At 43.4% G+C, this 140,355-nt stretch overlaps 6 protein-coding genes and 1 long non-coding RNA gene across 30 annotated transcripts; 3 read left to right on the plus strand and 4 right to left on the minus strand.

Annotated features, from left to right (window-relative positions):
* Positions 1 to 15,435: 15,435 nt before the first annotated feature.
* Positions 15,436 to 22,495, minus strand: UTP18 (UTP18 small subunit processome component). Its single transcript, XM_015880244.2, has 14 exons — positions 22,177 to 22,495; positions 21,946 to 22,073; positions 21,764 to 21,859; positions 21,171 to 21,250; positions 20,872 to 20,957; positions 20,174 to 20,299; positions 19,611 to 19,785; positions 19,199 to 19,299; positions 18,228 to 18,318; positions 17,904 to 18,027; positions 16,892 to 17,066; positions 16,530 to 16,672; positions 16,127 to 16,183; positions 15,436 to 15,567 (listed from the first exon to the last, which is right to left on the minus strand). The coding sequence occupies exons 1-13, from the start codon at positions 22,441 to 22,443 to the stop codon at positions 16,159 to 16,161; spliced, it is 1,617 nt and encodes a 538-aa protein (XP_015735730.1). The 5' UTR covers positions 22,444 to 22,495; the 3' UTR covers positions 15,436 to 15,567; positions 16,127 to 16,158.
* Positions 22,496 to 22,712: 217 nt separating this feature from the next.
* MBTD1 (mbt domain containing 1) lies at positions 22,713 to 49,607 on the plus strand. 8 transcript variants are annotated; one of them, XR_001558892.2, is made up of 19 exons: positions 22,991 to 23,104; positions 23,810 to 23,960; positions 24,451 to 24,642; positions 29,779 to 29,980; positions 30,493 to 30,632; positions 31,586 to 31,700; positions 31,792 to 31,874; positions 36,229 to 36,346; positions 36,770 to 36,904; positions 37,362 to 37,450; positions 38,336 to 38,570; positions 39,321 to 39,376; positions 39,635 to 39,739; positions 40,525 to 40,672; positions 42,416 to 42,498; positions 42,833 to 43,067; positions 43,643 to 43,720; positions 45,716 to 46,396; positions 46,525 to 49,607. XR_001558892.2 is itself a non-coding variant. In XM_015880239.2 (19 exons), exons 5-19 carry the CDS (start codon positions 29,827 to 29,829, stop codon positions 45,832 to 45,834), a joined length of 1,893 nt encoding a protein of 630 aa, XP_015735725.1. In that variant the 5' UTR covers positions 22,991 to 23,104; positions 23,810 to 23,960; positions 24,451 to 24,642; positions 27,342 to 27,455; positions 29,779 to 29,826; the 3' UTR covers positions 45,835 to 49,607. The 8 variants fall into 8 exon arrangements, 7 of the variants coding, with proteins under 7 accessions (XP_015735723.1, XP_015735725.1, XP_015735724.1 ...); XM_015880239.2 differs by adding an exon at positions 27,342 to 27,455 and having other exon boundaries at positions 45,716 to 49,607; XM_015880238.2 differs by adding an exon at positions 29,243 to 29,302 and having other exon boundaries at positions 45,716 to 49,607.
* A 252-nt stretch (positions 49,608 to 49,859) lies between these two features.
* LOC107322323 (nucleoside diphosphate kinase) lies at positions 49,860 to 51,898 on the minus strand. 5 transcript variants are annotated; one of them, XM_032448261.1, is made up of 6 exons: positions 51,540 to 51,898; positions 51,240 to 51,372; positions 50,884 to 50,985; positions 50,507 to 50,619; positions 50,316 to 50,394; positions 49,860 to 50,191 (listed from the first exon to the last, which is right to left on the minus strand). In XM_032448261.1, the coding sequence occupies exons 2-6, from the start codon at positions 51,366 to 51,368 to the stop codon at positions 49,988 to 49,990; spliced, it is 627 nt and encodes a 208-aa protein (XP_032304152.1). In that variant the 5' UTR covers positions 51,369 to 51,372; positions 51,540 to 51,898; the 3' UTR covers positions 49,860 to 49,987. The 5 variants fall into 5 exon arrangements, with proteins under 5 accessions (XP_032304152.1, XP_032304151.1, XP_032304150.1 ...); XM_032448260.1 differs by having other exon boundaries at positions 49,860 to 50,105; positions 51,603 to 51,709; XM_032448259.1 differs by having other exon boundaries at positions 51,603 to 51,709.
* Positions 51,899 to 51,960: 62 nt separating this feature from the next.
* On the minus strand, positions 51,961 to 54,307 carry LOC107322322 (nucleoside diphosphate kinase A-like). Its single transcript, XM_015880245.2, has 4 exons — positions 53,555 to 54,307; positions 52,973 to 53,074; positions 52,504 to 52,616; positions 51,961 to 52,313 (listed from the first exon to the last, which is right to left on the minus strand). The coding sequence occupies exons 1-4, from the start codon at positions 53,846 to 53,848 to the stop codon at positions 52,196 to 52,198; spliced, it is 627 nt and encodes a 208-aa protein (XP_015735731.1). The 5' UTR covers positions 53,849 to 54,307; the 3' UTR covers positions 51,961 to 52,195.
* A 251-nt stretch (positions 54,308 to 54,558) lies between these two features.
* Positions 54,559 to 109,121, plus strand: SPAG9 (sperm associated antigen 9). 12 transcript variants are annotated; one of them, XM_015880224.2, is made up of 32 exons: positions 54,559 to 54,955; positions 59,454 to 59,574; positions 68,518 to 68,588; positions 74,841 to 74,935; positions 79,451 to 79,604; positions 82,074 to 82,284; positions 82,749 to 82,848; positions 83,500 to 83,621; positions 85,022 to 85,033; positions 86,103 to 86,117; positions 86,573 to 86,630; positions 86,958 to 87,110; positions 87,198 to 87,249; positions 87,653 to 87,783; positions 88,648 to 88,704; positions 89,523 to 89,696; positions 90,331 to 90,460; positions 90,701 to 90,793; positions 91,082 to 91,249; positions 91,754 to 91,925; positions 93,122 to 93,349; positions 93,915 to 94,104; positions 94,852 to 94,974; positions 95,486 to 95,566; positions 96,027 to 96,094; positions 98,162 to 98,310; positions 99,433 to 99,604; positions 100,548 to 100,661; positions 102,369 to 102,407; positions 103,279 to 103,455; positions 104,217 to 104,354; positions 105,520 to 109,121. In XM_015880224.2, exons 1-32 carry the CDS (start codon positions 54,650 to 54,652, stop codon positions 105,633 to 105,635), a joined length of 3,990 nt encoding a protein of 1,329 aa, XP_015735710.1. In that variant the 5' UTR covers positions 54,559 to 54,649; the 3' UTR covers positions 105,636 to 109,121. The 12 variants fall into 12 exon arrangements, with proteins under 12 accessions (XP_015735710.1, XP_015735713.1, XP_015735712.1 ...); XM_015880227.2 differs by lacking the exon at positions 86,103 to 86,117; XM_015880226.2 differs by lacking the exon at positions 85,022 to 85,033.
* A 3,806-nt stretch (positions 109,122 to 112,927) lies between these two features.
* LOC116654207 lies at positions 112,928 to 116,230 on the minus strand. Of its 2 annotated transcripts, none has more exons than XR_004309220.1 (2): positions 115,738 to 116,230; positions 112,928 to 114,667 (listed from the first exon to the last, which is right to left on the minus strand). It is a non-coding gene; the product is annotated as an uncharacterized LOC116654207 (long non-coding RNA). The 2 variants fall into 2 exon arrangements; XR_004309221.1 differs by having other exon boundaries at positions 112,928 to 114,987.
* A 19,997-nt stretch (positions 116,231 to 136,227) lies between these two features.
* On the plus strand, positions 136,228 to 140,345 carry TOB1 (transducer of ERBB2, 1). The gene is made up of 2 exons (XM_015880333.1): positions 136,228 to 136,364; positions 138,405 to 140,345. The coding sequence occupies exon 2, from the start codon at positions 138,539 to 138,541 to the stop codon at positions 139,514 to 139,516; it is 978 nt and encodes a 325-aa protein (XP_015735819.1). The 5' UTR covers positions 136,228 to 136,364; positions 138,405 to 138,538; the 3' UTR covers positions 139,517 to 140,345.
* Positions 140,346 to 140,355: the final 10 nt, after the last annotated feature.

The following is a 140,355-nucleotide window of genomic DNA, read 5'->3' on the forward strand; positions in this document are numbered from 1 at the left end:
CATCAGGATTCATTTTGAAACACAGTACTGCAGAAGTGACTAATTAAAATAGTTCAGGTTAGACATTACGCATATGGATTAGAAAAATGCAATCAGAGCACAATGCAAAATAGGTTTCTACATGTAAGTTTCTGTACTATCCTAATCACAATAGTTTGTAAAAATCCATGTGCAATAACAGCAATAAAGCTGGGCAGGGCCAGCGTAGCTGGGCAATTATACCAGTGTCTAGGATTTAAAGTCAATCCTGTCATCAACATCCTATCGAAAAGCAAGTAGTTGTCAAATATTCCTGGAATGAAAATCAGTTTCCATCACATTAAAGTTAAAAACAATACAGCAGAAAAATAATGACTGTTTGTGTCAATTTACGTAATAATTATGATGATTGACAAGAGCCTGAAAAACAAGAAGAAAGCTATGAAAGTTTATAATGCTCTGACATTTACAGGCAAGGATGACTGCCACAATTGTCAGAACTTTAATAAATATGTTAACTTTCCAGCTCATGCAATAATGAGATCGTTCCTACTTTCTGCTGTTTTGTTATCAAAACTCCATTATCTGTCCTTCCCAGCCCAACATACAATAAAGCATTCAAAATGAGTCACCTTTTTAAATGTGATCAAAAAAAAATCTGACATTTAAAGTCCAATTCTAAGGTAGGCTGAAGACCAGAAATACTTACCGAAGTAAAGGGAAACTTTAAAAGCTTCAGAGCTTCAGTCCTGCCCTATTTCACACAGGCACACATCCTGTGACAGATCAGCAGGAATTACTGATGTAACAAAGCAGAGCTTTCTTCTGCAAATCTAAATCTGAATTCTCCCTGAAGCTGAATAGAGTTAGGACCCGGATTATGTTTTGGTCATTCCTCATTTACAATAAAAATCCAACCAGAATTTTATAGAATCCCTGTAGCTGTTACACCTCCCTAGTGAGTTCTCTTCTTAATTCTTCATCCTGCACCAAAAACTCACCTGAACTGTGCAGTCAATATCTGAAGACAAGCTGCCAAGCAGCAAAAACAAAAATTTGGAGAAAAGCTTAGATTCCATCTACTCACCTTCCAGATGGTTCTTGTTTACGAAAATCAGATCACTAAAGACATCACAAGACATTCAGTAAGCAGAAGGATATTCCCCATGGCAAGTTCCTATTCCTACCATTGCTTTGTCTAATAACCTGTCACAGAAGGTCCTGGCTGAACAGGCACACTTCAGTCAAAGCTTCCTGCCAACAAACCCTTTCCCTTTTTTTCTGCTATAAGTCTTGGCCCAGAGCAATAAGATCTCACTTCCACACATGTTTCTTAGAAGGTAGGAAAAAAAAGTTCCACACTTAGGCAGCTGAAAATTAGAGCTCACAAGAGAGGAATGGCTCCCAACAAGAACAACATTACTGCTGATTACAGGCTACAGGAACTGGAGCTCACACTGGAGCAAGGTGAAAGCACACACTTGGAACACAGCATAGGACAACTCAAGTACAGAAAAATCTAATTCAGAGACTTAATAAGGCAGAGATGATCCTCATCATGGCAGTTCTCCCTGTTTCCTGAGAATTTTCTTCTACCTCAGTAACTACACCATCCCACCTTGTCTGGGACTGACACACCGCTGTCTGGGACTCATTAGCTGACAGCACCCAGATGCTTGTCAGCATTTTATACCCAGCACTCAAGGCACATTTGAAAGCAAAACAGAAAGGGGTGAAATTTAACAGCAATTCAGGCCCTGGAAATAAATAACATCCTTTTATGTGGTTAAAGGTTTCTCTTAGCTGAATTATTTCCAAAGATATTTTTAGCATGCACAGCCACAAAGTCAGGTGAAAAATATCAATACAGTCTCTAAAGCCAAACCTCCACATTTGGCACACAACAGAAGAAACTGCCCTATATCAGGGTACATTTGTTTTTTGTTTTGTTTTTGCATAAAGCAAATGGAGTGTGCAGCAAAACAGTACTCAGATTCCTTTAGAATAATAGAGTAATGGGCAGCTTATGCAGCATAGTAAGCCAGAGACACACATACATGACATACACACACCCCTTAGATCAGACATGAGGAATAATCTGTTTACACTGAGGGTGGTGAGACACAGGCTGCTTGGAGAGGTGGTGGAAGCCCAATCCTCAGAGACACCCAAGCTCAGGCTGGATGGGCTCTGAGCTCCTGATCAAGCTGTGGGTGCCCCTGCTCACTGCAGGGGAATTGGACCAGATGACCTTTAAACTTCCTTTCCAACTCAAATGATTCTATGATCTTAGAAGAACATTTTTAAGAGCCTCATCCACAGTCCCCATGAGGTCCAGCCATGGGAGGCTGCTGTTGCTAGGCAATGCCCCCAGCCCCTCAGCCCCTCACAGCCTCTCCTTGAGCTTTGCAAGCTGCCAAGCTGCAGCCACGTGGCTATTTTCAACCTTAATATTAAGAACTGACCAAAAATCAAACTTATTTCAGTATTTAAGCACAGCTATGTATGCACAAACAACCTACCTTTCAGTTGCAGATGGAGTCGTACCAGGAAGCAAAGGAATGCATGATCCCTCCCTGCGTCCTTACAGAAAGTTCCAGAAAACCACCTTCTCCAGAGTGATTTTTGTGGTTTAAAACCAGCCATGCTGTCCTGATAGAGTTCCTCTATCCATCATAATGTTTGGTTGGAGAACTGAGAGTGGATTTCACTCTGCTGTGAGGTGACAAATCCTTCCCCACACAGCTCTGAGGTTGCTGCATTTTACGTCAGGAAAAGGTTCAGTCCCATACCTGCACTTGTGGCAATCAGATGGAGGTAAACTGCATGAGAAGCATCAAAATGAGAATTTTCCTGCCCTAAAACAACCTGAGAAAAAAAACTCTAGCTGTTGTTTTGTTCTAAAGCTGCACGAACAAAGCCAGGCCCTGCTCAGTCAGTCTGAGTGCAGCCGCACACCCTCCATGTTGGGCGCCATTTTGTTGGTGCCCCTCTGCAATGGGACGGCATGGAAACCCAGAGCAATGCTCCTGCACTGCCAGCACTTCTAAGTGCTGCTCAGTGCTGATGTTAAGCTGAACTTGTTGCACTTCAGTTTGTGGATGAGGAGGCAGCTCTTTCTGTGACAGAGAAACATTACATTCCTGCGTTGAATTAGTGTAATTCCTCCAATTTTCCTGCACAACGAAAGAAAATGGCTCCACTCCAGGAATTATCTTGTGCAGCCCGCACAAGTCTCTGCTAGGCGTGAGCCCAGCAGCATCCAAGCATTTTGATACATTTCACATTCAAACACCATGCAATGTGCTGTGCTCTTCAGCCACTTCCTACCACAAAAGGTAGAAGAAAGACAAACTGGGCAGATGTGAAGATGGGGAACCTTTTCCATAAACCCTTTTTAATAAGAGAGGTGATGAAAAAGCAGCACAGTGCAGATGCTGATCTGTGAAAACAACTGCATAAGAATGCAAAGTGCTTTTCCCTCTGGAGTTCTGTCACACTGAAGCATGAGACCTTCCCACAGAGGAGCAGCTGTGGTCTGAACATCTATGGGAAGCTCTACTGGACCTGCTGCTGCTAATGAGAAAGGAGAAAGAGAGCAGAAGGTCTCAGCCTTGTAGTATCACATCATCTATTGCTCATAAATTCTTTACACTTATAGGAGCCAGGAATCACTAAGGCAATGGGGTTAGAAACGTACATTTTACCATTATTTGCTAAGAAAGAACAACCGCTGACGCATGCAATAATGGATCTTGTTGAGGAAAATTCAAACTACTGTCCTCTAACATCTGTTAAATTGCCTATTATTATTTCAAATATTTGTCATACTTTCGTGGCTGAGACCCAACTTCACCTGCCTCACAACCCAGCCATGTTATGTGATCTACTCATTAAACTCACACCTGAGGTTTAGTCAAACTAGATATTCTGCTGCTGTGACCCTGAGTCTGCCTTCCTCTCTGCCATGCTGCACACAGCTGAGCTGATGGTTGATCAGAACTTGGGCAGGAAGCATTTGGTGGATGTGTTCTATTTCCATACAAAGTCTGAAACCTGTGAGAGTGAGGATGGAAAAACATGCTGAATTGTTACACAAGGTAAAATTCTGTGCAGAATGAGTTCATCCAAGTGCATGCTTGTGTTTGGTGGCCCTACTTCAGTCTTCTCTAGGGGAACATCTATTAACCTTCTGTCTCTGGAAAAGTTCGACTCCACCTAAATTGCACTAATTATAGAAATACAGCTTCAGAAACACACAAAGTATTCATGTATCTTTCCAGTCATTATATTTGTCACCCAAAAGCAAAGCAAACACATAAGGGCAGCTCAGTATAGTCCCCGAAGGAAAAAGATAACAGTCTCAGGGCTAGCAGCATGAGCATGGGGATGCTAAAATCCTCTCTGTTCTCATCCTCCTCTAACAAATCTTTCTGCAGCCTAAGAAAACAAGGATAAATTGCACAGTGATTTTGTTCAACATCTGCTGATAGTACAAAGTACTCTGCACTTAAAAGAAAAAAAATATCCCATGTACAAAAAGAAGTCCATTTAAACATCATTAATCTTGTGGCTGTTCTAACCCACTCTGCCAAGACTCAATAATAAGCAAGGAAATGTGATGATGAGAAAGGGAAATACTTGTTTACCTAAAATTCCTTCCCCATTCACAATTTGAAATGATATTGGAAAATACTGGCTTATCGCCACTGCCCCCAGGATAAGACGGAGAGTTTTAATGGATTCGTGCAAGAGATTCACAGAATTCTATCTGCAGTAAACAGCTCGTCTTCCTATTCTATCAAAGGCTATTTCAACATCAAGCACCACAACCACCTCCCCTGGTGAATCCAATTTTGTATCTGCAATCACTGCTCCCAGATGGTGGATATTATCAGTCTGGAATCTGTTTTTAATAACAACTCGTTTGATCTGTCCAGCCTATTGCAAAGAGCAGATCCCTCTGGCACTAAGTATTTTTCACTAACATTTTGCAGTTACCATAAAGGAGAGCCATACAACCCCATCTTGGAAGGATTCTTCATAAATTTGATTTAAAAGAGAAGAAAACAAAACCAGATGCCAGATTAGGACCAGAAGAACTGGATGTCTTCCAAATCTTTTTTAGCAACAGTCATATCTAAGGGGGAAAATAACAAATCCATGGAAACCAATAAATGCACGAGACCCAGGACATCTAGATTTTTGCCCTCTAGTTTTCCCAGTGCAGGTAAGAACTGTTAGTCCATTTTAGAGCTTCAAACATTTGATGTTCCATCAACTCATGGAATATTAGCAGCCATGAGGAGGGCCTCATTACTCAAAACCAGCTGTAGCTACTGAAGATAATCTGTTTTTTTCACACACTGCAAAATTCTGAAGAAAATCAAATACCAGCCCTTGTTTTCCAGATTCATTACTTCTTTATCAAGTCCACTGTCCTACTGTAGGCAGTATATGAACACATCTTCGCAAAGCAATCTGCATTTTAATGCAGGGGTTTTGTATTTATAGGTACAGTTTTTAATATATGTATACATTATCTATTGTTGTATGTATATACATATAAGTAAAATCAAATATATAAAGAAAATCAAAGCCAGGTCCCAATTTCATGTTTGAAATCTAACAGTCTGGGATCAGCATGCTTTGAATTTTAATAAATCCCTTCAGGGCAGTGGCAGGTTATGAATACAGAAGACAAGTCCTGTGCACACATTTCCAGAGCTATATTCCGCTATAAGCATTATTTCCTGCCCCTCGGATTCATAGATAAAGACTCCTTTTGGCTTAATTTTAGCCTCAAGTCTTGATCAAAGCTGATGACCATTAAAACAAAGCATTTACCATTCTATGAATCAACTCTCTATACTGAAGTGTATCACATGCCAATACTCAGCAATGCCTCGTGTAAACAGGCAATATGGTAAGAACTGAAAGAACTTAGGTGGCAAAAATAGCAGAAGCAGCACTGTTCACAAAATAATGAGTACTTTGATACTACTATAAAATGACAAGATGAATCCAAAGTATTTTCATAATACCAGGAAATGGTAGCTAAAACCTCACAGGCAGGTTTGAGTCTTGTTTTTATTTGTTGGGTTTATTTTGGTGTTGTTTTTGTTGTTTTGGTTTTTGCTTCATCTGCAATCCCAAGAGTGCAAAGAGCTCCATGGAGTAGGATAGTGTAGGTGAAGGAGGAAATGTCTATTTATAATGTGGTGTACTTTCTCGACAGGGAAGTGTATCAGTGTTTTAATTTGTGAGTTCTCAGTGTAGACTTCAGAACTCTGCCATGACAGACAGGTTAAAACAATACCAATGGCCACTTCTGTCTATGAGACTGAGCATCAACACTGGCAGAAGTATCAATGAAGCTGCAGACCTCTTCGTTCATAAGCTGCTGTAGTTATTTTTGCAACTCAAGCTCGAATGTGGGCTTTGGATTAGGGGACAGAAATGGGATCAAGACCTGGAGAGCAGCTTTCACAGCTCAGTGAACTGAGTAACTCAGTAACAACTGGTTATATTTCTTAACCACTTCAGGTCTCAGTCGTGCAACAGGGAAGACTGCATTTAATAACCCTTAATACAACTATACTAAAAGCATAACTGAGGTTCTTTGAGGTCCCCAAAGAGACACTCACAGGAAATGCAAACTATGTGATTACTTGGCTAATGGCATCACAGTCCTCAGCATTTATTGTCATTACTATGTCTGCCGTGACCCAGCAGGTTTAGGCTTTTAGAGCTCTAAATCTACCAAGACACAGGAAATGGCACTTCTGCTCTCAGTAACAGAGCAATAAATGTTCTATGCACCAGAAATTAGACTCAAATTCTTGGTTGAGATGAGATCCCCCAGCTAAAGTTGTGCCACAGGAGTCTGGTACTGGCAGAGTTCTGTTGCTTAGCTGGACACAACACAGTTGTGCAGGAAGGAACGGAATTATCCATCCACTGTCACAGATCAGCTTTTTTGAAAGCAAATTTGATTGACTTTCCAAGTCACCAGTAACAGAACACTCTCACTGCATGCACATCTATATACTGTTAGCTCTGGCGACTACCCTGCTTATGAGATTTGGGAAGCTGCTTAGCCTCGTGCGAACCCAGATTGTACAGTGGATAACAAAAGACAGTGTCTAAAGTCATGCAGAAAAGCAGGTGCAATTTCTGAAGCCAAGTCCAATAATTTGGGCCAATTTTCCTATTTGAAAGGATCCTCAAGGGAGCTGCTATGGTTATTGCAAATGTAAGTCCTTATGGTGAAGCAATGAGAACCAGTGGACCTCTCAGACAAAGTTTAATGTATATTTTAATTGGACAAGTGGAATAACAGAAGTTCTTAACTGCATTTAAAAGCAGCACTGGCAGAAGACTGAGGAAACATAACATTTTCAGGGAGGGGGAAGGAGAAGGACTGCTGATTTAAAGTCTCTTTTATAGCCATGCTCATTGTCATTCTTACTGTATTGTCAAAGCTTGCTATTCTGCATGAGCCTCAGGCTTCTCTTCTCATCAGCTTCAAACTGGGAACTTATAAAGTACGGCTTTGGCCCAAAAGAGTATACACACAACACTGCTCACCATGCACAGACAATTACAGAACGCTCACAGTAAAACACTTGGAAAAGATAAACCAACAGAACTAACAAGCCACCATCTTAGTTAGTTACAGCATCCAGCAGCACATTTTCTCTTTACAAAGCTGCAGATTAGTTTTTAGTCACTGTGTCATAATACAGAAAAAAATCTGATAGCCCTGCAGAGGTTTGGTGTTTCTCTAACGTCAGAAGGTCCCTACCCTTTCTGTGCATCTGGTAGAACCCTTATTAATGGGAAATGGAACGGATTTCAAGTCTGCTGGATCAAAAAGAAAAACAGGAATAAATGATGTAGCATGTCTAGGGAACAGGCTTCCTTTCAAGCCAGTGACAGACGAAGCAGGCTGGCTTTAGTACCATAAAGGGTCAGGGAGAAAATGAGCCCATAGCAGCTGGAGAGGAGTCCCAGTGCAGATGATGTTTTTAACCTCTGCTGTAAGCTTCCAACAGAATAAAGCAGGAGATGATAAAAACGAGTATGTAACGAGCTGCTGTGCCTTGATGGCTCAAGCTAGACTTGACACTGCCAGGACAGCCATGTCAACCTGAAATTGTGCCAACTCTATTAGGGAGCATGAGCCATATTCCACTCAATGTCAAAAATGAAGCAAAATAGAGATGTGCTCTGAGTAGCAGCTACAGTGAAAGATACAGATCAAGTGTGTTCAGAATTCAGATCTTATCTGCACTTCTCACTCTACAACTTGTTTACAACTTGGATCCCACCGAGAAGAGAGGATTTAATGCAATAACTTACTTCTGTAATTCCATTCAATCAAAACAAGGAAGCAAAGTTCCTTTCTCACACCAGATGATGCCTGGCCTTGCAGACTAAGAGGAGCAGATGCAAAAAGGACTTGCATGGTGCAAGTCCTCTACTGAAGTCCTCACAGAAGGGGCTAATGCTAACTCTTGTTTCTGTAACAGTTCCATCAGAGTCACACACAGCACCTCAGCCAACCTGGGTAATACTTCTATTTCCATTCTCACAGCAATAACAGTGGGGAAAAAGGATAGGAACTACTTCACAGAATGTGAGAATGGAGCCTATAGCAGTGACATACTGCAGAATGTTATTTTCTCTGTAGGAATATTTCACGTCATGCCTCTGACCCATGAAAATAGTTTAACAGGAAACGTTCCAAACCGATTTTTTACAGTGATTTTTTTTCCCCCTTGGGACTGAAGTATGAAAGTAACCAAACGATCTGTGCAGCTTCTGCTGAAAAGGCTGAAATAAAAAGGCCACTATTAAACAGCTTTAAAGCAGCTACAGCACAGTGAAATCATCATGCACATATATATTCCATTCGCCCCAGTCCTAAAGTGATGAAGAGAAAGCAGGAAGAGTTATCCCTGGTGATTGCCTGAATCAGTAAAAGACATTTACAAAAGGCACTCTGTATTTTAGGGGCTTTGAGAAGAAATACCATTAAAATAAACACACGCACAACTTACACATCCATTGCACAGCACCTTCCTCACCTGCTATGCTATTTTTACTTTATAGGAATCTGCAGTTCAAGGAGCGCAGTGCTCCTTTCCATTAGAAGCTGCAGAGAAACATCACAAGTTTGCTCTGTGATTGCCATCTTGTGGCCACGTAAACCTGTCCTCCTCAGCATTCACTGCTCAAAAACAAATCCATCTTAGAAAACATAATGCTTTTGCATTCCTTGAGCCAACAGGGATCATTCAGGGCTGTGGCTGTTAAAGAGCCAGGTTGCAGTATCCTGAAGGACTGCCCCTGGAGTAGGGCACTGCACAGGAGAGAGCACAGAAGCAAAGAGTCTTCAGCAGTAACAAACACACAACAATTCAGCCTATTTTTCTATGCAGATGAAAAACCAGTGCAATTAAAATTAATTGCAAGCAACAAAAAGCATTAGTTGAAAGCATTAGAAGTTTGATCTGTTGTTTTTATGACCAGTTTTCTCATTATCAAAAGGGAAATTATGACACTCTGGTTACAGCTTCCAATTCGGCTGTTGACATCATTAGTATTTAGAGATTACTTAACATCTCCCCCAGCCCTGCTCATCCCACCCTGCTGGCCAACAGATACCACTGCAAGCTGCTGTTTGATCTACATTGGCTTAATATTACACTAATATGCAAAGTTTCCAATTTCCAGCCATTCTAACAGCACAATTTCAACAAGCAGAAAGGATCATCTTGCCACAAGAGCAGGCACCCTGCACATAACCATCACCTAACTCATGTAGGCATGGGCTGGCAGCATTTAAGACAGCACAGTAGGGGCACAGAGATGTCCCATAGGGGAGAGGTGCACCATGCTGCCGCCCAGCAGTCCTGCACAGGGCCCTTCCAGCAGGAGCTTGGCTGCTTCAGTCATAAGCACAGAATGCTGATACCCACCAATGGAAGCCTCTGTCAAAGCTGTCAGAGTCTATTAGTAATAAATTAGAAGTTAAATACCTGCCGAGCCTGGGAATTTGACCGAGGGACATGAAGACTATGTTTCTTATTGAATGAATGAAAATTCATAAGTTCTGCACATTTGGTATCATGCTCTTACAGTTTTATCTGTAAGAAATAGAACTAAAGATGATTGCAACAGGCTAAAGTAGGTTTACTTGCCTGGTGCTGTTCAGAATGGATATCTTGCATGATTGAGCAGAGCTTTGTTCAATTCTCAAAGCAATTTACTAGAATTGAGAACAGAACGTGTGGTAGAGCAAGTTGGTCAGTCCTGGATGATTACTTCTTATTCCAAAACAATTACAATAAAGGAAAAATGGGTTACGCTGCTGTAAAAATATGACTCCTTCCATATAGCAGAAAAAAAAACACGTGGCTGCAAAAAAACAGCCAGAAAAGACACTACAGAAAACAGCAAGCCCATGTTATGTCACAAGTGCCTAAATAGAACAGATTAAGTAAGATTTTTAATATATATTCAAGTGCTCTGAAAAGTAAGATGCACACCCTGTGGCACTGCCCCTCCACTTCCCACTGCCAGCTCCTGATGCACACAGCCACACTGCAAAGGGCACTGCCTGCACCCACACTGCCTTCCTGCGCCTGACACAAGCAGAAGCTGTTGCTTTTCTCTGTCCTCATCCCACTGAGGGATGAATGATTCCTCCCTAGCTCTACAAACAGGGCTTCAGAAGTGCATGGGTTGCATTCTTCATATCACTGCACTCACTCACTCTCTGGGACTTCAAACAGGAGAGCAAACACAGCCTCCTCAGGGGTTTCTGCACCTACAAAAAAGACCTCTTTGGAAAAGTGAGACCTCACCAGCTTCTGTCTGAGGAAGGAGAAAGCAGGGTGAATTCATTCCAGTTTGTGATAAGGTTATGACAATGGAGGAATACAAACATCCGGGTGGGTGCATTGGCTCCAGCAGAGCTTGCAGAGTCCACCCCACAGCAGATGTTTAGCACAGTTTGGGCCCAGTGGTACCAGCAGATCACAAGACTTAGTAAAAACATCAGTATTTGCAAAGCACTTTTTACCAGCACAAGAAGTCTGATGCCTTGAATGCAGAGCAACAGTCACATGAACTGGTACCTATTGCCATCTCCATTGTCTCTCCTAGAAACACCATGCCCAGCCCCACATCTTTCAGCACACGTACATAAATGACAAAGTGAAAGAGACAGAAAATGAATGAATGGAGGACGAACGGATGTCTTCACAGCTGCTGCCTTCTCACATCTTGTCTCTCTGGGCAAAAGCTTCCAGTGCAGCATCTGATCAGTGCTTTTTTGTGTGAGCGTACCTGTCTGTTAAGCACAGCATGAGACTGAGAGCTCCATTGGCAGCCAGCAAACAGAGATTATTTTCCATCTACCAACCAGAAATCCCCCTAGAGAACCGACCTCCTGGGCTGCTCTGGGGCCAATGACCCTTCCCTGCCCACCTGCCCCAGCGACATGACGATACTTTAGGGGCTGCAGAGCAGTACTTAGAGACACCTCTGCTTTACAGTACTTCCCTCTCTAATGGCTGTATCTATCTATAAGCTAATTAGGTGCTGTTGAAATGCTGCTGCTTGAATACTAAAACAGAATGTCTGTGTTCAGTGCCCATTTGTAGTGAGGGGCACGTTGCGGTGCTGGGCTGCAGCAGCACCAGGTTACCGTGGTTTATATGCCAGCCATGTACAAAAACAATTACTTCCAAATGAAGCTGACATCATTTGCCCTTCTGTACTGGAGCTGTTCATCAGATGTCTTACCTCTGCCACGGAGCACTTGATTCCCTCTGAATTAATCTGCTGGGTCACAAAACCTGCTCATTTTAAATTTTTGGAAGATTGTTACATTTTTTTAACCCCCTTCCATACTCTTCAAATGACTTTGGAGACTCACAGTGGGCTGAGCAGCAAGAGATCAACTTAGGCCTGCAGAACAAGAAATAAAAGCAGCAGGACCAGATTGACTTCTGCAAAAATTGAGTCCTGCAGGACTTCTGGGGCAGATGTCACTTTGCACTGGAGGTCCCATCTTTAAGTACAATACAAATATACACAGGTAGTGAATCTGGGGCAAAGCCAAGGGGACTTCCCACAAGGAAGAACAGGAATGTGTGGCACAGGAGACTTGGATTTGTGGGGAGGGAGAAGGCAGAGCAAGAGTGAAAGGAAGCAGGCAGCCCTCCCCTTGAACCCTTATCTTCCTTCCCAGACTTGGATATAGCTTGTCCCAAGGTGAATTCAGCCATGCAGGAGCCTCTGTTTTGTGAAAAGTCAGGTTTGTTGCATTCACCTGAGCTGCCCTGGGCTGGCCCTGCCTTCCACCAGCTGCTCCATCACTGCTTCAGGCCAGGACTCAACATTCCCACTACACCCCATGAGCCCCCATCCACACAGCAACATCCAGCTGGCATTTCACCAGGCAAACGCTGCAGAATAAGGCCTTCATACACATGCCAACACAACACACAGGTCCTCGAATTCCTTCAAAAGCTCCCAGAAATTCAGGAAATTGTTTCCCAGGAAATAACTACATGGGGTTGCTCAGTGTGACCTCACAGACACGGCCGTGTGCTCTGCTGTTAATGGTGCTCATAAATGCTGCACTGGCACTGCGTGCAGGGACTGCTATTTGATATTTATGGAGTCTGTAGCAATTTTGCCTAATAAAGTTAATGAAGGATAAGTTACTGTCTGGAGTATATCAATCTCTTCGTTTTCACCGCCGCTATACATAAGCATACAAAATCATTGCCATAAAAAAAAGTTAATAAACGTTTTTCTGCAAGTTTTCTTCCCCACCCCTTCCCACAGGCCTTTGGGTGGAAGCAGTGCAGGCACTCAGGTGAGGAACTGCAGCCTTGGGTGCACTGCACACACCAGAAACGGGAGCTCCAGCCACGTCCATAAGAGCAAGTGATCTTTTACTAACGAAATGCAGGAAAACAAGGAGGGGAGCAACCTAATGAAGCAATGACACGCTCATCAGGAGCATCATCTAGCTGCAAAGGAGCTCCATTAAAAACATGGGTAACTTTCCATGGACTTAAAACTGTTATGAGCACTAACAGCAATTATGCGCCTCATATTTTTAGATTAAGAGCGCTGGCTGAGCTGCAGATTTACTTCAGTTCCAAGGGGTTCCTCTGGGGGGACCAGAAAGACATGGAAGAGCTGCTCAGAGGACAGAGCAGGAACAGGCAAAGCTTAGAAGAGATGGAGCAACTCATGGTGAGGAACCAGGAGGGGGTTGGGCCCCTGCAGCACTCCAAGTCCTTACCAGACACTGGTTTGCTGAGGCACTCTGAGTGTGCAACTGTATTAATCAAATAGTTTAGCAATAAGTATCATTCTGAGTGTATTACCAAACACTTCTTGGTTTTGTCACTTGTATTTCCTGCAGAGCACCCACATGGGCTATAGAAATCATGGCATGCAGCTTCTTTGGGACTGTTGCTGAGGGCTGGGCTGCTTACTACATCACTACCCTGATGGCTGGGACAAGTTATACCTCCAGTGTCACTGGAATTTGCTTTATTGACAAGAAAGCAGACAGCTGATGTCCTTCCCCTTGTGTCACAATGCCTCAGAGATGTAGGGGGAAGTTTGCTGCTTAGCTCTTAAAGGCTTTATTTAACGTCTCACATAGAGAAAAGACAGATGGTCACAAAATGTTTCGGACCTCAGACAAAAACTGTTCTGTTCAAAAGCAGTTTGAGCATTATTAGACATAGAGACAGCAGGATATTTATGTACATTTATAATTAAGGTGATTATTTTCAGATGGCTCCAGCCAGCTTCATTTCATCCTTCCCCCCATTCTCCTGGATTGCCTCCTCACTGACTCCCAGAGAACCACAGGAACCGATGGAGTTCTGCACAAGTCTGACTCTCCTGCACCAACCTGAGCCTCGTTGTGCACCTCTGCCAAACCTCCCAGAGCTGCACATCTTGGAGATTTCCTTTCTAAGCACAAGACTAATTGCCTTTAGCTTGCAAAATTGGACAAGATCACAGCCCGAAGGGGAAAGGCTGCGGTGATAAATATTTAATGGGTCACATCAATAAAAGTTATTTTGCCAAGGAGAACAGCAATAGAGGAAAAGCAGAGGAATAATTCATTAAAAGAACTTCAACTGAGCAACGTCAGAAAAAAAAAAAGCCATGCTAGGAAGAAAGGAATTAAATACCAGTGCTTTAAACAGGTCAGAAGCACAACTTCTGCTAACACATAGCAAATGGGCAAGGCTGCATTTTTCAAAGTGAGATGAAAACTGTGGCATGAACAGCTCAGGTATGGTAATTGGGTCCCATTGCAACACATCAGCACTTCTTGCAATAGCACCACCTGTTAGGAATCTGGTCAGTATGAGGAAGTGCCACTTAAGAGAGACTGATAAAAAACAACATAATTTTTTATTTTTAAAGTCTACCCTCTTAAAAGTCATTAGAATTCCAAGAAAAAATGATTTAATGGTCTCATGGACTGTATCACACTACTTACACCTAACAGGGAAGTACAGAACGGATTAAAAAAGACCAAGTCACATTGAGAACACTACAACCAAAACCACACTTGTGAGGCTGTCCCAGGTAAGATTATTACATTCATGGTATTATACAGACATACAAAGCCTTCAAGTGAAGGAGTGCTGCCCTCTGGAGATGGCACAAACCAGATCCAGCTCCCAAATATCAGAAATTTGACAAAACTTCCGCCTCAACTTGATTTTATTCAGATTTGTCTGTGCTCGTGGCTTAATTTCCCTGCTCTGCACTGGGGTATTTAGTTTCAGTGTATCACTACAATAAGTTCATATATGCTAGTCAATTCAATACTTCCATATCATACTATTTCTGTGAAATCAGGTTCTCATCTGGGTGGCCCTAATGAGATCAAGATTTCACAACTGATTAAAAAAAAACAACCTTGAGCAATACTCTACTTTGCTTACAGAACGAATGGGGTCCTCCCTGAGGAATTAAAACCACGGCACAAACAGCCAGCTTTAATACATGAAACATTAAGCACAAATGATGGTGGTGTTGCTCCGTCATCAGTTTCAGCTATCTTGAAGTTAGAGCTGGCCCACAAGCTGAACTATAAAACCTGCACTGACAAGGTTTAAGGGTATCTTTCTTGCTCCTCTCATCAGCAAAACAGTTCTTCCAGCCAGAATGGTCCCTGGCTGATGGTAAAGCTAAAGCCAAACACACAGAGGAGAGCTTACAGTTTAAACAAAACTGATGTTTTAGTGTCAACACTGGAACACATCATGTTCTCATAATAACTAAAGAGTATTTAAGCATTTCTTGAAGACATTAGTTTGATTACCAACCATCAAAATCCTGCTTAGTCGCTTGCTTACACAAAGTATGGGGAAAAAAAGCTGAAGGAACTCGTCAGAGAATTCATCAGATACATTTATTAAGTAAAAACATTCACAAAACACAGATGTTACATTTATATTGTTCAACTTCCATTTCAAGTAGTTTGCTTGATTTTGTCAGCATACACATTGCAGGTTACAACACCTGGGGAAAGATCAGCACAGAGAACATTGTTAGCATGCTCAGAACATTTACCTGTCATGACTGTTTACATAAGCTTAATGTACAGAAGATGAATCAGCTTTCGATGTGAATGGGCTGAGCTTCCAACCTTTAACAGATCTGAGGTCAGACAGCACTACTGTGTTACTGACAAGGCTACGGGACATTCCAGTTTCCCACAAAAAGGAAATAATTCTCACAAGCTACACTTAAAATTTCAGTTATTGATGTAACCTAAATTTTCAATCACAGACCTGTGAAGTCATGCAAGTGCCTTTAATGCTTACAAGTCTTTAAAACAGCTGTCAACGGGACTGGGCACATTTGGCTGAATTACCAACCGCCCTTCAGAGCATTATTAGAAAAGCTGAGCTAAACAGGACAACCCTGAACCTCTCGTATTTTCTAATGACCCAGACGAGACCATTTCAAGACTACACACTGAGAACTTCTTGCTGCCACCTTTGATGAGATGGACGTAGCAGAATGAAAGGAAGGAACGTCAAGACAATCTTATCAACAGCCTGAGTGCTGCTTTTACCTGAGATATTAGTCCATTTCCTCCTGTATCTTTTAGAAATCTGAATAATGTTTCAACCTGGAGAAAAAACACAGTTGAGACAGGTGTAAAGCTTCTCAGTAACCTGTTGTACACATAATATAAAACGCAATAATTATTTAGTAGTATCATTGAGTATTCTTCCAGTAATTTACTACTATTACTAATTTGAAACACAGATGTAGTAAAAGCTTAAAAAGAAAACAAAATCGTAAAAACCACCCAATATCTGCTGTATCCTTCCTACTTTTATTTATAACATTTCAATCTGAGTGAAAATCAGATCAAGTAGTCAAATTTCACCTTTTAGAGTAATCTGCATCACCATACCAAACATAAATATAAATATGTTACCATGGATTAAGCATCCAAACTCAGTACGCACCTGAACAACAAAGCTTTGCCTTTGTTGTTTGCTATAGAGAAAAATCCACTTCTAGGAGAAAAGTCCATAGACTGAGTCAGATAAATTTGCTTTCTTCTGAACACTGGGAAGTTTGAGAATACAGTATACGATGGGATGTGCACCTATTAAGAAAGACACAGATAGTCATATCAAGTAGGAAAATGCAACCAAAATTCAAATCCACCAGAATTACCCAGAATTTTGTCAAGGCTGGCAAAATTTCTCAGTGAGGAAAAACCCCTCCCACCTGGAATCAGTTTGACCACATTGGCAGGATTGCACTCTATTTTTTAGAAAGAAGATACAAGCAGTATTACACCAAGAAAAGAAGCTGAACATACCAATTTGACAGCCTCATCAGCTTCATTGGAAGCCACAGCCAAGATTTCTGTGGTAGGATTGAAGGTCACTGATGTAGCAGAAGTGACAAGGTTCATTATGGCTTTAACTGGTTTAGGATGGCTTTCTTTGACACAGACATCAGTAGTATACAAGTTCACAACCCCAGAAACAGAACTAAAATGAGAAAATAACAAAATCCATATTGAGAAACAGCATTTATGGTTAACTTGTTACCTGTAGCCAATAATCAACTGAAAGATCATTAACAAGTAACTATTCAGTGCTGTTTGTAACATTATTTTGTTCTATGATTGTGTTTTGCATTAGAGTTTGTTTTAGTATAGGGGTGTGATGGGTGGGTAGAGAGAGAGACTCTTAGCTGGTGATCCTTGGTACATCAACCTCTTATGTACAACAAATTGAGACCAGAGACAGTTCAGTATCAGAGTTTGAAGTCATTAAAGTTTTTCCTAAGGAAATGCATGCTGTACTTAAACATTTAAACAACAGTTAGTTGTTAAAACTGATACGTTAGCTGCTAGCAACCATTAATTCAGAAATACTTTCAAGCAGTATTCAGGCTCAGTTGCTGCAACTGTCAGAGTCAAAACATCTTTACAAATGCTAACATGCTCTCTCACAGCAATCAAATTAGGATTACAGAAGAGAGCAAACTAGAAAGGTGGAAGAAATGAGGCCCCAAATCGACATTTGTACTACAGAAGTTCCCTTTGTGTGATTTTAGCTACATAATTTCAAAATTAACTGCTAAACCCACTGCATGCCAATAGGAACATATTAAGAGCAATGCCAGTATTGAGCATGTATGGTAACTTACATGTACATGGAACAAAATAAACAGTTATCATAGATAAGACAACATTCATCTACTCACTTCTACTATAACTTTATTAACACCAAACTCACTCTATCTTCCTACGCTCTTACCAGACACAAATTCTGAAAAGCTTCAAAATGAGACAGGATGAAACACCCAAGTTATTCACTTACCCACACGCCACATACTGGTTATTTTTTGAAACAGCAATACACTTCCCTTCCAAAGAGCCTTCATCTTCAAATTTGTGTAGGCACTTCCTGCTTCTCACATCCCAAATGAAAACTTCGCCTTCCTCTATTTGCAGAATAAAAGAGGTTACAGAATCCATGCATATAAGAGATACATTCATCTGTCAAAACTGTTAAAATAGATTTCAGAAAGACAGCTGTTGGCTTATATACAGCTATCAAATAAAGAGGATGTAAGGACTGATTTACAAAAACCTAAGCAATTTCAATGGAAGTACAATTAGTACTATTAAACAGAGCACTTACTTGAATAGCTGTATATTTTACTGCTGTCTGAAGTGAAAGCACACGCAGTGGTTCTTCCATTTACCTTCATAGTGCTGATCAGTTCTTTTGTCTATAGGAAGAAATTAACAATGGTGACCTAATCTGCCATTTCAACCCTTTCTAGCTTGAGGTATTCCTGAGTCTGTTTAAAGGACATCTCTAAAGCCTGAAATATCTGTCCCACACAAACCTTACGTTAGCTACAGCAGCTTGGCATTAAAAGAACACATCAGCGCTTTCAGCACCCACAGTCCAGCACACAAGCTCATGCTCAACCAATTTGTTGTTACACAGTTGGTGCCAGTTCAATAAATGCTCATTTCCTCCCTCACAGAGCGATCTCGATACAAAAGGGAACTCAACTTGTTTTAAAAATATTTTTCCTAGTTATTTCCAAGTTTGAAACAAGTGCAGCTGCCATCAAGTGGCATTTTAAAGTATAGATTAAAAAAAATCTAGGTTCCTTATGAATCACAGCAGATGGAGTGATTCATGACCACGGTACACCAACACACACTAGCACTACTCCCAAAAAACAAGTCCCACATTTCTTCCTCCCTCAGATTCTCGTTCCCATGCTGAGAGTATTGGTTTTGTCAGCACATTTATGCCATCAGCTGAAAGAAATCATTGACAAATGGCTTTTTCCAGTAACCCACCCTCCACCTCCCCCCTCCCAAAAAAAAAACCACCCCCAGGAAACTCCAGACTTCACTCCATCACCAGGCCCACAAATAATGTGATCAAAGAAGGTTCTCTGACATCCCCAAACCATCTTTCATAGCTACAGTTAGCTCATAGAGCAGCTCACTTTCAAAGGCTGTCACAGTACGTCACTCCTCTTTTAACTGAAAAAATGCATTGCTTCTCAGATTAAAAGGCAAGCAATCAGATTCAAAAGGGAAAAAGTACCAAGAAACTGAAACTACATGAATTATGGAACAAGCTACCTTCATTGACAGCAAGTGAAGATATCCTGACATTCCAGTGAGAAGCATAAATGATCCATCTGGAGAGACTTCAAAGTTTTTGACAAATTTTTCCTCCATACCTTCAAAAACAGTGATACAGAACTTAATACTGGATTTACTCACTTGCTTCAACTTCAAGCCTACAATGAATTTAAGCAAGACCCTGCTCCACCTTTTCACTTCTGTAATATACTACCAGGACAATGTTATGGGTTAGACATTACACAAACTTGGGGTTACATCAAAGAAACTAGAACTAAACATACCATAGTAGAGCAATAGACATCGCTACCTCCAGCAACTCACTACACTTCCTTTTAAAGCAAATCCACATGCTCTCACTACCTCGGACAGCTTTAAATGCACTCAGACACTTAGATCACTAACTTACCTCTTACTTGAGGTACAGGAATAATACTTCCACCCATCATGTCATACACGTAAAACATTTTATGGTGAGTACCGGTGGCTATAACCTGTTCTCCATCAGCACTGAAACGAGCTTTGTAGATTGGAAAACTCTCTAAATAAATGCTCTGTATTTTTGGATTCCTTATGCCGTCAACCTTAAAATAAAAATTAAAAAAGGCAATCAGATTATCACATTAATTATCAAATATATTTACAGAAAAAAATCTTACTGACTCAGCAGTACCAGAGAAACAATAAGAAATGCACCCAGCTGGAAGCGTTTCTCCCTTCCCTACATACAGTCCACCTCTCCTCACCCTGTAAATGAGGCTCTCCCAGCCTTTCTGGACATACTTCAAATCCCTTCTTGTTACTGTCTCACAAACACTTTAATCAAATAGACTATAATTTCTAATATGCTTTTCCTGCATCCTCGTGGATGTCACACTCAGCTCGTGCCTTTGACCACTTCACTGACACTAGGCCACACCAAACTGCTAATAGAACTGCTAAGAACCCATTTGCACTGTTGAAATTCTTCACCTGAAAGAGCGACACTGATCGATCGCGTCCAGCAGTCAGAACAACCTGAGCAGATGGGTGGAACTGCACGGTTGACAGTTTTCCATCAGCAAGACGTTCCTGGTTAGCAGGCAAACAGTTCTTCATCTAGAACACAGACCAAGCAATAAACAAAAGAACACAGCTTACACATTCAGTTACACTGATGCCTACAATGACTTTTCAACAGTTTGACACCAGAATAAACAAAATAAGTTTGCTAAGTTGCTTCAGTACAGCAGGGTAGGCATAAAACTGGTCAGCCTGTTGATGAAGAAGTCAGAAGGAAGGCTAGCTGACATGGCATGCACTCCTGCTCATCTGCAGTAGCTGTAAGGGTAGTGTAAGAAAAACTTATCTGAGGGCTCCCATCTCATGAACCATCTCAGTACCCCCAAAGTGATGGGAAAACTCCATTCTCCCTCCACACAGACTGAAATCCCACTCCAAAGTGCTATTTAAGAGTACATTAAATAATTCCTACATCAACACATCTCAATTTGTTTCATGCCTTCATAACATCACCTACCCACTTTCTCTGAAGCACTAATATTTAAACATTATGATTACAGGAACAAAAGACAATCATGTAAGAGCTAATTTTACTGTCCGAACAGCAATAATGAAATCAAAGCATGTTCACAGACCAAACTAAGGTGCAATGACAGGTTTGCCTTTACCTCCAAAATACCTCTTGGCAGGGATTCTGAGCCTGATATGAAATTGCCAGTTCTGCAGAGCAGATCATCATCTTCATCACTCTCACCTAATTAAAAATAGAGCACACTGGAAAGCTCAGTTAACTCCCTACAGGAACAATAACAAGAAACAAAGAAACACACTGAAAGAAAGAATAAAGCTGAGCATCCAGCTGTATTCACACAAAGACTTATCAAACACCAAAACCAAGTCTTTTTTCCCCACAAGCTGAATAGAGAAACACAGAAAGTCATATTAGAGCAGTAAAAGGTTTCTTTACTATCACTTGCGGCTTTCTTGGATTTCTTCCTGTTTTCTCTATCAGCCCATGCAGGAACTCCTCCCATAGCTTGCTGAAATCTAGCAAGAAAAGGGAGAGGGGAGAGAATGAACACCTTGTTTAGCAAAGCCATTTCTTTCTACCTGGTAAGCACTTACAGGAGATAACTACAACTCTGTAAGGTGACTCATGCTTCTTTGAGCGATGCATGTTCATACCCAGGCAAACCGAGCAGGCCTAAATTTCTACTACAGTATCCAACTCTATCCATGCTTTATTCTTATACAGCACATTAACATCTTCCATCACCCCAGCTGACAAACAGCATGTCACCTCAGTTGTTTTATGGAATAACTTCTTAGAAGTAAACAAGCATTAAGTTGATAAAGAAAAGTCAAATAACGGTGTTACTCTGGATTTAAAGATCCCATAGTCACTATAAGAAGCACTAACTGAGAAGCACCTTCCAGGGCAAGAACAGCTCCAGGGCTGAAGCAGTTTACAGCAGGAAAAAGACAAACAGGGGCTGAGAACGCCAAGTCTATCTGTACATCTCTTAGCACAGCTCACTACAAAAACCTCAATGAACTCACTGTTCTTCAAGCCTCGCTTTCAGCTTTTTCTTCGTCAGTATCTTGTCAGCGTCGCTTTTCATCAGCTCCCTCCTGTACCGGTGGGTCATGTCGATCCTAGAGCAAAAAAACACAACAAATGCACAGCTCAGCTCAGCTCAATGGAAGCCGATGGTCACTGTACACCCGCCGTGTGATCGCACCTTTCCTCGGCTTCATCCTCCTCATCCACCCACACGGGCCGTTTAACGTGGGATCCCGCTGTTCCTTCATCCTCCGATTCCGACTCCCTGGATCGCTCCGGCCGGGTCCCGCTTTGAGCGACGTTCAGCTGCAACAAACCGGGCCGGCTGCTGTCAGCGGGGCGGGCCAACAACCTGCCCCGTCCCGCCGTGTATCGGATGCCGCCCCCATGCCCGGTACCCGCCCGGTACCTCGTTGCGGCCCAGCCTGTGCAGCAGCTCGTCCTCGTCCGCCCCGATGCTGTCACCGAACACCAGCTCCTCCAGCTCCCGTTCAGCGGCCGTAGTGCTGGAGATGGCCCGTAAGTGCCGGGCTCGGTGTGACGCTTCGTCCTGCACCGCCGTGTCCTTGTGTTGCAGCCGGACCCGCTTCACCACCTTCATCTTCATCTTCATCTTCTTGCTCCGTCCCGTCCGTTCCGGTCTCTCCGCACACACAACACGCGGCACCGCCCGCATCGCCCCACGGGGACACCGGAACCGGAAGTGCCGTTGAGCACCCACGCGGTCGCACTCACACCCTCCCCTCTCCGGATTGGCCGGGCCCACACCACGTGATCAGGGAGCTTCCCCAGGCCGCGAGGGCCGTCACGTGACCTCCTTTCTTCGCCTTATTTCCTTCCTCCCACCCCGCGTGTCACGTGACCTGGCGCTCTCCATTCCTCGCGGGGGGGGGCAGTGACTCACGTGACCTCTCGTTCCCTCAGCGCTGCCCGGTGCCGGCCCGGCCCGTCGCTCCGTCCGTTAATAACAACGAACCGGCTCTTGGCGGAGCTGCCGTCCCCGTCCGGCCCGTCCCGCCCCTCCGAGCCCCGCGGTCCGTCCATGGCTTCCCCCCGAGGTGGGTACGGCGAGCGAGGAGCCCCGAGCGGCGCGGAGCCCAATGAGGGCGCGCGGGGGGCCGGGCTCCGCGGCTGCGCAGAGCGATGTTGGTGTTGTTGATGTCCCGGCGCACGGAGCGGGGCTCGGTTCGATCCGGGACCGGCTGAACTTGGCGGCCGCCTCCGGACCCGGCCCCGAACGGGGGGAGGCGGAGGGGGCCGAGCCGAGGGGAGGGGGCGGAGGAGGCGGCGGGGAGTGAGCTGCACCACGGGGCCTGATGGAGAACACAAAGGACACGGTGAGTGAGTGAGTAGCGACGGGATGCGGGAACGGAGGAGGACGAGGAGGAGGGGGGGGCCGCTGCTCCGCCAGCTGCTCGGTCCGGCCGGGTTCGGGTTCGGCTCCGCTGCCCCTGGGCCGGGCCGGGATGGGGCGGCCCTGACAGCCCGCACGTGGGGCGGCCCCGACCCCTTTGTGCTGCGCTGTGCCGTGCTGTGCTGTCGGTCCTTCCCGGAGCGATCCACGGCGCTGTGCTGGTTGGAAGCGCTGTTCCCATTGACTTCCTGCCCAGTTAAAGCCCCGACCGTCCCCTTCCAGCCCGAGCTCGGCGCTCCGGGGCCGTTCCGTTGTGCCTCGGTTCCCTGCGCGAGCTCCCCGGCTCTGTGTTGCTGCGCTGTGTCCCGGAGCAGCAGCTCTATGGAGCGCCCCGCTGTGAAGCTCTGCCTCGTGGGACAGCTTTTTTCCCCCTGGCTCTAAAGCTGAGGGGCGATTTTCTGTTTATTTGAACGCAGTTTTTGCGTGTCCGACAAGTTGCCGTTCAGTTTTTAGTCGGTTGCGATTGTTTGTAACGGTCCGGTTTAAAACTTGCACGGAACGGAATCAAAGAGTTAAGGGAGATCCTAATCGGGGACTTTAAATGGGGACCGAAACAATGCAGTCATTAAAAAGATCCGTGGGACTTAACAGATGGAGGCAGTAATCTGTGCTTGTTACTTCTGCCCAGGGATCGCGTTGAGGAAGTGTGTAACGTGAGCCGCAGGGAAGCCCGGCAGAGCTGTGTGCTTTCCTGGGTGGAAGCTGCTGTTGATGCACGGTTTGGCTCTTGTTCCCGAGAGTGTGGAGACCTGTGAGCACACAAGGATTGTAGGCTGAAAGTAAGGATTATCTTCATTGTTGTTCCCTAAAGAGCTAATTAGCTGTGGTGGTAATTACTCGGGGGGAAAGAAATCCCACCTTGGCCTTCCTTCTCTTGCTTCTAAAAGCTGATTTAATTTCACAACATTCACGATACCTTCTGCAAACTACTGCAGCACACCTTCGTTTCTCAGGTAAGTTGGTGCACGTTGGGCATGTGATATTTTGCTGAATCTGCCCTTAAGTACGCAAAAGGAATTGAGGTGTAGCAGATCTTGGTTTGGGGTCGGTGTTATTCTACTGTTGTTTTGTTGTTAACAGAATTGTTTGAACCAACTATTTACCTTCTAGACTTTGCCTCTTCCATGGGCTCCTATGTGTAAAGGGCTTTGTAAAAATATAATGAAGTTTGTAATGTGTATTCAGTTTATTCAAATTCAGACATTTCATATATTTACATCCCCCCCTCCCCTCCAAGTTGCCTGCTAATTTGATATATTTCTTTGTAAGAGTCTCCACTCTTCTCGTGTGAAACCCCGCGGGGAAGAGGCTATGGACAAAACCATTGGCAAACAGCAGCAACTGGCTTCAGACAAAATGCTGTCATACGTAGCAAATGAAGAGGCAGGAAAACACGTTTCTGTAATTTTCCAGCTGAGATTTTACATGTAATAAGAGTGGAAGGCACATTTCCAGATAGAGGTGAGTTGCTTATATATAACGAACTAAGTTTGGCTGGTTCTGATTTCCAGGATCCCGAGATGTTTAGTTTTGGGGTTTTTTGTTTGTTTGATTTTCATGAAAGCTGAAAGTATATTTTCTTTCAGTTCGTCCCATGTTTGGGTTTTTCTTTCTTGCCATGCTATGAGGTTCATGCAGAGCTGCAGTGATGTGCTGTTACTGCACGGGGTGGTTTTGGCCAGCTGAGGTTCAGAAGAGTTGTCATAAATGAGTTTTTTGTTCTTGGTGCATTAATGCTGACATCCAGAGCCAAAACCTCACTCGTGGCATCAAATGTGAATGAACTTTCAAATACAGAAACTATTTAATCAAATTTAACAGTGACTTTGAAGCGCGCTGTGGGAAAAGCTTGCTTTGTGAAGGTTATGTGATTAAAGTGAATGTTTTATCGGATCCCAAGGGCTGGAAGTTGGTGGTGACCTTCTTACTTCTGTCATGTTTCTGTGAGTGAGATCCAAGCATTGAAACTGATGTCTCTGTGTGAGGTACTGTGTGCTTTGGTTAAGCTGCAGTTCTTGCATTTCTAAATCGCTGTCTTAGTGAATTCAAGCACCAAGCTGATAGGATGGCAGTGAGTGCCCATCTGAGCAGGAGGAAACGCTTCTGTGGTTGTTTTGTACCAACTGCCTTTGGTCAGGATGTGCTGACTTGGAGGCACGGTTTGGCTGCTTGATAATACGGGGTATTTGCTATAGCAAGTTTTCACCTTTGAAACGCTTTCTTTTAAATGTTGCCAACACCCGAGCATAGTTTTCATTGATGTACTAGAACAATTTCCCAAGCGTTTCATGTCCAGTTAAGGTTAAATTGTTTTATCTTGCAAATTGTCTACACAAATTGGGTGTCCTTTGTTATGCTGGAAGAGCAGTTATTGTCAGGGAACTGTGGTGTGATGACTAAATTCAGCTGTGTAGCTTAACGAGTGAGGAAGTGGCTGTTAATCGAAGTTGTTTGGAGTTGCCTTACGGCTTTTAGGAAAACCGGTTTGTTTAACGCTATTCTTTTATCATACCATTTGCCTTGTGTAATGGTTAATTAAGAGCATTTCTTAAAAATACATGGCTGCCAAAAGCTCACAGGGCGAGAGGAAGAACAGGAAAATGAGAAGTTGGGCAGAATTGGAAAGCAGTTCTTAAAAGTTCCTCTCTCCACCCATCTCTTCAATAAAAAGAGCCTTGCAAGAAACTTTCTAAGTAAGTGGTTATTCAGGCTTTTATTTGCCAGTCCTACTTAACTTAGACTTTGTATCACTCTAAAAATCCTTCCTATTGAGGAGCTGGTAATCTGACTAGGAAAATGAGCCTTACCCAGAAGTTTGGCCTGTTGTTCTGTGTGCATATGCCTTGCTTCTGCTTAATGAGCTGGTGGTTATCACAGAGTGGAACAGCTGCTGTTCTGCTGCTGGCCACTTAAACAGCTGTAAGCTGTGTGGTGAGCCAGGGTCCTTCTCTAAGTTTTACAGGGAGGCAAAGAACGCTCATCTGTTTCGGTTTAAATAAAAGGTAACCTTGATGTGGTTTTTCATGCTAAATCAAGCTCCTGGCAGTAGGGAATTTCTTTCATTATGCATATATTGTGAAATGCATGGATTGATCTTAGGGTTGCAATTGTTGAATTGAGTAATTCAATCTATTACTGCCATCTCTGATAGCCAAAAACAAATTCTAGGAGAATTACAACCCAGTGTTGGTCTTAGAAGTGTGTGAATGTGAAAACTATATATAATCCATCCCTGCTGCACCCATGGTAGCCCACAGTTCTGTGGTCACAACAGGATGCTTTGGTGCAAGTAACTATTGTGATGGGTACGGGGATGTAGGGCTGCATTTTTATGGATGGTGCTTTATACTGCAGGTACCACAGTTAAGCACTGTCAGCTGATAGCATTGCTGCTGCTCATCATTTGCCAGAGCTGAATGAGCAGGACCTGCAGGCTGTGACTGTCACTGAAGCAGCAGCTTGTGCTCAGTTGTGGTTCTGTTTGAGGCAGATGTTGCCCTTTGTGTAAGGTTGTAATTTTCGACCTGTGAGCCCAGAGTTGTACCCCAATTGTTTTCTGTTTCAGGCATTAAACAGGACTTGCTAAAGAATAGGGCTGTTGAGATCTGCAGGGAGGGCTATCAGAGGTTCCATGCATCTCTCGCTTGTTTCTACAAATGCTGTCTCAACATGGGCTGAAAAGAATCTTATTGATGTTTATTATCAAAATAGAAATGTTTTGATCTGCTCTAGCGAAATTCCAGCAAAGGTATTCGTGTGTTTTCTGCCCTGTCTTTCATCTGCCTCTGTGAACAAAGCAGTTTGTATTTTTGTGTTGAAAATCGGTTTTTACCAAGTCACACAAAAAGTAGTTTGAGCAAATTTCCCAAGAATTAAAACCCAGATAATAGTTATAAATTAACAGTAGGAACATCCTAAATAAATTATCTGGCAAATGTGCTCATCTTCTGGCAAACGCTCAAATAAAAATGTTTTATGAAAACTAGAGCATTATTTTAACGATTGTGAGTTGCTTATTACTTGAGCTGGGACAGTATGGCTAAAAGTGAAGGCAAGGTGATGGGGGAGACTTCCTCATTATAAATAAACTAAACAAACTCTTGGTGAGTTTGAGACTTTGGAGCCCCTGTAATGCTGAAGGATGATTTTTCTCTTTTGAGGTTGTAATTTCCTCCAGAAAGCAGAAATATTCTCTCTCTCATCTATGGATGTTTTGGCAAGAGGCCTTGGCAGTGCTACCAAGATTCTAAATCTGTGATAGAGGAAGAAAAAAAGTAAGAGCCACCAGTATTGTTACAGTATCTGCAGTTGTGATCTTGAGCCATGCTTCAGTTTGCCTCCTTTGTGTGTCAGTGGAGCTTCAGCCTGCCTTGAGCTTTCTGTTTCTTCTTCCTGTGCAGAGGGAGCAGTGCTGGGAGGGGAATGTCTGCTGGGCCCTTGGGAGATGGGAGGACTGGAACTGGGCTGTTTCTCTTCATTATTCTGAGCTGTGGCAGCACTTCAGGCCTCTACCAATAGAATTTTGGTCAAAGCTGAGCTGCTGTGTAGGTCTATGGTCTCTGGTCTGGAAGGAAAGGAGTGTGCTGGGATTGCTTGGTGCTGCAGCCACCAAAAAGGAGTTCCAATCCTCCTTTATGTAGGACAAGGCCCTGGTTCCTTAGGGAAATCCACTCAGCTTGTGTGCAGGTGGTGATGGGCAGCACGCTGTTGTGGAGTAGGTTAGTATGGCACTGCATCTTATTTCCTAGCACAGGCTGTGGTCACTGAAGGTGAAATACTCTGATGCACTCCGGAGTTCGTGACGAGCTCTTCATGTTCTGATCTGTGAATTGCTGACACTTTGCAGAACTCTGTATCCATGGCAATGTGTTCAGCTTCTGTCTTAATCTGCACACACGTGCACACAGAGCTGAGCGAGCATCTTGCTGGTACCAGCAGTGCTGTGCAGGTACATCTCGTTCCCAGTGCAGGTCAGGGCTGGGTTTTGTTCTGCCTTCCCCCCATGTTCCTTTAATGATTGCAATTGCTATCCTGCCTACTCCAGGATAAGATGTCAAGCCATGCCCTGCCCTAAGTTTTGATTTGTTTTAGTGTAATTTTGCATGTTTGGCTATTGGATGTGTGCACATAACATCATGCTGACTTCTTAATGTTTCAGAGCTGTTTTTAGTGTTTCACAGGTGTTTGCTTTATCACATAACCTTTTACTGTTTGTGAGTTTCTTTGTAGGTTGGATGCTAGGATTAGGTGCATGTAGGAATTAGTTTTCCCTCTTAACTGTGAGGAAATCCTGAAATAAGATTTAAATTGAAAAGGAGAATAGAGAATATTACAATAAAGAGATAATATGGCACAAAAAGGCTTGGATGAGATGCAACAATAAAGATGTTTAGATGATACTCTAGGAAAGGGATTTTTAGGAATTATTATGATGAAATCTTAAAGCTGTGAATCCAAATGCCCTTTGAGGCCAAGTCCAATTGTGTGTTCTGTCTACAATGCTTTTGGAATAAAACTTACTCCTGGGTCTGAGGGGAGATGGAAGTAGAGGCACTATTCGTCTTTGGTTCTTCTTATTTAGTTCTTGCTGTACTTCATCCTCCTAATTTGTGCTTGCATTGCAGTGTCTTTTCTTGCTTTATTAATGTCTCTCAACCTTAGTGGGTATGGTTAAGAATAATAGAAATACTTTGAAATTTTGTTTGTTAGCTTAATGAGAGCAGCTCACATACGTAGCAGAACCTTGTTTCTGTAGGCTTGTGTAAGGTGGTAATAAAGAGAAAAATGTTCCTGTATTAAAAACATTTATCAGATATCAATTAAAAACAGTTAATCTGTTGTTTATTGTCTTCTTTATTGTCTTTGCAAAGTGCTCAGCTGTTGGGCATCTTTCAGTGTTTGCACTTGACCTCAGATTTTACTTTCCACAGTCATATGCAGAAACCTGTTACATAATAGAGTTTTCCTGCAAATTAGTCACCTTTCTATCTTTTAGCATTTATACAGACCCTATTGCCATAGTAACTGAGCTCTTCGTAATTGTTAATGTATTAATCCTCAGAACACCCCTGTGAGGTGGAGAAGTATTTCTGCTTCACACGTGAGCAGCTGAATCCTGAAGGTGAGAGCCACTAATGGCCCCGAGCACCTTGGCTCCATTCCTGGAGAGCAGTGCCCTCTTTGTTGAACTGTTTTCTCTGCTCAGCTTTCTCAAATGAATGAATTCTAGTGAAACTGGCTGCAGCCATCTGGAATGTGTTCATTTGCATATTATAAGATGTGTGGCTGTCATTAATCAGAACATCAGGATTAATGATTTCTGGAGAAACCAAGGAAGGAATGTATGGACTTTTACTGCATGTTCTCAGTGGACTGAGCTTATTTTGTTTATAACATTACCAAAATGTAATCTGGTTTTGACTCTGCTAATTTAACTTGTGATATGTGCTCATATTTACGTGCTGATAGAGCAGTTTGTAGTGTATCTCCATTTGGAGGCCGGCCTTTAATTTTTAAGTTTGCTGTTGAAATATCTGTATCCACAATGCTCTGTTATTCTTTTTGTTTGCTTTCATTGTTTGCATTTTTAATTTTTAGACAGAACATCTTTCACAAACAGAAAGGAAGAGACGTGATTCATTCGGGATGTTTGACGGTTATGACAGTTGTAGTGAGGACACCAGCAGCAGCTCCAGTTCAGATGAGAGTGAAGAAGAGGTTTCTCCTTTGCCATCCAGTCTCCCAATCATAAAGAACAATGGACAGGTCTATACTTACCCAGATGGCAAATCTGGCATGGGTGAGTATGTGGTGTGTGAGTACAAAGACTCTAATGCTTCTTTTTCTGCCCTTATTGTGTTTTGTGGGATTGCAGTCCCAACTGCTGATCCTCCTTAAAAATGGATCAGTACAGTGGATTTCTTGTTTGTTGGTTTTATTTGTTTGCAAATATTAAATATTGAGAGAAAAAATGGGAATTGGCTGGTTCAGCTTCAAAGTAGGCATTTCTCCAAGAGCCATGAAGACTCAGAAATTGACTTTGGGTTGGTGATTCACTTCAGTGGTAAAACCAGTAGGGAGCGAAATGGAGAGAGCCTTTTTGCCTGTGAACTTGAGGTTTTTACTGTATCACCAATGGTGGTGTTGGTTGTCTTAAAGTTGGCTTTGGGTGCAATTCTTCTCAGGGTATAAAGCCTTGAGAAATTGATTTGCTGGTGCCACCTACAGGACCTTTGTCAAGCTGTCTTTGTTCAGAATTTTTATACAGGTTTTTCTCAGACTCTTAATGTGTTCTTTCTCTCCTCTGATCAGCTACGTGCGAGATGTGTGGAATGGTTGGTGTCCGTGACGCCTTTTACTCTAAAACAAAACGGTTCTGCAGTGTATCATGCTCTAGAAGCTATTCATCCAACTCCAAGAAGGCCAGCATTCTGGCCAGGCTTCAGGTAGCGGTACAGACACCATTTTCTTTATATACTTATTGCTGTCCACGCCTGTAAAATGTGTGTTTGTAAAAACTAATGTGTTGCTTTAAAATAACTAAGTCAGTTTTCTTAATGCAATAAAAAATTCACATAAATGATTTTGTAAGACAAAACTCAACACTGTATCACTGATCACATGTTAACCTTGCTCAGCAGAGCAAATTTAATCGAATATTTACTCCTTATTTCATTTCTGCTGCAGTGGCCCACTTTCACCTGCAAGGAAAAGATCAGGAAAAAACCTTCAACCTACATAAGTAGTGATTTGAAAATCCATGCATCTCATCCCCGAGATACTTTCTGGCTTTAGAGAGCATAAAGGTTTATTTGGCACTGCTGGTTTGCTTTTGAGGGTTTTCTTAACTACGCAGATATATGAATTGAGGTTTGATCTGTTCACTTAAAATACAAGTCAAATAATCATGAGAATGTTTTTGTAACTTTTAATAAAGGGAATATGATTGTATCCTATCTCATGTTCCATTGCATATGCAATGTACTGGGAAATTGCATAGGTATGAATCAGATTAAATTAAAAAAAAAAATCTTCCTTCTAACCTGCTTTCAAAAGATTTTTGTGTTTTTCAGGTAGAGCAGTGAGTCTAGAGGCTCTTTGCATTGGAGTACTAATAGAGAAGTAAATTTTTGGAAACTGTTTTGATTCTGATTTTTAAGCATCTTTCCATATTATGTATAGTTCCATGATTCTTGATCGACTCCATTCTGTGTTGTGCCAATTTTAGTTGAATCTTTTGGAGACAAATACTTGATAGGTTATTTTTCAGTTACTTTAGTGGCAGCTGTTTGTTTCTCAGTGATTTTTGTTGTTGTTTTTAAATAGTCCTGTCAGGCCTGAGGACCTTCTGCTGGGAGTTTGGGAAGCTTTTATTTACTTATGGTTTTTTGTTTGTTTGTTTTAGGGCAAACCTCCAACAAAGAAGGCTAAAGTTCTACAGAAACAACCTCTGGTGGCTAAACTAGCAGCATATGCTCAGTACCAAGCAACTTTACAAAACCAGGCAAAGACTAAAGCAGGTCTGGTCAAATAAAAGAGATGAAACATTTCTAAAAATACTAAACTGGTTTCATTGGCAGTTTCCTAAATGCAATAACTTTCTCTCGGCAGCTGTCCCCGTGGAAGGCTTCAGCTGGGGTAGCTACATCAATAGCAATAGCTTTACAGCAGCTCCCGTCACTTGTTTTAAACACGTAAGTATTTTTTGAATGTGTTGCCCTTTTGTGCATGTAAGTGTGCATGCATTAGAGAGAGAATCAGCCTTAATTTGTAAATTCATTTTCACAATATATATTTTCAACATTTTAAGGTCTCAGACTGTGAAACTTTTATTGTAAACTCTACAAGTATTACTGCCACTTAGATACATATGTATGTTTCTATTTGTTCTTTAAACCATTCTGAGTGCTGTGAGCTACTCTCATCATGCATGCTTTAATAAATTAAAAATTAAAGGAGTTTTAAACACTTGTAATAGTTTTTTTTTTTCCTCACTTCAGGGCACAAAGTCATGGAAGTACAGCATAGGGAATCAAACTGACTAGGCCACACAATGCTATATAGTTACAAATTGCTGTTTAGATTGAGCCAGACTTGCTCTAGTGTATAGAACTGATCTTTTTCATTATTTTGGTTTGAGGTTATTTCTATTAGTTTTCAGTCGATTCTCCCTGTCAGCTCTGCTGCCAGCTGGTGTAGAAATAAAGGGAAATGGGGCCTCTTCATAAATCTTCATAAGAAGTGTGCTTTTCTTTGTATTACAATTGTGAAATGACAAACAAAAAGTCCTCAGCTATTAAAGTTATGACAGAGTGTAGTTTAGGGATTAGGAAAGGATTTACCAGCATCTATCTTCAGTGTGTTTGTTAAAATCTACTTACTGTATATTGTTTAACATATTGTCAGTAAATTCTGTTGTAAAATCATCTCAAGTAAAAACATTCTGAAAAAGTCTCACTCCTCAACATACTGTTTATTTCATTATTTAGGAAGATGTTTTGGCTTCCTATGAGAGTTCTGGTTTTGCTCAAAGTTTTCTGTTAAAAATTGGTACCAAGTTAAAAGTTTTGCTTCCTAGAAGTTTTTCATAAGGGAGAAGAGAGACAAATTTTCTCTCCAGCCCTGGAGTTCAAGCTGAGCCCTGTTGGTTTCTGTATCAATTGAAGCAAAGGGCTCTTGGCAGTTGACAGAACCCTTTGTGCTCCTTAACAGCACCTTGAACAGTCTTATGTTAGGATAGGCTTTTAATTTGTATTCAGTTTCATGTGCTTGGGCATGTTTGCGCTTTGCTTTCATAATTATGTATGTGTTGTAACAAGTAATTTCATAAGTGCTTATCATAAGGCAGTGTTTGATAATGAAACCTGTGCTATAGTAACAAATGCTTCACGGTATCCTTAACTAGGGTAGATCTACAGCAGTTAAACCACTGGTAAATGGAGCCAAAACATTCCGTAGTAAGAGGAGTCTTATTTTTCTTACTGCTTCATTCATCAATCTGAGCAGTACACCAGTAATGTGAACAGACACACCACTAATGTTTGTAACCTACCTTGAACTCTTTCACAGTCTGTATGGCAATAGCTACTAAACGTGAGCATTGTTTATTTTACATCTTTGCAAAACATGTTGAAAGCAGATAGAATCTGAAAGCGCATCAGTCCTCTCTTACCGCATGTTTCTCTCCCTCTCGCCTCAAGTATTTTTATTCTCTGAATTTCTTTTGTTTGCTCGCTCTTGGGAAGCATTTCCAGGGTTCTTCACTAGGTGGCAGTGCTTTGCCTTAACTCTTTTTTTTTTTTTAATCGCTTTCACATTATCTTCTCTGGCTTTACCGTTGGTGTTAATGCACTCTAGTGGCAGACTATCCCAGTGCTTCAGGGAGTGGTAGAATTTATTTGCCATTTAAAACCTGTGTCCACCTTCAAGTCTGAAGTCGTGGTAATTTTGGTGTCATCCAAAGCCATTAGGAGCCAATTATTCAGCTGAACAAATATTTCCTGGGTTAAACATGTGGGAATAGGTAGTGTTTAGGCATTCTTTCCAAACCCTGTCCAACTGAACCTTCCTGATTGCAACTTACCTTGCAGAGGAGGCAGCTGCTGTTCACAGATAAACCCTCCCAAGTCCTCTACCTGGAGCAGGAAGCAATGAAGCAGATTTTCCTTGTTGGGAATAAGATGAAATGGATCTCTTCATCATAAGTCAGAAAGGTAAATTTGTTCTTACCTGTAAATTATGGTTCTGCTAGTTCATGCTATGCCAATCCAGACTTCAGACTTACCTTGCCAGCCAGCAGGTGAATAAGGCTTTACGCTTATGTAGTACTTTTTTTTTTTATTTATTTTGTTTTTAGCTCATTTTTTTTTCCTCCAAAGCATTGTGCAGACATTAATTGCTTAATTGCACAAATAGAGAGAAGATGTTAAGGAAGATGGCTGTTATAGCCCTGGTTTATCCAGTCTTCCTCCTTTAAGGATAGTTCCATGTACGGTATACCAGGTATACCATCACTTCAGGACAGTAATGTTACCTGGCTTTTCAGTAGTGATGCTACACAGGATGGCTTCCTTCTTCTGAGGGGTGAGCCATAAGGATTGGTGTAGGAGAACTAGCAGAACCAATATTTTCACAGACAAGGACAAATTTAACTTTCTGCTATTTCCCTCTATACCAATCCACGTTCTAGAAATAAAAATATTTGTGACATTTTTGTAATTGGTTGAAGGGGGGAGAACTGCTTTGATCTCTTCCTCTGAATCAATTGAGTAGATGAGCAGGCAGTAACATTTATTTTAGTGAAGCGCAGCTGGATTAGAAAATCATTCAGCTCTGCCATTTTTGATTGTTTAGCTTTATCTGTCTCTCTATACAAGGCAACCAGATTTACTAAAATACGCTGTTTGGAAAAATTATTTCCCCATTTCATTTTAAAAAGCCACAAGTGCCAATTTAGAGATGATAGTGGATCTGTAATAGGACTTGATTAAGAAGTTGCATCTGCATACTTTGTGCGTGAAAATAAATGATCATCTTGAAAATTGTTTTCTTCCTGTCTACCAGATGGCAGAAAAGAGCTCTGCAGTCTAGGCTGGTGTAGGTGGGACATAGCAGAACATGAAGAGACCAGGCTTCAAGAATAAGAGAATAGCATACTTGCTATGACTGATTTCTTCCCTTAATAGTTAAAACTTGGTATAAGTTTTGCATGCCTAACCTCAAATATTTGTAGGAGTGCTATCCCCTTCGAAGATAACTTTGGACTTTGGAGCTGCTAGTTGGACATTGCTGATTGCCAGCAAAGTTCCCCTATTGTAACTTGCAATCATTCAGGGTGTGTTAATCCAGCTTTCTTCACCTGTGGGTCACAGGCAAAAATTTGTGAAGCTGGAGGCTATTCTCAGTGAACTGTTAAGTTCTCTGTGTTTCCAAATAGCCTTTTAAATGAAACACTGCCTTAATACTGTCCACCCACTACAGAAAAAGAACCAGGAAATTCCTTCAGCTGTCCCTTCATGTGGATATTCTAATAATTGATTAGGATTGTTCTCAGTATGTGAGATCTTTCATATGACTTTTGTTCAAAAATAACCAAAATCCAAGCATTGCAATTCTTGGAGTCTAATTTGGACTGGCTTGTTCTATATTTTGTTACTGTTAACTTCAGCTGAGTAGCTTTTAAGGTCTTAGGTTCTTGTATGCTGTGTCTCTGATATCTCTACTATGGAATCTTTGACCATTCTTTATGATGCTCTATTCATAAAAATATTGTTCCTGAAAGCAAACTGAATGTTGGGTTTTTTTTAATCTCCAGTTTCCAAAAACACTTTAGACTTAATTGAATTTGTATTTCCTTTTGTTACCAAGTTGTTAGTCTGAGCTTTTGTGACAGTGTGTGAGGAATTTAGCTGGGCATTTCCCTTTGATGTTCATTAAAGTGGTAGAACTCTATCTCCTTCTCTTTTTTGCTGCTTAATAGTATGATCACGTGCAGATGAGATGGAATCCTGTTTCTCTGAGAGCATGCGAACCAATGGATGATTAAAAACCCACCAGAATAAAACTTCAGAATAGATTTGAGAAGTAACTTCTAACCATTTTTCAGGCATATTACAGACTTTTTTTGATGAACGTTTTGATGTCTGTGGAATGGATCTTAAGTGCCATAATTTTCTGCTAATAGAATTGCAGAGGAATTATACCATTCCCACCTAAAATTAGTAGCTGTCGTGTAGTTAGAACATAGTGGAAGGAAGAGGACCTATGAAAATATGCAGTGCATGCTTTATGGATGTTTAAACTTGAAAGCCTATGGTGGTTGTAGGAAATAGACTGTAATAGTAGTAAACTAGCACTGTGCAGAACCTTCAGATCAAAACCAAACTAGATTTCCATAGGATATTTTCTTGCCATATGTTTGTGTTACCATAAATATTGATAGTCATCCTTTTAAAGTCACTTACAAAACAATAATTAACAATAACAACAGAATTTCTTGTGCTGTAAGCAGTGATGAACTGTTTGCTTTCCTCCTACCTTACACACTAGGCACCTATGGGAACATGCTGGGGTGATATCTCAGAAGGAGTGCGAGTGGAGGTTCCAAACACAGACTGCAGCCTACCTACCAAAGTCTTCTGGATAGCTGGAATTGTTAAATTAGCAGGTGAATATATTTGTATTGAAATTACTAAAGTGGTAAAAATAATTATGCAAAGGTAGCTTATAATGTATCCAGCAGTCACTTGGTTAATAGAATGCTGACACTGTTAGTCTTCTTCTCTGGAGATACTCAAGATTCATCTGGATGCCCAACTATGTAACCTGTAGACTTTAGCAAAGGAGTTGGACTCAGGGTTCTCTAGGGGTCCATTCTGAGTCCTATGTGATTTTCCCCATCTATAACTTGTAAAGGTATGTGGTGTGAGAGTTTTACTTAAAATGCTCTGATAGCATGCAGCATGTGCCTTAAGAATAACATTCTTTAGAAAGTTCTAGTCTAGAAAATCTTATGTAATATTCATTATGATTAGTAAATTTTAATTGATCTTCATATAATCTTACATTTTTCATGTGGTTTTATTTCCAGGCTACAACGCTCTGCTAAGATACGAAGGCTTTGAAAATGATTCAAACCTTGACTTCTGGTGCAACGTTTGTGGGTCTGATATCCACCCAGTTGGTTGGTGTGCAACCAGTGGGAAGCCTTTAGTCCCTCCTCGAAGTATGTAAATATTAGTCTTACTGATTGCTACAATTAAAAGTCCTCTTTAGTTTAATTTGCTGATGGTTCTGATACCAACATTCTTTACCATTAAATGGATCATTTAATGATCTACTAGATCATTAAATCATTGATCTAATGGAAAAATAGGGAGTTGACTCGCACTGAAAGTGTTTCCTGTGCTACCTCCTCCAGAATGACTTTGTTTTTAAGATCAAGGTGGATTTGCTTAGCTAATCAGTGTTGTGAATATACACAGGTGTGATTTATATTCTGTGATTAAGCTCTTTGTCCTAACATATCCATACGTTTAATCTTCTGACTTCTCACTGAACTATTTGGGCTTTATAAGTCATGTAGGGTTTATTCTTTACGTATTCCAGACTATAACATTGTCTCTAATGGACACAATTAAAAAAAAAACAGTGGCTTATTTTGTCCCCTTCATTTGCAACAGCCATCCAACACAAATACACAAACTGGAAAGCTTTTCTAGTGAAACGACTTACTGGTGCCAAAACACTTCCTCCTGACTTTTCTCAGAAGGTAAGGCTGATGGGGAATCAATGATGTGCTATAAACAAAGTGGCAGTGCAGAGAGAAGAACTGTGTTTGTCAATGGCACGTTAACTCCTTCTGCAGAGGTGATGGTAATTTCTTAATGCAGTTTTCACAGAAATCTCTATTTTCCATTTATCTCCAAGTTTCTCACTGTGTGGTTCTATTTGGAAAGCTGTTTCCTCTAGCAGAAGCAATTTTCTTAAAAAGCTAGTTAGTCTGTTTTAATTTTAAAATACTCAAAAATGCTTTTAAACTACCATTCAATATGTAAGAAAAAATCTGGTTTCTCTAATTCAGAAATGATTTCCCAGTTGTAAACTGTTTCAAGGAACTGAACCATTTGTTACTATGCACGTCTTCATATCAAGCAGATATTTTCAAATGTTGATAGTTTTCATCTGCTCCAAGCTAGATTTACTTGCTGTCTTTGTTGTATATGGTAGCTGCCTGTCTGATGTGTTCGAAGTTTGTTTATTGATATTGTGAGATGGTATGTTGCTTTTTGAATGGGAATGGATGATAAAGAAATGAATAAACAAATCTGTTGAAATTGTTGCTTAAGGTAATTTAATTTATTGTTATTAACTGAACAAGCTTTTACTGAGCCAAAGGAAAAGTCCTTTAACCTCCTTGAGAGCTGTGTTAGGCTGTACTTAAATAAAATAGTACCGTTGTAGGATTTATTCAGGTTATTCTTGTTAAAATATTGCATCTTGCTGCAGTTGCAAGGAAGTACCAGGTAAATCATTTGTGCGAGTGGCTTAGCAAGTACTTGAATTAAATGGAAAGTTCTTTGTTGTGCTTTGTAGAACAGAAATTACCAAGCTAAAACAATGTATTTTTACAGAGTTGTTTTCCTGTTATTTTAAGGTGTCTGAGAGCATGCAGTATCCATTCAAAACCTCCATGAGAGTAGAAGTTGTTGACAAAACACACCTCTGTCGAACGAGGGTAGCTGTTGTAGAGAATGTCATTGGGGGACGGTTAAGATTGGTCTATGAAGAAAGCGAAGACAAAACTGATGATTTCTGGTGCCATATGTACAGTCCACTCATCCATCACATTGGTTGGTCTCGAAGTATAGGACACAGATTCAAAAGATCTGGTAAGCCTGTTTCTTGTCAAAGGTGTCTGTGGGCAGTGCTGACTTGGAGACGCTTAAGCAATACTGTTGCTTTATACAGTTAATAAAACTAGTTTGTGTAATTACTTCTTAAAATACTTTATTAATGCTGCATGATAGTTTTACCATATACACTGCCATTGTAGAGTTTCAATTGACGTATAATTGGTCTGCAGGAAAATCTTGAACTGTGATATTCAAGCATGTTATAATTTCCAATGTTCTGCTGATACCTGGAATTACACTGTTCTGCTCCACTGCTTTCTGCATCTGTCTCTCTTGTACACTGCAACATGAATGAGTATCCAGTGGGATACTAATTTCCACCTCCCCAAAATGTAAGGAATACTTTATGGTTTTGTATTGCCCAGGTGTTTTAGGGGACATTAGGAAGTGGGCAGGGAAGATGATACAATGGTTTAATAGATGGCATGTGGTTTAGACCCTTGTTATCTGAATTACTTCTAATTTGATATGGTTAAAGTCCCTAAATAGGAAGAAGAAAAGTTTTTGAACTTTTTCACTGTGAATATATGCCTTGTCAGAAATAGAATTTCCATAGAAGATTTCAAAATGTTGTCTACTCTGTTACCAAAAGCTATTGTTAATTGTTGTTATTGTTGTATAACAATATGTTGTTAATATTTAACAATATAAATTTTAATATTTAAAAAATAACAAATGTTGTTAATTGTTGTATAACAAAGTTATTGTTAATATTGTTCCTTATAGACATTACAAAGAAACAGGAAGGACACTTTGATGCACCCTCACATTTATTTATGAAGGTGAGTTTTCTAGCAAGAATGTTCTGATGCGATTCAACTGGGGACTTGGTGTGTGTGAAACAGGCTTGGAAGTCATTGCTGAATACGCCCAGCAGAAGCACTGGTGAATTTTAATTCATGTAGTTCAATCATTTGTCCTTCTAGTCGTAACCAGAGGTGACAGTACAGGCATTTCACTCTGATCCTTTGGCTGTGGCTGATTATTGGATTCTGAGCTTCTGGTGCCATCATCTGATTGTATTTTTTATTTTTATTTAGGTGAAAGAGGTGGACACAGCTGGAGAGTGGTTTAAAGAAGGAATGAAACTGGAAGCTATAGACCCCTTAAACCTTTCAGCAATATGTGTGGCAACTATTAGAAAGGTAAGAAAACCAACATTGGTTGTCAGAAGACAGAAGAACCATTTTACATTCACCTTTGTTTCAGGTTAGAAACAAAGCTCAGAAAATGAATCCATTAATTGTTAGATACAGCTACTGTGGAAAAGAACATATGTATGTTCAATTTTGATTTTAATCTCTGGAGATTCAGCCTTACATTTAACTAATATATGCAATACTTGTGAGATTAATTTTCAAGACAGTCTTCTGCTAATTATCCCAAGTATTTTGCTGTTGTGTTCAAAACAAAAGCCTCATCTTGCTTGCTGGAGTCTGTGAAGGTAAGATTTTTCTAGATTGATTAAAAGGGATCTCACCAACATTAAATCTTTATTAAAATGGAAGAGAAATGGACTAAAGAAGTAGCATAGCAACTTTGCGTAAGCTTACCAATGAGTGCGGTCATTATTTCAAATCTCTTTTTCTTGATAGTGTGCAGAATATCTTACAGGTAGAGTAAACTGAAGCATAAAACTTTAAAGATAGAACTGATACGCTCACATAAAATAAACTAGAGCTCAGAAAAAGGAAATGTTCGTCTCATAACTTTGCAGTTCACAAAGGTACATTTGACAATAGAGCACACAGTCTTGGAGACAGGTATGATTTCAGTTTGTTTTGCTTTTCCTGTTTTATTGTAATTGAATGTACTTCTAAGTGCTTTCATTATGAGTTACTTTTCACTCTTGAAACATGGCATGTTTTCTTTCTAGCGTTATCACACAGTTCAAGGTATTTAATGTCAAATTTTGTTTTTCTTTACAAAGGTTTTAGCAGATGGCTATCTTATGATTGGGATTGATGGCTCAGAAGCAGCAGATGGGTCTGATTGGTTTTGTTACCATGCCACTTCCCCTTCTATTTTCCCTGTTGGTTTCTGTGAAATTAACATGATTGAACTAACTCCACCCAGAGGTACATATAGAATTCTGACCACATTTTATTTTGAGTATTTTTCAGTGATATTGTATGTGCCATATGCTTTGTTTCTTAAATCAGTCTACAAAATTCATTTCACTTTTTAGGATGCTCTCAAGTCAGAAACGAATAAAACAGCTCAACTTGAAAATAACCTTCAAAACAGAGAAACTTATAACTGAGAAAAAGGGAAATCGAACGTCCTTATGATACACTGGCTATTTGCCTTTACTGCTGTAATTTGAGGACAGCTGCTAGTTGAGCAGCATAGCCATTATGTGAATGGGAGATAGAAATATGCAAGTCGCTGAATGGTCTGTTTATAAATTGTCTTGGTAAATCCAGACCTGCAGAGGTTTAATGAACACTGTAAAGACTTGAGTTAATCAGTGACAGTAGCAGTAAATTTCAGAAGAATATGCACAAACCTGAACTGCAGGGAAGTAGCCATTAGAGCTGTATGCCGCATCATCCCTTCTGTGAGAATAAGCTGTCTGTCCACCAGCACATGTGCCTTCAGAAGACTTACTGCCTTCATCTTTTGATTTGTATTATCAAGGTCTAGCAGCTTACAAAGGGAATTTTAATTAGGCATGTAACAGCAAATAATGATGGGTTTGAGATGGTTTTTCTTCATTCTGCTTGCAGGCTTCTACTTGTATTTATTGAATGATTTTCTAGGTAATAACTGTGTAACACAACACAAAGAATGTTATATTCGTATTATTGCACACTACTGAATTTGTCATCCTTGAATATTTTTAAGGGCATTTAAGGCAAATTTGCTATTTTCCAGTTAACTAGTGAATGTATTGCCTAGAAACTCATGAGCATGGTCATACCTGCAAAATGTGCTGCAGGAGTCTGGACTTGTGTATGATAGTAGTCCACACATACAGTTCCAGAGGAACTGTACATTAACAAGCATTAATTCTCAAAACCAAGAGATCTCCCTTAACAATTAGCTTTCCTGTTGCATCTCTTCCTGCAGACAGTTACGTACCAAAAGTGAACACCTTTCTTTTTAGCTTACATTTAGCAGTGTGGATGTGTTACATCAGTTACTGTGAAACCCCTGCAATTCCTGCTTTTAAGTTGATTCCTTTCTAATATCTTCATCTCTTGCTGAAACCAGCAGAAGCTGAAGGTGCTTTAATACTCATAAGACTTTTAGGCACATTCAGCAGATGAACAAAAGCTGAGTATATAAGAAATGGGAAAGGTAAAAAACCAAATAACTTATAAGATCAGGGGAAAAAAATCCTGTAATTTATTCTATTATTGCTAACCTTAACTTTATTATTGAAGGTTTTAAGTATCCATACTTGTTCTTTGAATCTGTTCCTAATGCATCAAATTTTCCAGTAGTGGAGCTCTTTCCCCACAGGAAAGACACTGGATGTGCTTAATTACGTTATGTGCTCTGGGTCATTTGTGTGGGGCATTGTAGAGATGAAGGATCTGCGTGAACAGAAAGCTTCAAGTGTCGACAATTGATCTTAACATCAAATGATACTTTGTGCATTATCCAGAAATTCATTCATCTTTGTTGCAAAAAGGCAGTGTCCAGTTGACTGTGTTGTCCATTAGGCCAGAGCTCAGAGAATGGAGATTCCTGATGTTAATGTTTTGCATTTTTGCCTTTTTAGCCATAGCACAGTACCACTGTTGTATTCTTGTTGATGTTCTAACATACAAAGTTTGCAGTTGATTTATGAAAGTATTGTTTAAAATTTACAGGTTATACAAAACTCCCTTTCAAATGGTTTGACTACCTCAGGGAAACTGACTCAATAGCAGCACCTGTAAAGCTCTTCAATAAGGTAATAAACACTAAGTGTCCGTCTTTATGTTTAATTTGGGGTTTTCTTCACACTGCAATATGTTCTTCACACTACAATCTGTGTGCTCACGGGATTAACCTGTTTCTTTAAGTACAGTTGTGAAAAACTAACCCAATGGATTAGAATATAATCAGACAGCCCTTATTCCTGGAGTCTGAAATTGTTCCACACAGTCCTGTACTTACCTTCATAAATGATGCTTGAAAATTTCTTAAGCTAAAGTGACTGAAATGTTTGTTTCAGCACCGTTTGCATATCCAATTTAATTTACGCTTTTTTCACATTTGCTGCCTTGATGTGTTTCCTTTCCCAGGAAGTTCCAAACCATGGGTTTCATGTTGGAATGAAACTGGAGGCCGTTGATCTGATGGAACCTCGCTTGGTCTGTGTGGCCACGGTAACTCGCATCATCCATCGTCTGCTGAGGATACACTTTGATGGGTGGGAAGATGAGTATGATCAGTGGGTGGACTGTGAGTCCCCAGACCTCTACCCAGTGGGATGGTGTCAGCTAACTGGATATCAGCTGCAGCCTCCAGCACCACAGTGTAAGTTCTGCCTTGTAAATAATGCAGTTGCTCACTAAGTATAACAAAACAGAAGAAATTCTCACTGATGCTTAGAAGTGTACAGTTCCAATCTCTTCCTCATTGACTTTTAAAGTACTTCTGGGCATCTCTGTGGCAACTTAGTAGTTCACTGTTTTGTTGCCAGAAGATGCTTATTTGATGTAAGGGGAAAAAAAAGCCTGTATTAATTATGGAACAAGTCTGGAGAGAGAATTTGTAGTGATTGAAGTTAGCAAATAGATCTGCTTTGCATGCTGAATGGGATGGACCTCGGCATGTGCTTGGCTATTGCTGTGCAAAAGTGTTGGTGTGAGAAGACTTCATTCAGTACATGAGAACTTGGCCTGTTAGGTCAGTTTTTGTGGTAATTAATAACGGTTTCATGAATATTAGTTGCATAATTGGAAGGTGGTAGGAAGAGTAACACTAGTGCTGTTAGTAGTACTGACCAGTGATAGTAGTTTGATTGTAGTTTCTCAAAAAAGCTTTGTCGTGTTCTGAAGTGTGTTTCCAAAATAGTCAACTTTAATTTTGTACTCCACGCTTTTTTGCAGCATCAAGAGATAACCAGTCAAGTTCATCAAAACAGAAGAAAAAATCAAAATCACAACAGTACAAAGGACATAAGAAAAGTGGGTGACAAAACAGTGTTTGCAATTTCCCTGTTGCTTAAAAAGCTGTAGTCTCTCCCTAAGTCTCTCTTCTACTTGAAGTGCTGTTTGTATGTAAAACAGGTGTTAGGCTTAAAGGTGCAGTATGCCATAAAAGGAATTTTAGGAATAACAAGACAATATCTGTTGTTTTTTTTTTAATAACTTGCAGCAGGGTCGATCTCATTAGCAGAATGTGAGCTTTAGGTTAATACGTTAATATTGCTGGAATTCAGATCTTAATGTAAAGAGTGCATTGAGTAAGTTGGAACAGCACCTTACACCAAACTCTCAGACGCCTGAGCAAAAGGTGGCTTGTTCTTCATTGAGAAGCAGCATGTAAATAAAACTACTTTGGCGACTGTTGGAGACAAATAATAGCATTGCTTTTTGTGACCTTTTGTTGCAGGGGAGGCATCATAGTTACTACTCTTAAAAATCTGAGCTTTCTGACAGCTCCGTTCAGATTCTTCCCATAGTAATTGTTCATCTCAGAATCAGTTTTTCTCAAATCTCAAGCAATCAGAGTTTAGATTTGCACAAGTGCATATTTTGCACTCTTCCATCCGCATACTTTTGTGACGCTGTCTGTGACCTCATTCAAGGCAACCCAACTATATTTGTTATTTTTGGAGCATCAGCTCACTCTGCTGACTCATTCTCTTGGTGCTGTCTTGGAAGAGTGGAGTGCAAAGTTGCAGTACTTTGTGCTGCCAACACAAGGACAGATCAGCTACAGCAAAGGTCTATAATGTGTTGTCTTGATTTAGCAATTTGCTTTGCTTCTGTGCCAATCTATTTTCTAATGGGGCAGCCTAGCAAGCCATAAAATCAATGTCTTGGATGCTGAAAGTTACCTTAAGTGCAAGTCAGCAAGACTGGATGACAGAAATCTGTAACTGTCCTTTAATATGACTTTAGGAGAGGTTTTTTTATACAAAATCCTGTTCTAAGAAAGAACATGAGGCTTTTCTTACCATTAGAATCCATACGATCTTGACTATCTAAGGACAAGACTTTTGTCAGACAGTGCTGGGAGCATGTAAGCATTACCAGCTTCAGCGTTGATGTAGCTGAAAGTGGTGGAGACGGTATTCAACTGCTTGTGTTCCTGATGTGCTGTAATGAGAGGTTTCCTCCTACCAGAATCAGAGCATCAGCCTGTTGGGTTGATGTATCAAATGTGCAGTTTTGAATCTGAGTGTGAACAAGCAGAAATGAAGGGAAGAATTCAGCAGTAATACTGAGGAAGTATATAAAAATGCTGAGCTTGCTGAAGGCTGCTGTGTGCAATTAATCAGTCCTTGGTTATAGAAGGCTGCAGCAAAGATCTGGTAACTTTTGCTGTCCTTTTCCTAATCTGTTTCCTAATCTGCATGGCAATATAGAGCTGCACAGGTGATCTCTGGTACAGTGCAGTGCTGTGATCTGACAGGCTGATAGATTTAGCTTCACATTTGCTCAATTTGCACTTGTTTAAAACTTCCTTGAATGTGATGAGGGAATAATCAAATGGCTTGTGAGGTGCAGCAGGGCTCCAAGTACTAATGGGAGGTTATGGACTTCATTCTTAGCTTTATTCCATTATATTTCTGTATTTGAAGATATGTTGCTGTGTGTGTAAATGTTGTATTTGGTATCCATAGGCTTTAGTAGTCTTTTCATTCTGAGAGATCTGTTTATTTTTGTGTGATCAAGCCCTAAATGTGGGTACTGCACCTTTAAAGGAAATGCTGGTCTGCCTCATTTATTTTCCCTCTGCTCATATTTTAGTAATTATCGTTGTCCATTAACAAAATGGGAAAGCAGTTGTGCCATTATTGCTGTTTTCTGTGTGATGCTGTACATTAAAAGAAGAATCTCTACAATGGGAAATCTGGGGTCTGTTCCCAATTGAAATCATGTAAAGTAAACTGAGGGGTGAGTTGTGCTTACTGTGGATGTTACAGATCCTTACTGTTCATCTTTCATTTCTAGTGACTTCACTGCAGCTGAAGGAGGAGATGCTGGATGGGGAGGAGTACAGCTTCCTGCAAGGAGCCTCTGATCAGGAGAGCAACGGATCTGCCAGCTACTACATAAAGCAAGAACCATAAGGCAGCTCGGGAAAGTGAGGGCATGGGATTGGTGACAGGAAAAGAGCCTTTCTCCGAGACTGACTGGTTTTGTTCCCACTTTATGGTGCAGCGCGGATGGCTGCGCCGGGGGCACTTTGCTACCTGCAGAGTTTGACTCAGTTCAGAAATCTTTTAGAAGGGCGGGGAAACTATTTTAGTGAAAAAAAAGATTTTTTCAATTTATTAAAAAGGAGAACGGACACTTTTTGTGTTGTATTTGAAGCTTTTGCAAGAGTTTTGTAATATTTTCAAGTTCAGATCTATTGTGCATTGTTAACAAGAACTGAGAATCTAATTTTTTTGGTAAGATGAAAGTTTAAATAGCATGATGGTGGAAGCGCTTGGAGGAAGATGTAGTTGCAAATACAAATGAACTGTCACGACAAGTGAACCTTGTTGGTACAAATTGGGAGATACTTAAAACTCTTGTGAACTGCACCGGTCACACCTCTGTTCATTTTGAATTGTGAAAGAAGGCGTTTGAGCCCTGATGTGAAGGCGCAGATGGTAGGAGGAGGATCGCCCTGTAAAGCTCTACTTGGTGAGTAGCCCCAGTTGCAGTGGAGCCATCACCTGGGGGAGGTTGTTTTTTTTTAACCTTTTCAATATGTTTCTATTTAGTTTAAAATGTTTTTTTTATATGATGCTTTTTTTAATTGAAATACGTAGTTCCTTAGGGTCTGAATCAGTGCCCAGTAATATCGGTAGCCTTGTGTTCGTCAGCTGCAGTGGGCACTGGATTGGGACTACAGCTCTTTTGTCTCTACGTGGATATCTGTTGTCTTGGAACGCTCCAGCAAATGTTTACAGAGCCCTGTCTGCCAAACTGGAACTTCAGAAAATTCCCTGCTTTGGAGGATTAGAGATAACGATGGATTTAGGCTGAAGAAACCTAGACAGCAACTCAGGCCTCCCTTGGTGAGGGAAGGAACTTCTCCATGTCCTTCTGATTGTATCTTTCCATCCAGAAAGACCTTATTTCCTTTCCATCTGAAATGTCTATTTCTGAACGTTCAGAACTGATGTTCCCTGTGGCTTTGGTTGACCTAAAAGGAGCCAGATGTTCAGCTCTGCACAGCCTGCAGTGTTCCTTTCTTACTGCAGTTTTGTAAGGTGGAAATTGAGATTTGAGAACATGACATGGCTGGCATACGGCATAGCGTGTAACTCACCTGCTGGATGTGTTTGTTGCCTCAGTCCTTGTGTCTCACTTCAGATATCCCATTAATCCCACCTGCTTGTCTGTCCAGATGTTCTAAAGGCACATGTTATGCAGAAGGGTGAAGGTGTCTGGTAGTGTAATGCAAAGTATTTTCATGTGAGCCCTGAATTGTTTGGATTTTCCTTCCTTGGTTGTAAACTTTGTATGTCTTTGTAGATGGCTTCATTGATGGAATTGATGGGTGAAATGATCCGTTTATCAATCCCCCTGCAGAGCTGTGACTGGAAAAATGTGCATCAAGAGCTTTAGCTTTTACCAGTGAGGTTCATTAACTAAACTCTCAGGAATTAACTGCATATGTTCTATAAGTGCTTCTGGGTCTTAGTAGGTTCCCTTCAGAGCAGTACGGTGATTATTTGACTCTTAACCATAAGTTAGGGCTCAGTAAATCTGTGATCCATACGGTTAACTTGTGTGTTCCGGCAGCCTACAAAGTGCTTGAAGGCCATCAGCCCACAGAGCCCCCAGGAGACCGTTTTTTGTATGTCGTAGATCAAACCTGGAAAGAGGTGCATAGAAAGTTGAAAACCAGCAAATGGAATCTTTTCTAAAATATTGCTCTAACTTTGGGTACGTAGTGTGGGTAATATGCACAGGTTTACCTCATTCTATGCAAGAGGGGTTAATTATGTAAAGTTTTGTATTTACTACTGGAATTTAAAAAGAAAAAAACAAAAACAAAAACCAACCTGTCCTGTATAGCATAGGAATGTCTGGAATTTTCCCTTACCAGTGAAAATGTCTGTACTGACCCCTTTTTAACAACAGCTTCGTACACTGACAGCATCTGCGTAATGGATTGGAGGCACCTGGTACTTCAGGTGATGCAGACGCTTCAGCTCTCTGCAGCAGCCATAGTGAAAGGACTTTCACTTGTCTGCTGGGCTTCAGATCCGTCCTCTCAGAGCCTGACCCTCGTGGGCATTTCTATTGAGCGCCCTGTGTTGGAGGAGTAGGTTTAGAGACCATCGTTAATGACACTTTGAGCCTTGATTTTACTCTTTTTTTCCCATGCTCTCCGTTTATGCTGCCATAAAATCCAGTTCTGCAAGTGTTGATTTGGTTTGGTAAGTACATCCCTGTTGGTTCCATTCGTGGTCTTTGATGTGGCAATTTCCAGATCTCCACAGGCAGCTGGAACGAGTTGGGCACATTCTCGCTTTCTTATCAGTTGCTTCTCAGTACAGTAGAAAAACGTGCATTAATTTGTCTATTGATGTGAAAATTTGGGCTGTGGTTGGCAAGGGATGTTCCCAAGCCAGGAAACCTTGGGCTTCTGTGTGTTGCCCAGGTCAGAGCTTGGCTTCCCAGGCATAGCTGACCTGTGAGCTTTGGCTGCTGAGAGGCAAAGATGGCACTTTGACTGCATTTCCTGTGCTGGAGAAATATAGGAATCAGATTGGAAATCTGTCAGTGTTTCCAGTGTTCTTTAGGAGCAAGTTCCCTTTGGTCAAACACTACGTGTCTGAGCTGCCCTGCGTTCTGATGGCACACGACTGTCGGAGCTGTGGGCTGAGACAAAGGAGGGACGTTTGTGTCCGTATCGAGAAGATACCAGCGTTGTTTAACTGTTGGGTGGTGGGATCTGTCCTAAGCAAACCGTGTCAGGGATTCAGGGCATTTCCTCAAGAGGTTTGTGGGATCCTGGGCTGAGCAAATCCCACCTGGTGGTTCGAGGATTTCTCTTCAGCCGTGGGTTACAGGTCCCTTCTGGTACCTGTGCTGTGGGCTTTGCTGTGTGTAGGGAGCACCCATCAGTTTCTGGGGGTCATTAGCTTCACAGAGCAGTGTTGGATGCGGAGCTTTCAATGGGGTCAGCGCTGGGCACAGCAGGATGCCATGTCTGCAGCTCCCCTCCATTGCTGGAGCCCTCCTGGTGGTCTTGGAGTTCTGTCAGTCCAACCCTTCCCTTGCTGCACCCGAGGAAGTGAAGGTGGTCATCAGCTCTTTGTTCTACGGATACTAACACGGGTTTCAGTGTTTGTTTGTTCTTCTTGTTGTTTTACGTGATGTGAATCCCCTCCCCTGTCCGGATTTGTACAATGGTGCTAATATATTTGGTAACAATCCTTTATTGGGAAGGGATTTTTAAAAAAAAAAAACTGTGATTTAAACTGAATTTTTTCTTCCTTTTAATTTTGCTATTTAAAACAAAGCCGCAGCCATTTATACACACAGCTGTCAGCTCCGGCCCCGGGGAGGCGCCGGGGCAGGATTGGAGGTGAAACAAATGGGGTTTTTACATCATTTCTGTATGTATTTGATATATAAATCAATATCTGTACAAATTTATCTTTTATTTTCTTGGTAACTCGTGTGGTCAATGAGGGAGTTGAAGGCTTTCTCACACAATGTACATACGTGGAAAAAAAAAAATGCTTTTGGGGAAACGAAACGTTCCTTTCATTTTTATGAGACCGCAGATTTTCAGCATGGATGTGAAAAGCATTAAAATTATAACTTTGTGTACAAGATGGAAATAATTCACTAAATTTGCCTTTTTTACACAAAATAAAAACGTTACAAGTCAGTTCTTGGATGTTGTTTCCTTGTGGAGCTGCTGCTGGGCACACAATGGAGCTGCAGCCCAGGAGAGGCAGGTTTTGCACCTGGCTTTATTTTACAACTGTGCATAGGGCTAGAAATTATCATGGGGAAGCATCAGGTTTTCCCTTCAGTGCAGCTCTATGTGAGGAGATGCAGCATCCTCTCCCTCCCCATTCACATTCACCCAGCTGGGGCAGCTCACTGCTCTGCCCTACAATGAAAGCACCGTAAGCAGTTGGTTTGTATCATCCATTTATTTGACTGCTCTGAAAACCTGCCATGAGCAGCGCTGCACTGATTGCTCCCAGACCGTCAGCTGCAGTGAGGTGACACCTCCACAAGGCACAGTTTGTTGTGGAAACATCACTCGTAGATCCAGTCATGTGCACAGGGTTTGTAGTCGATGAGCTCTGCCGCTTTGAACCACAGGTTGATCTCCTTCTGGGCGCTTTCTACAGAGTCGCTGCCGTGGATGATGTTTCTGTGGAGCAGTGCAACATTGTTCAGTATCAAGAAAGAAACCTCTAAGGGTGGAAATGCCACGTGGAAGAAGTGAGGATGAAGCACCTAAAGCGACAGCCCCCATCTCAGGTACAGCACCTGCACAGCCCCACTATAAGCTCTGCTCACTACACCCAACAGGGTGGGGGCTCAGGGCTATTCTACTGCAGCAGCCACTGCCTGATCTTACATGGAGCTCTGCCACGTAGCTGAGTTTTAAGAAGTTTTGTACCCAGCCACTGTCCCATGTAGCCATTATGGGCTGCAACCTGCAAATGAAACCCCATCAAAGCAGGTTAAGCCACCAGCAATTTGTCTTCCCTGAAGAAAATCCTGCCCCTGCTAAGTGTGATCCCCATAGAGAAGCAGCTGAGCACTGACCTTCCCACTTGGATGCAGAAATCCCCACGGATGGTGCCGGGCTTTGAGTCCGCAGGGTTGGTTTCCCCCAGCATCACTCTGCCAGTCTTAACCACATTCAGCCCTTCCCACACCTGAATGGGAGAAAAAACAGCAAAGCACCATCAGTCCCTGCCTGCATCGAACACTGCACAACAGCTGAGCCCTAGTGAGGGCTTCACCACTAAACCAACCCCCCCCAGCTCCTCTCAGTTTTTACCCCCAAGCTGTAAGGGGTTTTTTGGTGTGTGTGTGCAGAAAGTAAGTTTTGAGGGGCTCTATTGAACACAACGAGCACTGCAGCACGTGTTTGAAGCACACATCTTATGGCTCTGCACATGGAAGAGCAGGCTGCGTACCATGGCCACCACGGGGCCGGAGTTCATGTACTTCACCAAGCCGGGGTAGAAGGGCCGATCCTTCAGGTCGATGTAATGCTGCTTCAGGAGCTCTTCAGAGGCCTTTGGGAGGACAAATGGAAAATGTCAGCCCCCACCCCGCACCACAGAGGTGTCACTGCTGTATCATTTATCCCCGTGTTACTGTGCTGCTCCCAGCACCGCAGCAGCTGCTGCCCCGTGTTCCCCCTCTGTCTCCCCGCGCTGCAGCTCAGCGCTGCGGACCCGGCGCTCTCCTGGCGGTGTGAATCGCACGGACCGCGGCGACAGCGGAAAGAAAGAGCCGGGCACAGCCGGCAGCTCCGGCCTGGACTTACGTGCACGAACTTCATGGCCACCAGTTTGAATCCCTTCTGCTCGAAGCGTTTGATGATCTCTCCCACCAACCCCCGCTGGACGCCGTCGGGTTTGATGGCGATGAAGGTTCGCTCGCAGTTGGCAGCCATGGCGCTGCGGAACACGAGCACACGGCCTCAACCCGAGCCCCCCCCCCCCTCCAGCTCAAGGTCGGCCCGCGGCCCCTCCGCCATTGCTCCGCACGGCCCACGTGGCGCCCGCCCCGCACTGCCCCGCTCCGCTCCCGTCCCGTCCCGTCCCCCCCGGGCCGATATCCGCACCGTGCAGCCTGCCCCGCTCGGATCCCTCCCGCCGACCCGATCAGCCCCGACCCGACTCGGCACCTCCCGCAGCTCCGCAGCCACCGCCGTGAGCTCCGCAGCAGAAAGAAAGAGAAGGAGGAGGCGGCCGAGAGCCGGAACACCGCCCTGCGGGAGGGAGGGGCACGGAGGGGGTGCAGCGGCGCTGCGCTGTGATGGATGGGCGGTGCGGATCCGGCTGTGAGCAATGAGCGCTGCGGGGAGGATGCGGGATGAACAGCGGAGCTCCGGGACGGGCCGCTCAGTGATGGATTGAGCTCCGCGTCCGGGCATCGCACGGTTTGGAAACAGACATCGAGGTTTCTTTGCTCGTAGCTGCTTTGGGTTCATCGGGTTTGGTACTTAACCCTGGAAGCCGAGCGTGCTACGGCTGGACGGTGTGTGTTATTAACGAGGGACATTTTGCTTCTCTGCCATTTAATTTCACCTCTACCACCACACGAACGCCTGACACGGCCCTAAACGCACATTTCCTATCTCCAGCTTTGCAGCTTTCTAAGCAAAGCGACAGGAAGCACCGATCGCTATTCACAGCGGTGCTGAAGCGGCTTTGCAGGAGGTGATGCTATGGAGCGGAGCTCACTGCAGGACACGATACCGAAGGCAGAGCCTCAGTTCTACTCGTAGATCCATTCGTGAGCGCAGCTCCTGTAGTCAACCAGTTCTTCAGGAGTGAACCACAGGTTGATCTCAGCCTCGGCGCTTTCTAAGGAATCGCTGCCATGGATGATGTTCCTGGGAAAAGATGGACATTACAGTGATACAATCTCCAACCTCCAAGCACAGCACTGCATTCACGGTGAGGACCTACAGCTCTTCATCCAGCTCTAGGAACGGCCCCAGGCAGGGCAGCCTGCAGCACAGCTCTGTGCCATGACAGCACCGCCCTGCACTGTCTGCAGATATCGATAATTGGAAAACATACCTGCCAACCTGCACACAGAGGTCACCACGAATAGTGCCGGGTTTGGAGTCCATGGGATTAGTTTCCCCCAGCATCACTCTTCCAGTCTTAATCACATTAAGACCCTCCCACACCTCAGGGGAAAAGAAAGATGCTTTGAGATTCTAAAATCTGATCTGTAGACAGAGCAGGAAGAGTTAATAATGTGTCCCAGAATGACACCCATGGCAGCACAAACCAGCACCCTAACAGCTCCTATGCTGTTCCATAGTGGGTTCTTCATGCAGCTTTCCTATCTCTCTAGCTCTCAGCTTCGGTTCTCAGTTCCCCCTGCCCTCTTCTTCAACATACTGTCTCAACCACATTATTTAAACCTAAGTTTCTAAAATCTCTTATAGGTGAGCTGGCATCCAACAGGTAACACAAGGCTCTTAGTGAGGCAAGTCAGCACCATGTTTCTCTACAGCTAAACCTCATCTGCAGGACTCACCATAGCTACAACAGGCCCCGAGTGCATGTACTGCACCAGGCCGGCGTAGAACGGGCGCTCCTTGAGGTCGATGTAGTGCTCCCGTAGAAGGTCCTCAGAGGCCTGAATGGAAAAAAAATAATAATAATAATCAAAAACCCCACAAGGACAGAAAGTTTACAGCAAAGTGAGCTGAGATCACCTGGCTGCAAGGCCATGCTTGGAAAGCTGGCACTTGTAGGAAGCTCCTACATTGGATGCAGTAAATGCGGGTTTCAGTGGTTGGCCTGAACTACAGCTGAGCTTCTAAAGGCGTCTGTTGCCCAGCAGGTAACCTGTGTGACCTGGTAATTGCTGAATATATCCAGATACCAGCTGGGCACAGGATGCTCCTACAGGAGCGTTCTCCTCACTAAGGACATCAAGTTACTAAAATTAGCGTGCTTAGCGTGTCTAAAGCATTTAGCCAGAGCTGGCGACTGGAACTTCTCCAGAGCACCCAAAGGAATTCCAGGTTTAACCCTTCGGAGCACTCTGTTATCACCTCCCGCTCTGTTATCAGCTTGATATTTCTATTAAGAACACGAGGGAAGGGCAGCTTACGTGTGTGAGCTTCATGGCCACCAGCTTGAAGCCCTTCCGCTCGAAGCGCCTGATGATCTCCCCCACCAGCCGCCGCTGGACGCCGTCGGGTTTGATGGCGATGAAGGTTCGCTCAGTGATGGCAGCCATGCTCCTGGCTGCTGTCCGGGGCTGAGCACACACAGGTTCACACTCCAACACGGCCGGACCCCGCTCAGACCCCGCTCGGTCCCGCAGCCCCGCTCGGTTCTGCCGCTGTCGCTGCCGCCCGGCTCGGCTTAAACCCCGGCCGCCCCCGGGGCCGCTCCGCGTCATGGCTGTAATGCGGCCTCCCGCCAGCAGGGGGCGCTCGGCGCATCGGGTCCGTCCGCAGCCGGTACCGATAATTCATGTCTGTTATCATGGCAGAGCGCTGTGATACAGCTCCGGACCTGGTGCTGTTTTAATACAACCCCGAGATCCTGATCTCACGCTGTGATAAAACATGACCAGAAATAAGATTTGCCAACAAGGTGCATCTTACAGCACCTGAGACCTGTCCCAGATGGATTTTATTCCTAAACACTTCATTTATCTGTGCTTGAAAACATCCAGGTGGCCAGAAATAAAAGCAGCACAACCAGCCGCTCCTCCCTGCACTGACTCGGGCCGGGCTCAATGCAGCTGCTCGAAATAGAACCACGGCTGTCAATTCTAATAGAAATAAGGTAAAAATAGCGTGTGCTTAGAGGGCCCTGAGGGGCTGTCAGACACCTTGACCCACTTCTGCTTGCAGCCCATAGCACACAGCCCATAGCTTATAGCACACAGCCCATAGCACACACACAGCCCATAGCACACAACAGCAGTATAACAGATCAGGGCTGTACAGCCCCCACCCCGCCGCCATCTTGCAACCCAGCCCTGCTCACGTGACCGCCATCACCCACACAATAAGCCCCGCCCCCTCGTGACGTCACTCCCAGGCCACGCCCCCTCCACGTGACTCTAGCCCCGCCGTCCCGTCGCTGCGGTGACGTCATTACCGCGCGCCGCTCTCCGCCCCCCGCCCGTTCCGTCCCCCCGTCGGTCCGGCCGCAGCCGAGGCCCCGCCGCCCCCCCGGCCCGGCTGCCGCCATGGAGCTGGCTGACGGCGTGGTGTACCAGGAGGATCCCGGCGGCCCCGGCCCCGCCATGATGTCGGAGCGGGTGTCGGGGTTGGCCGGTTCCATCTACCGCGAGTTCGAGCGGTTGATCGGTCGCTACGACGAGGAGGTGGTGGCGGAGCTGATGCCGTTAGTGGTGGCGGTGCTGGAGAACCTGGACTCGGTGTGTGCGCACAGCCAGGAAACCAGCGTGGAGCTGGAGCTGCTGCGGGACGACAACGAGCAGCTGCTCACACAGTACGAGCGGGAGAAGGCGCTGCGCAAACAGGCCGAGGAGGTGAGTGCGGACGGGGGGGCCAGGGCGGCTCCGCGTTTCCTCGATGCTCCTCCCGGGGCTGCGGGGGGAACCGGGGCGAGGCCTTGAGGATGGTTCTATCCGCCCCCCCCGCCGTTACCCGCCGTTGGATGCAGCGCTGCGGGGCGGGCGGGGAGCCAGGAGCTGGATGCGCTGCCCACCCGTTGTGGGTGCGCTGTAAAACGTTCAGAGGAGGGGTACAAAGCTGGTGAGGGGTCTGGAGAACTGGACTTATGAGAGGCTGAGGGAGCTGGGATTGTTCAGCCTGGAGACCTTATGGCTCTCTATAACTTCCTGAAGGGGGGTTGTAGTGAGCTGGGGCTCGGCCTCTTCTCTCGTGTAATCAGTGATAGAACTAGAGGGAATGGTTTTAAGCTGCGTCAGGGGAGATTCAGGCTGGACATTAGGAAGTATTACTTTTCGGTAAGGGTAGTCAGGCATTGGAATGCACTGCCCAGGGAGGTGGTGGAGTCACTGACCATGGGAGTGTTCGAGAAACGCTTGGATGTGGTGCTGAGGAATATGATTTAGCCTGGAAGTATTGGGAATGGTTGGACTAGATCTTCTAGGTCTTTTCCAACCTTGATAGTTCTGTGATTCTGTGATCAGAGCTGCGGGCAGCAACAGGTGGTGCGGAGTGCTCCTTGTCAAGCAGATATTGACACAAAAATGGGGTGAAAACACCTAATAATGCTCTCATCGCTGACTTAAGGCTTTTTGGTGTTGTTTTTTTTTTTTCCTGCTGGAGTGTAAAGCAATCCAACAGAAAGCAGCTGTGCAGGGTGGCTGCTCTCAGCTCTTTGCCCCTCTCAACTCCTGTAGGAAATTGGATTGACAGCATTACCTGTAATAGAACAAACCATCTTATGAGTCTATTTCCAGACTTCGTGTCCCCTGTTTGGCTCTGGGTTGTTTGCCTTCTAAATTTTCCCAAAATTAATAAAATAGCACTGAAGATGAAGGTGGTGTTGTTGAAGAGAGCTGAATTTGTAGAGCTTTGTTTGCCCTGCACACGTGTGTGTATCTGTTATGGATCTGAGTGAAAAGCATTGCCCTACAAATGTGCTGTCAGGTGTCCCAGCCTCCTGGACCAACAAACCATTCCTTGTCCCTGTCCAACAGCAGCTTTAACTGCTTTGTGGACTTTGGTCTGGAGGAGAGAATGTCAAAAAAAAGGAGAGAATGTCAATATAGCACTGTTTTCTTGGACACAGCCCGTTATTGGCTTCATGTTGTTTGTTTCCCTTCATTGTGAAGGTTCCTTGTGTCACCTGATAGCAAAATGGACACTTGTGAGTGATGTAGTTGGGTGTCCCACGCTCTGTCTGGGCTGTCCTGAGGAACTCAGGAGCCTTCTTTTACTTTCTCCTTGACGTTGTAGTTCTTATTTGAGTTCTTACTTGCAGCGTTGTCTTGGTGAGTGTTAATGGTGTGTTGTTTGAGTAGAAGCATGAATGTACTGATGTCCTAATTTGCCTCTTTGTTCCTGAACTGAGTTTTTAAGAAATGTTCTGAAAGCTGTTGTCTGTGGACTTTTGTTAGGGACTTTCAGATAAGGAAGAATTCAGAAGTACCAGATCTTTTCAGTTCCCTTTGATACTGATTGTGATCTTCCTAATTGCTCTAATTTGCCTGGCTTTTAACATGGTGCTTTTTGTGGCGGAGCTGGAGAAATAGAGGAACTTCCTACTGGTTTGTTCTGCTCACAGCAGCGTGCAGCTTAACTTTCCTACCCAGTAGTGAGGCAGTGAGCCCTGCAACAAAGAAGTTGGAGGGGAAAAGAGATTCAGTGTTCTGTGATCTTACTCCTGCAGGAAGAAGAACGTGTATGCTGCTGTGGTTGTGTGTGGATAGCAGGAGTTTCACTTGGACTTGGAAACACGGGCAGTTAAACAGCTTCAACTTCAATCCACCTGTATTTGTATCTGCACCGTGTCTAGCTGAGCTGGTTCTGTAGCTGACCTTATGTGTGTACCCTGATGCAGCTGCCTTTGGCTGCATCATCGCAATGGAAGTTACTCAAGTCTGTGTCACAGGGTGATGAAGGCAGCCAAGTGGGCGGCACCCTCAAATCAGATACACCCTCAAATCAGATACTCTGAGTGCTGCACCTGGATCATGTGACAGGAAAACATGCCAGCGTGTCAGGGAGGAGGCGATAAAACTAATGTAGGAAGAAATGTTTAATTTTGCTGACAGTGTGTTACCGAGTCACCAAATGATTGTTTGCTTGGGTGGTTGTTCAAACTGTATGTGTATGCTGCGCTGTTCCGTGATTCACATCCGTGTCTATTGCAAGAATTATTGCAGTAAGCTCAATATAGTGATAAATCTATATGGGGATTTGTGAATCTTATTGCTTTGTACCCGGGGTCTTTAAGCAGGTCAGACAAATGTCTGTCTGAAGTGACAAAGTTGACTCTGCCTGGAGAAAACGGGGAGGAGTGGAAGGGAGTTACTAAACATAGCTTATGGAGGGATCTGAGGTTTGGATTTCAGCAGAAGGCAAAAGCAGAAGGAGGTGTGGACTGGATCCTGTGCTTATAACTCATATGTCAAAATTAGGATGCAGACAGGCATTAATCATCGCAGACCAAGAGCCTTGAACAAGGTGGTCTTCGAAGGGCAGGTTGAACCCTTTGGTTTCAGTGTCTTCTGTCATTGGCATGAGTGTTTAAAGGCACATTGGTGTCCTTCAGCTTGTTCTTTGCAGGAAAAAAAAGCCAGAAAACTCACTTCTCTTGGGAGCTGTAAGCGCTCAGTCTGAAGGACTCAGGCCTTGGTTTGGTGTGGAGTAGCACACAGCAAAGCAAAGGGGGGAAACTGACTCAGCTCCAGTCAGAGGAGTTACAACCTCAATTCTAACTTTAACAAAATAAAGGCAAAATCAGTGGGAAAATTACCCCAAATCATTTCACTTTTAAACAAAACCATTTTTAATGCATGCAATTGAAGGACATGAGCAAAATGAAGAGTTTTATTAGTAACAGTGATTCTGAAGGCTTTGAACGGCTGTCTGGTCCAAAGTATAATTGTCATCGGCCTTCCCCAAGGTACGGGACGCATCTGACTTACATCAGAGAAGCAGCTAGACAAAGATGTTACAGTTTCATGTTACAGTTCTTCTTTCATGTTTCCCATGTTTAATTTAGCAGTCTGTGTTGGCATTTAGCCCCGGTGCCAAATTTGTGTCAAACTTTGAAGCCCCTTTATAAAAGGGAGTCTGCTAAGAATGAATAAGCTGGACTTGACTTGAATTTTCAATGTGGAAGGGGCAAAACCATTGTGTCACCTACAAAGGAGAGATTGAACAGGTTGGGGGTTAGAGATTTTCGGTCATACGCTGTCAGACTAATGATCCTCAGCATCGTGGAGGGTGTGACGTACAAAGACTGTCTCAAATCTGTCTTTCTGGAGCAGGGAAGGACTCATTTTTGAGCTGCAGAACCCAGAGCAGCTGTACTTGGCTGGTGTCAGCTGCTGCTCAGTTGGTTCATGGCTGTTGCTTCAGGCACAGTCATATGAAATGCCATTCGTGGTCCTGTGATAGCTGTGCAGAGCTTGCCTGAAAGGAGCTCTTGTTCCACAAGATGTTGATGCGTTTCTACATGTGAGGTGCTTTTTAATCACAGCTCCTTCCTTCTGATGACCCCACCAAGCTGAGCTCTTTCATAACGTGAAAAGCTATGATCCCCGTGTTGGTTAAAGCCTTGGAAATACCTTCAAATCACATGCAATGAAAAGCTGGTTTGTAAGGGGTTCATGTAATTCTGCTTCCACGCTTTGCTTTTCCTTGTTGGGACCATGAAATGGCACCTGGTTAAACCAATTGCCACTGTCCCAATAAGCTGTTACCCTGTAACTGATGGAACCGTGACTGTTGCAAACTCCAGGACTTCATGAGGGATACTTTGTTAAACCAAAGTAGCAGAGAATGTGATGGGCACTGCTGGAGAGGATCCATAAGTAGCTATGTGAGCCCCTGGCTGCTGCTGGGGGTGTTCCTGTGGTTTCCTGGTGAAGGTGTGTTCGGCTGATGCTCATTTAAATCAGAGGGTGCTGAGATCTGTGTTTGTGTGTGGGGTTGGCAGGCAGCACGTGGAGGTGGGATGGAATGAAACCATTCACGTTCCTGTTGGTCCCAGGTAACACCTCTGAGATAGCTGATCCTTGGTAGTGGTGATGCAAAGCGAGTTGGGCAGGATGCTTGACCAACGGGTGCCAAAGTGGAGTATAATGGTGTCCCTCATGGTTAAGTGTGGGCTGTAGATCTGTTGTTTTGGAAACCTGCTTGTTACCCTTCTTTGCAGTCAAAAGCTCCATATATTTTCCTGCGTGCTGCTTGAAGAACAAGCCTTTCTACTTAAAAACAAATCTAAGAATGGCTGTATCTGTTGCTTCTGTATGACCTAAGAACTTTGTTTAGGCTTGTAATGTTTTTACTTAATTAGATCTAATGTCAGTGTATTCTTCTGTCTAGAAATTCATTGAGTTTGAGGATTCTCAAGAACAAGAGAAAAAGGACTTGCAGACCAGAGTGGAAGCATTAGAATCACAAACTCGACAGCTTGAACTAAAAGCAAAAAACTATGCTGATCAAAGTGAGTAAAACTACATTGTGCTTCATTTAATGTGATTTTATTGTATTTAAAATTTGTTTTGTATGTGGGTAATCCATATGCTAAATATCTGTGCTGATTTCTGTGTTTTCACAGATATCTCCTGTGCAAGATTAAGGCAAAACAATTAGATACAGCCTGTGTTGTTTATAACCTAATTCTGCTGATACCTGTTGTTCTGCTTTCCATTTAAATCATGCTGTGTTCTCACTTAACAACTTTTTTGAGGAGATGCTTAGAATTTATTTTACAACAAATAACGAGGGAATCAACTTTCTTTTTCATGAGTGAACTTGTGTTTTATTAAACCACTGTCTGTCCTAAAAAGAAATGCAGCCTTCAGCTGTAGGAGTGTTACTGGGTTGATCAATGCTTCTTGTTCTATTTGGCATCTGTATGATTTTGGAATTATTTTTGAGGCATTTAGCTTTAACAGAAGAAGAGCTGAGTGCTTCCGCTGTGACGTGTTGGTGGAGTTACCAGAACTTGAGGAAACTTTGGAAAAAATATAGCAGTGATTTGTTTGCCTGAAGTAGTGAGTTAGGAAGTGAATGTGGTGCAGCTTAAGCTTCCTGTTGGGCTGCAGGCTGGACATGAGGCTGATTGAAACTTGATCATGAGTTTGTCTGCTTCTGTTTGTATGAACAGTAGAGAAGCATTACATCAAAATGCCATGAAATCCCCTCATTTCATTTCCTTCCACTCCTAGAAAGACCTTTGCTGCTATTCATTTTTTTTTTTTGCTGGGAGTTTGTTAAGTGTTCAATGAAGGATATGATTTTTTTTTCATTTAACTTCCTTTAGCAGAGAGTATAGAGATAACGTTCCTATTAATTCACAGTGATGAGTGTGTCCAGCTTATGACAGGTGCTTCAAAGCTAATTTCTATTGACCTAGGACTAGAATGCCTGTTAATATCCAGCTTTTATTGCCAGGCTGCGTACAAATACAGTGACAGCCTGTATCAAGCCTGGGTAGGTTGGGCTAAGATCAGCTTCTAGAAGCAAGCAGCCAGCCATCAGAATACCCCTTCCTTCAGTGCTTTTTCCTCTTTTGTTTCTTCTTTGCCACCTTTTGTACCTGTAGTGCAAGAAGACAGAGCTTTCTTTTCTCAGCTTAATTATTGTCTTCTGTGAAGTCTAGTTTTCAGGGTGGTGAGTGGGTCTGCAGCCAAGGTAGAAGTAGTAGTGTTGTTATGAGAGTAGATGGCATGCACAGCTTCGTCCTTCTGGAGTTTGAACTGTCAGAACAATGAAAACTTATTGTCTTCCTGTAACTTTTTTTGAGTGGACTCCATGGGCTGTTGGTGACTTCGAATGCTGTTGGCAAAACTCAGCAGCAGGTACTTTTAAAGGTCTGTTGCAGTTTTATGGTTCTCGGGTTCTGTACAGACAGAATGACAGGGAATCATTTTGGCTTCCTCTGGTGGAAACCAGGATTAATTTCCAGTACTTTATAGATCAGGTCAGGATAAAAAGTGGTTATTGTAAAGTATGCTGTAGTATCAGAAATATGAGGGTTCTTGTGACTGGAAATATGGGTATGGTTGAAAGCAGCAGCCAAAAACAAACTTTGGAAGCAGAGTAGGGTGGTCTATTTTGGTAACAAAGGACACTATGTCCAGAATGCCTGTGCTGAGTCCACCGCCCAGACAGCTCGTTAGTGGGGACCCTGTGATCTGATAACAGGATCATGGCATCAAGATTGCATCATATAACATCTACTGTCACTTTTGTCACTGCAGTGAAAGAGTACAGATTGCACAGGAAGAGGCATTTGTATTCCTGGTAATGCGTGTGGCAGCACGCTTGGGGTTAGTTACATCAGTACACTCCAAGTACAATTTCTGTGCATAACTCCATTGTGAACTGCTGTGAATCTATTGACGTGACACACTTTTTGCCTTGAACATTATGTGCATGTATGTACAATTTTAGGCTTCTAATTACATAGTGTACGTATTGTTAATAAAACTACTTGCGTGACAAACTCATTTGTTCCAATGGAACTACTGAATTCTGTCTAGAACTATTTTATTTATGAGAAATAATGTTATTTAAACAGTTATCGTGTTGGCATAAAGTTCTGGAGTGAGGTTCAGAAATCTTTGTGAAGAAAAACCTCTTGTCTTGGTGGCAGAAAGGTAACTTTCAAGACATGATAGAGCTGTGTGGATCATTGGGTTTTGCTTATGATTTGGGTTGGTAACTTGTCTAAGACAACATGAAAGCCTTATATATCCTTGAAGTGTTGCTGATGCCATAAGATCAAAGAGGCAGGAATGTGGCTGTGAACACCCAATGGATGTTATGCAACTGAACTGTTTTTGGCGTTTCTAGGGTATGGAGACCCTGTGTATATTCCTGAAGTACTGTAACTTTACTCTATTCTCTTCTCTCATTTTATAGGCAAGGCAATTGGCACGTCCTAGGATTCAAAGATGCCAATGTTATTTTATTTCAGTGGATGTGATTTGAGTATTCCAGCTGTATTTCTTTTTCTCTTCAACTCCTTATACCACTATCTGCCCATTTAAATGGGTCTGTGGTGTTGCTGACTGCTACCACGTCAACATTCTAAGTAGTGGTAGAGTTATCACTGGTAATGGAATTGGGGATACCTGGCACAGAGATCAGTAAGCAAATACAAGAAGGCCAAGCTGGGTTTTATCAGAGTACAGAGTCTGAGATAGCAACATCAGTTTATTGGATACCACTTAATGCATTACCTGTGATTAGTGTCAGTGGAATGCAGTAGATAGTAGATGAAAATGGGATGTGAAAGTGCAGTTATCAATTTACTTTCCGGTCTCAGAATTAAAGCATTCTTGAGCCTTACAGACAGCTCTGAGAGACACTGGTGTGTGATTTTACCAAAGCATGAGCCTAGGAGTGAAACTTAAACACTTCTGTGTGTACTGCATCATGGAGATGGACTGAATGGCTGTCTGCTGCCTTTGGGTTGGAACTTATAATTCTTGCTGTTAAAATACTATGTATAAATACAAGAGTGCAGATGCTGGGTGACCTTTTTAATGCCTTCTGATGAAGAATAACTGTAAGAATGAGTAATGATTTGTTTTGACACTAAAAAAGTAATTTAAACTCTTATAAAAGTTGAGGATAGCACTAAAGATGGAGTTGGTGAAACATCACAGTAGCCATTGTTGGTATTTCTGCTGTTTTCCAGGAGATGTTTAATAATGTAGAATGGAAAGCAGGTAAGACATGGGAGTACATCTTTGAAGGTAACTCTGTATGCTAAATGGTATCCAAGCCTTGAACAGAGCAGATAATATTCTCTCTTACTTAAGAGCTTATGTGCTGTAACTCGCAGCAGCCGAGTTATCTCACAAATTAAATGAACTGCTGTGAAAATACTTGAAGCATGAGAACAGTATTTACATTGTTTTGCACTGGAAGACAGTAGTAAAATTGTCAGTTTTTAGTGACTCAGATTTCCCCATGTGGAACTTGGAGATCTGGTTTTTTTCCATTGCAGTATTAATGCTTTTACACTCAAACATATTTAAATAGTCATCACTCTCATCTGCATTGCCGTGCAGAATCATTTGATGCAGATTACATCGAGGTTTTCTTGTTCTTCCTTCCAGTTCATGACACGGGGAACTAAAAAAGAATATCTTTCTTTGCATTTAAGTGTCGTGTGGGGTTATGTTCGTGGCCACATCCAACCAGCTGGGCTGGAATAAACCTGCCATTTGAGACTGAAGAAGTAGAAAAAGAAGCTTATTTTGTGCCAACTAGTTACTAGTTACTGTGGTTCAGTTTTCTTCCATATATTACAAATGTGTTCATTTGATGTCAGCCACAGCCTAAGTCACTGAACTGCTGCAATGCATCTCTGGAGGAGGAATAGGAGAGGGGAAGAGGTGACAGCCTGGGCCAGTGGTGCCCTGGGAGTGCTGTGAGCTGCAGGAGGTAATGAAGGCCTGAGTGGCAGGGGCAGATGCCCATTGAGTTAGTGCCCACGCATGGTGTAAAGTGCTTAGTGCTTGTGTTTGGTGGCTCTGGTGTCAGTTTGAGGGGGACAGGGTGAAGGTGTGAGGAACTGCAATCTGGGATATGCTGGTAGCTACTGCAGCTGAAAGGAGCACAAAGGTGTAAGGGTTTGTGGCTTCAGGCTGGTTATAGAAATGTGCTGCTGTGGTGTGGCTCTGTGGCCTGGCAGCCCATCATCTCAATTTGCACTGCTCATTTTCTCTGTAAGTTTCCACTGTGCCTCTGCCCTTGGGTTGGTGTTACCTGAGCAGGGAAGGTTAGTGCCAGCCCTCTCAGGGCCCCGTGGGAGCTGCAAAGCAAGTTAAATAGCTCGAAGGTCCTACAGATGTCTGGAGACAGTGTCAGCACACACAGCTTTCAGAAGCTTTTGCTGTCAGTCTTTAGGAAAAATGTACTGTTAGTGCAAATGGTTTTTTGGGTGGTTTTGTTGTTTGTTTTTTTTTTTTGGTTTTGTAATTTAATCAGACTTCTGTGAATTCTTTTGACAACAGAGGGCACCTCTGAGTCCTACAGGGGAGTGCAGCACAAGGACATGCTGTTGTTTCTTTCATTAAATCAGAGGTTTAACACTTAAATTCTTTCCCTTCTCTTCCTTCACACATTAGGTGAGGGTTTGAAGCTGATACCAGTCTCTGGTGATCCTAAACATCTTTTACAAGAGCTATAGATACCTGCAGAATGGGCTCATATTAAGTGTCGCTGTAATGATGCTGCTAACTCTGCTCTTAGCTACTGCTAAAATGTTTCCGATTTCAACCTTGAATCTGGCAAGTCATGCACACAGATGGTAAAACTTGCAGTAATAACGTGCAGCTTGCTTGCCCAGCCCAGATTGCTTTTTAGGAATGCCACATCTTTTCCATGTTGGAGATGACTGCAGTGTATCTTGTGATACAAGAGTGGAACAGCTTTGGAATATGCTTTCTGGAAGAATCCTTTGCAGGCTGGTTTATTTACATGGATTGTTGGGTTCGTTAAAAGGGAAACTGAAACAACTCTGTCTGGATGGCTGGAAAGCTTCCCAATGGGGGCAGTGGGCTCTGAGGATGAAAGCATTGGTTTCTGGTCTGGGTCTGTGCGGTGTCCCAGGATGGTGTACTGTGTTTGACAGAACAGCTGGAGCACAGATATGTTTCCATACCTTGCAGGTTTATCAAGCGTAAGTTTCATTAAAAAGCCCAGGTTAGCTTTTACTGGGGGGAAACTACATATTAAAACAAAACAAAAGCCAATAAACACAAAATGTTTGATTTCAGAGTTGCAAACATTGTGACCCAGCTGTTGGGCTGGGTCTGTTTCCCACATCGGGTGACACAAGATAGCAGTTGATATCACTTGCTGCAGGTCTTATTTGGGACATGAGACCAACATTTTTGGCAGCTGATGTAAAAACACAGATTGGTTTTCCTCAGAACTGTTGCTTTTACTGTTTCAGGAGAAAATGCAGGGCAGTTACTGCTGGGAGCCTTCTCCCTATGGTTGGTATTCTGTTCTCAACTGAACGAGTGTAGAATTTCCATCTATACCCCTCATAGTGCACTGAGCCACTGCCAGTTCTGTAAAAAGACCAGTAGCAGTTCTACTGCAGCTGTACTTATGGCTCCAGTGTTTAATCTTTGAGGACAGCTATTGGCTGCCTTAGATTGAGACATTACCTGGGGTTTGTGCTGTGGGAATCAGCAGTCCACTAGATGGAGCAGAGCATACAGTTTGCTCAGGAACCCTCACAGGCTTGTGATACGATACTGGAGGCTAAAATAAAATGGAGTAGAAAAATAGAGCAGCGATTGACCTGCTTCAAACTAATCTGCTAATGTGCCTAAGCAAGAGTGGTGAGAATAGGCTGAAACCAGCCGCCATTAATAACTGCATATGTGTGTTTTTGGTTTAAGGGAGTCATGTGCTAGTGGTTTTGGGTGGCAAAGTTTTCTGTAATCATTCTGTTGTATTTCCAGGTCTTAGCACTTTCAGGTTAAATACTTGTTTGATAGCTTCAGTCCCTGTTTCAGTCAATGGTTGTCGTGTCTCTTCTTTAGCAGCTTAGTAGATCATGAAGTCCTACTGGCTTTCAGGATTGGCTGTGCTTGATTCGTATGTTTGCAGTGGGACCCACTTTTAAGAGCAGAGTTGGATTAATGCCATCCAAGAAGAGCCTTTGGTTGGTCATAGTGTCAGGAAGGGCTCCTTAGTGCACTGGACCCTCCTCCTGCCTTGTGTAGCAGGAGCTTAGTTCCACCCCGAAGCATCCCACGGGCTCGATGTAGCATTCTAGCAGCCCTGTTTTTCTTTCTCCCCCTCAGGCTTATCAGCAGTTTGAGGCAGAGGACAACATACAGATGGAGGGTGTGCCAAACTTGGTAAAGCCAGCAGATCTGGGAGGTAAGCTCTGATTCCTGAAGAGGCAGGGTGGGCAGCTTGTCATGCAGGTCTCTGTAGTGCTGTCAAGATGTAGGCACTCCAGAGGCTTCTATAGTTTACTGGAATATATAAGCTCCTCTTTTAGGCTTGCTTGGTTTGATTTGAGAGGATCTGTGTTAGGACTGGTGCTTCAGCTCATTGAATGTGTTAGGGTGTTGATAGGGCTGGAAAAGTTTGCAGATGGACTTGGAGCATGAGTCTGTAGTGGTGTTCCCGTGGGATGCTTTCATGCTTGTTGGACACTAGAGGGGACCTCCAGTCATCCACTCCTTTATGCAGGAGCAGAGTGGAACAGCGCTGACAGCAATTCAGTTTAAATGTGCTTCTCTGTGCTGGTTGGAGGCTTTTTGTCTCTTGTTTTGCTGCAGTTAACTTCCTGTTCCTACTGACAGGATGCATGTTTAGTAGCGACTCAATGAATTTGTTAGGTTTTGGGGCCAGATCTCATGGTATTCTTCCGAAGCCTTTTGTGCTGTTTTTTGCTGCATTCAGATCTGGAGGGAATGTGTGATCTCTTCCCCAGTGTTCAGCTGGGAGTGAGTTTTAGTGGATTCACGTGGTCAGGGTCATCTCCCTGATGGGGAGGCATGGTCTGGCCAGGGCAGATTCCCTGCTGACACTGGAAAGGCTTCTTTTGAGGTCTGTTAATGTGGTATCAGGGTATGTAATCTTAGTTCACATGTGATTGTGAGTGAACCTCCCAGACATAGAACTGTAATATGGGCACTGCACACTGGGAATGACTTCAAGAGGAATGCTCTGAATATGAGCTGCATCCCTCCGGGGCCTTCCTGCCTTGGAACTTCTGTGTGTGATAATGACAGTTCAGATAAGAATTGTTGAAGATGTCTTCCTTGACTGTGCAGCAGCTGTGTCTGTGTATTGCTGCCTTCTATGAGTTGACTGCAGGAAATGTTTGAAATTGGATGATAAAAGGAGAAAACAGCATGCGTTGTTATGGAAGCACAGCCACTGTGCAAGTGTTTGTTACACGGATAGCAGTGATGTGCTTTGCATTTCCATGACTTCTGGACTGTTTACCTGTCCTAAAGCAGGTCTTGCACAGCTGAAATGTTGCTGCTCCATGGTCTGTGAGAGAGAGAGAGGCAGCAGGAATTCGGGTGCAAAGCCTGGAGAAGGTGGATGGGGAGCTGAGGACTGCTGGGGCTTGCTGGGCTCTGCTTTGAAGCTGCAAATGAGTTATTGCTTGGAATAAACCAGGCTGTTTGATGGGCATCTCTCATAACATGTTATTTTTCTGACTACTATGCCCATCAGTCTAAGATACAGAGTAAAATTTGTTTTGTCATATCGTGCTTTGTAATTACAGGTTCTGACACTTCTTTCTGTGGGCACTTACTGTAGATTTCCACATAACGTGCTCCTCTATGATGAAACTTAAGAACTCTTGTGCCTAAAAATAATGAACTAATTTATTCCATTTATTAGATGGAATGTTTGTGTCCTTCATTGTGCCCCGAACATGCAGATTTGCATAAGTATTGTGCAGTGAAACTATACAGGCCGGTGTAAAAACTGACTGCTGTTTAACCCAAAGAGCTTTTATTCATCCTGATAATGGTGCAGAAATGAAAACATTCAATCTTCCATTAGTATAACTGAAACTTGATTTAATGCTTTTGGCAAGGTATTTATAGGTGGAGTGCAAAAGGTTGTGTCAAGGAATTTAATGTTCTTATAAGAGCAAGATTCGATTAGGAGCCCAGAGTGTTTATTATACAGACTGCAGTGAATAGACAATTGTGTACTTCCCTTCCAGTATTTAACTCTGGCAGAGATTTTTTTTTGATTGGAACCTACATGCAATAAAGTGATGAGCCAAAGCACAGATAGTTGGAGCAAAAAGTCATGAGAATTGATTTTCAGAATACCCAGTCAGCAAGAGCAAAACGTGCAAATAGCAAAGAAAGTGCTGGCATTTGTCTTCAGATAATGTGCTTGTCACTGAGTCTCCGGAGGTGAGTAACTATAAATTCTAGGTTTCCCAGGGTATTTAAACAAATGGAATGTGGGAAGTTTCCTTATGGAAGTAGAATAAGGAAACCTCAGTTACAGAACTTGAAACGCTTGCTTATATCACATTAGTATCAGGCCGTGATATACCAAAAGAGAATGTTGGAATTCACATCTAGGACCAGCAGCAAACAAAAGTGTTTTGTCTTCATGGGGGAAAGAATTTTGTTATTACCTGTTCATCTCCTTTAATACTAATGTATTTCCTGACATGTTACTTAAATCTGCTTGATATATTTTTCATTTCTTGTAATGCTTATGGAAGTATTCAGATACTTTCAGTGAATTGATTACTTGAATATTTGGGGAAATAGGAGTGAATGCCAGCATAAAAGCCTTAATTTCTGTAGCACAACACCATGGCTTAGTTTGACTAATCCTGAACAAATCTAAACTCTTCTTCAGATTCATGAATCTGGTTTTAATTCCTCTTTCCATTTTTTTCTTCCAGTTAGCAGGCTTGAGGAGAGGGAGGCAGAACTCAAGAAAGAATACAACGCTCTTCATTCAAGACATACAGAGGTAGGTCATTTATACCAAGATGAATTCAGAATGCCTTTATGGACTCTCCCACAGATAAATGTTCTTGTTCTGAACAACTGGGAAAACTGTTGGATGTCTTTGTGGACTTGTTGATGCTGGATGTTTGTATTGTTAATGTTTATTGTAAACTGGTGCTATTCAGGATGTACTTTTCATCTCCTTCACATTTACATGCATGTTTTTCTATGATAGTTTGGTTATACATTTGTCAGTTCTGTAGCTTTCTTAGATATTCAGTGTTAGAAACAAAAAACCTGAACTTTGCTTTTTCCTGTGTTAAATATGATTACTCAAAGTGCATTACTAAACTTCAAAGAAATCGAAAAAAACTCCAATCTCAGGTCTCTATCAGCAGTTTTCCTGAAGTATTGGTCTTGTACTGTTCAAGAAGCAAACAAATTCAAAAGTTGTCCTACTGAGAATCATGATCAGAAGTCTATATTGTGTTTACTGATAGCAGTACAAGTCTGACTTCATCTATTAAGTTAGATAAAACAGTAGCAGCACTACTGAAGTCAGATCTAGAGCAAAAAAGGACTAAACTGCTTTGTCTTTTCCCATGCAGGAGGCTTGCTGCCTAGCTAGTGTATTTATTTCAGTGAGGAAACACTTTAGTTTTGTTAGTAATTCTGATTAGTGTGAATAGTTCAACACTGAGCACAGTTCCTATTCTCTTACTCTGATCGCTTTCATAGGTTAGAATCTGAGTGCTATCACAGTGGAAATGGCACTGGTTGTTATTGAATCTTCTTTTGCAGTGTTGAGTTAACTACATGCACTGGGCACCGCTAGTTCAATGAAATGCTAATGAAACATTCCAAATATCTTTTCACATAGGTTTTGCTCCAAAGTGGACAGCAGCCTCTACTGGTTTGATTCCAATTTATTAAATGCTTTTACTTCTTTCATCTGCTTTCTTTGGTGTAGGGAAAGGCTTCCTTGGGCTTTATTATCACTGAGGTGACTGTGTCCTTCCTTAATAAGGAAATAAGCTGTAGTGTACCATGATATATTCACACCTTTCTGCTCCTGAAACCAAGTTTCATGTTTCTATACTCATTAATTCCAGCATGTTTGCTTTTTTCTTTTGTTCCTTAGTCTCAGCATTTTCTTTTTTTATATATTTAATATTTCATCTCTGTTTGTTTAGCCAAGTTGACAACCCAGAATGCTTAAGGAAATGGGGATGGTGCAGAAAACGATCAATCATGTAGTCTGTAAAAACAAGCACCTTTGCCTGAGGGTGTTTCTGCTTTTGTCTGTGTAAGCTTTGGTCTCTGTCTCTGGGTAAGAAGTGTGTGTGCCTATTAAAGAGGTATACATGGTATTCAGGCTGAAGGCTGCAGAAAGACAACAGTGGATAAAGGCGAGGTGTGCAGAGTGGATGAGGTGGTGGTTTTATGGGCTGAGAAAGCTCAACTCCAGAGTCAGGACTAAGGACAAAGAATAGCTGCCAGCAAAGAGATTGTTTATGGCAAGAGCCTTTTAGAGGCTGAGTGATAGTCCTCAGGGAGTGAACTGGATATTCCTTATCTCTGCTTTCAAAGACATTTTTGATTGCAATTAGATCATTGCCAGTTCTGCAAGCTCTGAACTTCTAGACATACCTCATTGTGGTCACGGACTGTCTCAGAAGATCAGCATTTTAATGCTGGTTTCTGGCATGTATTTATGACTTATGGAGTGTCTGTAATAATCCCATTCTTTTCCCTTCTGAAATTTCTTGCTTCCCTTTTTCCCAACATACTCAAATGTTTTAGATCTGTGTAGAAAATTAATGTGTTTTTTTTTTATTGCCAGATATTTTGGCCAGTACTCTACCTACTTTAGGCCTGAAGTTATCAACTGTATTGGTTCAAATGCTTCTGTTACAGTGTTTCAGAAACCTCTTATGTTGAGGAAGGAATATTTCTTTCCTTCCAAATTAGCATCACCATTGTCTTTGCAAGTGATCAATCTCTGGTGCTTATTTCAATAATGATTCCTTTTCTTTCAATTAATCAAATAATGAACAAAGCATTAGTTGGTTGTTTTTCTAGCTCTAAGATGTTGGCAGTGATTGCTGTGACAGATGTCACACTGAAAATGCAATGTGACTGTGTTTTGTGCAGTTTTCATTTCTAGCAGTCATTCTTCATTCCCCTGCTTTTGCTGGTTGCTCTCCTTCATCTCCCCTCCCAGTAATTGTTTAGTATTTCAGGCTTTGGCTTATTCTCCCTCTGGCCTTCCCTGAGGCCTTGGGACCATGTCTGCTTTCAGCTGTGATGGGCTGTTCCTGTGAGTTCCACATTATTCAGAATGGACCAAGACCTCCATAAGCTGTCTGGGCCATGGGAGGTTATGCCTGTGGTGTGTTGCGGAGACATGAATCTCTGGCACAGTGTGTGTGGAGTGCTCCATCCAGCTCATCCTGCTGGGCATGGTGCTCTGCATTGCAGCTCTGGGCTGCCAGCCTGCTCTGTGAGGATCTGCCTGCAGCTATGGGAACAGCAGCTCTGCCCCAACTTACTGGAGTTCAGGGGACAGGATTTAGCTTTGATCCTTTTGTCTAATTAGCCTCTGCTTTCTTACTCTTTTATGTACAATGGGAGATGAGCTAATGAGTGTGAGTGCAACATATTCCATGAGCTTCCTACCCTGCTAAGTCAGTCTGTGCTTGAGCTAACTGGCTGGATTGTAAATGGATTAGGATGTGGTTACCTGAGCAGTTGAGTGGCAGAGTGGGAGGCAGATTGCATAGCTGGGCACTTGCAGTAGGTGACTGGGAGGATGACATCTCCAGACAGAACAGATGTATAAACTCAGCCTGAATGTGTTCTCACATCCCTGTTGTGACAAGTGATGTGCTAGGTCTTACACTGATCTTGCTCTGCTCAGATACCCAGAGCAGACTGTTACTTAATTGTAGCTTATCTCGGTTACCGTTCTATTTCACATAAAATTCATTCCTTATATTACCTGTTTAAAACAGACCCGTTTCCTGCACACACCTACTGGCATTGGTTTACCTTCATTGCAAAGAGCTGCAGTGCTGATGGTGACTTGCAGCGAGCCCAATGTAGGGTAACAGTATTTTTTTCTGCATTTTGATGGAGAACATTCCATTTTATTTATTTTTTTTTATTTTAAAAGCTTGGCTAAAAACTTTTGTTTACTACTCAGTTGGAAAACTGAGGCCAAACAGAGCTTCAATACTTACTTGACAGTTGAATAACACCTGTAGCACTTCTCTGCCTGGGTACCCATAGTGAGCCCTTTCCTGTTCAAGCAAGCACTTATAAAACAAGAACAACCTTGGGGTAGACCAGGCTAACTAAGATGGTTCGATATCTCTCTTCCTGACACACAGAGTATGGGCTTAGTTTAATGAAGCATAATTGGGCCATGCAAGTTGCTGGCTGTTTTGCACTGATATAATGTGACAGAACAGTGAGCCTGTCTGGCACTGGACATGCACTTTGTCAGGTTCATTTGGATGAGCACGTGTCCTGAACAAATCTCACTGCTGGGGAACTGGAAGAGAAGGCTTAAGTGAAGATCTCTATTTACAGTTGTGGCTAAGCATGAGTACTGGTTTTAGCATCTTTGAGGTTAGAGTTTCTGTTCCAACTAATAATTTTTCTATGGCCTTTTGCTAAGCATTAACAGCTTGGTGTGTAAAGTCTGAGTTGAGCATCTTCTCATGTTTTGTGCCTACCAGCGACATAATCTCTTATGTGGGTTAAGAGGCATCAGGTTCATCAGTGGCAATGGTGCTTGGGTGACAAGCTCAATCAGAAACACAGGTGGAAGAGTGTTATGTAGAAACATATTTAGGATTCTGTACTGAATCACAGAGATTCTAAAAATGTTAATTTCCTTATTAGATCTAGATTATGTGGGACACACAAAGATCTATATATATAGTGATGCATTCCCAAAGGCAGGAGCTGCTTGTGTCAAGCCTGGCTGGCTCTGCCAGGTGAGCAGTGACTCTGTTGTGCAAAGCCTGAGCTGAGAGCAAAAGAACTGCTGCAGCTGTCCTTGGGGAGCTGGAACACTGACACAGAAAGGAGTGAAGTGAAAGAGAAAGAAAGGTGCAAGGGGGATGTCCACAACCTGGCTAAAGTTTACCATCCTGGGATTGTCTTCATATGTACTTATGTGTCTTCAAAATTCTGGTGTAAAGGAGCACTTGGGGTGCTAATTTCTCAGCTAATTGCAACATGGAATTTATTATGTCAAGTTTCTGACTTAACTAATTTCCACAAATTGAGAGCCCACGTGTTGTGTCTGTTGCTGCTCCCTGTGGGCAGGGAAGGAAGATGAGGAGGAGGTTCAGGCCTTGGGGACCATGTCCTGCTGTTGTCAGCCTCTGTGCTTGTGAGCCTGGGTGGAGGCAGCCTGTGGGCTTCACACAGTGGTGCTGCTGTCCTGGTTTTTGGGATGCTGTAGTCTGGGTCTGCAGAGGAGTTGCTGTGCTGCGCTGTATGTGCATGAGATGCACACCTTTGCCTTTCTCATCTTACTTCTGTGTTCTTCCAGCTTACAGGCTTTGTGCTGAAGTGTGCATTCTATGGATTTGCTGCTTTTACCATCAGCACTGTTTTCATCTGCAGAGCAGTACTCAACTACTGAGTCCTTTAAGTTGACCTGCCCTCTAGCCTATGCATATGGGTAATAAATGTGATGAGACATTTCGGTAAACAAAAGAAGAACAGAGTGAGGGAAGGGAAGGAAGTAGGTTAGATCATATACTTCACTGTATGTTTTAATGACCCAACTGGTTTATTTGGCAAGCTAACAGTTCCCTGGAAAGGTCCTGGTTACTTACGTGTAGGTTGACCTCTGATCAGTGATTCCCTCTGTGATGAGGGGACACACGGATGGGATGCAGAATGGTCTTGTTTAAATTTCAAGATTATCACAGAGGAGAAAAATAACCCACCGTGTTTCTAAAATCATTTGAATTATACATTTGTTGCCATGTAGTGCTGTACAATGGAAGCATTGGAACAGCTGGCTCTGGTTGCATGATGGGAACAGCTAAAACTATAAGGATGGGGAGCTGAAGGTGGAGCTTCCATTTCCTTTGAACGCTTCTGCATGTGAACGAGCTTTTAAAAGTAATTCAGAGGAGTAATGAAATGCTCATAGTAAGCCTCTGTATTCCTATCATTTTGTTGGAGGATAAACTTTGTAAGCTTTTGACAGCAGTTAAAGTATATTATATAATGTTTCTCTAAAAATAGCAAGATAATTTTTTCTATTCTGAATTATTAGTGCAGTTGAATGCAGGGCACAAAAGATCTGTTTGTACCTTAGTGTGCAATCTGTTGATTGTGGACTATCCATCCGTTGGGGTATTTTGAACTAGTTTGCAATACAAGAAAATCTCAGATGAAGACTACATATTTGCATGTAGCCCATTGCTGGCAGCTGGTGTTTGAGCTAAAGCTGATGTCTGAGTTAACAGCACTGAGCTCCAGTCTTACTGGCCATGGAAAGCCCTGACTTGAAAGTATCATGTAGGTGGAGAATTCCAGGTCTTGTTGAATTCAGTCCCAATGTTTGTAAATAGCCCTGAGAAGCAAAGGTTCTGAGGGGAAGGGAGCAAGCAAGCAGAACTTCTCCTATGCTAAAAACCCAGAGGCACTCAGTACTGTTGAGAAGTCAGTCTGTATGGTTGGAAACCAAAGCTTTGAGTTCTCTAAGTGAAGTTAAATTGATGCTAATTTTGAAAGAAAGAAAGGAGATGTTGCATTCATTTATACCCATGGAAAGGAATCTGACTTTGTATAATATTTGGAGTGTATGCTGTCTCATCTTCATACTTCTTTTGGCGGGTAGGCAATAATGACCTGTACTGGGTGTCCTATAATAAACTTGAATAACTGCTGACGTGATTAGAGTTCTTAGCCTTTAACATGCATTTGAAGGTGGCACTTGGGATCAGAAATGTTGTTTGTATGCCACGTGTGCTTTGGATGGTATTACAATGTTCCTTGTGCATGAAAGCACAAGTTCTCTTATTTTTTAATTACGGGATTCTCTTCTGGTTTGTGGCTTTAAACACTGCAATGTTGCTTCTTCCTTTGTTCACCTATTAAATGTTTCTGAATGCTCTTTCTCCTTTTAGCAGAACAGAGGAAGGTTAGGTTTTATTGCCAATAATTATGCAACTGTAATAGAAATAACTAGCATTAAGCTGTTGTGTTTTCTTTTTTGCTGTTTCTCTGTCATTTTAAACAGATGATTCACAATTATATGGAGCACTTGGAAAGAACCAAACTTCATCAGCTAACAGGGGGCGATCAGTTAGAATCCACAACGCACAGTAGAATTAGGTAAGCTGTTTATTATGCTCTCACCCTGAAATGAAAGCAAAATCCGTCCGTTTGTGTTTGCAAGACTTTGTCCTTTAATCCTACAACAACGATTTGGCTGAATCGGAAAAATTTATTGTATGATTGGAATGCAGCAAGAGAATAGTGCAGAAATCAGGAGAGAAAAGCTTCTGCTGTTGTACTGCTGAACGTCGAGATATGTCCTTTGTACCCTGTCATTAATTTCAGCTTTTTTGGGGTGTTTGCTTAAAGGTAGGTATCAAAAAATATCCTGGAATAATTGCCGTCTCGCTGCTGCTTTGTGTACAGGTTGATGGAGGTGGGTATCTTGATACTCACTTGTTCTGGGGGCTTGATGTGAATATATTATGCAGATTTGGAGCTTTCCAGCCTATGAGCTGCGTGTGGAAGGAGGGGAGAACAGCTCCTGGGCTGGCTGTGCCTGCGTCTGCATCAGTGCTGCGAGGAGCTCCGGTGCGAGGGGGGAGGAGAGGTGATGTCATTGCTGTGGAGCTGCTGCAGAAGAGTGGAAAGCTGCTGCTGATGGCATTGTTTTTGTGGCAGCGGCTGAATGACAGACTCTGCCGACAAAGATACATCCTTGGTCCCCGCGTAGCCTTCTTGGTCCCGGCGTTTCACCATGCCAGCGCAGCGCCATGAATCCTGGATGCATGCTGCTATTTGTGTTTGGCTTCGTTGGCGGGGCGGTGGTCATTAACTCGGCTATCTTGGTGTCTCTCTCTGTTCTGCTGCTTGTGCACTTTTCTATTTCTACTGGCGTGCCAGCTCTGACGCAGAACCTCCCAAGGATACTCAGGTACTCTGACCCACTGAACCTTAGCTGCACGAGCTCTTGCTTTTTCTCTGCTTTCTTTCCTTTTCAAACAGGAAGAGCAAGGATCAACGAAAGATGTCGACCATGGATAAATTTCAAATTCTCTTATACATGTAATATTTATGGACAGGGATATGGTAGTACGGTTCTTACACGCTGGAATTTATTCGCCTTTTGTTTAAGCAAGTACAAGATCTGCCTGTATTTTTCTTTTTAAGGAAAGCTGTTACCTTGTTCTGTAGTAATCTGCCAAAAAAGCTGAAGTGAATGTCACGGATAAAGCCTGCGTTTGTTGTGTTGTCAGGCACTTAAGGGCTGGTTGTGTGTAGCCATAAAGGTATGCAGACCAAGGCCTTATGCTAACAAATTTCATTCCTTTATAATCTAATAAGTTATGTAAGATCACCTAATTGATAGACTGCACAAATACCTGATAATTAATTGCTCCTTTTTTTAATATAACCTTAATTATTGGTTGGTGGGGAGAGAAGTCTTTCCTCGTTTAAGCATTAGAGCTCTCAAAGCCTATTCACTATTGTTCAGCCAAATGTTATCCTCTCCTCATTTTTCTGTACTTGTGTGGCACGTTGCCAGCTCTGCCCTCCCTCACATCACGTTCTGTGTCCTGGTTGCCTGGAGCAGAAGCAGGCATACATTAGAACGTGGTTACCAGAAGTAACTTTTATGCTTTTTACCATAAATACAGCAGGAGGACAACTGGGAAATTCAAAATGTAGCTTTCTGACCTCAAAATTTGGAGAGCTTCAAAATTTAATAACAAACTTTATTGAAAGAGAGAAAAATGCTGAAAGCATCCTCTAAAAGAGCCATGTGACTCTCTGTAATACCTGGTGCCTGTGGTCGCTGTATGGGAGAATGCTCTTCAATTGAAGGCTGAGCACAGAAACGTTTTTCCAAAGGTTTAAAATCTAACAGTAGATGAAAGGCTGTAATACAGTGTAACTAACAAATACATGCATGCTGAATGCAGAGAAATGAAGTGCATCTAACTCTTTAGAGTGATTTCGTTGTTAAGACTGTATTTGTTTAAAGGGGGCAGAAAACAAACCCAGACCACGACACAGCAAAATCCTGAACTTAATTCAGATCACTTCTTCAGAATTCCTTTATTTAAGCAGTCAGATGGCTTAAGAAAATTTGTTCTTCGTGATGAGCTTTTGCTTCCCTGGTGAATGTATGTTGGATCTGAATGGTTTTTGGAAGCCATGCTGTTCCTGGCTCACCTTTTCCCTGTAATTCCTAAGTTTTAGGAATTACAGGAGTTTAAGCTCGATTCCTTAGCCTGTTATGCACGTGAGAACCGTAAAGATGTAGGGTGAGGGAATGTAATTGTAAACCAGTTGTATTGGTTTTACCATTAGTGGGTTATTGCAGCACAGCATCTGGCTGCTTATTCTGAAGGTTCCTGGAAATGCCTCAATACGTTGTTGAGTATTAGTTTAGGATTCTGAAACAAAAGCCTGCCTTCTGCTCACTGTCATATTGTGGGGTGCTTTTTGGATGTGGAGGCAGTAAAGGGGGCTTTTTGCTCTCTAGGCAACAGCCATTAAATAAGTTGAGGCTGCCTCAGTCTAATTTGATTGCTTAATGCAGGCATCCTCATAGTAAGCCCTGATTTCCAACAGATGCCCCTTTTCAGACTTCCTTCACCTTGCAGCTTTGCAGTGCTCCTGAACTGCTTCTTTAAAGGAGATGATACATTTTAATAGAACACTATTCCCCAAAGAAGCACTTTTCAGTTGGATCTGTTTTGCTGCTCCCTGTTTTAAGTTCCCTCTCCTGACACGTACAAAGGAGAGGAGCTTTGTGGTTATCCTGCAGGCAGCCCTGTTTGCTCGGAGCCGCGGCAGGAGGCGTTTTGGGAGCGCGGGGCTCTGCACAATGCGCCTTTATGGCCGCCTTTCTTTGAGGCTGAAGGGATCCCTCTTATTTTTTTTCTTGGCTGTTCAACTTCTCAACCAATGGCGCGTTTTCAGCCTTTCTTTTATCATAATTTAGGCTTCTGTGGTGTCTTTTGTTCACAGCGGAGTTGTGGGAAATGTAAAGAAAAGCAGCGACAGCTGGAATCCGATCCTTTAGTTCTTTGGCTATTATTTTCCTGAATGCTTTTCAGCAGAGTTACTGCTCCAGCAGCCACCAACTATCCGATGCTTTTCATGTTGTAACCCTGTCTGATTTCTGCATTCCTTGCTTTGCTGCATATTTTGCTCAAAGTTAATTCTGAATTTCCAACTGAAGTTGGAACAATATTTCTGACAGTGTAAGGTGTGTACATGCAGGAGTTTCCAGACATCCGTAACAGAGCATCTTCATACCTTCATACCTCTCTTCTGAGAAGGTTCTTGATAAATAAAATCACTTACTATTCAAATATTCAGTTTTTTCTATGCATTTCAACATTGCCTTTCGTGCTTTTGCATATAACTTGTATGCAGTCACTAATTCTTCAGAGAACTCTGTCGAGGTTGTGTTTATTTTGTGAAAAGCCTTGTGAAAACTGCTGTGTGAGTGAGATTTGACTGTCTGTGTAATGCTGGAATACGTAGGTTATTTTAGATGCTCATATTTTGTTTGGATTGTATCTGCAGGGACGCTTTTAGTGCTTTCTCTTGAGAAAAGTGATTTTCCATCACTTGTGTGTGTTTATCTTCTGTCTTCAGTGTGCTTAAGTCTTTACTTGAGTTTCACTAGTTGATCACAGCTCTTTTTTTCTGTATTTCATTGTTCTATCCAAACAAATACTCTGTTTTACCTCCATGCTATGCCCAGCTGATATTATTCCTTTTCAGGGCTGGCCGTAGCATCCTATGAATTGCATTCTACACAATGTTTTTTTCTTGTGCTACATAGAAGGCCTTTTTGTTCACTGGTCACATTACTAATAGCAAGACTGGATTTGGGAATGTTTTGGGGGAGATGCAACATGCGAATCTTTGGAACTTCCAAGTGTTTGTTGAGAAGAAGTGACAAAAGATAGCGAAGGGCTGGATGAAGTTCTTTGCCTTCCTTATTGATGAAGTAAAGCTGAAGCTGTAGTTGGTGATGTGAAGCCAGTGCTGCTGCTCCAAGAAGTGGAGTCGCACGGTAGCACTGGCTGCTTGTCTCAAGCTTTTGTGTGGCTGTAGGGTGAAGCAGAGTTGCACCAATGTTTGTTAAAACTGTGGCATTTCTGCCTTGTCAGGCTATGCCACTGGTGATTCTCTGACCTATTTGTTTTTCTTCATGTTACACAAACACATATAGATCAAGTGACCCTGGAATCAGACTTCAGGATAATGCTTCAGTTAATGATTTAGTTGAAGTTACATGGTGTTTTATATCTTGTACAAAAAATACAAGTGGTGTTTAAGTGGTTGATGGAGACTGATCTTCCGAAGCTGACATTTTCATCTGTTCTGATTCTGTAGAACTTCAGTTTGCTGTAGATCAGATTTGGTGCTGTCAATACTACTGCCTAAAGCCATGGAGTAGCCTGCGTACAATCAAATAATGCAAAAGGAAAAAGTAGGGTGGGCTGTAATACGATCTGCATATGCTTTGTTCTGTATTAAATAGAGAAAAACGTGTGTGTTTGACTTCCCTGCTGGTTTCAGAGGCATACAGCAAAAAGTGTGTGACGTCTGAAATGGCTGATGGTGAAATCTGTCTCTTTCCAACAGAAAGGAGCGGCCGATATCACTGGGCATCTTCCCTTTGCCTCCTGGAGATGCACTGCTCACACCTGAAGCTCAGAGAGAAGCAGGGGAAACACCTGGGTCAGAGCACTGGAAATTCCATGAGCTAAGCCAGCCACGGTCCCACACGAGTCTGAAGGTACGTGGTCAGTGTCTTGTGCTTTAGGAGGAACCCTGTGAACAGTGTGTGGTTCATGGCTGGGGGAAGGAATTGGAAGGGAGGAGGTAGAACTGTGACTCACATTTGTGCAAACCAAACGAGGTGTGGAGTTTTGAGGGAAGAAACAGTTTGGGTTGCATTTTCCAAGCAAGTGGTAATACAGGCCTTGTATTCACAAGTGTTTTTTTCCTGACTAAGGACCATTTCCAAAGGTCACTTGCTTGCACTATACTGGCCAGATATGTAAATAGAGTAAACAGATCTCCTAATTTAATATCGTTTTGGGGAGAAGGCTTGGATTACTATGCATTCTAAAGCAGCCTCTGCCTGCTTGAACATGTAGCATGGGTACCGCAGAGGTGGGTGACCAGACTTTCCTAAATTAGCCTGTGATATGATTTCCCTTACGTGTAGCTTGGCTGTAATTCCTACTATTGTTCTGCATTCCAGCAGCAGGAGGGTGGCACAGACTAAGCTGCAGGAAGGGAGAAAAGGGAGGGGGAGTAGTGCTGGACTGCAGCAAGTGTGGAAGAACAAACCAGCCTGAGGAACTCCAGAACTTGTGTAATCTCAGTCTCCTTATGTTAGTGAAAGGGTCTGAGGAGAAGGGATGCACTGTTATTTCTGATATGTGCAGATAAAGCAATTTAGTCTCCTCTGAATTGAAATTAATTACCAGTATGAGAATACTGAACTAATAAGAAATAAAAAGCTCTACAGAAGTACCAGGAACTCAGACTTTTTTTTTCCCCTGGAGGTCAAATGGAGGTAATGGGAAGTGTAAGTAATGGTCAGTTATAAACAAATATCAGTGGCAGCAGGAGTTTGAGTCTAAAATCTTGTCACCTATTAAACTTCTGGCTAAGGCAATGTTGGATCTCAGAATCTTCCCGTTCCCTTTGTCCCACGCTAATTAACTTAAACAAACTGACAGAGCTCTCTCTTTAGGAGAGCTGCTTGAGATACGACTTACATAAAACTATGAGTAGGTAGGGATGGGATGCAAAGGGCTGCTTTTGATTCTTGCTCAGAAAACTACTTTGATTACGATATGTTGTCACAATAGGTTTTTTTGTTGTAATTTCTCTCAAAATAATTAATTGTTAGAAACAGTTGTCAGAAAACAGTAGAAATTGTGATCTTTTAAACCTACTTAGAATAAGCTGCTTTGGTCCACAGCAGTTTTATGGGTGTTAATATAAACCAAAAACAGTAGCTTAATGAGCAGTGTTTCTCGGGAGGGTAGGGAACCCTGAAATAAAATTAAGCAGATAGCAAAGTCAGAAATGTAAAATATGGCATTACTTGAGGTTGCTGTAAGCCAAGGACCATTCTCTTCTGTGTTTTCTTTTGTACTGTCAAGCCATTTTTCTTGAGCTTTGTGTGTGAAAGTCGGTGGTCAGTCCATGCTGCATCAGTTAGTGAATGCTTTTGGAATACAAAGATGTAGAAATGTTTGAACAGAGCCAGCAGCTCTGTTGAGGTTTTATTCCTTGTTTGTGTGAACTCTGGATTCCCATGGGTAAGGGGTATCGTTCCCTCCCGTCTGTAAGTGCTTACTGAAGTATGAATCCTTCGTCAGTCAATGGCTGAACTGTACCTATTAAAAACGCTATTTGGGGAATAATGTATTTTGTTTTTAATGGACACCAAATATACACGATGAGTTATTCTGGAGGTATTTGTTGGCTGAGATTTCTGAATAACTTTGTCAGCATATCAAACAATAATAGTTTGTTCTGGAATTTACTATTAAGGGTATGAAAATGAAGTAATTGGTAGGAAGATGCTTAAAGCAGCAGTTTGTGTCTAAGTGGGAATGTTACTGTGGGATGCAGGCTTTTCATTTATACAGGTTTGTGTAAGTGTGCTGGAGAACGGTGTCCTAAATGGACCAGCTTATGTTCTTATCTGCAGTGAGATCTGTTGACTGGTATGCTGCTGTTTAAGTGATAGTTAAGATGTCTGAATGCTAGTACAGCTCTGTGTTATATTTTTATACCAGATAAATACATGTTCTGCACCAGTGCTTCTGAATTTGTTCTTCAAGAAGTTATTTTAAGACATCATACATGTTTTGAACAAGTACAAATTCTAGAACAGCTTTGGAAAGACTGTCATCAGTTCACTTTGCAGCTAGAAGAGTTGCTGACAGGGTAATACAGCCTGCTATCTGCGAGGCTTAACAGAACAACATAATAAACTTGTTGATATACTTTATTAATTGAGATTTTTTAAGAGCATGAAAGTAGGGGCATGTTATGTAGCTGTAATCTTAACAGGAATGAAAACCACACCTATAGTCTAATGATGTGTTTGGCAGGTACTGGTTTAAGGTATTCTTTATATTTCTGCTTCTTTATATTTGCATGTTCTTCAGCAAAATGCAGCGTAACTCTTCCAATCCTTCTTATTTTTTAATTTTTTTCAATAATTGTTCAATTTTAGGATGAGCTCTCTGATGTTAGCCAAGCAGGCTCAAAAACCACTACTCCAGCATCCACAGCAGCTTCAGATGTACCTGCACTGCCTGCTGAAACTCCTCAAAAGGAAGATGCTGAAGGATTTGCGAAAGGCTCAGATATGCAGAATGAGAAGCCAGACGTAAGCAAGAATATTGAAGTACAGGTAGCTCAAGAGACAAGGAATGTGTCCACTGGTGAGCTGCATTTCTATTTTAGTGAATTATTATTATGGATCTCAGTAGTTATTGTGGAATTTTGTGTTCTCGTGCAACAAGTGACAAATTTGTTTTTACAGAATTTTTAGGTGTACAAAACCTTTGGAAAAACACAAGTCTGTTTTTTTTATTGGTGATGTTAGAATTGTTTCTGTTGTTCCCATTTGAGCAGCAGAAGTGACACTCATCCAAGCAAAGTCTCGAAATAAGATAGATGTCTGCTTTCATAGGAATGAAGTTAAATGCAACAGAAACTGGCTTAGAAATTCCAGTGTGCACAAGGATATCAAAATCCATGTATCTTCTCATGGTTACTTACATAAGTACTTAAATGAGTCTGTTAGGTTGATGGTCAACATGGTATTATGTTTATATAATGCTCTATGTCACAATTCAAAGTGATTTTTTTTTTTAATTTAGACACCTTACTTGCTTTTCTTTAGGTGGAAATGAAAATGAAGAAAAATCTGAAGTTCAAGCAATCATTGAGTCAACTCCAGAGCTGGATATGGATAAAGATCTCAGTGGATATAAGGGTTCCAGGTAAGTTGAGTAGTGTTTTTCCTGCTCAAATCACAGTTTTAGAAGGTACCAGACTTTAGTTTTGAACTCATGACTTGGTTTGATTTTTTAAGACTGAGGTCATGCATTATATAATAAAATCTCCTACTTCTGTGACCCTGTTTCTTTCCCCACATTCCTCAGGAGGTTTTAAGTGTAACAGCAGTTCTTTAGTCTGTTTCTGTGCTTGAACCTCATTATACAGCAGACTTACGAATGCTTCAGAATTCTTTCCGTATTTTGATGAGATGTTCTGTCTACACCGAGAGGCCTTTTTCCCTTAAATCTAGATTTCAAGATGCTGGTGTTTGTTTTGCTGGCCTCTTGTTTTCTTTCACTTACATGTTTAAAATCTGGACTTATGGCTGATTCTCATTTTTACAGCATTTTTATCAGATTCTGATGGAGGAATCCCAGTTGTACATGTGCCAAAGTGATTGTTTGCAAGATTTTGCTTATGAAGGGTAACATTAGAAGAGATATGGAAACAGAATTTAGGAGTCTAAGCCAAAAGCTTCTGAAAATGTTGCTTGTTTTTATGGGGAACTCCTGTGTAGTAACACAGAGGGAACTTTCTTCAGAGTGGGAATATATTTTCCTTCTTAATGATGTTTGTTTTATTTCTTTGTATAGCACTCCTACCAAAGGCATAGAGAACAAAGCATTTGACCGTAATACGGAATCACTCTTTGAAGAACTGTCATCTGCTGGGTCTGGCTTAATTGGAGATGTGGATGAGGGTGCAGACTTACTGGGTAAGAAGGGTTATTTAATGATGCTGCTTACAGGAGTGTTCCTTGTGTGTGAAATGTTTAAGTATACTTGTTAGGTTTGCTGTTAGGAGTAATTTGAAAGTATCTGAGTCTTATCTGAAGTGAATTAAATTGGGATTGTGGAACAAAAAAGGGAAAATGGAAACATACCCATAGTCTTTTCAGGCATTGTGTGTACTATTCTTTATTCCAGTTTTCTGTATGTTATCTGACTTAAGGATTTTGTGTTTAACTGGTCTTTTTTTAGTGTTAGCTAACTTAATGGAGGTTATGACTATCTGTAATTGCTTGGCTTTATCACAGCTCTGTGGAATATGATTTGTAAGTAAATTTCAGTATAATGCAGTGGTGGTAATTTGAGAATGAAACTATTAACTAAAAGCAGGGAAGAGGGAAGGAAACATTTCTTCCTTCCCTGCCAAACAACTTGCTGTTGCTTGTATGCTCACTGAACAGAATGCAGGTTTGGGGGATATGAGTTGATCAGGAGCAAAAAGGCCAGTAAAAAATCTTTCTGTAAATGATTACTGTCTAGTATAATCACAGAGGGTTTTTGGACATATCAGTGTTTAGGCGTCATTTTCCAGTATATAAAATGCAGGTGCATTTCTTGTGTGTATGTGTTAGAAATGTATATAGGAAATCATTCAGCCTCTGTTTTCTGAATGTGCAGAAGTAGAGATGCATAGTATTTAGAATTACTATGCATGCAGGCTGAGTTTCTGGTTAAGCATTCCACCAGAAACCTATTTTACATCAATCGGGATGTTTCTGAGAGTATTTCCCACTTGGACTAACAGACCTATTTTCAGTCTGAGAGAAGACTTCTCTTTGTTACTCTGCACTGCTTGGAATCCTGAGCAGTGAGAGGAGCACCATCCTTGTCCAATGTATTTCATCCCAAACTTCTGCACTTTGTCACGTGGGCAGCTCGTGTCGCATTCTGCATGCAAAAACACAGGAACTGGAGAAATAGTACAAACATTGGAACAACTTCTCCTCGTCTGCATGATAGAAATCAAATTTCTGTCCAATTTCCTTATGATAAATACATTGCTTTCTGTAGGCAAAAGTACTATACTATTTAATATAACATATCAAAGGTTTGTTATAGTCTTCATTAGCATTTTCATTACAACCACTGCTGTTATCAGTGTATGAGAAGTGAACATGTTGTAACAATTTGCTATGCAGAATGTGAGCTAACAGTTGGACAACATAAAGACATTTCCGCTTAAAACACAACCACAGTCCAAACTACTTTGTGCCACTCAGTAGCAACATTTGCATCCAGGGTAGCTGTGTTTCAAGCACTTGTTTTGAGGCCTGTAAAAGTAGTTAATTGGGATTCTCTAATGTTTTCTCTTGGGCTGCATACCCAGGGGAATATTCTGGTGTGTATGCTTCTCTTTTTAAAAGCAAAAATTGGAATTTGTTGCTTCTACAGTTAGGCGTTCTTGGCTGCTGCTCTCATGAAATCCATTCTCTGCATCTTTCCCTGCTTGGTAACACTTTTTATTTTGCCCTCGCACTCTTTTGGCTTTCTAGTTTTTGGTCATTTGTTACAGTGGATCCTGAAATGTGTTGGAAGTGGTTTTGGCTACTTCTGTGGCTTCTGAGAACGTTTAGAAAGAGTTCTTGGAGTAACATCCCTGTATGGCTGGAGCGTAATGGGTTTTTCCCATTATCAATAAAGTACCGTCAGCCAATCTAACTTCCTTCAGAGTTCGATATCATTTGGCTTTAATCCAAAGCTTGGGGAATTTTGACTTGCATGTCCATTTTTAGAGTAACCCTTTTTTATTGTTATGAAACTTTTAAGTCTTTTAGCAAAATTGCTTAAGAGTTGTGTTTGTAGAATGTCTTAATAAGCCTCCACCATTAAGAGACTTCTTTTCTTGTGCTGATCTTGAATCAGCATCACTTGTGTCATCATTGTGTTAACAGTGGAAGGTTTAATCTGGAAATACTTCTGCTGTACCATGTGTGAACAGACCATATCTACCTTGTTTGTAAAACCCTGCAATTGGTTACTTCATGCATGCAAACAATAGGGATGAGAAGTTAATTTACAAGAGTGGAGATTAGATTGAAGCAGCTACGTGAGGAGTTAAGCTTGTGTTTTGTAGCAGTATATCCCTGTGAAACATACTGAACAGTTAAGCATTTCTGATTACTTGCTTCTAAATTATTTCACAGAAAATACACTTCTATTAAATTACTGAATTTTTTTTATAAGTCCAACCAATAGAAAAGTTTGACAAATTTTGTTTAACAACTTTCATATAAAGTCTCGCTTCTAACCACATCACATTTCACTTCCAGTTATTGGTGGTGGCTTTGTTTTAATTCACTCTTACTTCATAAGTTTAAGTATTTTACTGCTCTTCACTCATACTAGCCCTTACATGAAATGTTTCTTGTTCTTGTTTTTGCTTTACATGGAATGCATGGGCTTTAAAGACCATAATTTCTTTGGTAAGGTATCATTTGCTCTGGGGAAATTTGCAGGGCTTTCACAATGTGAGCTTTAATTGGCATGTTTTGTTTAACTTACATACTTTTGACTCTTACCTGATGTAAAAGACAGCAGAACACTGTAGAATTAACTTTTTGTGTACTGATGCTTCCCCACTGATGCTGTACTTGTTTATTGTCTGTTGAGATGTAGCATCCTCAGTATGTATTTAGTAGGTGGAGGTAGCATCAGCCTGTTAGCCAGGGCTGCCTTTAGTCTTTATTTGAAGGCAGATTGGGAAGAAGGTGGAGGGGAAGCCTAACTGCAGGTGGTAGATCCTGAAATTTCAGGTAGCTTATAATTTTTTTTGCCAGGCTTCGTACTTAAAATTCACCTATTTTTGGATAATGATAAAACTGAGGCTTTTAGGAAATGAATTTCTTCTGCTAATTCTGTGTTTATTTCCTTTGGAAAGGAATGGGTCGTGAGGTGGAAAACCTTATTTTGGAAAACACTCAGCTGTTGGAGACAAAGTAAGTGTAAAAAAATAATATATTCCCGTCCTTCTGTTACATGGAGTCTTGTATCAGTCTCTACATCTTTCTGTCTTGAGGAATGTAACTTCTCGAACAAACTGTTCTGATTTACCTCTTTATTTTCTAATGCAGTGGTACAACGTGTTTTGTGAACCTTGGAGGTTTGGCAGGAGGATTTGGCCTGCTTAAGAAAATCTATCATTTTTTTTAATATTAGCTCTAAGTGAGAAACTTAAGAGTAGTCAGGAATAAAACTCAACTGAAGCTAAATGTGCTATGAGGCCGTAGTCCGTCCTTGTAATGATGTTTAACATGTTCGTCTAGGAATGCACTGAATGTGGTGAAGAATGATTTAATAGCAAAGGTGGATGAATTGACCTGTGAGAAGGATGTCCTGCAAGGTGAATTAGAGGCTGTAAAACAAGCAAAGCAAAAGCTTGAAGAGAAGAACAAAGAACTGGAAGAGGAGCTTAAAAGGTAAGTTTAATACTGAGATTCTGAAAAAGAAAGAAAATTGCTGTGGTATCTAATTCAACTACTTACGTTGTGTTTCTTTTTATTTAGAGCTCGTGCAGAAGCAGAGGAAGCAAGACAAAAAGCTAAAGAGGATGATGATGTAGGTTTATGTGTGCATGCGTGTTTTTGTATTGATAATTCACAAGTAGATGTGAGACTACATGTATTGAGTGAATGCCGTTAAGCTTAATTGCTTAAGAGGTAAACTTTCTCCATGTTAAAACAGATCTGAAGAGGCCAAGTAAACTTAAATTCGCTATCTCTGTCATTCCTGTCCTTCCTGAATAACTGCTTTTATTCAGATTTTACTAAATTTGGAAGGATGGGAGGAGAGGAAGCTGTGGTAGAAAGCACTGGGTAAAATTGAATTAGTTTTTACAAAGCTCCAAACAGTTTAGAATCTGGAATTGTGCCCCAAACTGACTCTTGTCTGAAGGCAGAGGCTGACTCTGCAAGGCCCTGCTGTGCTCCTTTGTTCATTCTGTTTGTTTTTCTGTGTTCAGAGTGATGTCCCCACCGCTCAGCGGAAGCGCTTTACTCGTGTTGAAATGGCTCGTGTTCTGATGGAAAGAAATCAGTATAAAGAGAGGCTGATGGAACTTCAGGAAGCTGTTCGATGGACTGAAATGATAAGGTAAAAGACACTTAGCTCCTCGGATTTCACAAGCTTTATCTGTGTGTGATCTGGTCAGTAGACTTGTCTTCTTGCCTGCCCATGAATAAGTTTTTGAAGTTATGTGCATGTAATGGTTTGCCACAATGGGATCTTGGTGACACCTCTGAGAATGCATTACTTAATGTGATGTGAAACAAACACTGTTTCCATTTTCTCACAGGGTTACAAACCTTTTTTAATCACCACTGTTTTGGGGGGTGAAAAGTTACCGTATGTGTGCACGCATCTTAAAGCGATGTGCTCAGTTAGCAGCTGAGACATCAAGAAAGTAATGCAGTCAGTCTTCAGACTGAGTATAATCCATGTATAAGGTCTTGAATGGTGCAGGAGAAAACACAATTTTAAAATCGTAAGATTTGTTAAGTATTAACTGGTGAACTTGGTCTAGCCTGCATCTTCAGTACTGAGTTATCTGGAGGGGATGGCACCCCCCAGTGGGTTCCATATCCAGTGGTGTCATTTGCTGCTGCCTGCTGGTCAGGTACAGTGAATGATATTCGATTCTTTTTTTTTTCTTTGTTATTGTCCTCAATACCCATGAGTCATTCGGAGTATGAGAAAGAAATGTGATCCCCAAGCAGCTATGGTTTGCTTTTCTGTAGCTATAGTTATTGTCTCTTACAGCAATCTCATTCCTCTGCGTATGCTGGGTTTATGAGTCCAGGATAAATCACCACCATTTATTTACAACTGTATCAAAAAGCCAAATCTTAAAATAAAAAGCACTGGTTAAAATACTAAGGCAGAAGAATTTTTTTTTTCTTTCCCCTTTTAAATTTTCATTAACATTTACTCAGTAAACTTAAAATTTGTTTCTTGTAGAGCATCAAGAGAAAATCCAGCCATGCAAGAAAAGAAGAGATCCAGCATATGGCAGTTGTAAGTATTAAAATACAGCTCATGAACAATAAATAAAAGACCCTAACCAATTAGCTGGCACATTTTTGTATGTTAGCTAATTGTCTTTGAGCAAATGGAGCTGTCTTAATTGTTTTCCTCTTGTTACCTAGCATGCCCACTCGGTAAGACTTTTCTTGAAGACAAATATATCGTAAGCTGCATCATCTAATGAATGGCTGTGCACTTTGTGAAGTTAAATGCCAAAGTGCTGTAACTTTTTTTGTAGCTGAATATGCACCAGAACTTGTTTTGTTGTTTTTTTTACAATGAAAAATAGAAACTTGAATAGCTTGTGTGGATTGCATTTATTTCAGCTTTCTTTTTCTCTGTGAAGTATGGTTTACTCTCAGATTTTCCTTTCTAACTTGAAGCTGTTTAGATCTGAAATTGTGTTATTCACAACAAGATACCTGGCAAATAATCCTCTTGATCTTGTGCATTGCTGATAACTAATACATTTCTAGCTCAGAGTGGTGGAAGCTTTAGAATAATGCCCTGTGCATGAACTAACGTGCATCATAAAACTGTCTTCCGGATCTAGAGTTCACATCCTAGTCTTCTTGAATTATTCATTCAAGATCCTATTACATTTACTGTACGAACAGTCAGTAATTCTTCAAGAACTTCTATTGACATGAGTTTCTTTGCTTTGAAAGTATTTGAGTGTGGAATGACTGCTGTGCTGGGCTCTACTTTCAGTCTAGCTGGCTTGAGAGGGCTATCCTATGTGGTGCTTTGCCTGCACAGTTAAGTCTGGATGTTTCTTAATCTTAACAGTCTTCTTTATTTTATTCTAGTTTTAGCAGGCTCTTCAGTTCATCTAGCAATACAGCTAAGAAACCAGAACCTCCTGTCAACGTTAAATATAATGCTCCAACCTCACATATAACTCCATCAGTCAAGAAAAGAAGCAGCACCTTATCTCAATTACCTAGTGACAAATCTAAAGCCTTTGAATTCCTCAGTGACGAGTAAGGCACCTTGCTTTCGTAATACTAGATATCATCTATCCTGTATTTGCCCGTTTTTTGGGGTTTTTTTTGCCCTCTTGAGATTAAAAAAACAATGTTGTTGCAAAGAGAACTGTAATGTTCTGAAGTGAATACTGATACCTGTGTGATCAGTGCAGGTTAGTTACACAGCAGTGACAGATTCTGGGCAGCCAGCAGTACTGTTCTGTTTAGCAGATACCACTGCATTTTATAAGAGTGCTTTTAGTCACAGGAGGCAGCACTCAGTACGCTCTATTCCCAAAGTTTTATGGCTAAGTAATAACTATTCAGATACGTTCAGTTTAAGTTTGGTACAAAAATACCATGTGTCAGGTTAACTGGTATCTTTATTTTTTCATCCCATGCTGATTTTTGGCAGTAAATTTTTTGGCTTACAACTTCATGGCTCCCAGTAACTGTGTAACCCATACAGTTAATTTTAATGTAAGGGTACTGACAGTAATCTTTCTGGTTTGTCTGTCTTTCCCGGGTTCATTAAAAACAGCCCACAGAAATCCTGGTTTTATACAAATGAGTTTAATGGCCGCTTCAGTGATGCACAGAATTTTCAAGAGTATAAGTAATAGGTTCTTTAATAATGATTCTTTCCTAGAACTGAAGCCAGTTTAGCCTCACGCAGAGAGCAGAAAAGAGAACAGTATCGCCAAGTGAAAGCTCATGTCCAGAAAGAGGATGGTAGAGTGCAAGCATTTGGCTGGAGTCTACCTCAAAAATACAAACAGGTATTATGCATATTTTCAAGTGTGATGGAGGATATTTCATTGCTTATGGAATTCTAACAGAGTAGGGAACTGCATTATTTCACAGCTGAGCTGATTCCAGCACTTTTGTTTTGCTCTGTCTTTGACATTTGAAGGCAGCCTTTCTAAAGAGAACCACAAAGTAAAACTCCTGTTTAACAAAATTAGTCAAATCATTCTGACAACAGTAAATATATTTAGATGTCTCTTTTTTTTGCCTAGGTGGCAAATGGTGGCCAAGGTGACAACAAGATGAAAAACTTACCCGTACCTGTTTACCTGAGACCTTTAGATGAGAAGGATTCCTCTATGAAGGTAGAATATTCGGAGCTGTTGATTGAGGCTGTGTCTTAGGCAGCCTATAGCGTGCTATAGCGTGTTATAAAAATTTCATTTTCTTTTTGTAATGCAGCTGCAGTTAACTTCTGCAAGCTTTACAGGCTGTGTTAAAGCTCAAGTGAATCAGAAGTCAAGCTTCAGTAGAAACATGCATGACTTTAATGTTAATGAATTCCTTAAGCTGAACTGCAAAAAGATCGTAATTTTGATATTGGTGAAATTATTTTTATCAGTTTAAGATAAATGAAATCTTTTTCTTCCAAGCTGTGGTGTGCTGTGGGAGTAAACCTGTCAGGAGGGAAGACACGGGATGGCGGGTCCGTGGTTGGTGCCAGTGTGTTTTACAATGATGTGGCTGGCACGGATGCAGATGGCAACAAGCAGCGCACAGGATCTCAGAGTAGCTTAGACAGACTAGACCAGGAGCTCAAGGTAAGGTCACTATATGGGATGTTGAGTAGCCTGTGTAGTTACATACCTTTTCCATTTATCTATAGCTTAAATCTGATAACCAAACACATTATTGGTGGTAATAGTTATTTCTCTGGAAGTCACCAGTGCAAGGTACCTGCATCAGGGAAAAAAAAACTAGAATATTTTTAATTCCTTTCTGTCTCAGCTTGTTGTTAAGTCTCAGGAGCCAGTCCATTTTAGAACAAAACAATGCTCTCTTTGTGCTGGTACAGCTGCCTGCTTTGAGGGGAGTGAAAGATATTAAGGTGTTTGAGGCTAACATATTTTTAAGTGATAGCACAATGTTTTCATGAACTTAATAAACTGAACAGAATAAATAACTGCCTTTACAGTGACATTAAAGCTATATTGTCAGTGACAAGTGATCAAGTACAGTAATATATTTCAGGTCAATGGAAGTGCTTTTATTCTTGTCCCTCTTCTTGATGTTATTTACTTCTACTCTGCTTTATTCTCCTTCAGGACCAGCAGAAGGAACTGAAACATCAGGAAGACTTATCCAGTCTAGTCTGGATCTGTACAAGCACACATTCTGCTACGAAAGTTATCATTATTGATGCTAATCAACCAGGAAATATTCTGGACAGTTTCATTGTTTGTAATTCTCACGTGCTTTGTATTGCCAGCGTACCAGGTAAAGACTTCATAAGCAAGACTTAAAACTTCTTGAAGTGTATCTTGTTCAGATTTTCTTAAGCAATGGTAAAACCTAAGGTCAGTGTGATAAAATAGTTCTGTAGAGTGATGTTAAGAAATGTTTATCTTGAGGGAAATCAATTCTTTTTATTTTGCTTTCCAGTTGGCTTTTGACCTGAATTAACTAAAAGGTAGTGAGGTGTCAGTAACGAGGGAGAATTGTTTGGGTCTACTGTGTTATAAATGGTAAAGTAGTGCCATTGTTTCACAGAACTGCGGACATAGCTTAGGAAAAATACATTGGCTTTTTGTACTTGCTTAAGTAGTAAATATTGGAACTACATATAGAGGAATCTTTGTTGTATTGAGGGTGTATGTAGGGCATGTACTGAGGGCAGTGTAATAGGAAGACGTGATTTTGGAAAACAACAAATAGTGCTTTTGGCTTCTTGTTTCTTGTAAAAGCCTTTGTTAATAATTTCAGTGAAGTTGTATTGCGTAAATAGACACAGAAGAAGATTCCTCCCGAGGAAGGTTTGAACAAGAGTCATCTTTTGTATTGTCAACATGATAAAATTCAAAGGAGGGGCAGTTTCAGATACTTTGGGAAGCTGTGAGAAATAGGAGGTCATGAAACCAGCAAGTGAGGGAAATAACTTGGAATGAGTTGTTGAAAGTAAGCTTTGATGTTGCAAGTTCTGCTACATTGATTTTGCTCCAAAAGAGCATTTTGAAAAGTTTCTTGACATTTACAGCATTTTACTGTTTTTAAGACTTAAAGGTGTTTTAGAGGAGTTGAAGACAGAAAAGAATCTGCTTTTTTTTTTCTAGTACAAAGGATGTTTTGGAGTTAAATGATCTATAGAGAGGGAGGTAACACTCCATGTAAGTACGTGTCATGAAATGTAATTTGTTTGACATGGAAAAAAAGGAGTTAGAGAATTCTGCAAGTTGAAATGTGGCCTATGACTTTCAGATCTCACTGTATGTAGGTACTGCTTTTGCTTTTTGAACAAATTTATTCAATCGTATCATCTTTAGTATCTGATCACATTAAAAAATTCTTGTGTGTGTTCTCCATGTTAAATCTCACTTGCTGGGCAGTTCCCTCAGTGTGAAAGTTTAGACTGTTGTGAAATACAGAGGTGAATGGCCTTTATGGCCATGGTAACGTGCAACTTTAATCTCTTTCAGGCGCAAGGGAAACAGACTATCCTGCAGGAGAGGAAGGGTCTCAAGAAGTGGATCCCAGTCAAGTGGACAAGTCATCTCTGTGTGGAAGTATGACTAGCAACAGCTCTGCAGAAACTGATAGCGTGCTGGGAGGAATAACAGTGGTTGGCTGTACTGCAGAGGGTGTTACAGGAGCACCTGTAGCTCATAGTGCAAATGGTGCCTCACCAATGGCAGAGAAACAGTCAGGTACGAAAATCTTATGGGTGCACTAGGGATGTACTGACGCAGCTGAGAAAGTAAATGGGACAGGTATTTAATAAGTTGTCTTTAAAAGGTTGTGTAAAACAAGTACTCTGGGGGGAAATGGTTTATAAATCTGATATAGTTGCGTTGTATAATTGCAGCTGAAAACATAGTGGAAGTGCTATCAAGTGGGTTTAGGCAGTTGCTTCTTTCAAACCCCTTTCAGTGAAGTCTGTCTTTAGTATCATCTGAAGATAAATTTTGTGTCATCTATTATTAAAATGCTGACCTCCTCTTGACAGATGATTAGAGAAGATGTAGATGTTTGCTTTGTCATACAATGTCTCAATACAGATTTAAGTGAAGCTGCTTAAAGTGCATCTGATAGTTTGCAGTTAGCAGAGCTTTGCTGTTTCTGATCTTATTGTTTTAGCTGGGATAGCTGGACTGTGACCGTCTGGTTGTTTGTTACAGCTCATTGCTTAAGATCTAAGCATCAAATTCTGGCTGCTTTATATTGTTGAGCATTCACTTGCCGTTTTAGCTTTTCAAGTCTTTTGTTCCACAGATATTACAAATGAAAGTAATGCAGTAGATGACAACATTCCAACTGCAGAAGAGGCGACAGAAGCAACAGAAGTCAGTGCAGGGACAGAAGATATAACTGATATTGGGCAAACTGGAGTCTATACAGAGCACGTCTTCACAGATCCTCTGGGAGTGCAGAACACAGAGGCATCTCCAGTGTACCAGCCTGGGTATGTAATTGGAGTCATAACTCTTAAATTTATTCAATAAGAGAAACATTTCCAGAAACACATGGGGACAGAAGTACTGGTGATTCTTCTTACAAGGGAGGTTTATGCAAGTAATTTTGGTACAAGGCATTTTATGCTTTGCATACATGAGGTGGCCATCTCTGTACAGTGTCTCTTAGCTTTGAGTTCTTATGACATGAGTACAGATACTTCCAGAATGCAGTAATGACTGTCCACCAGTTTGTCACTAAGTCATCTCAGAGACTTAAGATGAATAGCATGGCCTAGAAATATCTATTCAGATTTCTTGTTTCCTGACCAACTAGTTGTTCAGATGTATGTTTTCTTTCTCAGAATAATCAGTCTGAGTTAGTTACAGGAGTGGAGAACAAGCTTGAACATAAACAGTATTTCAAATGGTATATTTGAAATTTTCATTCTCCTCATACATAGGTGGGCATTGCAGTCATTTGATAAATGTTTTTCTTATGTGCCTGGGATGCTACAACTCTAACATTCCCTTGAAATACCAGTAAGGCTGTCAGGCTTGAATACACACTTGGGAGAAATAAATCATGACATTTTTGTTAGTATCATTAATGTTATGTACAGTTACTGTTCCTTAAAGATTGTATGTAATTCAAAAGCAAGTGTGGATGCCAGCAGCAACAAAGTGCATACCTGTGCTACCTGTGTTACTCTGAGTAAGCCACATGCTTTGTTCAACACATTTACACTGTCTTTTAGCACTGAGTCAGAGCTATATAAAGATGTTGCAGTTTTGCCAAATGAGCAAGATCTAGTGAGAGAAGAAGCACAGAAAATGAGTAGCCTTTTACCAACAATGTGGCTTGGAACACAGAATGGATGGTAAGAAAATATTAACTTTATTTGTAACATTATTTTAAACCTAGATCTTGGGCCTACAGGCTAGTAACTGTCTCATGTCAAAACTAAGTGCAAGAGATTCATGAGAGCTTAAGCCTTATACACGTAATTGAAGCATTAGAATTCCAAGTGAGCATTGCAAGCGACATTGCAAGCTCTTATTGACAGATAAATACTTTCCTGCAGCTGAATGTTTAGTAGTGGGAGTAACTGTGGTTGGTAATTCTGCAGCATTCAGTATTGTGCTAGAAAATATTTATCTTTTTCCTACAGATGTATGTTCAAAGGGCTTTGTAATATTTTAGGTATCTGGGAAGTTGTTCTGTCTGCTCATACAGTTCTTGCAGTTTTTATGTAGTTTTCAGTAGAAGATGAAAACCTGTTTTTCCTTTATCTGTGGATTTCAGTGACGTAGTTCTTGCCTGTTTGTTTTTTTCTCTTGCCCAGTAGTCCTTTTGTAGTGCTTTTAATCCTTCCTGATTTGTCTTTGCAGCCTCTATGTTCATTCATCAGTGGCTCACTGGAGGAAATGCATTCATGCCATTAAACTTAAAGATTCTATTCTCAGTATTGTGTAAGTCTTGTAAGAATGCCATGTAACTCATAATGAACTTTTGTTAAGATGCTTAGTTTTATATTTCTTCAGATACTGTGAATGTCAGTTCCTATAAGTGAATGCATATTCTTTGAGGGGCAGTGGAAAGCATTTGGGGAGTGAGAAGAGTAAAAGGAACCTTGTACATATTGAAAATGCTATAAATCAACTGAGTTCCTTTGTGGCTGCGTACTTAAAGCAGTTACAGATGGTTTCCTCAAGGTTTCCTCTGGATGTGGTAGCTACTTTTTTTTAAAACTATCCAAACTGAATTTTGAGTCGCTGAGTGCTGGGCCTTGTCTTGAGCTGGAGACCAAAGCAGCAGAGCTAATGCTAGTGTAAGAAGTGTACTGAAATTTAAAATACTTGTGCTTTAAACCTGCATTTTGGGAAATGCGACCTAATGGTGTATGTTCTTGTACCTCCTTTCTTTTACCAGACATGTGAAAGGAATAGTATTAGTTGCACTAGCTGATGGAACACTAGCAATATTTCACCGAGGAGTTGGTAAGCATTCCGTTGGGTCTTGAAAGTGAAGTTATGGCAGTACTTCTGAAGTAAATGTGCCACTTATAAATAGCATTTTGAAGATGTGCTCCTAGTGACCATTTTACAGAATCCTTGATCTCATTTCTTTTTCATTTCCAGGTACTTGAACTTTTTTTAGTACTTAAGTTCAGGGAAACTTTAAATACATCAGTTAGGAATCCCCTCTTCTTGCTCTGAGACACCCAGGTTCTTATATTTGAACTCACAACTACGTATTCTGACAAGTTGTTTAAGGTGCTTAAAGGTATAGGGAATGAGTGAAGTCCTGAATGTGGTATATGAACTGTGTGCACCTCTGCCCCCTTCCCTGTGTTTGCTTGCACTTCTGTGCATCTCCTACCCACTGCAGATTTTCTCTTCATGAACTGCTAAACTAAATAGTGACCATGGTTTATATATATACATATATACACGTATATAAAACTGTGATGCCATGTTTCTAAGCAACAAGAATGGTATATTCCTGAAGGCAGGTTGGAAAAGATCACTACCATTTATGTTATCAAATATCTGAAGGTGGAATAGCATTTCTTGAATATACTTCAGGTTTTCTGTCAAAGTGAGGGAAAGACTTCTTGGTCATCTGTTACTCTTTTTAATGGAAGCATAAGTCTTTTCTGTCTATACATAACATTTACTAGAAGTGCCCTAAGTGCACCTTGCAGGAAAATCAAGCACATTGTGAGCTGCATTAAATTGTCCTGTCCTCTGATGTTATAGTCTCCTTCGGATTATGGGTCTGCAGTGGGATCTTTCCTCTTTTCTTCCCTCTATTATTTTATTGAAGGCTTTTTTAATCTTTCGCAGAGCTGTAATCCTCTGGTTCTTTCAGTTTTTGTTAGGCTTTTTCTTTCAGGTAGTCCTGTCTGTTATGTGGCTTAAAAGAAAGTGACCCTGTCAGCCCTTCTGGCTGCCTGTTTCTAGGTTCTTATATAATGCAGTGTAAGTGTTACTAATGGCCTTTGAGGGAAATGTGGGCTTATTTTGACTCCCACAGAATATTTGCACTGTTCTTGTTCATAGCTGGAATTCTTTCTTATCATAGGAAGCAAAAAAGTAGTGTAGGTATCTGCACTTGCAACAGAAAGCTCATTGATGAAGCCTGCATTGATCACTGTTAGTCCTGCCCAATATTTGACTTCTGCTCCGTTATTAATCTTTAAAGTTGTGTGTGGCCAAATCCTTCCATAGAATTTTGTGAGCATCTCTGTAGAACTTCTGTCCACATCACTCTGGGACAGACTCTGTTCTTCAGCCTCTGGAATAAGGATCTACAGGGGAATGTCTGAAGAGTAATTGGAACTTGTCATCTAGTGGCTTCTCTCTGCAGGCTCCCTGTTCATTTGTTCTTTTCCCTTGTGTAGTTGAAATGACCATTCCTGGTGTTCACTGATATAAATAATGGAAAAGATGCACCTTGAGTGAAGTTGTGATGTTTTCTTCCTTTCAATTCTAATGGCTTACAATCCCTTAAAGTATCTCAAGCAAATATTGGTGTCTGCAGCAGAGCTTCATTTGGCGTTGGGTGACCAATTTTAGTGTGATTTCCATCAGATAACAGGCACCACTCTAAGGTCTAACAACATGTTAAAAATAAATCTTGATGCACTGGCCAACATCTCTATGCTCAGTCAAGCAGCCATTGCTTGGTGCCGTGTGGGTAGCTGCTTCTCATATATACTGATGCCTGACCAAGTAAAGCATTGAACACTAGGTAATTTCTGTTTTTACAAATGTTTTGACATATTTGGAATGTGAATATAGTAAACCTTATATAAAAACAAAGTAGCATTTGGGATGTTGGTAGTTCATACAAGTAAATGCTGTATTTTTAACGTGGAGCCTGCCCATGCATTTGTACTGACTTTCCCAGATCATTACAGTGCTTTTGAAAAATGAAGCTATTCTTAAGGTATTTATTTAGCTGTGCTTTTAAGTTACTTCTAAACTGATAGGAACCTGTGCTTTGTTGTTGTTTTTTTTTGTTGTTGTTGTTTTTTTCTTATTTTGCTTCTGTTTTTAAAGATGGTCAGTGGGATTTGACAAACTATCACCTCTTAGACCTGGGCCGGCCGCATCATTCTATAAGATGCATGACAGTTGTGTATGACAGAGTCTGGTGTGGCTACAAGAACAAAATCCATGTTATTCAACCTAAGGCCATGAAAATAGAGGCAAGTTAAAATGGTGTTTAAAATAATTAAATGTTTTGTCTTAATGCCATCTCATGTTACAGACTGCTGAGTAACTGCAGAGAGTAATGTTTGTTCATCAGCACTTAAATAGGCCAACAAATTTGTTTTGGGAAGTAATTCTTAATTTTGCAAAGATGTAACGATCCCGAAAAAATTTAATGCAGTTTTCATTTGTTGAAACTGATTAATTTGGGGTTTAGTTCCCTACTTTGTCCTGGCCAGAAAACTAGTCAGTGTCCTTTCAGGTCTCTATAGAGCTTGCAGTGCTAGATCCAAGCTCATTCTTTTCATTTACGCATATTTACTTATTCATTATGTTCTCCACCCGCCCACAACCTTCTTCAGAGTCTCTCTGCATACTTTAGAGGTTTGTAAGTGCTAATCTTGAATGTACTCTCCCTCCAGTTATGGAGTATTGTGTTTATGTAAGGTGTGTAAGCTGGTTTCTGCAGTGTTCTGATTATACAAGTGCATGAAGATCCTGTGGTTTATGAAAGCAATTAGCAATATTAATAATTCAGCTTCTTATATTTGGTCTGTGACATGGATCAGACTTCAGGAGGGTGACTGCTCAGCTCCTCTGAGAATATTAAGGGCCCAATTCTGAATCTGTTTGTGAAATGACTATATATGCAAGGAAACCTGTAAGAATTGATACAATAGTGAACTGTTTTGCTGGATAGGTTGTGTTGACAGGAGTGAGTCAGTATGCAAGAGCAAGGCTTTGACAGAACTGGGAAGAAAAACACCTTTGGGGTATATATATGTTCTGCAGTGACTAGAAGACCTCATGCTGAAAAGGCTCTGAGATAGAAAAGATAGAAATCACAACTGACTGGGGAATTTACATAAATGAGGATGCAGCAGGAAACTGTGGCTTTGAGGTCACACTTCAGGGCAGGCAAATCAGCCTTTTTACTGCTTATCAGCATCGTATGGTAATACCGACCAAACTAAGCACTGAGTGTCTGCTAGTGGCCTTACAAATCAGAGGGTAGTAAATGACTTAAGGAAATTACCAATATTGACCATGTAAGGGTAGCACAGAATTCCTTTGTATTCTTGTATTTATCTTCTAATTCAAGATCCAATCTTTTATAGAAGTCATTTGATGCACACCCAAGAAGAGAAAGCCAAGTGAGACAGCTGGCATGGGTGGGTGATGGGGTATGGGTGTCGATTCGTTTGGACTCTACCCTGCGTCTCTATCATGCACACACGTATCAACATCTGCAAGATGTGGACATTGAACCTTATGTAAGCAAAATGTTAGGTAAGTTGATAAGAGAAACTGTAATGTTCTTATACCTCTTGCTGTCACGGGCTTTCTTTTCCTGTTATGAGTCAGGCAATTCTCATTTCAGATGAAGTTGAAGGGTGGGTGGAATGCTAGTCAAATCCTGCTGTATGTGAAAATTTGGTTCTGCAAGTAGAAACCTCAGTTAGTCTGCCTCTGGTACAGTCTGATCCCATCAGGTGTCTGTGGTCCCTTAAAACTCAGAACTAATGAGGGAAATCATGTTTGGGCAGGAGAAACAGACACAGCAAAATCTTTGCCACTAGAACGATGCCTCTCAGAGTGGGAAGAACCCATTACTTTCCTGCAATATTTGCCCTTTCTTTTCTAAGAAAATACAAATGTAATACAGCAGATTCTTGCTGCTGTTGAAGCTAGCAAGCTTCTTGAATTTTTCTGTGTTTCTGAGTTGTTTGACCACCTACGTAACTAGAAAAGGTAATTGGAAATTAGAAATCCTTCACAATTAAGTATTGTGCCATTCTGACAGCTCTCTTCTGTTCCCTGTGTAGTTCTAATGATAGTCTCTGGAACTCCCTTGTAGAAGAAGCAGTACCCATTATTTTAATGGGCAAGAAACTGTTATTTCACAGTTGCAAATGTGACATTTTTTTGTTTGACAGACTGCTATGGCTGCAAGCCCCAGAATAACTTACTGTGCAGCATTATGGAGCAGTTGTGGTTTTTTGTGCTTTCTCCCAGTACACGTTTGTCTCTTTCTATATATGTTCACAACTTGACAGAAGTTTTACATTTTATTTTGCCTTTACAACTTGAATGTGCTCCTCTGCATTGCTTATTTGAGGTGGGAGGGAATTACTTGTCTGCATGAGTGGAGAACTGAAGTTAAGAGTCTCTTTTATGGAAGTAAAATAATTCTTGCTCACAATTTTTGATGAAAAGCATCTTTTGTTTTTAGGTACTGGTAAACTGGGATTCTCGTTTGTGAGAATCACAGCTCTTATGGTGTCTTGTAATCGTTTATGGGTAGGAACAGGAAATGGTGTCATCATCTCCATTCCGTTAACAGAAAGTAAGTAAAACATAAATGCATAGCTGATATTCAATATGCTGTAGATGCAAAGAAAAAAGAATACTGAGGGTATTCAGGTGCTTGTTCTTGGATAGAAAACTTTACCAACAGGTCTGAATCTTTCAGTGTTGTGACAGATTGGGTGCCAAAAAAAGAGAAAACAAAACGAAATGAAAGCCAACCCATCTCCAAAGCATCTTGCACTTCGATTTGAGCAGAGTTGCTCTGGCTTGGATTTCAAAGGCATCCTTGCAACCATAGGGGTGTTAGGAGTAGTAGCAGCATTTATAGAAGCTTATTTGCATGATAAGAGATGACTGATGATACGATTGCCATGTGATCAGAGTAGATTTTTTTGTTTGATTAGAGCAAGTTAGTATTGTTGCTAATACAGTTGATCAGCTTTAGTTCTTGAGAATTCATCACAAAGTTGGTATGGAAGATTGGAACAGCACTAGTACTGGTTGACTGAAGACATGGTTGAAGATCTGGAAGTTGTAAACAATTTCTATAAGTAGAGCACAAACTTCTAGGTAAAATTCAATACTGTAAATCCAGGTATCTGCTTAATAACAGATTGAGCTGTTGATGGAACTACTGAAAACTGCCTGGGGATAGGAGAGGAAATATGGTTGAACCCTGGGAGAAGGCAGCAATCCTGTTCAAGGGCAGACTGAATCTTAAAGGAAAAATTTGGGAAGATTCCCTGTATATTTGGTCATTTAAAGCAAACAACAAAAAGTTAGTACTTGTGCTAATCATGAAATCATAATCTAATCATTAAAGACATGGGCAGAAGTTTCAGAAAATAAAGCACAACACATTGGAATTAATGGTACCATGTTTTGAATAGAAAGCAGTGCAGTCTGATGGGTGACATTGTGGGTTAACCTGATAGTAAAAGCTCTTCATGTTGTATCTGCGTTGTTGCACAGCACATACATGCATTGTTTCTCATACTGTTCCATTGCATTGTCCATTCATTTGATAACTGTCTTTTTTGCATTGCATGTGTACTAGGGAAGGATAGACTTTGTCATTGATTTGAACTAGTTTAAGTCATGCTTTCAGAAATTATAGCTATTGCTTCAAGCTTTATTTCACGTTTCCAGTGGAGTTTGTTTTAAAATAGTGGTGAACATGAGGAAAAAAAAAATCTCTAGGAAAGTTATACAGATTAATTTCAGTCTTGTTGATCATGACTTGGAACAACCATTTGTGGGTAGCCTGATTGTGGGTTTGAGAACCCTTATTATAAATATTCATGGTTTTAAAAACAGTCACATCCTTGCATAATCAGCTGCATACCTCAGTTCCTTGGGTCTCATTAGCAGGGTACCTTCCAAGTCTGCAGATGCTGTTTCAAAAGGGCACTTGAAGTCATGAGTAGTAATGTATTTGGTAGTTTTCTGCCAAGGAAAAGAGAGAAAGGGGAAACATTGCTAATGGATAATAAATTCTATGGTGATAAAGCACATGAAAGTGGCAGTGCTTCTGTTGTCCATTTTGTACTGAAACTTCTACACCAAGATGCTACTCTGTGACTTTTTATTGAGTCTTCTGTAATTAAATACTTGCTCGTTTTTAGGAGCTAAAATTTAAGCTCTGTCTTATCAAAAACCAAAATAAAGAGTGGTGGGTTCTCATTAATCCGTCTCCTCTACTGTCGTACCTATCTATTTCCCCTTTCCTCCTTTCTCACTTTAGCTGTAATCCTCCACCAGGGACGTTTACTGGGGCTGAGGGGTAAGTGCAGATCCTGAACGAAAATCTATTTTCAGGCTTCTAATAGCCACTTTGAGGCTGTTTACCACTCCCTATAGATCTACCCTCTGTATGTTCCTAAATGTTTTTCCACTTGCAGTTACTGCATTGCAGCAGTTTTATGTTTGCTAAATGGCCACCAGTCTGCTCAGCAGTTTAGCATATCATCCTGTGTTGCAGCTGAACTTTCATACAGACTTTGTTTTTCTTCCAGCCAATGTGATACCATATCTTATAACTTTGTCATTAATCCACATCATTTACTGTCTTGTTACAAATCACCGTTTCTTTCACTTCTTTGATAGTCTGTAGAATGGAGATGGCTTGTATGTCTAGCATGAGTACTTCTGTTTAAATTGATTTTTAAAGTTCTCAAGTAAAACTAGATGTAGAATGATTACAGGGTAGCTCCTGCCTGCCCACAGGTGGCTATTTCTTGAGATTTTTATGTTTGCATGGAGATACCCTGTGATAAGTTGTAATGAAAACGTAAGTTATGTTGAAGTACACTGAGTTTGCTCGTACTGAAGCACATTTAGAGGTACTTATTTCCTATAGAAGATAATAGTCCTTTCAAAAATTGTTGTTTTTTTTTCCAAAAGTAGGATATTAAAATCTGTTGTTTATGCTAGACTAATAAGAATCCTGCTCCATTTTCTAATGTACTTAAAATAACGAAGCATGCAATCTCTTTTTTTTCCAGCTCTGTCTTGAATTGGCACTGCTGCCCTCCTGTTTCATTTTTATCTGAGTTGGCTGTAGCTTTTAGATGGTACCATAAGGTTTCTTAACAAATAACAATTTCTGTAATTTGTATTTTCAAGTAGAAAACACTCATTTTCTTCTTTTACAGCTAATAAAGCAGCCGCAGGCTCTGGAAACCGTCCAGGTAGTGTAATTCGTGTGTATGGAGATGAGAACAGTGACAAAGTGACTCCAGGAACCTTCATACCGTATTGTTCAATGGCACACGCACAGCTTTGCTTTCATGGGCACCGTGATGCTGTCAAATTCTTTGTCGCAGTACCTGGTGAGCTTTTTATTGCCCTTCCTCAAATGAAGTTTTTGTCTTCCTTTGCTTCATAAGCGTAGTTGTTTAGCAAGTGTATCAAAAACAGGTTTATTACATTTTGATTGGTGAGACTTTCTTGATTCTTTGGTATGGTGTTGTTTAAAGGCGGGGGGGAGGAGGAGGGAAGGCCTTGATGACAAAGAATTGCTTTGTTTTTGTCTGGGAAAAGGTGCTGCCTGAATCCGAGTACATCTCGGAGAGGGTGGTCAAATGCTGGGTGACTTGAGGTCTGATTTAAGAATCTGACTTGCTGCAAGAATGAACTACTAACTTCCAAGGGAGAACCCCCAAAGGGAAGAATTTTGGTTTAAAAAAATAAAATCAGAGTTTTCCAGAAGCTCTGTAGTACTGATGAAATGACCCTCTCAGCAATTGTGTGTGCACTTGATGCTGGAAGTAAATGACAGAAGTTTGCTTTCTGGGCTGATGTGCTGAATCATTTCAGTTGTGTCTGAAAAAGTCCTTAAGTCTGTTTCAATGTCATTCTCTAGATCTGCCAGTGCTGTGAATTCTACCAAGAAGCATTTAATTCTGACTTGCATTGAACTGACCTGACTTCATCTCTTTAGAGAGATAAAATCAGAGCACAGCTAGCTTCTTTTTTTTTGCTTCTTGCTGAAGAGGTGCTGGAATCCACAGCTGAGTATATGAGCTGACCAAGTGCAGGTGGCATTACTGTGAGATGTGGCCTAAAAACGTGTTCTGTGTTTTTTATACAGGTCAGGTTGTTTGCCCACAGGGTAGTGGTGGAACAGAGCTAACAAGTGACAAGCCAGTCCAAGAGTCCTTCAGCCAGGGTCCCATAAAATCGATGTTGGTGATAAGTGGTGGAGAAGGATATATTGACTTCAGAATGGGTAAGAAATACTGAGCTTAAAATCCAGTTGTAACCTTTTCATGATGAAGGCATCTTAGATATCAAAATTTCCATTGTTACTGCAGAATGCAGTTCTGTGGTTAGTCAGTTCTCAAATGGTTACTAAGCAAGTGTATAGAAACATCTTTATTCTCATGCACGCATCTTCAGTTTCCACTTCTTCTTTCAGTAAATCATGACCTCTGAGATGTGAAAGCACACATTTGAAACTGTGCATGGGAGTCATGTATTCAATCTTATTTTGAAAGATGGAAGCCTTCTGACTCAAGCTGCTGGAAAATGACCTTAGTTAACTGACTTTTTATGGTCAGTTTTCATATTTAAGTATTAGATGAACAACACTTGAACACAAATGTACTTGTGTTTAAGGGAAAAGGGAAAAAGGGTATTTCACTGTTATCTTTAGATGCCCATCCTGTTTTGATTGCTACTTTTTTTGGACAGCAGTTCTGCATGATGCAGCCCATAAACGATCTCTCATGTAATGAGATGCTGAAGTTCTGTACTCGTTCTAGGCAAGCTAGGGGTAGCCATGTACCAAGCATGCACTTTGCTGTCCTTGTAGAGTGATATAAAGATGTACTTAATGCTTCAGAAGTATAGCAGCATTGACTTGGCCATTACCACAGCAGTGTAGGCAAACTGGATCAAGAACAAGCTTGGTCTATTCTGTATTTAGGCTCCTCACAGCTCCAAAGTAATCTAATGAGAAAATTAGCCAAATTGTGACTTGAAACTGTCCTGAAGCTGTCAGTAAGCTCCCATTTAATCTGTTCTGTACCACAAGACTGCTACTGGAGTGATGCTTATCGCTGCCTGAATGTGGTTTCATTTGTGGTTAGTCTGTCCCCTTTGATCCAAGTTGCCTCATGTCACAAAGAGATTAGCACAGCCATAAAGCTGTAATTAAAAACAAAACACAGTTAATATTCTAGAATTGAATGTGACCATTGGAATGTGAGGCTCTGAAACAAGTAGGTGACCAACTTTCCATTTGGGATGCATATACTCAAGCTTGTGAATATTCTCTTACGAGTGCGTGGCAACTACTGTCGTAGTAGTGTTTTAAATCTAGTTGGCATTCCTTTAGCTCCATTTGGTGTTAGTTTTCATTGTTTGCTTCAGTCAAAGCTGTTGTTTTTCAGGTGATGAAGGTGGAGAATCTGAACTTCTTGGAGAAGCTCTACAACTTGAACCTTCCGTAGCCAAAGCTGAGAGGAGTCACTTAATAGTGTGGCAAGTAATGTATGGCAGTGAGTGAGCCTGTAGGATGCAGCTTGGAGACCTTAAACTAAAAAGAAATGGAAAAAAAAAGCGCTTCTGCATGTTTTTTATTTTGTGAGACCTGTTTCACTACATGATGTTGAAGCATTTCTTTGCTGTCTAACTTTTATATTGCAAATCTGTCAGACCTTTGACTATACAGGAATTAGCTTGTGCTGTTTTACTGCACCTTCGTTACATGGAACAGTATAATGAAATCAGAACTCTCTCAAAACCGGTGTGCACACCATAATAAGCAATCGAGGCATTAGTTTTACTGTACCACAACAATCTGATGTAGTTCACTTCTTTGGTAATCTCACTTGAGTTTGGCTTTACTACGACTGAGCTTCAATTCACTGTATGATGCATTGAGTAAAACAGCAAAGTTATTCCCAGAGCATTTAGGGGGGGAAAAAAAAAGGCAAATTATAGGATTATCAGGGTTCATCCAAATATTCAGTGAGAGCTGAAGCAAATTGTTCCAACTTTTGTTTCCAAACCTGGAAAGTCTTGTTTACATCATGTATACAGATTAATTTGTTACTTTCATCAAAATTTCTGGGGGGGGGGAAGAGGAGATTGTATAGAAGTGACGATATTTAAATAAAATGTCGTGTTTTCACTGTTGAACCTTAAAGTTTGAGAACTGCTGCCCTCAATCAGCAATTTCAAACATAGCGTTTTTCCCACCTCCCTGGCACAGATACATGCAAACAACTCTGCTTCTAAAGGGTGTTCTTAGGACGATTTAAGGTTAAATATGATCGTGGAGTTCTTGAACAGGGGATACGCCTTGTTTGTATTTTTTTCCTTGTCTTATCTCCATGTGTCCTAATCACTAGAATGATCTTCTCTGCCTAGCTGGTCGAACTCATGAGTCACTGCGTGTGTGAAGGTGAAAGACCTCAATTAGAGCACGAGAAAAGACTGAGAGTGTACAGGGAAAATGCATCCTGCCCAAGTGAGATTGTAAAGGAACTTTAGTGCCAGGTGAGAAGGTACAAAGTATATTTCTTGTAGCTGCATACTCCCATTTAGTCCTGCCCAAAATGTGTAGCAGTGTTAGCAGGTAATGCTGAGAATGGAGTAAACTGAAAAGTCAAGAGACTCTAATAATCAGGCTGACATTCTGTCTACTCACCATCTATTTTTTTAACCATAAGTGTGAGTTGAAGACTGTCTTCCTTTTACATTGAATTTCCTACATTGGCATCAGACCTCACTTAACCAATTCATGATTTCTGTTCTTCAGAATATTTAAAAACCCAAATTTGCTCTTTCATTTGTTCTCTAAAAAGAAAAAGTTGGAGGGGTTTTAATGAACTTCCAGCATTTACCCCGACAAGACTGGGACTAATCCGTGAGTGCTGAACAGCTTCAGAGAAGTAAGTGTGGAAACACTTTAAAACTGCCTAAACATTTTTATGCAATAGGAGCAGTTCTGGTCTATCAGGCAGACATGTGTTTATATATTTTCTTAATTTTTTAAATGAACACATTTAGCTGAGGACTATTGTGTAAATATATATTTAGGCAGCTTTTTCAAATGCATATCATAGCTGATAAACCAGAAAAACTCCATTCAGGTCTATTGGTTAGATTTATATGTATAAATACTTTTTAAGCAACATATTTTGTATGCAACTGTTCCTCTCGTAAATATGTATTTAGGACACAAACTATGTAGTAAAAATCCTTATTAAAGAAGTCTAATATCTTGGTAGTATTTTTCTCTTCAGAATGCCAAAAGTGACGAGAGCATGTTGTTCATCATTTGCTTTCCAAATTCATCTTTAAAGTCACTCTTAAACTACTCCGGCTTAATTGTGAAGTCTGGAATAGGAATGCAGAAAGTAAACTGACTTAATGTTCTTGTAGAGGCCTGTTTAAAGCTCACAAAGACGTGTATGCTGAATTGAAGCACATCTGAATTAACTTAGGAAATTGGGTGTCTAAGAAAAACACTGTCTACACTTCTTTACAGCTGTGCAGAATCTTCACTGAGTGGTGCAGTTCCATTGTTTCTCTTGCCATCTTCCTAAATTTATTTCCCTCTGGTTTCCAAAGCTTGTACTCACTGTTTGACTGTCACGTTCTCATGTTCTCAGAAGAAAAACAAACGCACAATTCTGTTCCTTGGTTCCTGTACAGCGTTTTATTTGTAACTGATGATCTGTTTGCTCTGAACGGTTTGACTGCCCTGCAGCAGAGCAGTTTGATCTGCCAAGCACATACCTGGTCTTTTACCAAACACGTCGGTCCACCGTGCCATTCGGTCACCTCAGCAGGCCAATTTGTGCTGCTTTTCAGCAGTGATTGCTTCTGTCCAACAGTAGAATGGTTTTTAAGAAGGCAGTAGGTTGTCTGTACCACCATGGGAGATAAAAGGCATGTGCGCTTCTCTGCATTTCTCATTTCACAATGTTATCCCCTGTCCTAAGGTACAGTAGAATTGAGTCCCTGTTCTCATCACAGTGCACAGGGATTTATAAACTCCCTGCTTGAGGTAATCTGAGTCAAGCAAAGCCCCAGGCACTGAGGTGACATACACCCCTAGAAATAGTCCCCGGAGTGTTTGTGCATACACTCGTGTAATTAAAGCATCGTATAGATAGGAGCTGATCTCTCGATAGCTGCAGCTTGTCAATAGTTTGGGAGTGTTTCAAGCACAAAATATGCAGCGCAGTGCTTGCCTGGGTGAGGGTGTTTGCACGGTAAAGGTGGGACGCGTTGTGTAAGCTGCTGCATTGTCCACTTCTTGTCAAGGTCTTCCTGCATTGGATCAGATAGAGCTGGCAGAGCATAGACACTTTATCATAGGCTGCCTTAGTAACAAACAAATGTTCCATCTGTTTTATTATACTAACTGTTCTAAAGGATACACGCCTTTTAAAATGCTGTGTAACTGACTATTTATTTCCATGTGAGTATTATAAAAGTTACCAAAGGATTAAACCTGACTTAGCACTCTTGTAAGGGACCCTGTCTCAGCAGGGTCTTGTGAAGGCCCTGCTCTGTAAACCGCAACACAGTAAACTCAAATACAGCAATTTAAGGAAATGAAATGTTTTTTTCTAACAGGGTTATGCCATATTGTAACAACTTCTGTTGCACCTCAAAGCATTTTTCTATACACTAAATGCCTCTCCCGCCCTCTAACAAGATTAAGTTTCCTTTGTTAGTTTTGTTGATGCACATTTCTCAATCTTTTAAACATATTTTAAGCATTTTATGGTCTGTAATTTTTGGAAGTTTTGTCTGTTGAACACTTTACGCTGAATTTTACTTGCCTCTGTAATCTGAGATGGATACTACAGCGTTACACTTGCTGTCTGTTAAAAGTTGAGGCTTCTTTTCTGTGAGCAGAAAAGCTCATATAGCAGTGTAGTTATTTCAGTATTTATTTCTATTATTGAATCCATGGGGTTCAGAATGTAACTTTGTACATGAAATATATATATAAATATGTATATGAAACATGCATCGGGTTGGTGTTTTCTTTGTGGTCTTGTGTCTTGGGCTTTTCTTGCAGGTCATTTGCCTTGTTGCCTCCCCAGGGCAGGTGCACAGAGTAGCTTCCCTCATCTTGGTGTTGACTCTCAGTGCATCCTTTCATGGGGATCTCATTGCACTGTGCTGACTGTGTGTGTATTAAATAGGAAGAAGCATCACCTGCCTTCATTCGGTGAAGGTCACAGCTCGTTTCTCCCAGCCTGCCCTGCATGTGGGTAAGTAACTTGATTCTTCAGATTTTCCTACAAGGGATTATTAAAGCAAACTGAGGGATTTGTTGCCATCCACTCCCTTTCATTTTCCTTGTGTCTCCTTGAGCAATGCAGTCTGTAGTGTTATTTAGCATTGTGATCATCTCTGTTGCCCCTTAATTCTGCTGCAGAAGAATATCAGGAAGTATTTTTGGCCCTGGGCTGTGCTTGGCTTCAGGACTTATCAGTGGAGCCTTGTGTGGTTGTAAACTGTGAAGAGCTCTGAGATGACAGACCCAGTTCTGAGTAGTTCTGCTGCCTTTCGGAACACCTGATCGTGGTGTGGTGGGGATGTTTACTGCCTGCTTGTGGTTCTAAAAGGGATGAATCCACTCGGGACTCGGAACGATTTGTTGTCTTCGAACACAAGGTGGTGCTCTAAGAACCTACAGACCACGTGGAGACGTGGGGAGGGACGAGGCTGCTCTGCTCCCTGCTTCTGTCAGCAGGCAAGTTTCAGGTTTGCTTTAGCAACTCTTAAGGGTGAAGTCCTTGTGTCAGTGGTTGAAGAAAGGGGGAATTTGGGCGTTTGATCATCAAAAAGCTCAGAAAACTGCTTGCCCTGCCTTCCCCCAGGTTGCTGTATAGGTTGTGCTGCGGGGATTTCTCTTTCTGGTTATGGCTGTAGGGCCCTGAGCTGGGACCTGTTCAGCCCACTGCAGCCAGAGCTTGGAATAACCCACTTCTTTGTTAAAGATGCTGGGAAATATGGGCAGGGTTCAGGTGGGTGCTCCTCACACCCGTTTTCATGAGCAGAAGCACCACTGATCTCTTCCCTCCCGTGGCCTTGGGGCTCTCAGGTGGCTGCTGAGCAAAGGGGAGCAGTGCTGCTCTGGGCTGCTGCCTCTATGGGGTGGCTCTGCCCCATGGCGCTGCCAGCTGCCTCAGGTCTGGAGCTTAAATAAGGAGAGGGGAAAAAAAGAGAGAAAAAGAGTAAGTTGGAAGCCTTCCTGGATTCCACATCTGCTTTTCACTTCCACTGCTGTGTGTGGAGAGGCCGGCACAGGGAGTGCTGGGTCCAGGTGATCCTGGGGCCACTGTTGGCTGGGTTTGACCTTTGGTGCCACTGTCCTCATGGGGAGGTTCTCTGTCCTATGTCTTTTCCCAAGGCCCCTACCCAGCCCCTACTCCTGAGTGCTTCCACCCTGTAGCAGCGCTGACTTCCATCCTGAGCTGCTCTTGGACTCACTGTCGTATTGTTACTATCTCAAACCCACTCCTTGTCACATCTTTTGGGAGTAGGCAGAGACATCCAGAAACCAGAGGCCAAAAATAGGGAGAGAGAATTGTGGCTTTTCAGTTCTTCTGAGTCAAACCCAGCTCTGGGGCCCGTCCCCTTCCCCCACAGCAGCATTGGACCCTTTGGGTCCCAGTGCCACATGCTGGGCTCTGAGCAGGGCTTTGCACCACCAGCAGCCCATCCATGTGGGCTTTGGTCCGGGTCACAGTGGGTTAAGTCACACACAGTGTCAGAACCTGTCTGGTTTCATTCTGGCTGTGAATATCTCTCGGCTGAACGGTTCATGGTTCACGTCCCTTCCCCAGCTGGGAGCAGAGCAGGGATGTCCCGGGGGCTGCAGTGGGATTCTCCTCCGTCAGTGCCGCAGTGTTTGAGTCAGCGCTCCCAGGGAGCAGCAGCAACGTGAAATAATTCTGCTTCGGCAGGAATTAAAAAGGGAACGTTCTACTCGATGTCACGCACGGCATCCTGTCCTTGCAGCAGCCAAAGATCGGGCACTGGAGAGGAGCCCTGGGGCTGGTGCTGCTGTTTCCACTGGCTGTGTCCACTGCAGCTCTGTGCTGCGTTTGGGGCCGGGCAGGTGCTGCACTGTGTGTTGGTGCTGCTGGAGCTTGGCCGCAGGCTGGTGGGGGGGGCAGGGATGCATTGTGGTGCCGCGTCACATCACTGCTATTTTTAGTGCTCTCGCTTCTGCTGCGTGGCCCTATCTGTCTCTCTTTGGCCTTTTATTTTCAGTTTCTTGTTGCTGTTTCCCAATCTTGGCCCGGCACCAGGTGGGCAGCAGCTGCTGATGTATTTTTATCTCTTTGTGGTGCAGGGGGAGTTCGGGGGGGGGGGGCAGGCGCTCGCTGAGCAGCTGCAGCCAAAGGGCCACAGGACTGTGGGGTGCAGAGCTGTGTGTGGGGCACCTCCTGCAGCAGAGCTGTGAGGCACAGCCAGGAGCAGCACCCCACATCACCCTGAGCCGCTTCCAAGCACAGAATGGAGGAGGATTAAGAAGTGGGGCGGTGTGTTGGCTTTGAGGTGACCCCCTGGTCACTTGGGGGGAGCAGCCCCGGGGGAGCCCACCTGCTCACATTGCGGCTCTTCAGTGGTTCTGGGGATGTACAGGAGTCGGCTGGAGGTTGTGTGGGAGACACAGAGCAGGGGGGAACTATAGGGATGCTGTGCTGGAGGGTCCAGCTCCAGTGCTGAAGGTTGGATGGAGCTTTTTGGCAGCAGTTCCAGCTGTGATCAGCCTGGCAGTCCTGCATGAGGATGATTTAGTTGCTGCTTGCTGGGTAAATGCAGTTACAGTGTCCAGGCAATGAGGTGGGTGCTGTGGTACCCTCAGAAGGGATCAGGGCAGCGGTGTTTCCCCCAGCACAGGGAGCTCGGAGCTTTTCTTCCTGTGCATTCCCAGAGCTGTGCTCTTAAAGCACAAAAATAACCAGAACGGGATCAAGTGAACTGTAGGAGCTGGCAGAGTGGAGGCAGTAAGCAATGTTAAAGCTGCCTGATAATGATATCCCATTGCAGGAGATGAATTAACAATATTCTGCAGCAATGAAACACCAAACTTTGTGACAAAGCGTTGATTTTCCCAGAAAGGAAGCGAGAGCGAGCTGCAGAGACACAGTGTGTGAACAGAGGGGAGAGCGATGACAGCACTGAGCAAATATCTGCTGCACAGCGCCCAGCTCCTGACCTTTAGCAGCGCTCGGGGCCGGGTGCCTGTTTAGGATGTCACCAGCCCTGACAGGCTTCCTCCCAGCCAGCAGAGCACGGAGGTAACCGGAGCGGTTTGGAGGGCTGGATTACTGAGCAGCTCCTGCACTGACTCGGAACAGCTGCGTGCCAGCAGCAAAGCCAACAGGTGACGTTGAGTTTGGAGTAAAAGCTCTTAACCCCGCATTGACATTATGAAGCCAATAGAGGGGATGGCCCCGTGCTGGGCCCAATGCTGCAGAACTGCAGGCAGGACACAAATATCCGGATCAGGAATAACCTTTAGGATCCCAGCACTGTGTCCCACATTGAGTGGATGGCTCTGAGACCACTGCCACCTCCATGGGGAACTGCAGGAGCCTCTGGGGCTCAGCCTGAGGTCTTGTGCTCTGAAATGAAGGCTGTGCTGTGAGCATGTATCTCACAGGTGAGCTGTGAGTGGCACTGAAATGAGAGTGAAGGAGTGAAGAGCTGTGAGGTAGCTTGAAGACTGGTGTTAATTACGCAGTAATTTTTGAGCTGTGATCCGTGTCGGACCTGTTGCTGATCCCCAGACAGATGGCGAGTCACACAGGATGGGCTTCTCCTCTTTATTTCCATCTGCTATATTTCATTAAGGCAGCTAAAGATAAAAATATCCTGCATATTATTTTTCCATGCAAGCTACTGCTCCAGCAATTTGATATGGCTGTGACTGGAGTTTCCGAGCGACAAGGAGTTCCTGACTGATCTGTGATCCTTGGTGTGAAAAGAGACCGAGACCCCCCAATCCTCCAGCCTCAGGGTGAGCTCCGTGCTGCCCTCCATGTGCTGCAGGAGAGTCAGTTCACAACAGTTTCTCGGGTGGAAGGGGAGCACAGGCACTGCTGTCTCCTCCGAGAGAAAGTTCCCATTTTCAGGTTCCCACAATTGCAGATGGTGCCATGGAATGGTGATGCAATCACGGAGTCCTTCGGGCATGAAGTCCCCTTTCCCTCTGTGCGGTGGCAATTTGTCCCCAAACCGTTGCTCTGAGCTTTCAGGGCGCAGTGTGCACAGCCCTCTTACAGCTTTGTTTTGGGCTGGTTGAGATTTGGTTTCATGGGTTTATTTTTTTTTAGCTCTACTGCATTTTTGCCTGGTGAAGCCGTGCTCTTACACACACAGCTCGACTGAGCTCAGTGTTAGTTCCTGGACCTGGCTGATGTTTGAGCTTCAGAACTGAGGATGGAGTCTGGCACTGAGACTTTTTGTTCCTGGCTCCCCCAGCCATAGATCTGAATGCTGAGCGTGAGCACAAGAGATGAGCTCTATTCCTTCACCCCACTTTGAAAAGCCAAAAGAAAGCTGTTTCAGGTAGCACAGCTCGCAGCACCGTGAGTGCTGTCAGTGGCAGTGCCTGCAGCACTGCTCCAGAGCCTTTGGTCCAACCCCTCTGCTCTTCGTCTCTCCATGCCTCGAAAAACAAGCCGTTTCCTCACCCTCCTGGCAGTGCTCCCACGAGGAAATTCCTGCTCTGCAGCCCCAGCACAGAACAGCCGCACCATCCCTCCTTCTGTCGGGTCACGTTGCTTCCCCATTCGCAGGGGCCCAGCCCTCACCCCAGGAGAACCTTTGGCTCCGTTCTTGCGCCTGTTCTTCCTCCTCTATTTATTGGAGTTCCACCCTAAGCTCACACTGACTCGGGCCCCAGTTTAGCAAGGAATTTTATCATGTGCTCCACGTAACTGGCTTAGACCTTCCATCTGTTTTTAGCTTATCAGAGCTGCGGGGGGAGCCGCCCAGTTCCGCACCCCTGGCTCTGTGTGCATTGGCTATAGGCATTTCTGAGCAGAGTGCACTTGCCTAAAGTGGAGCAGGAGCTCAGATAAGGACGAAGTACCGGATCCTGTGTTTCATTCCCAGTGGAGTCAGACACAGCAGCGTCTCATTTTGCTGCTGTGCCATAACAAGGTGTGATGGCTACAGGAGCAGGAGGATGCCTGGACTGCACACAGCCACTTACAACTTCTGCCTTCAAAGGCTGCCATATTTAATTCACATCATATAAAAATTCCATTGGCGAAGGGTGGGAAAAACTGAATGTAGAATGAAGACTTGTGTTTTCCTGCAGAGCTCACTGGAGGAGCTGGGCTGTGATGGTCAGATTTCTGCTATAGGTCAGAAGTTCATCGAGTCATCAGATTTCATGTCATGGGGCTGTTCTGTTCCTAATGGCAGCCAGGCAGCACTCAGCCCATGGCCCAGCTTTTATGCTGGGCTCCTTTGGTAAGATAAACGTCAAAGTCATGGGCGAATCATTTTGTGTTTCTGGGAGTGAGTCACTACCTTCCAATTCTACAACAGAGCAGAATATGAAATCAGAAGCTGGCTAGCATTTATGTGAAATACAAAGCCCCGTACTTAACTGGGCTGTTGGTACAGCAAGTTTGTGGTGCACAGATTTAATGCAAGCATTGGGCTGAGCACCCTGCAGACAGCTCATGGGGGTCAGGGACTTCACAAAGACCTGAGAAACCCAGAGCGGGGCCTGAGCTCAGGGTGGGACACAGGGCTGAGCAGCAGCTCGATGCTGTGCGTGTCCTGAGTGATCCCACTACGTAACTGCACTCATCATTCACATGTCTCAGGGGGAGCGGCTGCAGCCACATGTGAAGCTGAAATAAAAGCAGTTTAGCACTTAGTTCTGGGTTGGATCTTTGAATAATTTAAGTCTGTCAGAGACGCCCGCCGTGCATCCTCCTGTGGGTATGTTTGTCTGCAGAATTAAATGAGACAGGGTGTGAGCTGCTCGGGCAGCCAGGTCTGAGCTGCAGCACCGTCACGGTGCAGAAGCTGTGTGTATTGTGGGGGTGCAATGGGGGCAGTGATTGAGAGTTGGCTCACAGAGATTTCATCTGCAGTTTTTCCCTCCCCTTGAATGCTCCCCTGATGCACTGACTGCTGCGTCCTGCCCAGCATCTCTAGGTAAAGGAAGCACGTGGCTGTTGGCTTCTAGGTGTATTCTCTAAATATTTGGTAAATTCACAGAATTCCTTTTAAACCAGCCTGGATGTGATTTCCTGGGAAGGAAGGATTTCTTCAGAAATTATTATTAGAGTGTGATTCATGTGCTCGTATAAGAGCCGGGGAGCAGCAGGAGCAAAGCAGGAGACACTGCCAGAGAGCTCAGCATTAGCGCATTATGGGGGGCAGAAAATTGCTACATTTCTCTTCAATGTGAAAAGATTCAGCGTGCAGGGTTTCATCTGATAGCTCTCGTAATGTGTCTATTACGAGTCCCATAATTACTGAGTGTTACTTTGTATTTCGTATTTACTGAGTAATTACTTTGTATTTCAGAGAAACAGTTCTCCATTATGGCGGCTCCAGAAGCTCTCGGTGTTAGGAAGGGTTTGGGGTCTCACCTGTGGGTGCACAGTGTGGTTTGGGACGGCACTTGGAGTCCTGAGCCCCAAGGGAGCAGCAGCAGGAGCTCATGTTCTGTAGGGCTGTAGGAAGTTCTGTGCGCTGAGGCTGATGTGCAGTGTTTGCTGTGAGCGCTTCGGACCTCGGGCTCGAACCATTGCAAGTGTGCAGAGCTGCTCCTTGGAACCTACTATGGGCTTCAGCAGTGACCTGGAGAAAAAGGCGTGCACAGCATCACAGCATCAAACAACAGAAACAAGGGCAGCTTAGCAAAAATTGGTTTGAAAATGCTCATTAATTAAGCCCATGCAAATCTGTTAGAGGCTCACTAACGCTCTTTTTTTCCCCCTCTTCTTATCCAAACGTGAGTGCTGGTTGCTGTAAGTGGTGCTGGAGGTGCACGGCCATGGGATCACAGGGTGCCGTGACTCTGCGATGTGCTGCTCCGTCCGGCTGCAGCCCTGACCTTAAAGCAGGAGAAGAAACAAGTGAGTAAGCCATGCTATTTATAGCAGAGCTAATTATTTTGATGCGATATGACAGCAGCGGAGTCTGTTTTCTCTTCACTCAATTAATGACAATGGAAAAAGCATTCGATGCCCTTTTAGCAGCGTTCGCTGGCTGCAATGCAAACCTTCTCTGCATGCTTTAAGACAGGGTTTTGCAGTCCAGCAGTGGGGATGCAGAGCTGTGTTGGAGGAGAGGCTGCAGGGAATCGCTGCTCCCAAAGGCAGAAGCTGCTGTTTGGTGGGAAGTCATTCAGTGAGGGCAAACTGCTGTAGAAAATAGTCTGGGACTCGCAAGGGGCTTATAGCAGCATCCCATGTGATGTTAGGGCTGGAGAAACAGGCGTGAACAGCTCTGTGTCTGAATGACCACAGCATCTGACACACTGAGCTCCTGTGGGATGCTGTGGGGGAGAACCCCAGTATGGAGCACCCGTCCAGCCTGGCTCACAGGGCACTGCTCCCCTCTGTGCTGCGTGGTCCTGGTGGGACGCTGCGCTGTGGGGGTCACTCTGCCCTGCTGGCACTGAGAGCTGCCTCTTATTGTGCCCTGTGACCTTTCATGCTCTCAGAGCACAGTGCTGTTTGCTGGGCCCTCTGACTGTCGCTTTGTTCACGTTTTATTTATCTTTTTTTATGCATGTGGGTCAGGCGGCTGCAGGTACAGTGCGATATTCATGAGAGGCCCTGATTTATGCAGGCACGGGGCTGTGCAGCGGGGATTACTGAGTACTGAATGTTATATGCAGCTTTCATTCCTTTCCGCAACTGAAGGACACGGAGTTTCTCCAAGATGGGATTTGTGAGAGCCTCCTTCACGCAGCTGTGTGTGCTGAGGGCAGTGCTGGCCCTACTGCACCGTGGGCAGAGCTCAATGTGGGGAGCTGAACGCAGCCATACAGCCATGCTGCACTGCGGGGCCCTCAGGCACTGCACCTCCATTTGCAGGTACCTCCATCACACGTGGCTGTTTTAGGGGCAGTGATGAGTTTTTGCAAGGTCGCCAGCGTTGTTGTATTGAAGTGGGTCAGGGCAGAGGGAACCTCTCCCGTCTGTATAAGATGGTGAGGGATGAGTTCCAGGCCGGGCAGCTCATTGGTATCAGTGCTCTGCCCCCTGCCACCACCCTCACAGTGCTGCTGGTGCTCAGCCTGGGCAGGCAGCCCCGTCCCACACCTCAAGCTCCCATTCCTGCAGGAGGGGAGTTCCTTTCCACCTCCCTGTGCTGTCCAGGAAAACAAAAAGGCGCTGCTAACATCTCTTCTCCTCCTACGTGCCGTTCTTTCTCAGCTCCCATTAAACTCTTCCCACTCGGGGTGTGGGCAGCAGCACGCACACATCTCCCTCTGCTGTTTTCCTGTCCCCTGGGAGCAGCACTTGCCATGGGGACAGGCAAGGGTTTATTTTTGCTCTTTCTGAGGCTTTGCTGAAGGGGCCCCTCGTGCCACCTCCCTTCCCCCAGCACTCTCATCCCACACAGCAGCAGCACGATGGATGTGAGCACTGTGGAGGGTACGAGGGGTGCAACGCTGCACTGCTAAGCCATGCTCAGGTTATTGCCACTACCACTAAGGGAACAGGGCGGCTTCTGGAAAAGCAGGCTTTGTGATGGGCAAAGAAAGCTCAGCTCGTTCCCTGCAGGATGATGTGCTCTGCTCTTGGGCAGGGGCTGCATGGTGCTCACCATGCCCCATCCACATCAATAGGATGCTTGGAGTCACTCCTCCTGCTGGCAGATGCAATGGGGGAATCCATCTGGGCTCCTTCCATCCTTAAAACTTGTGGGATGATGCTTTGGCAGTGGGTGTGATGGGACAGGTGTTGGGATGATGCTTGTTTCTATGGATGCTCTTTCCCTCTGCGTGTCCCCATGTGTGTCCCTCAGACCCACACTCAGTTCAGCACAGGAGCAGCTCTGGGCACTGCAGCTGCCCTCCCTGCACTCCAGTCACTGTGTGTCTGCCCAGCCAGGAGCTGCAGCTGAGGGAGCAGGAAATCTCCTCCTGATGGAAGTCTGTGTGTGTGGGGGGGAGGGCACCGATGTGCTGTGTGCACTTAAATAACCTCGTCTGCTGGTTAGAGTTCAAGAGACCTAGTTTAAAAAAATGAGAAGGTTTGCAAAGCACAGCTGCATTTTATGTGGATCCATCCAAATCTGCCTGATTTTGTCTCAAGATGGCTGAGAAGGCACTGAGCCCATCCGTCCATCCTGCTCCATGTTCTGTGTGACGGCACTGGAGCACCCACATGTGAGTTGTGTCCCGGGGTGCTGGCAGCCATTGCAGCCACCGACAGCCTGACGTGACTGAACCTTCCGCAGATGATTCTATGAGATAAGGGTGTTTGACCCCACCTTGCTGCCTGCTATGGCCTCCGTGGGCCGGCTCCCCACAGGGCATGGCCAGTGCTTCGAGTGGGAGCCCCGTGGTGCAGGGCTGCCTGCATGGGCACAGCCTGCGGGCACCATGAGCTGTGCCTTGCCAGGCTGGGAACTGAAGGTCACGGAGTAATGGGATCCAGTGCTATTTATGAGCAGTTGCTCGCCGCTGAGGGCAGCAACATTTGATCAGGGGCCGCCCTGTGCAGTGTGTGCTGCCCTGGGCTTCCTCGCCTGCTTTTAGGCAGCTGATGGTGATGCTGGGCTGCCCTGCAGCACTGGGGGGAACCCCCTCAGTTCACCTTCCCTGCTCTGAAGCATCTCTCGTTTGCATGCAGATGTGTCCCCACTGTGCTCTGGGTAAAAGCCCCATCTCCCATTGGTGGGACTCTACTCATTCCCCAAAGGAAACCTTTGGGGTCACAAAGTCCCAGTGCCCGGTGAAGGGCTGGGGGTGGGGAAAGCAGAAGGAAGATTAAAAGGATCAAAGCACTCAGTGCCAGTTTTCAGATGGGGATGAACGAGCGCTGTCCGAACCACAAGAAGATGAGATCTGTTCACAGCTGTGCAGCTGCAGCTCATCCTCACGATGGACAGAGAAAATCTCAACCCAAAGAGCTCCCAAACACTCTATGCCTGGCTCTCTGCCCCCATCTGCCCCATCCTGCTGGCAGCCTCGGCTCCATCCACTCTCACTGCTGCTCTGTGCTGGGCACGGGGACGTTCGGCAGATCAGCCCTTCAGAACAGATTCCTTCCCTGCAAAGCTGATGACGATTCCTGTATTTTTAAAAAGTCTTTTTTTAAAAAAAAAGGTTGTTTGTGGTGCGGATGGGACGGGATGAGCTCAAGCTTTGTGCCATTTTTAGCGCTCTTGGAACCAAGAGAATTGGAGGAACTGAAAATATATGCTTAATCGCCCCCAGGAAAGACTGCCATAATATTTTGGGTTGCATAAGCAAACTAAATTGGAAATCTGGAATCTATTCAAGACCTTTTGATCAGGGAGCTTTGCAAGTGCAGAAAAGTAAAAACACAGACAGATGGGGATTAGAGTTGAGCATCAGGAGAATAATTTCCTCTTTTAATTTCAGTTCCGCCAACGTATAAAAGCATTAACAATCCCCTTACATAACTGCATCCCAGCGGCCGTGGCAGAGCCGCCGTGCTGCCTCTGGGGGATTCATGCCAGCAGGGAACCCCGGCTCCAAACCTGGGCTGTGTTGGGGCTGAAGGCAGCACTGTGTGGGGATGGTGGGACCGTGGGGGATGGCAGCACTATGGAGCTGGAGCTGGGTTGGCAAAACCCGACTGAACAGCCTACAAACCCCAGTCCGCCCTGCTGGGTCACTACAGCAGCATCAGCGGGAGGAGGAGGATTAGGCTGAGGAGCAAAGGGAGATGTTTTTCCCAGTTGTTTGCCAGTGAGAACAAGAGGCTGTGACCCGCTCTGTGCTGCTGTCAGGGCTGCTTCAGGCCCTGAGAAATCAGTACTGTGAGCGGTGCCCTCCAGGCTCATCAGCCACCATAAATACGGGAAAATCAGTTGGAAGCATCGCGAGTTCTACACGACTGGCACATCATCTCCATTCAGATGGGTGATATGTAGGTGCGCATGAGATCACAGCCTGCTATTTAAGGAGGAAACCTCTACTTACATAAATGTCTGATTATGCAACTGTCATGGAAACCAGAGATGGGAAGGATGCTCGGGGTGGGTTTGTCCACACTGCTCTGCACACTCTGGGCTTTGCTCAGGACTGTTAGAACCACACGGCGCTGCTGGGTGCCTTGCTGGAGGAGCCGTGGTTGCTGCTCTCCTCTCCTCCAAGAGCAGACGTTCCCTCAGGAGCGATCCCTGAATTTCATATGCAAGAACCTCCGAGATCCTTCCAAATAATTCCAGCACAAGATATTGTTAGGAAGCTAAAATCAAAGGTACAAGAACTTACATATTTAATAGGATGGAAGAGGCTTTCTGCAAAACCAGAACCACATGGAGGGCATTGGGACATTTCCCCGGTGCAGATTCCAAACGGGGCCATAGGTTGAGCATAGTGCACAGATGCCATGCACGCAGCACGGGCAGTAATTACATCCCCTTTTCTAAACTACGTTATCAGGAAACATCTATATGGTCTGCATGGGCCTAGATTACATTCTCAGAATAGAATGTTCTCTGCACAAAGAGCGCAGTTGTGGTAGATCAATGAGAATGCACTCAGAAACATCAATTAAAGGTAATACAAGTCCTCAGTGCAGGATCAGGGAGCGAGCATGGTTTGAAATCCCAGCTCTGCCTCCCCAGGAATGCAACACAGCAAAACCACTCAGAATTTCATCAGGTTTAAAAATAAAAGTGTCTCTTCTCATTCTCTGCCCAGCTTTCCCCGGGTGCCCAGGTGCACTGAGTTTTCCCAGCTCAGTGTATGAGCATTGCTCAGGAGATCTCGGGCTGCTGCTGCGGGGCTGGGGGCTGCTTCCCACCCCTGTACTGGGCGGCCCAATGCTGTGTGCTGGGAGCACAGCTCTGCTGCCAGCCTGCTCCTGGGCACCATCACATCAACCTCCTGAAGTTCCACATGTACAAATTCAGCAGAGGCCTCCCCATAGGAGACAACTGGGTGAGCCTGGGGTAGATGTGGGAATGAGAGTCAGACCTTCTGCCTTGCTGCCCTTTAATGTGTGCTGCTCGTTTCCATGGGGTGAGCAGTCTGGCCGCCTTTGGACACATCTAGCAGGTGAGACCAGCAGAAGCACCAACAGTGTGTCCTCTGCTGGACCCCTTGATTTTCTGTCATTGAGGAAAATGGGAAAGTAATGTGAATCTTCCGTCAGCCCGTTAATCCCACGTCCCCGTCACGGTCATTAATTCAAATGTGAAACCTGAGCTGGATGAGAGCCCTGTGCCCACAGCAGCGCACGGCCCGGCTCCGTGTGGGTCCGTTCATTACTGCGTGGCACTCATCGATCACAGTGATTGTGGTGGAACATTTTCCCCTCAGCAACTCAGAACAAAGAATACATGGGAGGTGTCCATTTTCTCCGCTCAGCTAATTATTTGGGTCCTGGTACGTTTCAGTTCTCTGCAAGCAGCGCAGGCGAGCAGATTCCATTCATAACTCAAATTCCAAATGGCTTTGGCACCTTCCATTTTCGTGGCTTACTTTATTAATACGGAGGTGTTTTTAGTTGTTGCTGGTTTTTGTGTTTTTTTTTTCCCGAATGCTTTTTCCCTCTGGGCAGAAAGCTGCTCCCTTTTCGTCACAGCCTCTATAATGAATTGCCGTGTACAAAGCCGGTCATACAATACGCAGCAGCAGCGCCGAGCGAGAATCTTTGGGAAGAGTTTCCATAGAAACACTGACGTCCTCCTGGCGAACAGGACACCGAGTTCTTTCAATGGGAGGTATGGGGTTTTAAAGGAGCAGTTGGGTGGCAGAGAGCCAGGCAGGCAGAGCCATGACTCTGCATCTCCCAGCAGAACAGGGGGGCTGCAAAGGGTGGGAGAAAAATCACCAGTGAGCCTCATGTTAGCAAAATGTGGGACGTGATGGCTGCTGCCGAGCGCTGCTGCGTGCAGCTTGGCAACTAATTAAACTGCTGGGCACAGAGTGCACAGGGGCTGGGAGCCGACGGTAGAAATACCAGGCTGAGAAATACCTGCTCCTAAAGCCTTGTTGGGTCTTGTTACTGATTTGCTCCCCTGAAGCCTTGGGTTGAGCACAGGAGCCGTGACGCTGCTGAGCCCCCAGGCCAGGCAGGGTGCACCCCGCAGTGTGCCCTCAGCTCCAGCTCTGCTTGGAACAAGACAAGGGCTTGGCTGATGTTCCAGCTCCGTGTTTTAAATAGCCTCACGTCTGCCCGCTGTGCGGTGGCAGAGCAGCCCTGTCTGGAAGAGGCTGTTTCTAGAAGGAAAAAAGTCAGAGGAAATGTTTTTGACAGAAATGCTGGAAATGGTACAAAACCAAAAGGGAGCGTGCAAAGAGAACTGTGCACTGAACACGGTGTGCAATGGGCAGGAATGCTTCGCTTCGGAGCCATGCCCAGGTGAGATGGGAGAGGGCAAAGAGCTCCTGCCCACAGGGCAAGGCCACAGGGCAACCGGTGCTGGCACAGGGCTGGGCTCCCTGGGGCTGCTGTCCCCATCCCTCTGCCCAAGGCCAGGCCCCACCTCACCACTGTGCCCCACAGCTTGTCTCTCCTTCATGGGTCTGGCAGCCCTGGGGGCAGCCCCACACACCTCTGTTACCTGTATGTGTGCAGCTCTCTCTGGGCTGCAAGTGTGGCATTCCAAAATACCTGCTGGGTTTGCATGCCTCTGCTGCTGAGCGCCTCCTGGCTGGGCACACAAAGCATCCATAACCCCATCACAGCATGTCGGGAGCCTCAGCTATTCTGCACCTTTCCACATCTGCTCTTGGGAGTTTCCAGCTCTGCACCAAACGCAGCCGTGGAGCTGCAGGCCGTAACCACTTGTCCTTTGCTGTTCTCAGAAATGGCAGCTGTTCGTACTGCTGATGCTGCAGAGCTGAAGCTTCCATGATGGAAGTTAAATTATTTCAGATCTGTAAGGTCTGATGGTGCCTGTTGTTCTGGCTGATAATTTTGTAACTAAGACATTTGTTAACCTGGTGGGCTCCAGAAAGGATGTTTGATATCAAAGCAGAGCTCCACCCTTAATGGTACCTCTCTCTTTTGGCCATTAGTCTCGATGTTTTGCTGCGGAATCAGGAATGCTTTATCTTACTTTGTAGATAGGAAAACAATGTGCAGGATGGTAACAGTTCAATGAGGACATCGCCAGAACACGGGCACAGTGACCTGGTTCAGTGCTCTGCACACAGGACGATCTTGTGGAGGTGTTGGAGATAAGGACCAGTTTAGAATGAAAGAGACACTTTAGTTCAGCACTTCTTCCTTCCTTACAGTCAGGTGAATGTCAAGGCTCATTATGCCTTCTCAATTAACATAATCCTATACGGTGTTCAGACAGCAGGTGATGAACTCGATTTAAATGCACATCTCGGTTGGCTTTGCGTGCAGCAGGAAGGGCAGGGCCAGCAGATTCTAAGGCAGATCTTGCAGCTCCCCTTGTGCTACAGGTGCCATCACTTCCAGGCTCTGAAATCCAGAGGTGTTGGATGTATGTGTGGTACCGGGGTGGTACCTTTGGGTGAGGGGAGTCCCACCGGAATGAGACACAACCCGTGTGTGCTGTGGGCACAGCACTGACCTGCTGCTCCTCCCAGATCTGAGCCTGGTACAAGCACAGAGCAACGTGTTCCCTGTGCTGCATCACTGCAGCCTCCTTTCCTGCAGATCCTGCTTCTTTTTTCACATCAGTGCTGATCCTAAATGTAGGACACAGATGCTCAATCCTGCCTTCTGGGCTTTCATTCATCAGCTTTGCAAAGTTTTGGTGATACAACAGTAATAGGAAGCTGCTTGTGCTTAATGGCACGGCATGAGGAGTACTCTGCTGCCCGGCACTGCAGAGGCCCCCAGCAAACAGAGCAGGGAGGAGGGAGGGAGGCATTCTGCTGAAAACAATTTGATCCCAAAAACTAAGCAAGGCCGTAACAATTACAGCCACCTAGTGGGCAAAGGTTTGTTTCGTCTCATTCTTGCATCCGCTTTTACTACTTCTCATGAATACATAAAATCTGAAATATGTTCCTCCTGGCGCTGTGCTCTGGCACTGTCAGGACTGTTGTCCCACCCTGTGCTGCTGCTGAGACTCGGCCGTGCTGGGATGTCTGCTGAGCTGTTGCTGCAGCCAAAGGGGCAGCGCTGCTGCTTTAGCAGATCTCCTTTCTGTGAGCAGCTCATTAGATTTTAAGGTCTGCTCCCTCCACTGCTCTGCTCGTATCCCTTTGGCTCTTGATGTCCTCCATCACTTCAGGAGCTCTTAAGGCATCGCAGGGTATTTCATGTTCTGTGGCATCTCTGGCACGTTTCTACTGAAAAAGAAAATTGGAAAGTAAGTATTTCATCTAAATCTTAGCGTATCAAAAGGAAGAAAAAGCACATGCCTCTATTTCTCTTCCTTTTATACGCAGCAAATGGGCTGAAACTATGAACTTCAGATTTGGGTTCGAGCAGCTCCGAAGCCTCTCGACTTAGCCCACAATAAAATCCACACTGAGGGTTCACAGCAGCTTTTGGATCCACCTCGGAGAGAGGGAAAAGGTCCTCAGTGAGGTTCACTCTTTTGGACGTGGGCTTTTCTGTTGTTTTTTCTTTTAGATTTCACTTGTACTCAAGATTTTAAGAACTCATTTACAAAACAAACCCCTGTGAAACCTGCCCAGGCTTTTGGCCGCTCGCAGTGGGGCAGAATGGCAGAGCGTGGGATTTTTAACCCTATGACGAGCTGTGAGTTTTGGAAATCCTCTTTGGCATGTGTTCAAACCAGCCTTAATGAGAACCACCCCATGCCAACCTCATGACTCAGCCACACCGGCAGCTTCTGACACCCATCCCACAAGTCGTTGGCCTTCCCTGAGAAGAAAACAAGGCTGCCCCTCCTTTCCTTCCTGCAGCCTCACGGGCTGCTGCTCAGCCAGTGCATCTTTTGTATCAGCAGGACTTGATGTTGATCTCGTGCCTATGGACTATGAGATGAGCTGCTGGATATGGTTCCTCCTGCCTTGCAGCTTCATTGTGCTGAGCAGCTTTGCTGTGCTGCCCTGGTTTGTGTTCAGGGCATGGGAGACTTTGTGCAGCCAGCGTGCAAAATCCTTCCTCAGCTCCGGTGCAAATCCTTCTGAAGACAGCTACGCATCAAACGTATCGTGATGTTGCTTCTAAATCCTATGGATGTATTTGTAGGAGGTCCATACCTACGTAGTTTCTGTATCAGTTATATGCTGTATGAATACCCAAGCAGCCGCTACCCAGAGGTAGCCAATGTTTGCAAAGGGAAATGCTGCTCAAATACTGAGGAGCTGCAGAACTGGGAATGCTGGGGTAAACCTCACCCTGTGCCCATTGCACGGCCCCAGGGGAGAGGCTGCAACGACAGGAAGCTGCTCAGCTCTGCCATTGCAAATTATTTGACCTCTGACGCTTTGTTTTGGTTTTATTATCATTTTTTATCTCCGCCTTTTCCATGCATGGGCTGCACAGCACAGCGCCATAAAGAATCTCAGATAGAGGCAGAGCCAGATCTGTGATGCAGTTACCGGTACTTCATTAACCTTTATCTTGACAAGTGGAAATAACGTGCTGTGATTCAGGGTAAATTTTTCACTTGCTGAGAAAAAAAAAAAGTGGTGCCAAAAGGAAGCAAAGAAGCCAGACATGAACCAATACAAGTCTTGATAGAAGAAAGCAGCAGGGCCGGGCTGGCTGGGCACACTGCTGACGTGCTCCCATGTGCTCTGGGTGCCACTCAGCCCCCTGAGCCCCAGCAAAGCAGCTCCTGGCAGGATGGAGTTCAGCCCAGCTTCTGTTCTGCTGCAGCCTGCGGTGGCCGGCAGAGTCCCCCAGAGGAGATGGCAAAGCCAATGAGTAATAAGGAGAACTGATGTTTTTCCAAGCAGAAACCAGCCTGACTCACCACTATTTTGTTTCTTTTATTGTTATTTGTATTGCTCTGATGCCAGACATCAGATCTCAGTTATTGAGCCCAGGATTTTATCACCATATAACAGGAGAAAGTGCCCTCTGAAATGCTTCCAAACTAAATCAATAGGAGGGAAAAAAAGGAAAAAGCAGAGCAGCTTGCTGCAATCCAGGGCAGAACACTTCCCAGCGCCCGGCTGCTGAGCTTGCCATGAAGTCAATGTCTGCTCCTGGCAGGGCTGCCATCAAAGCGGCTCTTTGGAGCTGGTATCTGCCACGGGAACATCTTTCCTGAGCCAGAACCTGGTACACAGCAGGACTTGGATGGCTGGGGATACCTACCAGCCTCTGCCCGTCTGCCAGGCATGATAGGCATCTATCCCTGAAAGCCATCACGCTTATCCTAAGGAGTTTAATAAAGTAGAAGGACCCAGATTCAGTAGTGGCAGTAGAAGCAGAACTGCTCTCAGATCCAGACAGAGGAGTACAAACAAAGAGAACCTCGATGTCTGGCAGACAAAAGCCAACTGGAAGATCAATGCAGGAAAGCTCTGTGTCTGGGGCTGAATGGGAGCAGAACGATGGGCATCACTGTATGTAAAAGCTACTGGGGGCTGTGCAGGAGGAGCAGGTGGAAGAGGTGGAAGAGGGACCTCATGCATGGCTGCATTTGCCCATTAGCAGAGCAATCCAGGAGGCTGCATGACGATGTCTGTGGCACTTCTGTGAGCCCACAGTGGAGAGATGCTCTTGGCCAGTTCTGCTCGAGGAGGGCAGACAGCAGCAGGGCTGCACGATAGATGGATGGATGGACAGACGGATGGATGGAAGGATGGATGGATGGATGGATGGATGATGGATGGATGGATGGATGGGTGGATGGATGGATGGACGGATGGGTGGATGGATGGATGGATGGATGGATGGATGGATGGATGGATGGATGGATGGATGGATGATGGATGCAACTGCAGGATCTCTGCTCCTCTCCTTCCTGCACTGTTTGCATGAATCCTTCCAAAGCTTTTTGGGTGCTTTCTTCTCCTTCCAAGCGGAGGAAATGTGCATGCTTTTGGTTTTCTTTCCCCCCATTAATTTCCTCAGTTCTGAAGCAGAACGGATCTAATTATCCTTCCTTTCCCAGACAAATAGCACGGCTTTGAAAAATTGCCTGTTCTTTTGTACACCTGGCATCTGGAGTTGGTAAAACTCGGAAACTTCTTAAATGCTCCTTGTGGTTGAGAGGAAGGGAGGGTGATATTTAGTCAATGATCTTTGCCCTCATTTTTAAGGAAAAAAACAACAAGCCATCAATTCTGCTGCTGGCAATTGCCAAGGCAGTTAGGCTGAGCTCTCTCTTAAGTGAACAAACACTTACGGATCTATTTATACCTGCCCTGAAGCAGACTGCTGTAGGTGGAAATGCTGTAATTATTTCCTCTCCCTGCTTTCCACTGTCCTAAAAGATCTCCTGGAGCAGCTTGTTCTCAAGTCACTGCTGCACATGGGTGAAATCTGAATGGAACCCATCTTAGCAACAAGCCCAGTTTGGCTCCAGCTGCCAAGAGCAGCTATGACAAAGGTGAGATGCGTGGAGCTGCTATGAGCCAGCTCCTGCTGCTTAGCCCCATCTATCTAAGAAGGCAGAGAATTACAAATTAGGAGCCTGGCTGGCAGCTGAGGGGGGACAGGGACTTGATCAGCACTCAGGGGATGCAATAACACTGTTTTCCCCTGTGCTTCTTTTCCCATCAGTGCATGTTTTCCAATTAATTTCCCTCCCCAAAGCCTCTCTCCGTGATTGTCTTCCTGCTTTTCTCCCTCCTCTTCCCTGGGTTTATTTCTCAGGGCAGCTGATCTCCACTTGCCACTCAGGTTAACTCCGGTTTCAGTATCAAAGATCATTTAAGCTGAAAATAGCTTTTTAATGGGTCCACATCACAGCCCAAGGGTGCCTGGTCAGCAGCCCTCAGCTCCATCCAGCATGCAGAGCTCTGAGCGTTCCCTCACCACGGCCGCAGGCACCACACTGTGTGTCAGGGATGGGGGGTGATGGCCTTGAGCACAGCTGGTTGGGGAGCGGGTGGGAGGAGCTGATGAAGCAGGGGAAAAAGCCCACGAATGCTCAGCAGGGCAGCTGGCTCTGTACGTTTTGATTGTCATGAAAAGGAAAACCATCTCTTTAAGGGCCCATAGATTTTTATCACTGTGTTTCTATGGGTTATTAGGGAATGGCTAGTGGTGCTATTTAGTATTCAGTGTCCAGATTACTCAGCGGTATGAAATAAGTCCTATGCGGTTAGAACACGAAGCCTTGCCCTTCAGTTCAAAGCAACACAGCATGATGCTCCTGGAGCAGGAGCTGCAGGTCCCACTGCTGGGAACTCCTGCCTGATGCGGGCACCAGGGGGGTGGGCTGTGGGTTCCCAACAGCCAGCACTTCTGTGAGCAGAGCTGGCTGTGCTGAGCATCGCCCTGACCCTAAATGTGTAACAGCATCATTGCTTTAGGAAGGTTATCATAGAATCATTGAGGTCCCACTTTGTACTGAGGGCGTGCTGCCATCACAGGCTGCAGGCTGGGGGCTGAGCCATGAGCTGTGACGAGTCCCACAGAGGCAGTCCTAGCAGAGATGTCACAATCCTCACTATGCTTCAGACCTGAGCAGATGCAAAAAAGGCAGCGGTTCAGTGGAGTTCTACTGCGGTGTATTTCAGAAGATGCGCCAGATGGCTGGCAGGGAGTCTTTTAAACCCTGACTTCTCTTCTGAGCCAGCCATGTTATCATCCATCAGACGGTCTCTTTGGGATGACATTGCAGAGCCTGTCTGTCTCCTTTAGGTTTGCCTTGCTCCTGTTTATTTCTAGCTGATTTATTTATATCTGGAACCGATACAAGTGGCACAATTTCTTTGTTTCATTAAAAGATTCCTTGATCTAAATTGTAAAAGATTTGTCTTCGGAGAGATGAAAGTCAACCAAGCGAATGCCTCCCATCCCCAGGCTTCTCCATTCTCTGGGTAAACCTGGGAAAGACATTTTGCTGCACAGTAGTAAGCTGCTGTTGAGGTTAAGGTAGACCTGGCCACCGGCCTGTTGGATATGAACATGTCCCTCATTTGGCCTTCTTAGTTATCATTTTCTAAGAGGTGAAACAGTGTTGACGGAGCTTAGGCTATCAAACACGCGTCAAGGTAAAACCAAGAGCCAACTGCGAGCATGGAAAATTACACCCAGTGCCCAGCAGCTCATTGCCAGGCAAGGAAAATAGTGTTTGTGCAGCTGAGCACTGTCAGTCCCCGTACCCTTGGGCCCGAGCAATCCTAAACTTGACCTGCTGCAACCTGCAGCTCACTGCTGGGCAAACTGCTTGCAGCCCTTCTCTAAAAGGGGCTGTTCATGCCTTGTTTATTAATTCTGTGTGTCTCACCCTTCTGCACCCCCTGATTTTAGGGGGCAGCAGCCATCACTGGTGCAATACGGGGAGACATTTCCTTCCAGCCAGCCCAACTGCTCCACGGATCAGAGGGTTTGAGCACACGGTGCTGCCCTGCAGCCTGTTACTGCCAGCACTGCAGAAGGACAGGCTGTTTGTGGGCACTCTGTATGGGATTGCTGCGTGTTGTTGTGGATGCTTTGAGTGTGATCTGGCTATGAATCACCGTGCTCTTTCTGACCTACTGTCCTAATTGAGCATCGCATGTTCTTCAGAAGCTCTCACTGCCTGCTCTACCTCTTGGCAGTAAAGCAGCAGCCTGGAGCTGCAGGTGTTTGCCCCGCTCCTTCGTTCTGTGACAAATTAGAGGAGAATCAGCAAATCAATGTGCTGAATCACGGAACCTCCCCGAATGTGACCCCACATCGCTGCCCCTTTGTCTGGCTGTTGTCGGTAGCAGGGTCAGGCCGGGACATGGCTTTTCCATCCGCTATGTGAATTTTTCTGCTGTGAATGTTCCAGAAAAATCAAAAGCCTGAGGAAGGGATTCTGTGGAAGCTTTTTAGTCAGTGACTCTGCTCTCATTAGTTTTAGTTTGGAGCAAAGCCTCAGGGCAGGACCAGTACAGTTGTCCTGTTGGTTATGTGGGCACTGCTGTTTCTTTGGGACCCCATAGCTTGGCAGATTGGCAAGAAGAGCTGCTGCTGCCTTGCTTCTCCAGCACATTTAACAGTGTCCTCCTCCCTGACCACCTTGTGTCTTCTCTGCATTAAAGGGAGAACCGCCTGCCTGCTCCGAGACCCCCGTGGTGACACTGGCTGCTCACAGCCCTCTGAAGGACTTCCATCCAAGGGCTTATCGTCACTGCAGAATGAGCTCAGGTTTCCAGCCAGGGGTGCCCCAGCCTCCCAGCCCTGCCCTTGCAGAGCAGCGCAATGGAAAATTGGCGTCGAGTGACCCACCAGGCGCCGCACATTAGGGTTTAAATGCTGCAACTGCTGGCAGGTCTGTAGGGACAGGGACATCCACACTGCCCCATGTTCCCAGCCACCAGGTCCACCCATGCTGCTCTGTGGGCCACCCAAGTGCTGCCTGCACACAGCTGGATTGCAGAGCTCCCTAATTTGCTCCCCTTTGGATACAAGTAGCTGGTAAGAGAGGTGAGGGGTCTGCTCAGTGCAGCCGGGAGAAGCAGCAACAACCCGGATGCTTTAATATTTTTTGCTGCTATTTTTTAATAACATATCCCCATTACGGAAGTCACAGCCCTTCGTCTGCTCCCCTCCCACTGCATGTGTGATGAAGCCCAAAGAGGTGACCCTGTGACACACAGCTCTGCCCAGGGCCCACATCCATGTTCTGCCACTGCTCCCTAAAGGCGTGTTTCTCCCACCCTTCAAAAACCAAAGAGCATTCTGGTTTTAAGGATAGTCACATGCTGACACCTCCTCATGGAGTTCTGTGACATGAGGCCATTTTCAAGGAGAGAAAAAAAGACTTGCTGTGTTTGCTGCTTTGTGTTTGCACTGCTTTTATTAAAATGGTCAGCTGTGAGCTGAGTAATGTATGTAAAATGGTACAGCCCCAGATCTGACTGAGCTGGAGATGTTACAGAAAAGTGTTTTGTGAGAAAACGTTCCCAGCTATGTAGCCTTAGAAACTGGGGAGGTAGAGCTGGAGGTCAGGGAGGGCTATGAATATGGAGAGCCCAGAGATGGGAAAATCACAAGGGAGGCAACTGTGCAGCCAGGATGAAAGATGAGAGCTTCAGCAGAAAGTGGATGAACTTGAGGGAGCAGGGGAAGACACCGTGTGACAGCGGGAGGATTTGTTCCATCCAGCCCCAAACGGGAGCGCGAAAAACAAGTTTGGAGTGGAGAAAAATCAGTCAGAAATGTTCACGTATGACTGTGAGCCTATAGAAAGCTCCAGGACATCCTGGAATACTGCACCATTTATCCCAATCGGAGGGTGAGTCAGCACTCAATTATGTGCAGTCAATTTTATATTCAGTTTTCGATGCGTTGGCGACAAAGCAATTTAGATAATACGGCCATATAGCAGAATCACCTTCCTTACAAGTCTGAGTTACATTAGCTGAAATAAAAAGTATGTCACCGCTCATCTTCCAGCGTATCAGATAATCACCGCGTGGGATACAGAAGAAATCTCTTCTTCCCATTGCCCGTGTAATTGTGCAACACGGCTGCTTTCTCTCCTCTCTGAAGCCGCTGCTTATGGCTGTTCCTGAGACTCAGCAGCTCTGCTGCTGCATGCAGACACCGTCTGCAGCCCTGCACGCTGATCACAGAGCTGCATAACAGCTCCTATTGGTTTTACTTGAGAGAAAACGTTCTGCTGTAATGAAGCGAGTCTTACACATGAAGGTATATAAGGTTTGCTCCTTTGTCCATCACATGGTGAAGACCTTTGATGAGTGAAACAGAAGGTCTGTGTTCTCTCCCTGCCGCGGCTTTGTCGGCATGAAAAGCCACAAGAGCAATGTCCTGGGAGATCTCTAGATGTGGCTCTGGGTTTAAATGATGATTGCCATTAGTCCAGGAAAGATGTTACGCTAATTTTAACTTTTTTTTTCATCAACTTTTAAAGCATCTATTATGTTATTTTGGAGCAATTATACTTTTGGGAATCAAAGTCTGGAGAGGAAATGAGCGATTTACTGTGCTTTAAACCAGTGGTTCAAACTGGATGATCATTTCAATATCACTGAGAAATTCAGTCTTCCATGAGCTACTCCTCACATGAACAGGATAATGGAACTGCATTAAAAACCACTCCACACATCCCAGGAGCAACCATGTAGCTTGAACTTTGATTCCATGTCACCATTCCTACTGCCGTAACTCCAGAGACATTAAAGTGTTGAATAAGAGCCAGATATAGAGCACAGTCAAGAGAAATTTCCATTGGATTTTCTTCCATGGATAATGCCCTCAGAGACCCAAGGTTAAACCCTCCTCCCCATGAGCTGACATCTCTTTGTCCAGCCAGATTCTACTTCAGGCTCCTGGAGTTCCCTTGCAGGAGCTCAGCACTCTCTGAGTGCATTTTAGCTGCCGTGGCCAAGTTTACCCACAAATACTATTTTTTCCCCTTCTAATTTAATGCACAGAAAGATGTACCTAAACTTATGTTTAGGTCTTGAAAGCATTCTGCTTAGAAACTGTATCGCATGTTCAGAGCCGCTAGATTCCTGCTCCCCTGGAAGGAAGCACCCTCAGTTTTCTACTATTGTGAAGACAGTTCCCAATGATCTTCCTCTCGTGAGAATGAGTTTCATACTGCGCCCATCACAGTGATGAACTTCTTTTACTTGAAAGCCACCACTGCTCAGATTGTCACAGTCTGGCAGCACAGGAGGTTGGCTCTCGAATGCTCTCGGGCTCAGTACATGTAACCTTTGGCTTTCCTACATTTTCCATCCCTCCAGATGCCTTCCTTGTCTTGCCAGATGGCTGGAGAGCAGCTCAGGGCTGGCCTCACGGAGCCAAAACACCCATGGCCAGGACAGCCCGAGGGTGAGAATTCAGAGCAGTGGTTTCAGCATCAAGGAAAGCCTGCACTGGCTGGATGGTTGCCCCAGGAAGGGTGAGTGTCCGCTTACTTCCAGGAGTCCCCAGGCATGTTTTACCCCATCTTTTTTTCCCTAACTGGAGATAATCAGACTGACAGAGAATCAGGAAAAGAACTGTTTATCAGGCATTTTGATAGGCAAATGTCCCTCTATTCCTCCTCTGTTAGTTTAAGCAGGCTGAACTAAAGCTCTTTTCCTTCACAGCCAGTTTTTCATGTTTAGTATCTCCTTTTTCACATTTAATATCTCTCAGTTAAAGGACTGACCAGCTGGCCTGAATTCCACCTCGGAAGAAACAGATTTAGCAGTTTTCCTGGAAAATACCAAGTAAGCAAAACTCTTCAGCAAGTTCTTAATGAAACCTACTTTTAGAAGTAACTTTTCAGTCTGCCTTCCTCTATCATAAATTAAAAGGGCAGAAAATCAGCCTTTCATCTTCAGTGTTTATTTCTGATCCCCGTAACGTAAATAAGGTGAGCGGTCACAGCTTAACAAGCAGCTTTCTGTCTCTTTAAGGCTGTTTATGAATCACTGTAACAAGAATAACGAGTAATGTGAAGCTGATTGACGAAGCTATGTGGCTATCAGCAGGGACAGTCCTCACCTCGTAGCTTTGTCTGTCAGCGGACCCTGCAGAACTGCCTGGCATTAAGCTGGCACTATCCCAGAGCACAAGTGAACTCGAGGAAAAAATTATACTGGACTTTAATAAAACTTTCCTCACAGGTCAACCTCTGTAAGGTATAAAATCAACTTTTCTTCCCTTCTTCTGCTTCAGTCTGCTAGACACGGCTACAGAAAACTCTCTTCCTCGTGGAATATTTCCTACTGCCTTTTTTCCACCTCGCCCTTATCACAGTATCTGCTGCCTGTGAGTGCTCATTGTCCCAGCCCTTTTATTTGGACTCACTACACACTCTGCACTTGCCCTTCTCAGGACCAGTTCCCCTTTCTCACACCACCAATTATCCAGCTGTTCTTCTACAACAGATCCTGCCTCATAGCAGCTTCAGGACACAACACCTTCTCACTTTATGCCTGAAGGTGGCTGAAACTAGGGGAACAGCAGAGTTTTGGTGCGAAGTCTTGGCTGAAACCTGTCAGGTTTCTCCTAGTTTTGATTTTCTTTCTTACTGAGCAGATGCCTTCTGTGTCTCGTCTGGGACTCCAGAAACTTTAGCCAGGTAAAGCAGAGCATCAGAACCACACCACTTAGGAGTGAGTGATGGAGTGATGTCCTTGTGAGCCCTGTGCTCCTGCAGGTCTGTCCCCTTTGCTTTTATTAGCCCAGCAAAATAATACAGTTACTTTTTTTTCTTTTCTTTCCTTCTCTTTTCCTCCCCTTCTTTTCCTTCTTTCCTTCTTTGTCATTATTTATTTATTAGAGAAGGTTCACTAACATCTAAGAAAGCACCAGCTTAGAAGTTTCTTTTGTCAGAGCAAACTGACCGCACAAAGCAGGATGTAGCTATGACCATATCTCACTTCTTCATCCTTGGTGTATGAGCTCCAGCTGTCAACAGCCAGGTTTTTAATGCGTTGGCACACCAGAGCCAACAATATCACAAACATTAAAGCAGAGGATGTTCCTTTGTGGGTGTATGGCTGCACCCCCAGCTGGGCAGCCTAACCCCAGTGTGTTTAATGGGAATTCTTAGCCCTGTCTTTGGGGCTTCCCATAGAGGACACGTGGCTGTAGTGGGATCCCTCAGCACTGCTGGGCTGCTCCTGCAGTCCTGGCCCCTCGGTTCCCCTGTTCTGTGCCTCCTTTTACCATAACACTGCTCTCCTTCCATTTCAAAGGCTCATTCTCCCCCTCTGTGGCAAAATTAATGCAAACACAAACTATCACTCACACATCCATGTGCGGACTTTGCTCGGCACACAAAGTGCCATGTGGCCATTGCCAGCTGCTGCTGACCAGGGGTGACAGTGCACTGCAGAGCAGGCTCAGGGCTCTCTAGTAGATGACTTGGAACTGCTCAGGTTTGGCTGAATTCTTCTTTTCTGGGTTACTCTTTACTGCACCAAAACGTTACAGCCCAGCTCATGTTGTGCTTCACATCCGAACAATCCTTCTGGTGTATGTATTCCACATGTGTACGTGCCATCACAGGCATTAATGGGGAGAGCAATGCTGTGGTTGGTAAGGTGAAATGGGAGAGAATCTACACTGTGTTTCCAAATGACTGAGAGGAGATATCAGGACTGGGTGCTTATGGTGATAATGGTGGGGAATTGGGACATGCATTAAAGGCTGGAAATGGGCAAAATTGGGCTGAAGATGGATGGATGCAAAGGGAAAAGCCTGTTTATAAGGGAAGGAGAACAGCATTGCACTGGGACTTTGTATTGACTGCGTTGTGAAGAGGAGCGGCCTGCTGTTGCTGAGTATTAACCAAAAGGCCTGACAACCTTGCAGGCCCCATTCGCACCATGTTGTGCACCACAAAGCCAGGCTGAGCTCCTGAGCTGAGGCTTTATTACTATTATTCTTATTATTTATAATATATTTATATAGAAGGAGAAACACCCCCCTCCTCCCGTCCCGCCCTCCCGCCGCTCTGAGGGCAGCGCCCCGCTCCCCCCCGACACACTCTCCCCTCGTTTGACGTCGTCCTCCTCGATACGGACTGACCAATGGGGATGCGGCGCGGCGGGCAGGCAGCCAATGGCAGCCCGTTGCTACCTGCGGGGTGTATTTTTAGCCCCGGTCCCGCCGCCCGGCTCCATCATGGCGGCGCTGGGAGCTGTAGTTCGGCCGCTCTGACGGAGCCGCTTTGACGCGGCGCTGACGCAGCGACACGGCGCGGTGGGCGGGGCTTAGCGCGGGGGGCGGGGCGAGGGAGGGTATATATAGGGGAGCGCGGGGCGGCGGGGCAGGAGCACACGGAGCGGAGCGGCGGCGGCGGGTCGTGCCGCGTTGTGGGTGTGAGCAGCGCAGCCCTCCCCCCCCTTTCCCTCCCCCCCTTTTTTTTTTTTTCCCCCCCCCCCCCCCCCCTTTTTTTTTTTTTTTTTTTTTTTTTTTTTTTGTTCCGTTTTTTTTTTTTCCTCGCTCTCTTCCCGTCTCAGAGATGGGGGCCGGCTGTTGAGCCCCCAGCCCTCACAGCTCCGCCGGGATCGTTTGCACTGCGGCCCCCCCGGGTGAGTGAAGGACTCCGTGAGTCCGGGCGGGGCTGTGACAGGAGCCGGGAGCGATGGGGGGGGGAAGGAGCGGCCGGGACGGAGGGCGGGGGGCAGCGGGACCCTACGAAGAGGGGCCGGGCCGGGGGGGCCGGGAGGAGGCGGCGATCCGGCTGACGAAGCGCCCGCAGGACTCGGGGAGCCCCGGGCTGAGCCGTGGGGAGCGGGGCCTTCGTTGTCTCCATTACGGGCCTGCACGGCGCCCTTCCTCCTCCTCCTCCTGCTGCTGCTGCCGGAGCTGTGAGCAGAAATCTAATGAGCCCCGGCCGCCTGTTATGTAACGCCGCTGCGGCCCGGGGCCGGCGGAGCCATGTCCTCTAAGCTGGGGGAGAAGTTGGGGGTGCCCGCACTGCCCTGCCCTGCACTGTACAGCCCCGCACAGCGCTGCCCACCGGCTCTTTTCCCTTCCCGTTGAGCCCTGAAAGACTCGTTTCATTCCTAAGGGACACGGAGGCGGAGAAACAAAACCAGCCGGATTAATAAATCATTTTGAAATGCCCCCCCCCCCCCAGCGCCCAATCAGCTGTTCAGCACCGATCGTGTCCCTTTTGTAAATATCTTCTGTTTGCCCTTGATCTTTTCCTTATCCCCACCCAGTGCTGATCCAGCAAACGTTTAAAGGTCGCCTTATCGTGCAGGCTTTCACATATTCCCATACCATCTTGGGGAGAGTGGCTTGGAAGTAGGGTTCCAGCCTTTAAAGGAGATTGTTTGGAGCAGGAAACAACAGTGTAAATACAACGCTTATTTATTTATTTATTTTATAATGGGATTTTGCTATTTGATTTCTCTAATCTTTAGTGACAGCCGTGCTGGATGTTATCCCTAGCGATGCAGTGCAGAAAAGCACTGAACTGAAATTGGTGCTGAGCGTTTCACCAAATATAAACGTGTTTTGTTTCATTGGAACTTTGTATGCCAATGTGTCCCTGGTGGCTGAGCACCCTGTGCTGGAGCTCTGCAGGATTTCCATGGCGCTGTGTGTGTTAATACCTCCCCCTGCCCCTTTCTTTACCTTCCGATGGCCATTCTCTCTTTTGTCCTTCAAAGGACCAACAGCCATATTTTATATTAAATATAAAATGGAGGCCTGCAGAAGGCGGTTGTTTTTTTCCTGGAGCCCCGCAGGCTCCGATGTTGGCTGGAGCTTTTTGAAATGTGGACTATAGAAAATGCAGTCTGTATATTTAACGTGTAATAGAGTAATTTGTAGGGGGGAAAAAAGATTGTGTATTGCAATTAATTTCGCAGCCACTGCCATCCCCAGTGCAGGAAATTGATGCGCCTGTTTTGTATGCACTGCCTGCATGATCATTTTAGCCCTTCTGAGGAAAGGAAGAAGTGCTGTATGCCAACACTGGACGTTTTCTCTTCGCTTGATGCAACTTCACCAGTGCAGCAGAGTCCCCAGCACAATTCCAGCAGTTTATGTGGATGGTTGCCTTGGAATTAAAACGTGTCACGTACTTTTAGTTCTTGCCTGAGGTTCTCTGAAGCTACTGAAAATATCTCTGTATCTCTGCAGCTTCTGGTGTGACCGCTGTGTTTGCAAACTTTAAAGTGATAAATGATCCTCAAACTGGGACCTTTCAAGCTAAACTAATAGTCCGGTGCTAAATTTTGCAGCTGAGTACTATAAATCAGCCAAACGCGGGTTGGTAATTGAACCCTTGACAGACCTGGCAGTCGTGTGATGCCATAAGAATTACACTTGCTGCTTTGTGAATAACTAAAGTGCAAGCTCATGTTATTTTGCAATACCCCATGTTGCGTTTGTAAACACATGCCTGGTGCATCTTCTGCAGGGTTGTTTGTAAGTCAGACCGGGCGTAGCTGACACCCTCACCTTCTGCAGGCACAGACGTCAACGGTTTGTGTGTATTTTTTCACTTAAAACATAACCTATTTTATGCAGAAAGTGAAGCTGAAAAAAAAATGGGCCTTGGACCTTGATCTTATCTTTCCTTATTTGGATGTGTTTGCTTTTGTTTTTTCTTAAAGGAACAAGAGCACTCAAGGTGAAGGATAATAATCAACTCGCATCAGCACTTTGAAGGAAATTCTGTTTCCCTGTGGCATCGTGAACACTTTCTTCGTGTTTCGAAACAGACTCGTACCTTTGTGGCATAGCAGCTATGCAGCTTGAAATCCAAGTAGCACTCAATTTTATTATTTCATATTTGTACAATAAGCTTCCCAGACGACGTGTCAACATTTTTGGTGAAGAGCTTGAAAGACTTCTTAAGAAGAAGTATGAAGGGCACTGGTATCCAGAAAAGCCATACAAAGGATCAGGGTTTAGATGTATACATATAGGGGAGAAAGTGGACCCGGTCATAGAACAAGCATCCAAAGAGAGTGGTTTGGACATTGATGATGTTCGTGGCAACTTGCCTCAGGATCTTAGTGTTTGGATTGACCCATTTGAGGTTTCATACCAAATTGGTGAAAAGGGACCAGTGAAAGTGCTTTATGTGGATGATAATGAAAATGGATGTGAGTTGGATAAGGAAATCAAGAACAGCTTTAACCCAGAGGCCCAGGTGTTCATGCCAATTAGCGACCCAGCATCTTCAGTGTCTAGTTCTCCTTCTCCTCCCTTTGGTCACTCTGCTGCTGTGAGCCCGACTTTCATGCCCCGCTCCACTCAGCCTTTAACCTTCACCACTGCCACATTTGCTGCCACCAAGTTTGGCTCGACCAAAATGAAGAATAGCGGCCGTAGCAACAAGGTCGCCCGCACTTCTCCCACCAACCTTGGCTTGAATGTCAATGACCTGTTGAAGCAGAAAGCCCTTTCCTCATCCATGCACTCTCTCTACGGGCTTGGCTTAGGCAATCAGCAGCAGCAGCAACAACAGCAGAAGACTTCTGCCCTTTCTCCTAATGCAAAGGAGTTTATTTTCCCCAACATGCAGGGTCAAGGTAGCGCCGGTAGCGTGTTTCCTGGTGACAGCCCCCTTAACCTCAGTCCTCTCCAGTACAGTAATGCCTTTGATATGTTTGCAGCCTATGGAGGTCTCAATGAAAAGTCTTTTGTGGATGGCTTGAATTTTAGTTTAAACAACATGCAGTATTCTAACCAGCAATTTCAGCCAGTTATGGCTAACTAAAAATAAACCAGAAGTGACATACAAGTAAATACTATTGTACAAGTTAAAATGCACGTACCCAAGGGTGTATCTTTTTTTCCACCTCTTGAGATTTTTTTTTTAAGGCTTGTAGTATGAATACATTCAAGCTTGGTTAGAGAAATACAACATGCATCACTTTTTCATTTGCCAACCAAGCACAAAATTATTTTATACTGACTGTACATTAAAAATATACTCTCAAAATATGGCCTCTTACAGTATTTAAGATATAGCGAGGACGTGGCTAATTTTGTGTGTGTATATATATATATATGCGTGCAAACATATATGTATATATATATAAAAATTGGCACTAGTAAGTGGGTTTATTGGTCTTTTTCTAATTGTATAATTTAATTTAGTACAAAGTTTGTAAAATATCAGAGTATATATATTGTTTCTACAACATGGTATTGCATTTATATCTTTTTACTACAGTGATCTGTGACAGCTGCAGCAGCTTCATGTTGTATTTTTTTTACTGAAATTGTAAGATATCCATCTTAAAGACATCGATTCTAAAACAGAATAGAAACCGTCGTGTACAGGATATTCCTTAGTGGTGGGATTAAAAATGGACGAAATATTTGCTTTTTTCAAAAAAAGAAACACAAATTGTATTTTCTGTTAAAAGTTTAAAGATTTTTGCTATATATTATGGAAGAAAATGTAATCGTAAATATTAATTTTGTACCTACATTGTGCAATACTTGAAAAAAGGTATAAAAGTATTTTGAGTCAGTGTCTTACATGTTAAGAGGGACTGAAATAGTTTATATTAAGTTTGTATTAAAATCCTTTAAAATTACTCGGCTGTT

The sequence above is a fragment of the Coturnix japonica genome, chromosome 18 (genome assembly GCF_001577835.2).
Source record: "Coturnix japonica isolate 7356 chromosome 18, Coturnix japonica 2.1, whole genome shotgun sequence".
Classification (NCBI taxonomy): Eukaryota; Metazoa; Chordata; class Aves; order Galliformes; family Phasianidae; genus Coturnix; species Coturnix japonica.

Excerpts from the sequence above, each read along its gene's own strand:
- UTP18 (XM_015880244.2), bottom strand. The coding sequence starts at position 22,443 with ATGCGGGCGGTGCCGCGTGTTGTGTGTGCGGAGAGACCGGAACGGACG. Across the intron at positions 20,958-21,170 it reads CAAGAAAGCCGCAAGTGATA|GTGAGAGTGATGAAGATGAT; the intron begins GTAAAGAAACCT and ends ATTTTTAATTAG. Across the intron at positions 19,300-19,610 it reads TCCTGTACCTCAAGTAAGAG|GTATGGAGGAAAAATTTGTC; the intron begins GTAAGTTAGTGA and ends CTGTTTTTGAAG.
- MBTD1 (XM_015880237.2), top strand. The coding sequence starts at position 29,827 with ATGTTTGACGGTTATGACAGTTGTAGTGAGGACACCAGCAGCAGCTCC. Across the intron at positions 31,875-36,228 it reads CCGTCACTTGTTTTAAACAC|GCACCTATGGGAACATGCTG; the intron begins GTAAGTATTTTT and ends CTTACACACTAG. Across the intron at positions 40,673-42,415 it reads TGAACTAACTCCACCCAGAG|GTTATACAAAACTCCCTTTC; the intron begins GTACATATAGAA and ends TAAAATTTACAG.
- LOC107322323 (XM_032448261.1), bottom strand. The coding sequence starts at position 51,368 with ATGGCTGCCAACTGCGAGCGAACCTTCATCGCCATCAAACCCGACGGC. Across the intron at positions 50,395-50,506 it reads TTCTGCATCCAAGTGGGAAG|GTTGCAGCCCATAATGGCTA; the intron begins GTCAGTGCTCAG and ends TTTCATTTGCAG. Across the intron at positions 50,192-50,315 it reads GCTACGTGGCAGAGCTCCAT|GTGCTTCATCCTCACTTCTT; the intron begins GTAAGATCAGGC and ends CTGTCGCTTTAG.
- LOC107322322 (XM_015880245.2), bottom strand. The coding sequence starts at position 53,848 with ATGACGCGGAGCGGCCCCGGGGGCGGCCGGGGTTTAAGCCGAGCCGGG. Across the intron at positions 53,075-53,554 it reads TGGCCATGAAGCTCACACAC|GCCTCTGAGGACCTTCTACG; the intron begins GTAAGCTGCCCT and ends TTTTCCATTCAG. Across the intron at positions 52,314-52,503 it reads CTCTGTGTGCAGGTTGGCAG|GAACATCATCCATGGCAGCG; the intron begins GTATGTTTTCCA and ends ATCTTTTCCCAG.
- SPAG9 (XM_015880224.2), top strand. The coding sequence starts at position 54,650 with ATGGAGCTGGCTGACGGCGTGGTGTACCAGGAGGATCCCGGCGGCCCC. Across the intron at positions 54,956-59,453 it reads TGCGCAAACAGGCCGAGGAG|AAATTCATTGAGTTTGAGGA; the intron begins GTGAGTGCGGAC and ends TCTTCTGTCTAG. Across the intron at positions 95,567-96,026 it reads GATTCTATTCTCAGTATTGT|ACATGTGAAAGGAATAGTAT; the intron begins GTAAGTCTTGTA and ends TTCTTTTACCAG.
- TOB1 (XM_015880333.1), top strand. The coding sequence starts at position 138,539 with ATGCAGCTTGAAATCCAAGTAGCACTCAATTTTATTATTTCATATTTG.